At 31.9% G+C, this 110,810-nt stretch overlaps 4 protein-coding genes and 1 long non-coding RNA gene across 6 annotated transcripts; 3 read left to right on the top strand and 2 right to left on the bottom strand.

The window, feature by feature from the left end:
* Positions 1-15,383: 15,383 nt before the first annotated feature.
* LOC148278043 (uncharacterized) lies at positions 15,384-24,659 on the top strand. Its single transcript, XR_015823303.1, has 3 exons — positions 15,384-16,840; positions 17,124-17,295; positions 24,531-24,659. It is a non-coding gene; the product is annotated as an uncharacterized LOC148278043 (long non-coding RNA).
* On the bottom strand, positions 21,155-69,440 carry Prp31 (pre-mRNA processing factor 31). Its single transcript, XM_088231966.1, has 9 exons — positions 69,117-69,440; positions 68,796-68,931; positions 68,022-68,226; positions 67,796-67,938; positions 67,290-67,474; positions 67,019-67,159; positions 65,901-66,050; positions 24,537-24,764; positions 21,155-22,146 (listed from the first exon to the last, which is right to left on the bottom strand). Exons 1-9 carry the CDS (start codon positions 69,324-69,326, stop codon positions 22,036-22,038), a joined length of 1,509 nt encoding a protein of 502 aa, XP_088088092.1. The 5' UTR covers positions 69,327-69,440; the 3' UTR covers positions 21,155-22,035.
* A 2,211-nt stretch (positions 69,441-71,651) lies between these two features.
* On the top strand, positions 71,652-86,362 carry LOC148278041 (uncharacterized). Its single transcript, XM_088232018.1, has 6 exons — positions 71,652-72,088; positions 72,203-72,366; positions 76,819-76,990; positions 79,999-80,223; positions 81,727-82,020; positions 85,174-86,362. Exons 1-6 carry the CDS (start codon positions 71,948-71,950, stop codon positions 85,336-85,338), a joined length of 1,161 nt encoding a protein of 386 aa, XP_088088144.1. The 5' UTR covers positions 71,652-71,947; the 3' UTR covers positions 85,339-86,362.
* Positions 86,363-92,480: 6,118 nt separating this feature from the next.
* Positions 92,481-101,519, bottom strand: Ntf-2 (nuclear transport factor-2). Of its 2 annotated transcripts, XM_088232017.1 has the most exons (5): positions 101,295-101,519; positions 101,151-101,222; positions 100,968-101,066; positions 100,718-100,875; positions 92,481-93,362 (listed from the first exon to the last, which is right to left on the bottom strand). In XM_088232017.1, the coding sequence occupies exons 1-4, from the start codon at positions 101,400-101,402 to the stop codon at positions 100,762-100,764; spliced, it is 393 nt and encodes a 130-aa protein (XP_088088143.1). In that variant the 5' UTR covers positions 101,403-101,519; the 3' UTR covers positions 92,481-93,362; positions 100,718-100,761. The 2 variants fall into 2 exon arrangements, with proteins under 2 accessions (XP_088088143.1, XP_088088142.1); XM_088232016.1 differs by lacking the exon at positions 100,718-100,875 and having other exon boundaries at positions 101,295-101,517.
* A 1,941-nt stretch (positions 101,520-103,460) lies between these two features.
* On the top strand, positions 103,461-110,201 carry Ost48 (dolichyl-diphosphooligosaccharide--protein glycosyltransferase non-catalytic subunit Ost48). The gene is made up of 6 exons (XM_088232015.1): positions 103,461-103,690; positions 103,770-104,008; positions 104,680-105,069; positions 105,306-105,467; positions 108,524-108,754; positions 109,683-110,201. Exons 1-6 carry the CDS (start codon positions 103,552-103,554, stop codon positions 109,839-109,841), a joined length of 1,320 nt encoding a protein of 439 aa, XP_088088141.1. The 5' UTR covers positions 103,461-103,551; the 3' UTR covers positions 109,842-110,201.
* The last annotated feature ends 609 nt before the right edge of the window (positions 110,202-110,810 follow it).

The following is a 110,810-nucleotide window of genomic DNA, read 5'->3' as shown; positions in this document are numbered from 1 at the left end:
AACAAATGTATACACGGTTAAATTCCGTAAGCGTATACGTATATATCTTTATTTACAGAGTTAAACAGAATAGATAGAATAACACAAATGATTGAAACACGAAATATGTGTATCTTGGTATATCGTCAGTATACGTTATATTATTCCCGACACATGCCGGCCAAATGTGTATGGTATGTTTTATTGCTTTAATATGAAGACAATTTGAATACATCCTGATGCCTGAGTATTCTCAAAGTTTTATAAGATTTATTAAAAAAAAAATTCAGATTGGTGTGATTTTTTTTAAAAACCCAACCACACGAGGCATTTAAATAAAGAATTCGCGATGCATTCCGGTCTCAGTATCTTGAAACTTTCTCACAAATTCCTTCAGACTCGAAGTCTTTTTTTGCCTAAGGTTCATTAATACTGCACAAAAACTATGTATATAAAGGTTATCTTCATGTTCAGTTTAGTTAAATGTTTTTTTTTTAATAATAAATATTTGCGTTCCTATGATTTTTTCCTTTAATATTTTTATTTTTCTACGAGTCGTAAATAGCGCACTATTGAGTATATGCGATGCCAGACAATTTTGATGAATATGTTTTGAACATTGTTATTTGTCACTCTAGCAAATTCCTCCTCGATACAGTACGAAAAAACAACTGCATGTCGGACTAATTTTGCCTAACTAAAATCGATGTTTGGCTTTTCCATTTTCCGCACCCCAAAACTAAACGGATTTGGTTATTTTTTAAAGATAGAGTATCAAAATGTAATTTTCTGTACCCGTTATTTTTCCGTTTTTCAACATTATTTATGATATTTGTAAACCGTACGTCTGAAGATGGCAGATAAAACTGGGCGTTTTTTTAGATTTTTTAATGGATTTTGGATGGCCTAGCTCTCACAAGAAACAAATGAAAAATGAAAACAATAGAGACACGCTTATGGTAAATACATAACAACAGTGTGCATTGATCTAGTGTCATAATTCAGGTAAAAAATATGGAAATACTTTTGCATGAAGAAAAGTGAGATCGCGTTTCCTCTTCAAATATCGGAATCAAGTTTGGGTAGAGTGCGATTCAAACTTTTAATCTATGAGTCGCAACACTACCCACAGGACCGATTCTTCAATGTCCGCAGCTGAAATTTAGAGTTTTTTAATTTAAATTAAATTAACGACAAAATACGTTTCTGAAAATATGTAAATACCTTATTTTGACGTCATATGTTAATAACTTCATTAAGTAATTATAGTGCTTTCACACTTGATTACGCAGACAGTATATGGTCCATTTTATACTATAGTAAAAATTCAAACGGCATGCTATCATAACATGGGATGGATTGATTTTTATCGTATTGTAATTATTTTTTTATTTATGTAATGGCAAGCAAACGAAATAAACAGTACACCATCAAGCCGACTAATCTCCAGTCGATTTCCTTTTGCGCGATTTTTACTTGAAAATAGCCACTAAATAAAGAAAACACATAAAATAATAAATCTCAATCCACTTTTATTTTATCGTTTCTTGTAGATTTGAACGATACGTATGAAACGGGCGGATAGTCTAATCTAAGTTGCATAATATAAACCTGCGCTATGCAAACAAGTTCCCTGCAAGATATTGGACACTTACAGCGATAACATGGTTGATTTTTGCGGTCCTTCGGATAATTATAGCATTGTTGAATTTCCAGATTACGGACTTCCAAAACATAACGTCCACAAGAAAAAAGAAATGCCATTGACACTCGACATAACACCTAATAAAAAACACTCCCCGTATATAAATATAATATGTACTAGAAGGCAACAGTCGGTTATCGCCGACTGTTACATGCTAGAAGATTCGGCCCTTAGGGCCTCAGTAAATAATTGTGTTTTTACTTCGAAAGATACATTTGAAACTATTTTACAACTTCAAACCGCTCTCCTGAACAAAATTCGACATGTTTGAACAGAAATCAACCCATTTTATATAGCAAACCCACCTTAATTTCAGCATTTTTTACGGCGTAAACAAACTAACACAGAGTAATATAAACGTCAATATATTCTATCGATACGGTATAAAGTAAAATTAATATTTATATAAATTAAAGTACCTTCACCGGTAACTAACCTAAACACGTTTGAAAACGCAGCGAGAAAGACAGCAATCGGACGCAAAAGAGAGACAGCGCCTTACAAAACAATTAAGGACGCATGTGTATTCCTTTTCAAACAACGTATGTCTTCTGCTACTACTGACGTGATGGACATTGTCAAGAACGACGAAAGAGCATTGGGTGGATTCATTAAATATTATTTTATTTAATAATATAAATATGTGTCACCCACCCTAATTTTACCGGACCGAGTGAATTTGCGCGATACGTGTGAACAGGCTCGTACACGACGGACTCAATCAATCATTTTAAGACTATTAATATTATAGATTCAAGAAATTGTGTTTTGGCAGATTTGGGTTTTAAATCGCCAACATTAGACCCATTGTTCACAAAAATACACACTGAACCTCGAACGAACTTAAATTAAGTTTTGTCACTTAAATCAAAATAACGAGATAAATATTTATTATAAATGTATTTCGCTGAAAACTCTCCTCTTGAGAGGCAGTGCATTTACTACTAACTCAACACTCAATCATTTAGCGTTCATCGCAATACATTATTAACCTACCTGTTTTGAAAATGTCGAGATACAAGAGAAATCATCTTTCTAAAGAGATTGAATAAATCTTAAGGTCAAATTATCACCTACAGCTGATGGACATTTAATTTATAGTGAAGGTACTTAATATAAAGGGACTTCAGATGGAGAAATCCGACAAAATGCGGGGGCTAACATTACTGTTTGAATCAAAGATATAAGAGACCTATTAAGTGGTTCGAATCAAGTATCTATTAGGTACCTACTCTTATAGTTGTGAATGAATTCCGATAGTAAGAAGCTACCTTTTTAATATACTTCTACTTCGAAAGAAATATAAACCTTGCAATGTGTTCAGACAGGATTTCGATCTCAGTCCTGCAATGCGGACGTCAAACTTTCTCTGAATCTCTTCGGTGGACGACGACCCTCTGGAATCTCGTGTATCACGATCTTGGGAATCCTCGCTGGATCCATTCTTCTAACGTGGTCGTTCCAGAATCGTCTTATATGCCTACTTCACTTCACAATGCTGCAGGTTCTACGAATCGTTTCCTTTGATATACTATCTATGCGGGTTTTACCTACGATTGGTCGCAGTGTTTTCATTTATAATATTGACGTTTCGTTCTAATAGTGTCTGCTCTTGCTTGGATTGCGTACGTCATTTCTTTTAATAGTAGTGTTAGTAATTTATTCATTAATATTCTGAAAACATTATTTGTAGAGGCCGTAGACGAGCAACCTGGCTAACAGTCATGCAACTACAATATATTATGTTAAGTCAGTTAATATTTTTTTTTAAACTGTAGAATCTAAAATAACGTGCATCCAAAAAACATTTTAATACTAACTTTGACGATAGTAAATAACGAACCATGGTGTGCATGTTATTTGGTATTGGTAGAAGGCCATATAATGCGTACTGCATGTGCAAAAAATTAATAGGACATTTTATCATAATAATATAGAAAAATAAGATAAAATTTCAAAGGAATTCAAACCAAGTATATATAATCAAGTATATGCGACGCGACGCACTGAGGTTTTAAAGTCAATTTTAGCGGGAAATCAGGTTATTTATTCTCTATTTTTAATTCCAATTATTTCTTACATACTATCTTAAAACATAAATGGAGCATCATAAACCAAGTCAATTACCCATATGGCAACAATGTTAACGCGATGCGATGTTGTCAAAGTTGCTAATTAAAGCGCCAAACCTTTTTCATTGTTTTAAAGCGTTTGCATTCCCAAGTTGACAACACCTTATTAGCAAGGCGTTAGCATTATTGTTTGATTTTACATTATGGATATTTTGATTGAAGGTATTTTCTTGACAATTCACTTTATTTTGCTTTTTTTTATTTCATGGGTTTGAGGGGAAATAACTAAACAGTGAATTATCGGATTATAAAAGTTTATCATTTAAGTTTGTGAAGGTCTACAAAAATATCCCCGAGAAAACCGATCAATATTATTTTATGAAATGATATATATGTTATAAAATCCATAAGAAATAAGCTGCCAGAAATTGCCTATTAAGTATGTATGTTACTTTTTATTTCAGATTGCTCAATTTTTTTAATAATTCTGTTTGACATTTGGCGAAGGGGAAATAATAAAACTAAAGAAAAAAGTGTTTGAGCTCATATTTTTCAATAATTTCAACTTAAGAAATTTGATAAAGAGACCGTTCTGTCTATGAACAAAAAAAAGCGTTTTTGTTGCACTATAAGATTGAAATGGGTCGGAAGTAACAGAACACTACAAATATTTATTTTAAAAAAGTGGTTGAATGCTAAAATATATTTTCCTGAATTGATTTCTAAAGAGATTCTACATATATCAGAAGTATTATCTATTTCTGGAAATACTAGCAGGAAGAAATCTTTTGGTAATTGTACGAAAAAAACTAAGCGAAATATAGTAAAACCTTTACTTAAGTTGGTGTCTGGCGACGAGTTAATGTACGCTGCACAAATTAGTTTAAGATCTGCGGGAAGAAGGGATGCAGCAAAAATGATTGAGGAGATTACGTTTTCTTCAAAGAGAGCAACTAGAATAAAAAAAAGCATACAGAAACTCTCCTAGGTCGGCTAAAATGTACTCACCTAAAAAAACACTAGCTTTGTTTGTTGACCCAAAACTTACTAAACGACAGTATATGCTCATTCAATTAGAAGCTAAAGCAAAAAATTCACATTTCTTTAATAAAACAAGTATTTCATACAATAAATATTGCAGTTTCTGTATTTTTAAATTTTTCGAACAATTAATTACCATTTTATTGCATATTTGAAAAATTTCCCGTCAGAATTGAATTTGGGACCTCTGTGCGACGGTGGCATGCCCTCGTGATAATCAATAAACTAAAAAAAATACGAGTAAGGTATGTTGTTATTGTGATGGTTATTCAAAACATTTTAAAAGGCTTTTTTTATTATTTTATTTAATTCAAATAATTAATTTCACGATTAGTCATTAAACTTTCTTTTATTCTTGTCTTTTTACCTGAAAGCAGACATCGAGTCGAAAACACTTGCCCAGGGTTTTGGTTCTAACACAGATCTGTATATAATTCATCCCCCGGACCCAGAATAATATTGTTATTATGGGCTTATCATTGTAGATTTCATTGATTTTGACCCCAAAAATAAATAATAATATTACGAAGAGTATGTAATCAAATTTAAATAATAATCGGCTATTAAATAAATAGTTAATCGGCTATTAATTAAATAAATAGTAATAAATCTTTTATTGTTGTAAAACCAAAATAATTTAATCAAAAAAATGAAGGGTACACGGCAAGAACAGGCTCGTTAGCAAATAACGAATATTACAGGAAAGCAAAAAGAAGAATAAAAACATTATTTGTGTGATTCTGGGTTCATGTACCTACTAAAGTAGGTATTCAATGAGGGAGTTTTTTGTTTGTTTACAGACTAATAAACTAAGCCAAACCTTTTATGTATTGTATTATCAGCGCTAAGATTTTTTTTTAAATTACTTCGCCTGTGACGTCTCAAGCTCTCTTCTCCATCTCGATGAGTTCTGCTGATTCGTCAGTTGACATACCGTAAACCTTATTATTGTTTGATTCGGAAGAACTAGTAACGTCATGCAAAGTAGTTAGTTTTTATTCAAATCATTTTTATTATTTTTTTACACATTTTCAATAAACTTTGCCGTACAATTTATTGCTATATTTTTTAACGCGCATAAGAATACTTTTTTTTTATCCAATTTCCCATAAGGGTGAACTTCGTCGATAATGTTATATACATTTTTATATATAATAACAAACGAAAAAGTCAAGTTTATATTTTTTATCAACAATATTTTGAGTTTGTCCAAATTTCTGTATGCAAGGTATATCAATAAAGTTGTATCAATAAATGTATCAGCTCTTTAACTTCACAAAAATCAACAGATGGAATAATTGAAGAAATACAGATGTTCAAGCATAGGCAGAATGATAAATGTTACACAGTATGTAAATTGGCCACTAAAACCAGCCAATGACAAGTCTTAAGCTATGTAGAACTACACTTCCTATTACCTTCTATAGAACATTCTTCATCTCTGTTGACATTTTTATTTTATTTATTTAATACACTCAATACACAATCTTATCATAGCACGATTATTTATTTTTTTTCACGTCCTAACTTGTTAGAATCTTCCATGTTAAATGGGGACTGACATTAATTCCTCGAAAAAAAATGCTATAATCCCGTTTAATTCGTGTACCCTTTTAATATATATATACTACAATCCGACATTATAAATTATCTAATTTAATGCACGAACATGTGTTTTACTAAATTCTGAATTTGCCAGTGAAATTGAAAGTTCACAGAAAATACAAGCAATTAATAATTTATAATTTTAGATGCGCATACGAGAGTTATAATTAAATGATAATAAATTAAAACGTATAGTGTATTTACGATACACACAAGATCTAGTACTTTCACAGTACTCTGGCATCTTTTTAGATAGCAGACGTTCTTATGAATGAAAACTATTTCATAATTGCTCACCATCAATTTATAATTATTTCATTTTAAATTCATACAAATTGATCACGATCGCAGCCAAATTTTACTATTGTTACAATAATATAAAGTGTTCCCACATAGAAGCTTAATTATTTACATAACTATATTACAACAGCTAATGAATTAAAGTTTTGAGGAATACAGAAGCGTCGCGTCTTCGTGTTTTTTAAAAATATTTAACGAATTTCACTGTACATATAATATAATAATACAGTTTTGTGCGTAAAAATCGCATTAAAATCCTAGTCGAGTGTTTGCGACTCGATGGCTGCTCTCAGAAAACAATCCTAAAAAGGTTTATCGAGTGGATAAAAGTCCGGCTCTCGTAGTGTAGTGGTTGACACATTCGCCTACCATGTTTAAGGTCCCAAGTTCGAATCCTGGGAAGGTCGACATGAAATGTTTGTTTTTGAAGGTTGTTTTACACTTAAGTATTTCATTGTCCTCGGACTGGCACCCAAAGTGTAAAATTGATCGCCTTACCTTCCGATAACAGCTGATCAAAATACGCTGCATTTTATTTTAAAATGCAGTGCCCTGTGCACCATCGTGTTCGGACTAGGGTATGATGATGATGAAAACATACACAAGTAGTGAGTGATTGACACTGTACTATAGTGCGTATGAGAGAGTTTGAATGCGATTCTCGTAAGTAACAACATTTAATTTAATTCAATTTAATTATTTATAATAACGTTTGAATTAAGATATTTAATCAAAACACGATTGTTCAGTCATGCTACATTTATATTCATAAAATATCATGCCTTCCATCTACGACGTTTCTAGAAAACATACAAATTGGTCCGAAATATCTCGCGGTATTTCTAATACGAGCATCTCCAAATTCGCAAATATCATTACAGATACAAATTATTGTTATTTTTATTTGCATACGATTAAACTTTTACATTCAATCACAAATAAAGGCATACTAATTAATAATGTAGAAAATTGAGATGTCCCTTTTTAATGAACTGGCTGGTATGTTTTTAAGCTAGCTAAAGGAATAAACCATGTCAAGCTCAGGCAAATCAATGCAGTGTAACGTAAACCGTTAAACCCGTATACCGAAGTCGTCAACGGAATAATTTATCATTTCGACTTACCTATGTCTCGTACGTGCTAAAAAGATAATCGGTGTATTTTATTGTAATGCACTATATTACATGCAGTAGAATTGTTTTGTACAAAATAATAAAGCAAATGATTTAAAAAACTGGCGTCATTTATAGCAAAAAAGCGTATCCACACTAATATTATAAATGCGAAAGTGTGTTTGTTTGTTTGTTCGTTAGTGTTTATTTCACATCGCATTGGAGGGACTATCCTACCCTGTAATGCCTAGACTTCCATATTCCCTTCTTTAAAATGTCCTACATCTCTGTTGTAATTTGTGAATCTTAATGACTCTCTAGAGGGTGAAATCCAGCCTTTTCGTCGCATTGGGGACACAAGGTTCATGTAGATTCATGATTTTTTGTGAGACATGAAAGTTTAAAATTAAGATATTATTTTATCTAACATTTTTTATTGATATTGTCATAATGACCTTAATAATAATTAAGGATTGATTGCGTTTGTAAAACCGATATTTAAATATTAATACTATAAAAGTTAAAAGTAAAAAAACATATTTCGTTTGATAGAACCTCGTTTCCCCAACGCGACGTTTTGTCTACAAACATTTTGACAAAATCAAAAAAAGAAATTTTGAAGATGGGCTTTTTAAATTTTATAAAATTAAATGCACGCGAGAAGAAAAATACTTAGTTTTTTTTCGACATTAAATTCTAAGTTTAATAATAAAGGTGACTTAGGCAAACCTTGATTTTAATTAGCGTTTGTAAAAGTTTTAACAACTTTAATATTAAATGTTGCAAAATAGACCTCATTGGATTAATAAGTTAAATCTTGGTTAAACATGTTTTAATGTTTACATTATTTTATTTACAAAGATTTTTTTTGGCATGGAACCCTTTTTTTTTAAGCCAATCAACAGGCTTAAGTAAGCCCTAACAGATTGGCATTAATGAGTAATACTTAATCTAAACAGTCTTAAAATCTACTTACATCTCTGAAGAAAATATTATTTTTAAGACCCATGACACCTTATCGTTTGGATGTTGTAATGTTCGACTTGAAAAGAAAGATTATATTTTGAATTGAAAATCTTTAATCTTTGAACGTGAAGAATGTTTTTTTTTAAACAGTTTTACTTATAATATGCCTTAACTCTAGGGTTCCACGGAACACCTTTAAGGAACCGCTGCCCTAGGGAGTCATTATGATTTTGCAACAGAGAGGGAAAACATTTTTGAGAAAGGAATACCTATAGATAAATTTGACCATAGAAATTTGGATACATTTGTGGATATAATAGAAAGGATAGTATTTACGTAAAGAATTCTTCTCTATTTATTATCATTGTCAATATTTTTCTAATTACTGCTAACTCGACATGAAAATTGTTTGTTTGATTTTTTCTTTAGTTTTCTATTTAAAATAGTATTTACTAAACCAATTGTGTATCCATTATTAATCGCAATTTATTTAGTTAAATTTTATTCATTTTCGAAGTTGTGTTTAGAAAGAGGAACGTTTGTTAAACGATGCAACATTGAATGGAATGTGGAATATTTTGGGAAGTAAGGTGGTTGGATGAGTTGTCAATAACGATATCCGTGTAACGTGGTTTTCAGATAATGTTTAATTATATTTGATTATTGATGTTCGATGTCAAATCTAGAAAATATTAATTATTGTCTTTTTGGACTTCTAAAGGGAATTTGGTTTCGGGATCAAAAGTAATTATAAAATTAAGAAATTAAATTAATTGACATTCTATTCCAGTCCAAATACAAAAAAATATCATCAACGTATCGTTTCCATAAAAAGATAAAAGATTTCACTCTCAATATTATCTAAAAATATATCTACAACGAAAGGGCTTGTTGGACTTCCCATCGCGAATCCTAAAGTATGGTTATAATATTTATTATTAAATTATAAATAATTTTGATTTAAGTAAATGTTAAACAAACGACTGAAATCATTTGACATTTTTTTTCTCGTAAATCCGATGATTTCAGGATATCTTTAATAATTGCTTTGAATGACTGGATCTAACGTCAAATGATATTAACTAGCATTGTTGGGGGTTTTCAAATTTTTAAGTGTATCAATTTACTCTAATGAATTTTTAACGATATATTTAGGTTGAAAAATATTTTACTTTAAAAAGTTAGTGCATAAAATTAGTATTTCAGTTTTAAAATATGTTAGTTTAATTGGTATCCTCACAAAGAGACGGGTACGTCTTGAAACCGGTAGACATAGAAAAGTCGGTAAGTGGTTAGATACAAATATTTACAAACATTTTGTAAGCTTTTATTGTTCAAGTCATTAATTTTAATAACAGCGTTACATAAGTTAAAACATAAAATGACATTGTTGTAAGAGCTTGTTAACCTAACAAAGAATGTCAATATATGCAGGTATCTCCGCTACATGTAGGTATATAGCTAGGTATACTCCAATGGGATCTTATCGAGCGACCATGGTAAATAATTTGTTATACAAATCGATTAAGTATAATGTTCCTTCCTCTTTGGTGTTAGATTCTAAACGAGTTCTAGTGGGTGGACTAGTGTCCGCGAGACCAAAAAGTAGGCATTTAATGCGCATAAATCAGCGACCGTGTGATTTGTTCGCCCTCACAATCTCGACTACAATCGAACATTCGATAGATTTCACAATAAGCGATTAACTTAGAATAAGTTTCAGTCCTATCCTACGATACGTAAAACAATATCCTGCATGAGCTGAGATAGCAATTTATATAATACTAGCTGACTCGACAGACGTTGTCCTGCCCGAACGTTGGCTTGCCTTGGAAAAATACTTTTTATTGATAAGTAGGTACCTAGGTACTTGTTTGTGATTAAATTCCAAAACTAAAAATTGTTAATATTCAAAATTAAATTTAAGTAGATACTTGTTTATTGTTGAATTACAAAACATAAAATAGATATTTTTTCAAATATGGCATTCTTTTTTCAAACGTCAAACTTCGGTCTTCTCACCAACAGAGGGGTTTATTTATGTGAAAATACGATTTATAAAAATGTGTTGAATTTAATATTATTTTAGTATTACCAAAAATCCAGTAAAAAGAAATAAATGGATAGAAATTATAAGGAATTTGAGGAAAGAATCTGATGGATATCCACCAAAAACTAATGCTGTTTGTTAACATTAAAAAACCAACCTTTTTTTTTACACAAAAAAACAACATCCTTCCATTTTTATTGTACATGCGTTCTCGTCGAATGCAACCCTGGTAGGTCGATGAAAAAAAGATTTATACTTCTAACTTTTTTTAAAGATTCGATTGAAAATTTTAATATCTACGAACCCGCGCAGCGCAAAGATCTACATTTAGCTGAAAACCGCACGTAAATCGGTTTAGCCGTTTAAGAGAAGTTCAGTGACATCACACGTACAGAAGAATTATATATTTTAACGACCGTAAAATAATTCCTTACACAGATGGTGTTAATGTTCGTCTTTAAAAAAAATATTACCGCATAAAACTTACATTCTCAACATCATTAAGTTTATTTTTGGATGTGGAGTTAAAATTCGTGATATAAAAAAAAACAAACTGAAATCAAAAGTTATAATTGTTGCTGTAGGTAAATAAGTCATGGGTTTTTTTATATGTTTTGCATACATAATCAATCAATTAAGTTTTATACAATTCTAAATCAATGTTGATTTGTATTGAATCGTATTTTGAATTGAATGAATTTCTTCAATCTCTTCACCGGATGTTCTAAAATCCATTAGCATAGGCATTTAAAGAAAAACCGGATAAGCTGTGCCCACACAGGTAATAATTCTCCGATGTTAATATCTTGTATATGGTCACACTGCAATGATTTTTAACAATGAATTCAATTGGCAGTAGATTCTTAAAAATCATTTCGCAGTTTTGTGCCAAAATATGATAATAATCTAGAAATTTATTTTGCATTCGAATTCGCTTTTGAGGCCAATTTATTTACAAAGGTCGATCATTTTTTTATTATGAAAGAAATACACCTGTATTCAAATGATTTCAAATACTATTTTGATTCTTAGGGCCTGTTGCGCCACAAAAAAATAAGTAAAATATTTTTTCCGATTTCGTCAAAATGGACAAAATGAGTTCTTATAACCCATTTTGTCGATTTTGACGAAAACGCAACAATATTTTGCATTTTTTTACGCTTACTTTTTTGGTTAAACTAACCCTTTAAAGAGAAATATTTATAATGTTTTTATCATTTCTTCTTTAATTATTTTATTTGGCATTATTGAAAAAAATACAAAACCTACTTCTTAAATATTATGAACATCATATTTATTTGCATAATGAGGGTATCACTAAATAATGTCTGGCACGTTTGATTATCCTACGGCAATGCCAGATCTTAATAGATCGAGGTAATGTAATCTATTTAATTTGTCATTGTTTTTTAAATCGCTTCATCGCACGTTTATAAAAGAAAATGACACGGTTTGAGGAAATAAAGAAATGATTCACTAGTAGGTAGTCACGTTTTGTTTATTTAGCTCCATACAAGAAATGTCTGCCTCAAAACAAGTTGTACCTAGTATTCAGACTACACACAATCCAGAGATATCTATTACCACAAAAAATGTAGTAGATAAAGATAATAAACCATTATTATTATTATTATTTATTAAAATCAATACTGCGCATTAGGGTGGGCCGATAATTTTTTTTTTCCAAATTTTGAAATGAAAGGGGTCGAAAAAGTTGCCTTTTGGATTACTCGGAATGCAAAAAAAATCCAAAAAGATATTTGATACAACTTTTGGCCCTTAGCTTGAAATTTACGAAAAAGTCTACTTTTTGCGCTAAACCGGCTGTCATTTCGTATTTAAGTAAGAAAATCAGTCCAATTAAATTTTATAATGTGCATTAAACCTTATTAAATAAGCATGGGTTGCACTTTGTTTTATAATAAATGGGTAGCATTGTTTTAATGAGTCATTATTTTCGTCAATATTAACAAAGCGCTCAACGGAATCAGTTCCGCGGAGTGTAAACTTTTCGCATTTCGGTAGTTTTAAAACGTGTTCGAATTTGTAATGTGATTAAGTTATATCTTTACTAACAAAAAAATAATTTTATCAGTATAGATAATTAACAAAATAAACTTCAAATTTCGGTTGAGGGCCAAAAGTAGTATGGAATATTTTTTTAAATAATGTTTACGTTCAATGTGATCCAAAATCCAACTTTATAAACCCCCTTTACTTTGATGTCTAAAAAAATAAAAAAAAACTTCACACATCATCGGCTCAATCTTTTTTTTTCACTGCGCATAATGAACTTTAATAATAGCAATCAACAATATTTTAAGTATGTCTAAATGTTGGTAGGCAAATACTGGATTTTACCCACATGCATTATGGTTTCAGCTCTTTAACTTCAAAATCCTCAGATGGAAGAATTGAAATAATATTATGTAGATCCTAAGCTGTGTACAACTGTACATTATCTCGGTTGTAATTTAATTTACAATATCTGGTTGTGGTCCCATGGCTAGTGTCGCGGACTCACGGATCAAAGGTCCGAAGTTCGAGCCTCACTCTACCCTGACTCGATTCCTACTTTCTAATGGCGTGTTATAAATAACAACTAACAGTTATAAATTTCAACTAGTTGAAAATGCCCCCAAAATAGAAATACTTCGGTAAATAATAAGAATGCAAATATTTCATTTGATCAAGAATAAAAAAAAAGATTTTTTGCATATTGTTTTTAAGCTTGGATTTTACTTTCAATAGGAATATAATTTATTAAATCTTCAATGTTTATAGTGTCACTACACGTACACGTATACGGATGTTTTTTTTTTAAATAATAAATAAATACGAGTAATGTTATACGGGTTTTGAATGAGCTAGTGAATTTTATAGATCCAAGCAATATCGGGACATTCAAAATGTGCAGAAACATAAAACGTATTAACACCACAAGATTTACTATAATCATTTTATTACCATATTCATCCGAGACGAAAGATCTTCCAAGCATATCAATTAAGAAATTTCTTTGATATAAAATGCAATAAGCTCGAATAATTTCCAAAGCCTCCGTCGGAAATTGATATATGGAGAAAACGTTAGCATTTAGCATGCAATTAGTATTTAATAATTTAATTATTTATTTTTGTTTGAGTTACGTCCAACAGAGCAAAATTAATATTAAAGAAGACGAAAGCATCGTGAATATGAAACAATTAATTATTTATTTATCTATGTATCTACGAAAGACCATTTAAATTTATCGAAATTGACAACCAAAAATTATAAGATCGATTTATTGGCTTATGCGTTTTTTTCATCGATTGAAAATAAAAATTAATGCATTATTTACAATATTTGAGTTTGTCCAAATATTTGTAGACAAAAGACTAGATTTCACCCCCTCGGAAATCATTAAGATTAACAAATTTCAACAGGTATGGAGAATACCTTAAAGAAGGAAATATCGAAGTCTAGGATTTTACATGGCTTATGACCTGTCATTGTCTGGTTTAAGTGGCTACTTTACACACTGTGTAACATTCATCATTTTGCCTATGATTGAACATCCATATTTCTTTCATTCTTCCATTTGTTGATTTTAGTGAAGTTAAAGAGCTGAAACCTTTATTGTTGTGAAGAGATTCATCTGATTGAATTATTTCACATACTTGGCAACGCCTGAAAACAATTTTCCAATTTTTAAACTTCCTTTTGAACCAGTTGGTTTTATTACAATATTTGAGTTTGTCCAAATGTTTGTAGACGAAAGACTGAATTGTCATAAGCCCTGTAAATTGCTACACTTCCATATTCTCCATCCCTGTTGCTATTTGTTAATGCATTATTTGTTTAAGACGTTTTATGATGAATTAATTTCATATTTGCTCACGCCTTGACAGATTATTTTATTTATTTTAAGATTAAAAACTTTTATACGAGCGTTCACTTCCTTCGAATACTTAAAACAGTTCAGAAATCATAAACAAATAACATGCACAGTACACGTGTATATTAAAATAACTAGATTTACAAACAAAATCCTTAGATTATTTTACATCATATAACATACCTAGCTGAAGTTCTTCTATTGTATCCATTTCGGCGCACATTTTTATGAAACTTATTGAAATATGTTCAAAAAACCCTTAAAGCATTTTCCTTTTTTAAAAATCTAGGTTAATTATTTACAATTTAGAGAATAAAAACGGTGTACCTATCTAACAGCGACTATCACTACTCGTAATAACTCCAACAAGGTTAAAGTCAGCGGTTCTGGTTAATTAGATTAAGTGAATTTTCTAGTCATAGAGCCTTACTTATAAATCGGGTATAAAGTTAAGCTTGAGAATAGTGGTAGAATAATGATGGTATAGCAAAAAATATTACTTATAAACCTCGCATAGAGTTAAGCTCGGTTTAAATCTGGGATGGCGACCATAGAAACTTATACCTGCATACATAGAATTAAGAATAGACCAGAAACCGCATATGTACATCAAACAGAAGGCGACTCTACTACTATTAAATGAGTAGGTTTACGTTTTGCCACATTAGTTTCTTTGTAGACGTCGCTCAGTACGCAATTCCTGATTCGAATTCAACTATGCCGTGTTGTGTCCTTTTAAAGTGTAGAAATACTGCTAGGATCTTAAAGAAACAGGATGGCATCACTTTTCATGTGTAATTAACAAACAAATGTTTAAGTAGCAAATGAATTACTTAAAAATTGAATTATTTTTCCATCTGTTAATTTTTTTTACCCTACTTTGCTCATTCAATACAAGAACTAATGAAAATTAGACCTCGGATTAAACAACGCCGTGGGGGACATTTGAACGACATTATCTTTCAAACATCAAATATTATTTAGCATGATATAAAAATATCCGTTTTGTGTCAAGTAAAATTTGTTTTATATTTTAAGTTCAAACTTCATAAATTCAATTACTCTTATTAAATGACCCTTTATTTATCTAATCTGTTGTGTAAATCAATGTTTCCGCGTGCACAGTAAAAATTTTGAGAAATTTATAGATTGATATTTTTTTTACCGTACATTTGTTTTATGATTTTTTTTCCCATAAAGCAACATTACCCGGCGACTTAAAGTATGCGCGCGGCGAAAGTGTGTCTAAGTGTGGGAATTATTGGACACAGTCCGATGTATTCAAATATGATTCTACGCTTCATCTGGACTATTCTTAATTCTATGCCTGCATATTATGTGGTATAACGCTGGAATAAGCACGCGATCTGTCAAAAGTCATATTTTTCGGTAATCAAAATGGATAGTTATCAGATTTAAAAAAAAAATTTAAACAATTTCAAAGTCCTGCGACCTTCTTAATGCAATTAAAGTAATTTTTAATAATGTGTTTGAATTAATTGTGATTAAAAAAAAAACACAAATAAACAAAAGAACTCGTTTTTTACGTTCTCCTCTTCTTCCTTATTTTGATTTCTTTTTCTAACGGTTTTCTCCATGTTGTCCATTACACTGACAGTAGTCCCGATTTGGCTTTGACGTTTGTTTGCTGTTATAAAAGTTACTGCGCACGCGCACATATCAGTGTTGACTATTTAAAAAAAATTAAGCATGAAATAACCTGTGAATTGTTATTCCAAGTAATAAATATTTTTATAAGTAACCTTTTTTATATCGGTTATAAATAGTTAAACGGGTATAGTTATTTTTTAATGGAAACCTGGTATAAGGAAATCTAATAAGTTATAGTATAATATTATGTACTATATATATATATAGCCAAGCGTTTCCCAACCTTTTTAATCCTCCGGACCGGTGAAAATAGGGGAGAGAAAATTGGACCTGTAGCGCAAGTATATCGCCATGCGGTTCGACTGTGGAATCATCTCCCATCCACCATCAAAGATGTTACTACATTATCTCTGTTTAAATCACGTCTGAAGAAACATCTCCTTTCTCTTCCTTAATCTCTCCTCCTTTCCTCTTTCCTCTTTTTTCCTTTTTCCCATTGAGTAATAGTTTTGATTTAAGGTAATTTATTACGTTTATTTCTATTTTTATATATCTTTGGCTTTTTAATATTTTTTTCTATTGAATATGTTCTGTAACTTAAATTATAAAAATAAAACTTTTATTTTATTGGTTGGTTGGAAGAAATTGCCATTTGGCAATAAGTCCGCCAATGTACAAATAACATTATGTACAAAAAGTTCAACAAATAAAAACTTTTATTTATGTAGTATTTCGTTTATTGGTTGTTAATGTTGTATTATAACAAATATATAGATAACAAATGACGATTTTTTTACTACAGGAATATTAAAATGGGCGGACCGGCAGAAAATCTCAACGGACCGACGCGGCAGCGGCCGGTTGGGAAACGCTGCTAAACACGTTTAAGGACACAATGTATGTATGTAGCATGCGCAGTCCGTCCATACACGGGATAGACCCAATGCTTCCCTAAACATTTGAGTACACAATCAGTAAGTACCTATTTTTTACCTAATAAAATAAGCTGTAAGTATAATACTCTTTTTAGTAACTGAAACAAATATTTTTCAATTAATTTGTTTTTAACCGTAACGATCCGAGATAGGTTTGATGTTCATTCAATAATAACTTCTGAAAAATAGTGACGACATATTGTTCTGAATTTTTATAGATAGGTGTATGTAGTTATTTTTTAATTAAAATTTATTTATAAACCCTTCCAGATTTCATTAATTTAACAAAATAATTTTTCTTTTAAAAATTCGTATCCTATTGTCAATAATTCTATTTTTAACATCTTTATAAAGGTTGTCTGAGTCTTTTGTTTGTCTTTGTCTTGTAGTTTATTGCACAATTTCAGTCCCTGGTTTCTTAGTCTCGACTGTCCTTGTCTCATTTTAGAATGTTGTATATGATATTGTACTGATATTCTCGTATTGTGTCCATATTTACTACAATTTTTGAATTAATCGTTAATAATTAAATAATTTTAAAGTGTTATTTTTAATTAAATAGAAATTGTTATGTTCATGTAGATTTAACACCATTACGTTTAGTCCAACAATTGATTCTCAGAAGCACTAACTGTCTAAATCAATTAAATATTTTTTACCTCGTTGCCGTTGGACTGTGTTAAAAAGGCAATAGTTCGTTTTCCTGTCTAGAAATTTAATGACTAATCTTGAATGTCTTTTATCGACCGTTTCATAGAATCTGCAATTAATACATTACTTTTTAAGTTGTTTAATGACTATTATTTAATATCAGTAGGTGTTTATCCGCAGTGCCTACTACGACCATAAAATAACATGGAAAACGAGTGTGTGCGTGTCGCTAGTTGCGAGTGATTAATTTAATGATAGCGTGAGAGGTTTACTTCTCTAATACTAAGTAATCGATAGGTATTTTTAAGAATTTACGTTATTGTTAAGAAAAATAAGAGAATTATTTAAAAACAAACAACACATCGCACTAACCCGCACAGTTTTAATAAATATATTGTTCAATTTTTATTTCTTCTTCCATCGTGTTTCGTTAATAATTTCGATACCTTGGGACTTAAAAAAAGACTTCGCCTTTTCCCGAAACGCGTTTGAAGGAAATTGGGAATGTTCAATTTTGCTTATGTTTGTCATGTTAAAAGTGTCAATTCAGGAATAAGATGAAAGAAAAAGGGTTTACGGTTTCCTCCCTTTGGCACTGGTTCCAGGGAGGCAATTACAAATGATCGAATCCTACCAATGAATGACGCCGAAAATTTAGTCCGCGTTCCTTAATTAAAATTTAAAATAGTTTTTTAAAAAAAAAAATATTATTATTATTAATAAAAACATATAATGCAAAAAGTACATATTATACTCCCAGGAGTTATTAAAGAAACTCATTTGGGACTGCACATAAGAAAAAACTTTTTTTTTTCTCATTCATATTTTAAATAGGTTTCTGCAAAAAACGGCCACTTCAAAGTGATTATAAACTCAAATAAATCCCAATTCACGCAAAAAATGCTCGCTTGAACGTGATTTTTATACGACTTTTGACAAATACGAAGACGGTATTCTTAACGTTAGTCTATATTTATATACCGAGGTATTACAAAACCGGTTTTTTTTTTAATCTCGATACGCACACTCGGAAAGATAGTAAAACAAATGGAAAAAAATACAACTATTTTTTTTTTTATAGTAGCAATGTTTTTAGGGCTAGATGCTCTTATATGTTAATAGGGTAGCATCTAGCCGTTCGGTTTAAAAACTGTCAGTTATTTCAGAATTTAATTCGACTTCAAAATTGACTTATTTCTCTCTCGTATTTAAATAGCCTTCTAAGAAAAAAACTGGCACCTCAGAACGATTAAAAATTAAACATTTTTTTAAGAGAACAAAAGTTTTTGTTGCGGAAAGGGAATGATGTTGATGAAATTAACAGAGTTACCTTCAATTGTCTATAAAGTAAAATTAAATTTCCTGTATGAAACATGGAATATTTATATGCATATATTACGTGTTAAATTACAGGTAACCTGCGAAGACATCTCAAATTTTTACACAAATATACACATTTTAGTATTGAAAATTCGATTTTACTTTACAGACAATTAGAGATAACTTTATTAACTTCCAAATGTAATCGGTGCCCAAAGACAATTCTGTTTTACGCATTTATAAGCTTTTGCCACATTTTACACACATCGTCCAAATCCACGCGGTAATCCACCGCGAAAAGTGGGAGGGTAATCATTGTTCCACGAAGATAGCCTGCCCGTCTATCTCGGTAACGATGTCTCGGGACAATTTTTGTCCTATAAATTGCTGTTTACACGTAGACAATAGTCGAATCCTGGGACAAAAAAAAAGTGTATTGTCTACGTGTAAACGGCCTTTAATACACTGAAACTTGAACATTAATAATTTGAGCACTGTCATACTCAAAGCGTTATGTCGAGCATTTTTTGTTTAAAGTTAAAATCAATTATTAGTAACTTGTCACGTCATCAAGTGGATTTATTTGTTGGGAGAATATAAATAAAAAGTTATTTTATTAAAACTCGAAATATTATTCTCTTTATTGAACCTTTTATTTTTCTCTATATTTTATCTTTTTATGTAATAGACAAAGTGGAAATTCGGGATAAATGTTGTCATAATTTTAATTTTTTTTTTTTAACGCATAGCTATAACACTTATTCAAACGAAAATAGTACCATAATAATATTCAAATGAAATATCTAATTATAAATATAATGACAGGGTCATCCATGCGTCCATCATCCATTACGAATGAAATCACGCGAGTGTTAATCTGAGTCAAGTATAATTGATACGATCAAGAAAGGGTCCCTGAGATGGTTTGGTCATTTAGAACGAATGGACGACGAAAGAATGGTAAAACAAATATATATGGCGAAAATGAACGGTAACGTGAGACGAGGACGACCAAGGAAGACGTGGCATGATCAGATAAACCAAAATCTTAAGTCTGGTCATGTCAAAAGCAGACAGAACCGAAGGGCATGTATGACAAGATGTATGAATGTGGAAGAAGCTAGGAATATATGCCAGGATAGACGTGTGTGGCGGTCCATTCTCTCTGCCTACCCCTACGGAGAAATGGCGTGATGGTAGTAGTAGTAGTAGTCATCCATGCATAACGCAAAGACTATAAGCGACGCATTTCACAATTTCTCCGTTTTTTTTTTCGGCTTTAAAAATATATTTTTGTTTCGATTGACATTACAAAAGACATCCATCGTTACACACGCATTAGATTCATAAAGTGCACGCCTGTAACATATTAATAAACAATATTTTTTATTAATGAGAATGTCAATAATCTAATATTGAAATCGCCAGGTTGATCTGATCAAATTGTATAAATTGCAGGTAGCACCAAGCCCGAACACTCTCGCATGCACATTCTTACGCGCACACATAAACAAGTGCTATCGCACTTATCTACATGCACACATATACATAGACACAGACACAGACTTTACACATATACATATGTACATCGGTACCTTAGCTTATTTTACATTTTTGTCCTACCTACAAATTTTAGTTGGTGAATCATAATAACTTGCCTTATATTAAAATCAAAATCAAATCAAACGTGGTCCCGAGGCTAGTGTCGCAAACTTTTGGATAAGGTCGAAAGATCGAAACCCATGTTTTTGCGACTTAATTCCCATTTCCGAATGGTGAATTATTTACAACTCGTTAAAAATGCCTTCAAAATTAAAATATATTTAATAAAATAAAACTAAATAGGTATTTCTTTTTTACTTTAAAAAAAATGGTATTCAAAACTAAAAACATTTTCAAATTTCAAATGAAATAAAAATACAAAAAATATGTTTAAAGGTGCGTTTACATAATGTAGCAAAAAAGCTTTATGACCTAGATAAATTAATGTATATGTAAGTTTATCGTATCGTGGAGTAATGGTCAGCGCGTTCGCCTACCGTGCAAGAGGTCTCGGATTGATTCCCGGCGTATTTAAAATGAAATATTAATTTGAAATGGTGTTTTTACACTAGAATATTTCATAGTCCCTGGACTGGTATATGAAGCATAGGACTGATCATCTTACCTTCATGTAACAAAAATGATCGAGATACGCTGCGATTGGTGTGCGAATACAGTGCCCTATGCTCCATTAAGTGCGGAAAAGAAATAATAATGAAGTATACAAAAACGCCACCTAAAAACAGCTATAAACTTTAGCCGAATTTAGGAGCTTATAATCGTATCATAGCTGAAAGAAAATTTATCGAAAACATTATAGCTGAGCTACACAACAGTTACACCATTTGAAAAAAAACGAACACAACTTATGTTAGCACCAAAAAATTGCTCAATTTCGTCTACTAGGCATTCATTCCATTTTGAAGGCTTGCAATCAAACAAAATAATAAATGTTACGTAAAAGCAAACACAATATATTGTACAACAAATTTTATTTCGAATGCGTACAACCATAACATTTTATTTTACTGTTGATGCTCATTTTTAAATTTGATAAAAAAGGCACACACCTTATGTTAACACCTAATAAATTAATTTTACCGATCTCGGCTATATCGCTTTTTTTATACATAATGTAAACGCGCCTTACGATCTTTAATTAAATATTGCGATGCAATTAAAGTAAGAGAAGCGTAAATACTTGATCACATTACAACAATAAATAAGTGACATATAAATGCAACTTGTCAAGAGGAAGTAACGAGCCTACGTTGTCTTCTTGCCGACAGACAGGAAGCCGGAGGTGTTGGAGAAGTACTTGGCGTTGGCTTCGTTCACCTTCTTCTCCGCAGCTTGAGGATTCACAATCTCCAGACCCTGAGGAAGAAACAATGGAAGATATTAGCGTCCAGTCCGATGGCCGAGCGAACAATGGCCGAGCGATCATAGTAATTGATGACCGCAATCTCAGGTATTCGCAAAATGCCTGAAAAATGCAATTTGCTCGTTTTACAATGGCCGACACCGTTAGTTGCATGCCTCGGGACTGGGTACCTACGTTAACAATGATATTATTTGACAAGAAGCACGATTACGCAATCACCTATTCGACAGATCATTAGTATTTATTATAATATATTAAAATTGAACCGTTCATATAATTTAAGAACGCATGGCGCATAATCAATAAGGTTTTTTTACTACCATGTCATGGGGTAATTACTACAACTAGGTAACTTCAAAATCAACATTAGTGAGTTACCCACTAAAAATACATGGTTGTATCTTCCTCCATGAATGCTACAAATAGACAAGTCGTGAATTATTCCAACTAGGCTGGATCTTATATGCTTTTCCAAAATACTTAATGCTATAAGTGATTTCCCATCTCTGTAACGATCAATTTCTTTTCATGTTCCCAACCGTGTCATCAGAAATCAAAATCTTCTAAGATCAACTTTTGTTTTTATGCCCCAACATCCAGAATGTGTAGATAGTTCAATTCGTCACACAACTTGGAATTATTTGGGATAGATCTTCCGGCTTTTCGTAGATCTCTTCGACACTAAAACAGTGCGGGGTGAAGATGGATTGGCATAGTTAAGCTCGAAGTCTTATGTTAATCGTGTTTATAATTATATTTTGTAAACCATTATTTTATTGCCTTTTTTTGTCTTGGCTACATAGTTTTATGTTATTTTTGTTGAGTTTCTTGTACATATTTATGTTCTTAATATAACTGTTGTAATTGGCTTGGGCCGTGTATATAATGAATTAATAAATCATACTATGATGATCTGAATGCATGGCTTGTCTATTTGTAGCATTCGTAGAGTATGAAAAAAATTGTTTTTTTAGTGGGTAACTCTAGAATGCTATGAAGTTACCCAACTACCCCACGATATATAGCAATATTAAATCGCAGACAGTAATTCTAAACAAAAAATAATAAACAATGTTTTAAGTGTGCCCATTTTTTTGTAGACATGGCTGGATCTCACTCTCTAGGGAGTTATTAAGATTAAAATTTATTGCGACAGAGAAGAAACACATTTCTGAGACAGGAATATGGAAGTCTAGACAGTTACAGGGCTTATGATTCGTTGTAGAAGAGCTGAAACCTTTATTGATGTTGGTAAAATTCATCATTCATTTCTTAGCCTTAGAACATACTATTGCCTAGTTGGGCGACAAATTGTGAATTGCAAATGCAAAAAATAAACTATATTTGTAAATAAAAATAAGGCATTTAATTTTAATTTACATATATATATATATATATATCTTTGATCACATTCCTCATATATATATATATATGTATTTAATTTGTCAACTGTTTCTTCTTGTTTCTCTAATCTTTAATGAACATAAATATGCATGTATGTACTCAAATGTAAATCTTGATAATAAATAAAATAAATCAATCTGCCTGAATTATTTCACCTACTAGGCAACACCTGAAAATACTTTTCATACTTCTTTTGATACCGTTCAGTTGAATCAACCATATTTTTAGTATGTCCAGATGTTAAATGTTACAGTGTGTAAATGTTACAGTGTGTAAAGTGGCCACTAAAACTGGCCAATGACAGATCATAATCCCTGTAAATGCCTAGACAATTATATTCCCTTCTAAAAACTGTTTTCCCCCTCTGTTGCCATAAATTTTAAAAGATAATAACTTAACAAGTTTATATTCAATGATAGTCATTCAATTCCTTACACCTTTATTAACTTGGATCCAATGTCTGTCCTATATATAAATTTGTTTTTTATTTTTATTTTAATGTTTTCGTTTCTAATTACCTGATACTGTATATACGGTGTTTCAGGGCCAGAAATTTCTCATGGTAAACTTTTTTTTAAATCTGATATTTTTTCCAAAAACCCTTTTTTTAGGTTTTTTTATACATTATTATTTAAAAATTGAGTAAATCTTTCATTCCTTGGACTAGCATCTTTCATTATATCTAAAATTTTACAATTGAATGTCCAAATACTTTATCACTAAGATAGTTTTAAATAAAAAGAATCATAAGCATGTTACTAGAAATAGGGATAAAACAAGGCTGCCATTTAAAACGAAAAAACATTATTCCCAAAATTGCATTAAAAACTGGTTTCAAAATGTAAGAGATGCCTGAATGTATGAAGAATGAAGAGTTTGAATGAATTAAAAAATAAATGTTTCTTGTGGTCCATTTTCACTAACCTACTTGTATCTATTATAACGTGTATGTATATTTATATATTTTTCTTAGGCATACCTGCATAGGAGTGAAGGCCACGGACGAGGCCGTCCCGGAGACCTGCCTCTTGACGGTGGTGGCTCCTCCCCACTGCTGCTGCTGTTTCTGGAGATTCCTCTGCAGTGTCTTACTGATGCGCACCTTCGTCTTCTCGTCCACCTGCGGGAGGCGGATCCTCCCCGTGCCGGCCTTGCCGATGGTCCCGCGGGAATACCCCAGATCTTCTTGGTACGCGTCATCATCAATCTGAAACCGAACTGTTATATTAAAATTGGGACAAGTAAAATTCAATATTCCGACTCGTAGATTGAGAAACAATGAAGTACTGTTCATCGATCAGCATAGAACAAACTATGGCCTAAATTCTCCAATGACCCGCCTTTGTCGTATTGTTAACTCAAGAGAAGATCTGTACTTTTTTGGTTTAATAAATAAATAAATTAACTGAAGAAAAACCAAAAAAATATTCATAAATTTAGCTAGCACGCAGAAAAATACGATTCCTAAAGCTTTCTGTGTCCGGTCGCATGAAGAATACAGTTCTGTGTGTGAACCAGAACTAGAACCCTATTGGAGTATTTTTTCGACATAATTGCAGCTCTCGGGTTAAACTCTGAAAAAGAAATCGAGTGGAGATAAGTCCGCCTCGTAGTGTCCTAGGTTCCGAGGTTCGATTCCTGCCAGGGTAGAAGTAAAATATTTATTTTAACAGTGATTTTACACTGTAATATTTCATAGTGTCTGGACTGGCAGCTGAAGCGTAAGACTGATCACGTGATTTATGTTGCAAAAATGATCCAGATACGCTGCAATTCAGGTACCAATGCAGTGCCCACCGGGTGCGAACAGAGAAATGATGATCATCACACTCAGTTAGTAAGTACTTATTTGCAACGAAAAGTTTTGTTGAGCAACAGTTACTTAATGTTTTTTTTTTTTTTAATTTACTTTTATTATTATTATCTTTTTAGTCTTATTTAATTGATACTGTTTTTTCAATAAGCTGTGATAAAAATATTACAAGCAAACAAATATTAAACTAATTCAATTTTTATATACTGTGTACGTATGTACGTACTCGTACATACATTGATTTTTTTCTACCCCATTCATTCGCAATAATTGTTTTTGACCCAATTTCTTTTTAGCATTTTTTTTAGAATTCATATCAATCACATTGTTTGCAAAATGTAGCATATTTTTTAGAATATAAGTGTTATGTAAATAATTTTAAAAGGTTAATAAATAATCAATAAAAATTGCTGCGGAAAGGCAATATAATTAGATTTACATCACCAAATACTAAAATATTACAAAAGAGATGAAGAACATTTTAGAGAAGGTTTTATAGAAGTCTAGGCATCTACAAGGCTTATGGCCTATAATTGGCTGGTTTAAGTGGCCACTTTACACACTGTGTAACATTCACCATTCTACCCATATTTGAACATCTATATTCCTTCAATTCTTTCTATGTGTTAATATTAATAGCTCCCCAGGGAGCTGAATCCAGTCCTTGTCTACAAAAATTTGGACAAACTCAAAATATTGTTGACCACCAAATACTATTGAATTTTAACCAGATACTAAATAAAAAAATACTGTATACTTGCATGAATAATATGTGGCACAAAAAAGATGGAAAATCAGATTAAGTGGCAGTTGCACCCAAAAAAAGGCCTTTTCATCAAAACGGATGACATGGGTTGCATGAAAAAATGTAAGATATTGCAACACGTACTTCCCACTTTGACGAAAACGTAACGATTATTTAATTTTAAACAATATTTTTTTTATTATCCAACTGGATCTTATAGATACGAATGTAACTTAAAGCAATAAAGTTTAAAGCACTTCAAGCGTAATATTTTATATTTCACAATACAACTTGTTTTATGTTTCAAATCTATTGTCCGAATAAGAACCATAATTTATTTAATTAACTAACCGTTTATAACCAGGATCTCACGAGCACAAAATAGCCTTCCTTCCTTCCTACATTACGGCTTTCTTTCAGCGTAATCTATAGAAATAGTACGTATTTAGTACGAGATGGATCACTGTGATATTTCATGAAAAGGATCTGCATCCGAGGCCAGTGGAGCATAAACGATGTGAAACATTTATTGAAAAATTGGCCTAGATTAAGAGTCGAAGGTTGCCTAATAAATAGTGAATTCGTGTTATATATACTTCTACAACAGATCAACTACACGAGTAACTTACTTATAGGTAGTATCAATATATTTTTCTACAGAATGCAATTGTGATTAAAAATACATAGCTATTACTATGCAACAGCTTTCCTAACGAAATAAGAAAAAACTTTTTTCGTCACATCAGTCTTTTGCTAAGGGCCATTTGCACCAAAAAAGTCAAATGTTTAAATTTAAATAATAGAGAAATATCACATACTATGAATACAGATAAAAATATAATAAATTTAGATTAATTAATTGTATTTTCAAAATCAATACGGATAGTGTGGAGAAATGTTTTCATATATAAATTTAATAAAGATTTTTTTTATTACGTCTCTAGAAAAACGCGACATGTTTGGCCTTGGTAGTTGTGATGTCAAGATTCGGGCAATTTTCTAAACAAATTTGAATGGTCAGGAACAAATTAACATGAATCGTGACGTATTAGGGGCGTGGCCAATAGTATGACCGTTTTTGCGCGAATTCAAAATTTGAAAATATTTTTATGCTACAAGTAACAAAAAATTATTTTTTTTGCTGGATACAGATATTTATTCCTTTAAAAATGTTTTAAAAAAGTGATATTTCGCTATTGTTGCGTTTTCGTCAAAATTGTCAAAACGTGTTATTTTGTCTTAATTTTTTTCATGCAACTCATTTTGTCCATTTTAAGGATAGCGAAAAAATTATTCATTTTATTAACTCTCCATTTTTTGGCGCAACTATGAAGTTTGCGATGTAATTGATTATTTGAAAGCTCTCAAAGCCAGAAACAAATTATCTGAATAATTTGCTAAAATTTCACAGTATACAGTGCCACCGTTTTGTAGCAACAATTCACGGACAGTGTATACTTGTAATGCCGTATTGAACAGACTTCATGAACTCGGCAATAATTATTCCCACGTATCGGATATATTTAGCGTAGACTATTGTTCCTATAGAACAAACCTTTTGAACTTTTTCAAAGATGGTGAATGGTAATTATATTTATTTATTTATACATTTCATAATATATACAATTTATTGTTCACTTTGCCCAGCTGTATGAAACAGAATTTACGATTTTCTTGTTATATTACTTTAAAATATTTTATTATTTAATATGTTTTTTACATTTATTCTTAAATTGTTTAAACTTTCTACTGAATATCTTGTATAATTTTTTTGTATTCATTTTTTGTATTAATCTTGTATAATTTTTAGGTTTCATTGTTTTATAAATCTTGGGTTAAAGGAAATTTATGTGTTTTTTTTTTAATATTAAGCCAATTATGTTAGTTTTATAAATTTTTCAACAATATTTTGAGTTTGTCCAAATTTTTGTAGACAAGGACTGGATTCAACTCCCTGGGGAGCTGTTTATATTAACATATTATAACATAAAATATAAGTATATAAAGGTTTCAGCTCTTTAACTTCACGAACATCAACAGATGAAAGAATATAGATGTTCAAATATAGGCAGAATGGTGAATGTTACACAGTGTGTAAAGTGGCCCCTTAAACCAGCCATTGACAGGTCATAAGCCCTGTAGATGCCTGGACTTCTATATTACCTTCTCTTAAATGTTCTTCATCTCTGTTGTAATATTTTATTGTAAATTTTTGTAAAATGCAGATTTGCTGATTATGTTAATAATATAAAATAAATCATAAAATCGAAAATATTTCTTTAACATTAAAATAAAACATTAATAATTTGATTACAGGCTGTATTAGGCAAAATATGAAAGGATAATCCACTAACGGTGTACTGTTTTCTCTCAGAGTCTGGATCTTTTTGTTAAAAAATAACTCTTAAAATATTCACTCTTTTAACGTGTTCCTTACGCTGACCGTAAAAATCCACAAGACACAGTAAAATCAGGATGGTTTTTTTTTTATTATACTATTTTTATTTTTTCAATGGCTAACAATAGGTGATTAAGGTTAAATTATTAAGCTTAGTGGTGTACTGGTTAGTGCGTTTACCTGCAATTATTTATTTATTTTTTTAATGCAATAAAAATAAATCCATGCTATGCGATTTTATCGTGCTGTGCAGATTTTTACGATCGTCTGAAATTGCCATTACGATTGTAGAGTTCCTAGAACAGCTATTACGCCTGCATATTTGGGAAATTGCTAAAATATCTCAATTATCATTTCAAGTATGTTTTTGTATTATTTTCTATTGATTTAAATGATTCTATTAGATTGTTTATTTAATTATGGATGTAACTAAATTTGTAAAATTTATATTTATATCTGATTATTATTTTTTATATCTTCTTTGGAATGTTATTATTTATTGTTTTATTATATTTATTTTTACATCATTTTTCTGAATTGTTATTCTATTGTATCAAATGTTATTATAATTTAATTTATTTTACTATGTTTTTTTTCATATTAATTATTATGGTTTAACACGAGCACTGCCTAAAAAGCCTTAATAAGTTCGTGATTCAAACGAGTGTCATTTTAAATGAATAAATAAATAAAAACCCTAAACGAACTTTAAAAATTAAATTGTATAAATATATCGATAAATATATGTAGACTTAAGCGGTTTCCAGGGTTTTCCTGTATTCGAATAGGAAGTTAAAATTTATCGTCAATTTTATCTACAAAGTAAAATTATGTTTTCTGTATGAAAAGTAGAATATGTTTACAATTTTTTTGTCACATGTTTAATAACAACAGGTTACCGGCGAAGATACTTTGAATTTTCATACAAATATATACATTTCCGTACATAAATATCGATGTTATTTTATACCGTCTCGATATGTACCGATGAAGATATCGTGTGTAATCGCGGCCCAGTTCTATTATAACTATGTATCGTTAGTTTGAAATTGATTTGTAAATGTTTCTTCAACGCAAATTAGTGTGATTATTGGTTTTGGAGTTTGCGAAATCCGAAGCGAAGCATAAGGAAAATTATATCGTCGCCGTTACCTACTAGTTTTTTAAACTTAATTATTTCCGCTATTCAAAAAAAAACAAATAAAGATAACTTCTCGAATTGATTGTTTGACTTCGCGAAATTTTGTCTTTATTTCGTAACACCACATTTCTAAGAAACATATTTTTATGATGGAAACAGGATATAATATTACACAACATAAAAATAACCACAAAACATACGTTAGTAAATAATATACAATATGAAACGTTTAGTAGTATTCAGGCAGGTGGGCAGGTGTTTCACTACATTGTTCATTACTACTACTACTACTACCATCACGCCATTTTCCCGTGGTGGACCGCCACACACATCTACCCTGGCCAACATTCCTAGCTTCTTCCACATTCATACATCTTGTCATACATTCCCTTGTGTTCTGCCTGCCTTTGACACGACCACTTAAGATTTTGGTTTATCTGATCGTGCCACGTTTTCCTTGGTCGTCCTCGTCCCACGTAACCGCTCGCCATATATTTCTGTTTTACCATTCTTTCGTCATTCGTTCGTTCAACATGACCAAACCATCTCAGAAACCCTTTTTTTAATCTTATCAATTTTACCTGACTCAGATATGCACTCTCGCCATTACATTGGTTCAACACCGAAAAAAATACAGAAAAAAGGTTCAGACATCAGATAAAATTAATAGGTACATAACATTTTGAACAAATTCACAAAAAAAAATGTGTATTTCTCCCTGGAGGATAGCGGATAACGTTTTCATAGAAACCACTTTTTTAAATTTTCAAATAAGTCCCCCGATTCTACGAAATATGTCAGTAAGAATAACATATTACAACAGAGATAGACAACATAGGATGATGCCAGGCTCTGAATAAGTTGATGCTGGGTTCTTGTCTTAAATAGGTTGATTTTGGGAATAAAATGGATATATGAACTATGATTTTCTTTTGAGCTTAATAGGTTTTAATTTTTGATAGATCTCTGAATCGGGGTATCTTTGAAACAGGCAAAATAACGTGAAAATGTTAATATGAATGAACGGTTACAGGATGGACGGTCCTCCTGGTTTACTTAAAGCTAATGAGCTAAGTAAGATACCATACCACATGCCCCATGGCGCAGTTGGTTAGACGTTTAACTGCGAAACTAGCGTCAACGATTCGATTCCCGTCAGTTGCAAGAAAAAATCCAGAGTTTTTTTTTCTTTTTTTAGAGGCTTAGCGGCTTTAAAAAAACCGTCAACATCGGAAGTGACGGAAAAATTAACTTTATATATTGAGGTGCATTGACGGTGACCGGGGCATTGAAAACAGTAAACGAAAATTCTAAATAACACGAATCTTTTATAAAAAGTTTTTTTTTAAAGTTATTAACCGTTCAAAAATTGATTTTGCAATGCGCGGATTTGAAAAGAGGCCGCAAGACCTCTAGAACGCATCCGGCCAAGTGAAAGGTCCTTTCAATGTTGAATTTTGAAGAAGAAAAAGTTCTCCATCGCTGTTGTGATATGTTAATCTTGATAACAAACTCACTGGGAGGTGAAATCCAATCTTTGTCTACAAACATTTAGATGAACTCGAAATAATCTTCATAAAAAAAAGGTTTGCACAAATGGCACATTTTAAAAATATATTTGCTAAATTCCACTACATCCTGCCGCTATGCGGTCACAGTTGATTCTCTAAAATGTGCAGAAAAGAATATACACTTTTTCCATTTAACTTCAGTTGATATTAATATAAAATAACAAAATGCTTGTATATATATATAGTTGGATAATTTATATAGCGCCATTTTTGTGAAAATCACCTCAAGGGCGCTGTACAATTAATAAATATCCCAGTACGTCTTGCAGCTACAGAGCGCATGGACGGTTGGGATTCTAGTTCCTCGTTTTCAATTAAGATCAATAAAAAATTATAACAGATAGGAGCTAGATTACAGGACGTCTTGCAGCTACAGAGCGCATAGACAGTTAGAAATTTAGCTCCCATTTACACATTTTAAAAATTGACAAATAAATTTAGTGTATTAATGATACTAAAAAAAAATAAAAATAATATGAATAATAAAAAGGAGTAAGATTACAACACGTCTTGCAGCTACTAAGCGCATAGACGATTGGAATTCTAGACCCCATTTATAAAATTTAGGTATTTTTAAGTTGGTATATGAAAGCTAGATAACCAACCATCGTGCAGCTACAAAGCGCATGGACGAGTGGAATTCTAGCAAAGTTAGAATGATATCAATAAATTTATAAAAAATAGAGCAATGTAGACAGTATTAAATGGGGTGTGCGATAATATATATATATATATATATATATATATATATATAAATTACAGTTTTTTCAAGAAAACAGGTGCAGCCTAATATAGCGCCCGTATACGTACATAGGTACGTAATAATTCGATAATAATTTGCAACAGGCCATAATATTTCGAGGCATGTCGTAAGTTGGAATATCTACATAGCGTATTGTTCGACCCAATAGCGAGCTGTCATTCTCACGATTCGTTCAATTGTATGACATTTAATTCGTGATTTGGATCTTTCGAGCGTCTACCAATACCTACATTTATATAGGACTCGGGTCAGCGTTCATTGAGTACAAGCTGCAGCAAGTGTAAACATTTAGGATGACTATAGAGCATTGAATTTAGCGCAACATTATCTTACCAGCAGCATAATATTTATTCAGAACACGTAAAATATAAAATACCAAAAATATATTGAATAATGATAGTAATAATTTATTCCGGTTAAGGGGCTGAAAAACCGAGACATTTTACCATATATATAAACAAAAAAGCATGTTTTATTTTCGTCAACAATATAGAAATAACGATGTGAAAAAAATTATTCCTTAAATTAGATTAGAGTAAAATAATAATATGGCTAAAAAAACAAATAGTAAGAAAAGAAACACGAATGTTAAAAAAAATAAAAATAACAAGACTCTAATAATAAACACTAATGTAATGGCGGTCTCCGCATTAATAATTTTTTACCAATGCGTGAACGGGGGCGAGTGCATCCACCCTGCAATGGCTTGAAGAAGCGTAGATATTGTTGAAACTTCTTAGGTGTTCATACGGGCTCCAGGGCCCCGATTACAATGGGAAGTTAACATTTATCTTCAAATTTATCATCAAAGTAAAATTAAGTTTTCTGTATGAAAAGCAAAACATGCATACAAAATTTTCTTCTAAACATGTTTAATTATAGGTTACCGACGAAGATATTTTAAATGCTTATACGAATATACTCATTTTCGTACATAAATGTCGGTTTTTCTTTATAGACAGTCGAAGATAACTCTGTTAACTTCCCGTTGTAATCGGGGCCCAGGCTCTTTGGCGAAGTAGATCAGAAAAATAAAATAAATATACTGTTTTACACATCCAATAAAATATGGCAAATCAAAACTAATATTTCGTTTAAATATTAGTAGCTAAAAAAGGTTTTTTATGTTAATTTTTGGTACCTGTAATATTAATCATAAGTTAAAGACGAGCGATAGAAACACTCACAAATTTTGAATTACAGTGACCTGTTTCATCGCTTTAGTGACAATTAAATACTGGTGCCATTGTTATAATAATTAATTCAAAGGCAAGTATCACTCACCTTTTATTTGTATAGGATCGGGTTGTGGTCCCGTGGCTAGCGTTGCGGACTCACGGATCAGAAGTCCGAGGTTCGAACCCCACTCTACCCCAACATTATTTCCATTTTCTAATAGTAAGTTATTTACAACTCGTTGAAAATGGCCACCAAAATTGAAATATTTGGGTAAATTATAAGAACGCTAATATTTCTTTACGAAAAAAAATTATATAAACTACGAACTTCGTGCGAGAATTCTTACTAACGAACTTGAATTTCCTACCAATATTTTTAACCGTGAGGAATGTAGGTAAAATGTAACAACTAATTAAATAATTTGATCAAGCCAGTCGGCAAATTTCTTTTACATCGAATTGTTCATTGAAGAAATCTGTGTTGAGTGTTGAGCACCCCGGACGATGATCACCCTTTCCTTTTCATATAAAACAGCGATTCATTATTCGTGTTCGCGAATAATATGAAATAATAGAATCGAAAGTCCGATGGAGAGATACAATAGCATTAACGGACGTTATTAACAGTGCCATATTGGCGGCTGTAGAGTATACAGTATCGAGTACAGAGTACAGATAATATCGGAGAACCTGCATAGGATTGTAATAATACGGCCAGAATGATATTCTTATTTCTGCTCCAATAACGCTGTTGCATTTTAGTATACGGCAATTAAACTATTGATACGCCATCAAAAATAATAAACCATTCTCAGACATTCGTTTGACATTCTCGCGAAGTGAAAAGTCTAATCTCAGTGGACGAGGAAAATGATCTCTCCGGCTAATGTCAAACGTGAAATCATATACCGAGTACACTATTTAGGAGTTTGTAGAAAGTGACGATTATGTCCGTATCTTTACGGGAAATAAGATCCATAAACGAGTAAACAATACTAGTTGTGCCTCGAAATCTGTAATAAATTAGTTTAATTGTACTATACAACTTAAACGCCACAATTATTATTCAAAAGATATATCTAAATTACACATTTCGACAGCAGAAGGGCCAGAAATAAGTGTCGGTGAATCGGACAACAGCTAGCAGGCGTGAAAACGGCGCGATTAAAATATATTTTATGGCTCACACGTAGAAAAATCCCTTCGAATAACTTTTTCCTTTAGTACACATTGACACCATTCTGCCAAGAATTCAAACATTCAATTAGTATTGTGCGCTTTTGTTTTCTGTGACAAATGATCTTAAGTTCATTGGTAATTGCCGTTTGCCGAGTGAATGTAAATGGAGCAATTAAACAACGAAGCGAAGGTGTAAAAATAAAGCGTCAGCGTTGGATGGACGTATGTGCATGGAGTTCAGTGATCAGCCGGGTAATCTCTACCCACAGTGGACCGGAGTTCCCAACTAGCGTCTGAGGTTCTGGAGATAGCGCCGGATGCAAAATATAACTAATTGGATGAATGTCGTTTTCTAAAGACATGTCAAAGATTAGATACAAATGTCGTAATTAGATAGCAAATATTGTGGGAACCGAGTCATTCGTTACAGATTCAAGTGCCAATAAAGCTATTTAAGCAATAACGTTACGCAACTATTATGATCCATAAAAACAAGATAAATATAATGAATATGCATATGCATATTTTGTTTTCTTGCATAATATACAATAAAACAGCTGTTATATAAGGCTTATATGCAAATTGTAAACTAGTGGCTTAAATATAAAAAAAGCTTGTTCTAAATTTGATTAAAACTATCATCATCATCATTCCCTTTCTGCACTGTTTGCTACATGACGATAAGATGGTCAGTCTTACGCTTTAGGTACTAGTTCACGGACTTTGAAATATTCTAGTGTAAAAACACTTTTTTTAAATAAACATTTCATCATTTCAGAAATCGACCCCGATACCTCTTGCATGGTAGGCGAATGCGCTGACCAGTACACCACGAGGCCGATTAAAATTGTACTGCTCATAAAATTAGCTGTAGTATTTATAATTGTGTAAACGGCATAAAAACGGAAAATCAAAAGTTGTTAAATATTTAGTAATGAGGAAGTTCTGAGTTTTTTTTTTTAAATAGACTATTAAACTAAGCAAAAAAAATAAAATATTTCAATGTATCGTATTATCAGCGCTATGATTTTTTAAAGTTTTACGATTTTGATATTTCTCCGCATGCGACGTCACAAGTTCTCTACAGTGAGTTGTCCTGATCGACGGGTTGGCTTCCCGGTAAACGGAAATGTATCACAACACTATGTCATTGGTTAATTCCGGAGAACTAGTGGCATCGTTCAAAGTTGTTCATTTTTTAAATTCGTTCATACATTTTCGAGAAACTTCGTCGTACACTAAATGGTCTAATTTTTACCACGCGTAAGAAATCATTTTTCATATCAAATTTCCCGTTACACTTCCTCTTAAATAATATAGACTGTCAACTAAAATGCACTGAACAGATCGAAAAGCAGGGTGAATGTGAGTTACATATATTTAAAAGAGTAAGTGATATTGTGATCTTCACACGAATCTATCTCTTTTCCATGTACCTACAGTTTGCACCAACTATGCACAGAACTCTCCTCTGATTCGCTTGACGCGTAATTATAATTTATTTTTCAATAACATAGACATATTTAACTGCAGTAAACTAACTTTTAAAACCAGAATTAAAAAAACTATTATTTGAAAAAAATTATGTTTCGTTATAAAAAATATATATATTTTTACATTATAAATTTAAATTGTTTCTATTCACTCATATCAAACACACACTTACCCTGTCCCTAAACCTACCCTCACACCCATATACAATCACACACATATTCACATACCTACCAAAACCACACTCCACTTTTTTACACACGCATCCTCACACAAAAAAAAACTCGCACACATGCACTTCTATGAATTATATCTAACTGAACTGGATTTTTATAATCGTATTTATGTGGAAAACTGATTTGGCTTTATCTTATGTTTTTTTTATAATGTTGTGTATATTTTTTTGTATTGCTGTTGTTTTTCTGAATAAAAAAAAAAAAAAAAATAATAAATTAAATCTTAAGAATTGTTAAATTGTTGTACCGTGCTCTAGTGCAAAGTTCTTAAAATAATAATATAGAAATAACATTTAAAAAATATAAAAAAAAGTGCAAGAGACCATTTTCAGCTTCATATGAAAATACCACATCTAGAATACCTCGGTGTTATAATTTTTTTTACACCATGAAGCTTAGTATTAGTGTTTAGTGGCGAGCATTAAAACGGAATGTTAATTTATTAATTAAATCACTTTTAAATGTATAGAAATAGATATATAAAGGAAATAAGTACATTGTAAAATAAACTTGGAACTAAATGTCTTCAAGTCACCGGCATTCCTGTTAAAATACCGATACAAAACGTTTTGCAACCCATTAAGTGACTTGTACCGTTTGGCAGACATAATTCCTGGTCGACACAAATCCCGTTTCATGAACGATTATACCTTCAAGTTTATTACAGCCGCACACATCGAGTAATCAGGTGTAGGGAAAGGAATGTGACTTCTGACCTATGCCAGTCGTGACTGTAGTAACCCAACTTTACTGAACTATAGGGAAATATTTTATCAAGCTGGAGCCCTCAAATTAATGAAATGTTTATACAATCATGTATGTACTCGCGCTCATCATCAGCAGCATTCCCCTTTCCGCAAACAGTGGTGCATAGGGCACTGCATTAATAAACCAAATGCAGCGTTGTTCGGGCATCTGCCACACGAAAATAAGGAGATCAGACTAAAGCTTTAGCTGCCAGTGCAGGAACAATGAAATATTGCAGTTCAAAAAACCTTTAATTTAACTATATATATATTTATATATTATATATATTTTTCTAAAATTGTTTTTTTTTAAATTTTATTTATTTTCTTTTATTTAGGAAACATACAGTTGAGTTACAAAGTTTAATATTTTACACAGTTAGACTGAACTCTAATGGACCAGTGAAGTTTCCATATTATAAAGCAATTAAATGTAAGGTTTTTAATGAAAGTATAAAAAAGAGAAGGAAAAAAAAAAACATAAATGGAAGTTTAAGTAAAAAAAAAAAGATATTTTAAAGATAGATTAATTTTTTCCCATTTTTTATAGACAAGGACTGGATTCGACCCCCCAAGGAGCTGTTAATATTAACATATTACAACAGAGATGAAGAACATTTTAGAGATTTGAGATAGAAAATTGAAAAATATTTTGCAGGTGAGGGCGAACTGATTCTATCATATGAATCTCACCCACAACAATAAAGGTTTCAGCTCTTTAACTTCACAAACGTCAACAGGTGGAAGAATCGAAGGAATACAGATGTTAGAATATAGGCAGAATGGTGAACGTTACACAGTGTGTAAAATGTTTACTTAATCCAGCCGATGACATATCACAAGCTCTGTCAATGCCAAGACTCTATATTCTCAACAGCTTATTTATTTAACACTTTATATACATATACAATTTATATACATATAAGGGCGGGCATATTGCCTTAAGGCAATTTCTTTCTACCTACCCAAACCGTTTAGTTTGAGAAAATTACAAGTACATGGACTTATTGAATCATACAATTTTATACAAAATTGAAAACAAAGATTAAGAGAATAAAAATATATAAAAAATTAACACTATACTATGAAGAAAGGAGAGGGGATGGAAAGGAAAGAAGAAGGATAAAGAAACAACTTAAATATTTAGATAGTGACATTTCAATCTTGACTTAAATGTAAATAAAGAAGGGGCGGGGGCGTCTCTAAAAGAATCGTCTTGTTGGAAAAATCCAGAATTTGTCCATTTGTCTAAAAAGTTTAAAGTATCGCATATTTATGTTGCTTACTCTTCTAACACAGTCAACATCAGCTCTTTAACTTCACTAAAAACAACAAATAGAAGAATTGAAGAAATATGGATGCTCAAACATGGTCAAAATGGTGAATGTTACACAGTGTGTAAACTGGCCACTTAAACCAGCCAATGACAGGTCAGAAGCCCTGTAAACGCCTAGACTTCCATATTCCCTTATTTAAGGTATTCTCCATCCCTGTTGTAATTTGTTAATCTTAATGACTTCCGAGGGGGTGAAATCCAGTATTTTGTCTACAAACATTTTGACAAACTCAAATATTACAATCAACATCGTTTATCGCTTCATACAAACGAACACTTTGTGACCCTCGTGCTAACTACTTGGCAGATATTAAAATCAGAACACAGAAGTCATTGTAAATCGTGAAAAGTAGAAAGTTCATTTAGAAAATATCAATTTTAACGAATAAATCATTTTTAAAAACAAAGAAAACGTTGTAAATAATTGTAAATGAATAGACTAAAAAAGTATTGATAGTATAATGTATTCAAATGCGTACAAATATTATGCATAAAAGAGCTAATGAGAATTGAGTAATCTCTTCAGGATTTCAACAAAAAACTAATATTATTCTCTTACTACAGAAATTTCAACAAAAGAATGTTAATTAAATAAAATGTTTCATTACTGGCGGTTCCGTGCAAAAACTAGCTAACCGCACATTTTTTCATTTTTATTACCGTTACAGAAACTCCGTACTATCGCAAAAAAATGTGAATCCGCAAATAATTTAATTAATTTATGTTTGCGCAATTATTCAAAACATTATTAATTCATACACATCGAGAAAAGAACCATTTTATTGTGTTTCGAAACCATTTCGGCATATTAATGTTACTTATCGATTTTAAACAAAAATATATTAAAAATGTTATCTTCAAAATAATAATGTAATCTTGCAGAAGATTCCTCTTAGCATTCCTTCTCGCGCGCGCGCGAGAAATAATGAAATACTGTTCCTCGGTCATCAGAGGACCAGTTATGGGAATTACTCGCCTGGGCACGCATGACGATGGGGAGTAAACAGGGTTGTTTTCAATTGACAATAACGTAAAATTGATTTTCTGTGTGGAAAATATAATATTTATATAAATTCATTTTAAAACATGTTCAGTTACAGGATAGAGTGATGTGGCGTTCTATCCTCTCTGCCTACCTCTATGGGAAAACGGCGTGATGTTTTGTTGTTATTGTTGTTGTCAGTTACAGGTAACCGACCTAAACAGTTCATTTTTCATACAAATAATAAACTGTAATAGTAAGTACAGAATATTTTGTGATTATCTCGGAGTAAAATATTTCGTCAAACAACTAAAAGATCTGTCTTGTTCAATGACACTATAATATATGATTAGCATTATTTGTCTTTTAGATAATTGTGTCTTTGTTATAATTTTAGTTTTCCAACTTAATTTTTTATGTTTCTACAGTATCTCTGCTTAAAACACGCCTTAATAAACATTTCATTTCTCTTCCTTAATTTCTCCTCATTTTATCCGTCTTTATTCCGCTTTCCCATTAAAGACTAGTATATATATTATTTTTTTATATACACATATTGCTAGTTCTATTTTTGCAACTATATTATTTTATCTTTTCTCGCAGGCGTTTAAACTTTAATTATATGAATAACAAAGCGTACAAATTAATTCTTGCGTTTCATAAATTATAAATTAAAAATACCTGTAGAATCCTTAACTTATGATTTCCTTAGAAATGAAATGAGATTACTTGAATTATCTGATCGTAGAGTTATAGCCGATTTATTATTCTTATTTAAAATAATGAAATCGATAATTGACAGCCCTGCTCTGCTTGAACTAATTCAAATTCGAATACCCGGTAGGTCACTAGAAGTAAGGAATATTTTTTTTGCAACAATTCGCGGACCAACTTTGAAATGTACTCTCCTATACCCGGGATACATAGGTATGGAAATGAATAAGCACAAATATTCGATATATTCAATACAAATTCTGTTCATGAATTAAAACGAATTCTCACTCGTTATTTTTTAGAAAAATAATGGATTTATTTTTAAATATATTATTAAATTTTACTTTGTTTCCTGGAATACGTGATTTTTTATTTCTTTATTAAACATGTTAGACATAATTTTAAAATGTACATTGGTGGATTTATTGCCAAATGGCAACTTCTTCCAACCAACTGATGATGACGATTTCACTGATTTCACTAAATAGAGGTATTATTATTTAGTAATTTAACTTCTTTTTTTTTTATTGCTCAAAAAACTTTTATTTTTTAAGTACTTATGTTGTATTAATTTTTTTATTATTATTATCTAGTTATTCTCAACTTCACTGTGTTATATGTATTTATATTTAGTACATAAGATTTTCTCATAGTTTATGCTTTCTTTTATTAAGAAATGCTATGTTTATTTTTAACTTTTTGTATTTTATGTTTACTAAATTGTTTAGTTTTAATTATTCTATTATTTCTTACTATGTACTACATAATTATTGTGCACTGCTGTGATTATTTCTGTAAATTGTTATTTTTTTCTAAAAGGTTCTTTGAACCGTTGATGTATAAATAAATAAATAAATAAATGACACCTTTCATATTATTGGTTGGTCGAAAGAATTTGCCATTTCGCAATAAGCCCGCCAATGTACATGTTGTATATGAAGAAGACAACGTCTTACACGACTCCATAATTATTCAGCCGAAAATAAACGAGGTACTTCTAATGATATCTACAACGACTGAGTTCATTTCCACTCCTTTCGCTTTGCTAATAATATTTTGCTTGTTGTAATGGCGCTAATTTATTTGTTGTGAATAAATGTTCCTTTATACTAAAAATACAAATCAAATTAACTACAAAACATTACGTCACAGATAGTAATGCGCAAAAATGGAAAAGTTATTAATTTATTCCTACTACCGACGGCGATTTGCGTTTGGCCAAGGAGGTTATGCAATTATTGTCATTGGAGATAAATATTATAATATCAATCCAAAACAGAATCTTACAAACCTTATTGGGGCACTAATTCTGACGAACACAAGTATTACCAAAGCTCATTCTAATATAACACAACATCCGCTTTCCCCACTAAAGATATCTGTGTTTTAAATCAGGTCTTGTCAAATTAATTCAAAAGTACAGGTGAACGGTGAAAGGATTATTTTTAAAGTAGGCACTGCAAAAATAAATGTCAGCTTTAACTTTAATTGAAGTAAAAAATATACGGTCAAAGAACTTTCTTATCGCATAAGAAATGAATTGGAATAAATTTAGGGTGACAATTGTAAACATTTTTTAAACAGTACAAAACCTTCTTTAATAATATCCTACATTAAAAAAATTCATTACTACCACTATTTTTTTTTATTTTTTTTACATACATAAGTTTACTGTAAGTTTATTTGAGACAATAATTGCCAACTCCATGGGACTAAAATTCCTGTGTTGAGATGGGACGAGCAATTATATGACACAGACACATGAGTATATCACCACAAATATAGGATTAGAAACATAAAAAAATATTATAAAAAATATTTTTAAAAACACATAAATGGCACATCAATATGGTAAAAAGTAAACTCAGGCATTCGGAAAATCATTAAGAAGTTTCCTACTCAAATCCCTCCCACTAAGGAAAATCCAGTCCTCCTTTATTGAAAATATTTTTTGTCCTCGAGAGCTTAATACGGTCTTCTAAAATATTGAACACTCTCGGTGCGATAAATGAGAGATGTCTCTGAGCAAAAGTCGTACGGGTTAAGGGTATGACATAATTCATGCTCTGGGAAAACCTCGTACGGACATTTTTCTGAGACTCTCCTTATTGTTTGACCAGAAGTGTGTAAGTGCTTCGTTTAGGTACAGTTGTCTCATATCCAGCACCTTTATATGAATTCTGTTTTTTTTAAAACACATTGTTTTACATAAAATAACAACATAAGAGTATTATATTTAAATAAAGTATTTTTTGAAGCGAGGTATGTATGCAAAAAATATATTAAAGTGGCGTTCTATCCTCTCCGTCTACAATGTTTACCCCTACGGGGAAACGGCGTGATTGTTTGTTTGTTTGTAATATATAGTGTTTATTTATATTGTTAGAGACGTGTTGTGGTCCCGTGGGTAATGCCGTGGACTCCGCATCAGGAGATCCGAAGTTTAAATCCCGCTCTACCACAAAATGTTTCCTATTTTCTAACGCGGTTTTTTGTGACTAAAAGAAAAAAGTCCCAAAATTGAGAAAGATAAGGTTGCAAATAATTAAAAAAATAACCTCTGAACATAAAACTATTAAGGCACATAATATTTTAATTTATTTCAAGAGAGGGAAAACATTTTTGAGAAGGGAATATGGAAGTCTAGGCATTTACAGGGCTTATGACCTGTCATTGGCTGGTTTAAGTGACCACTTTACACACTGTGTAACATTCACCATTCTGCCCATGTTTGAACATCCACATTTCCTCAACTCTTCCATCTGTTGACTTTTGTAAACCAGCCAACGACAGGTCATAAGCCCTGTAAATGCCTAGACTTCCATAATTCCTTCTCAAATATGTTTTCCCTCTCTGTTGAAATAAATTTAAATATGAATACTCCCTAAGGAGGAAATCCAGCCAGTCTGCAAGCATTTGGACATACTCATTGTTGCACATAATATTGTATATTGTATTATAATAAGAAAATTTCTGTAATTAGTTAAAATTTTGATTGATATTTTTAATCTTTACTCATTAGATGCGAAAAAATCCTTCAAGGAAATACAAGATTTTAAAAAGCAGATTAATTATATTTTTAGAATTACCTGCTAAATATACATGAGACGAGATTCGCTGATGCAATGAACCATTGATTTATTATCAAACAACACACTAAAATTCGACCTTCGATGTTAGATATATTAACTGAATATTTAGATCTTTGAGAAATGCTGTTTTTAAATATTTGCCAGGAGAAATAATAAATCGGTTTTAGATTTTAGTTTGAAGTATTTTTTACTGAGGCAAAATGTACATTCACAAAATTAAGACCATATTACAACAGCTGTATTAACCCATACAATGCATTATTTTAATGCACCACAACAAGCCAAGAGGTACATTTATAGTCCTGAATTAAGAACCGTGACTTCAACTAGCGGACCGCTGTTGCTAGGTATTTTATGTACTTACACAGTCCCACATCCCGCCTTATATATTTCAAAAATTTTACAATTCAAACCGACGTGCGTCCAGCTCAAAGTATTTCTTAGAACTGACAAATCAATATACTGGTTCTATTTATGTAGGACGCCGTTCGTAAATACCCCAATATTAATTTATATGGAGATAGGCGACTCTAGAGTTTCGAAATACTTCGAAAGTTTGATTGAATTACAGTGAAAATTTAATTACTTAAAATTGGTTTTAACGCATTTACAGTATTTTTTAACTTATTTTATCTGGGATAATGAGAGGATTTTTGAATAAAATGTCTGTAACAGGCGCACGGCGCATGACAGAAAAGGAATTTTCTCAAGTTCATGAATTTATTCTCGCGGAATAAAAAAAATAATAATTAAGAATTCAAACTCTGTACCTTAGATATTTACCTAACAATCCACATATAATTGACTGTTCAATCGTTAGTAATATTGCTTCCATATGAATGATGCGAAGTAATGTTTCTAATATATGACCGTTAAGATAATATTGTAATTATTATAAGAACCGGGAATATTTTTTGAATCGGATTGAATATTGTAACAATTTTACTTCAAAACTGAATGAGATATTGGGTCGCTATGTAGATAGTCTATAATCTCAAGCCTGTGTGTTCTTCCTCTCATTCCCTGCGTTATTGGACTGTTGTGGTGCAACAGTTCAATAAAAATAATTAAATACAACAACTTTTTAATAAATATACAAGTTGACTAAATGTAAAAATGTGCCGCCAGTGGATACTACCCATTGCAGTACTCATCATTGTTCCTTTTATGTATGCTTAGTATCACAAGTTTGCGGGCCAGAAGGAGCATTGCCTTGCTTATGATGGCATTTAAGCTTCTGAACGGGTTAATCTACAATCCCAACATTTAGGAGCGCATAAAATTATGTGTACCGAGCAACTATTTAAGAGCAAGGCAACACAGATCATGTGTTCTTCTAGAATACAGGACAAATTTACCGTTGATGATGCATGTGAGGAGAATGATCGGTCTGTTGAACAGCCTACTAAGAGAGGTGGATCTTTTCCATGCTGGGATTACCAGATTTAGACTCTTTCTCTCTAACTATGCATCATAATGTGTATTCATGACTTATTTGTCTTTGTTTACTATTGTTTTTATGGACCATAATAATCTATTGTGCTTTTTTTATCATGTTTTTGTAGTTACCTAATTATATAATTTATGAACATTGTAATTGGCAGAAGTGCTGTATTGTTTATTCAAATAACAAAATATAAAATGGAAAGCTAAAAACCCTAATCAAATTTTAATATTCGTTTTCAGAAATACGCATTGTGAAGGGTTAAGCGGCGTGCAATTTATGGGCACTGTTAATAAATAATATCTAATCTGTCTAATCAAGTTGACATTTGCTATTAGAGCAAGTAATTTCTTGTTACGCAAGCATGAAAACTAAACGGGTACACATGTCTGCAGTCTTCAGCTAAAAAGTGGTCTTAAGATTAAATTATAATTGGCCGAAGCATATTCTTATTCTTAGAGGTGGGGGCAGTGCTATGCGAGCTCCTGACGTCACTGCGACCTTTGAATATCTATGGTGACGGGTCCCTGAGAATAGTTCTCGCCCTCCAAGCGTAGGTCTTTAAAGAGCCGGACCACTGTGTGGAAGGCAAGAGTTCCCATTTTGCTAAATCTCCCTCTCCAAGCCCAGATCCGTAAAGTATCGGGCTATTCGGTAGGGGGCGAGCTCTTTAACATCCTCAGGTTTAACCGGTGATCCCCCGAGGATGAGTCTCCTTTTGTGATGTAAAGCATCACATTCACATAGAATGCTTATAAGTGTTTCCTCATATGCATTGCAGAACCTGCATCTCGAAGTTTCGGAAAGGTTCATTCTAGCAAGGTGTTTGTTCAATCTGCAGTGCCCTGAAAGGGCTCCAGTGATAACCCTCAGTTGATTTCAGCGAGTTTAAAAACTTCGGGAGTTAAAAGTCACCGTTTGCATTTTGGAATACTTTCTATGGCGTGTGCAAAAACTAGGCATATCCGAAAGTGGAAACTGCGTAAATATCAAGCATAAGCACTATCTACATTATATTACCCTTTCACTCGATAAAAAACGAAAGCTGAAACGATATAAGCAATCCGAAAAAAAATCATTATTTAGTATAAAAACATGTTATATAAAACTTCATACTTCAACCGATCATAACGTAATTGAGATCTGTACATATGTGATGTTATGGTTTGTATATTTACATTTGCTTTCATGTATTTTTTATCCGCAATCAACGCGTACTTTTATTATAATACGCAGGTTCGTATTCTAGCATTAATGGTACATAAAAATAACTGAATTACAGGTATGTGAATCGCTCTGCTCTCCCATAATTTGTATTCGAACTATGGTCACTGTCAAAAGATGAACAGCCTTATACTTTGGTCACATATTTCGCATTGAGATGTATACCCTTCTCCAACTTATTATAAAAGGAAAAATGTGGAAGGCAGGCAGATAAGGGGGGTACGAGACGAAAAAGAGCATCGTAACTCAGAAATCTTAAACAGTGGTTCGGCGTACCGAATGCAGCAGCGATAATGATAGAGAAAATCCAAAAGAAGTTTCTGAGATATCTCTACATGAGAGAGTGCGGGCATTATCCTTGGCTCTACCCGACCGAGTTTCTCCAGGGTATGCTCGGCTACAGCAGTTTAGAGACTAGAAGGAATGTGTATTTGACTACACATTTTTATCGATTGTTGCGCGGTATGATCGATAATTCTGAGATTATGATGAGCATTGGTTTGTATGTTCCCGATAATTACCTAAAACAGTGTCAGCATAGATTGTATCATATTCCAATATACAGGACCAACCTGCTTGTGGTTATGCCTGTTTGAAGGGCTACCGGGCTACCGCTATGCTGAACATCATCGCTCTGGATATTGATCTGTTCCTTGTATCCGAAGGGGTTTTCCGGAGCAGGATTCTCCTACTACTTTGACATGAGTCTCTTATGTATATATATTTTATTTTTTATAATATGTACGTATTGAATACATGTTTGTAATGTATGTATAATATTTAAATAAATTAATTGAATTGAACTGAATGATTAGACTAGCGTGGGATTTGTTCAACAATATTTTGAGTACATTTAAATGTTTTCAGACAAGGCTGGATTTCACTCTCTTGGGATTGAAATTTATTGCGACAGAGAGGGAAAAAAATGAACAGGGATAGCTTGCCCACCACATACCGCACACCGCATCTGAGGACATAAGTCTCCTTGGCGGTGCCAACATAGACGGAAAATTAGCTCATTGTCAAACGAGAAAAGCTGCCCGAAGGAGCTCTCTGAAATCTGGTAGCCTTAGCATCTTTGTGCTGAAAGAAGGTAATCCAGAAGTACAAAATATGTACTTCATTGGATTGAGAAAAGAGGGAAGTAAATTCTTCACTGACTGGGATTAAATTAATTAAACATGATCAATTCGCTGCAATGATTACAAAACTTTTTAAAAGCCTTGAAATTCTTTTTGGCAGCCACTAGATCTGTATATCCGACAGGACCTATAACAGGGCCACGGATAGTAGCGAGAAGCTTTATTCGGTAATCATAGAGAAGGGGAAAGGGACAAGACCACAGGATGTGTTCAGAAGATTGGTAAAAAAGATATGGAAAAGGGATATGGAAGTCTAGGCATATACAAGACTAATTGATAGGTCATCTCTGTAAATGCTTTGGCTTTCATATTCCCTTCTCAAAAATGTTGTCCCTCTCTGTTGCAATAATTTATTTATATTGAAGTTCGTTCTTTGGGTTAGAATAATAGCAAACAAATTCAGTTAAGCGTACAATACGCGTTACCATTATAACGTATGCCTTGCAAACTCGTTTCCCCAGAAAAATGCAGTTAATTTAGCGGGTCGTTTCACTGCACTGTTACAAAATATTTGAGTATTATTATTTCCTGCGCATCAAGATTCTCATGTCTTATGATATAATAATAATACCAGCCCACTACAATAATGTTAATCGTCAACTGTGAGAAACCTCTTTCTCGCTCCGCTGAAGTTTACTGAACTGACTTGACTTGGGACTTGAATCTTAATTAATACAAAAAATACTTAATAATTATTATTACAGTTTATATTTAAAGAGCCGGAGATCGTGAGACCGATCTCATGATTATTGAACTTGCTATTAGGAAGCTGTTTGACTGACATGAGACAAATAATGACGGTTGAAATCAACAGAAATTGTTTTATAAATATTTGGAAATATTTTGATAAAAACAGAAAAGAACATGTTAAATGAAATGCTTCTCGAACTGTTTCATCGAATATTAGTCGAGTTGTGGCCTCGTGATACAAGTGTCTTTGACTATAGATCAGGGCCCCGCGGCCCCGGTTACAATAAAAAATTAACAGTGTTATTTTCAATTGTCTATAAAGTAAATCGAATTTTCGATACAAAATGTGCATATTTTTTATTCAAAATATATTGAATTACATGTTACCGAAGAAGAAACTTTTTTACAAATGTTCACATTTTCGTTTCAAAATCTCTATTTTATTTTACTTTATGATATAAGTGATGTCCCATCTCTGTGGCAAACAATTTATTTTCATATTTCCGACCAAATTCAAAATCTGCTATTTATCAAATCTTCTAAGAGAAACTTTTGTTTTTTATGTCCCAACAGGTGCCGTGGCGCAGTTGGTTAGACGGGCAACTGTGAAACTGGCGTCGCGGGTTCGATTCCCGCCAGTTGCAAGAAAAAATCCAAGAAAGATTTTTCGTTACCTCCTTCCATATCTCCTCTATCCCACCTGCTAACAAGCTTCAAAATAGAGGCTAAGCGGGTTATACATTTAAAAAAAATATTTAAAAAATTAAAATTAAAAAAATTAAAAATGTCCAGAATGTGTAGATTAGTCGATTCTTCACACAACTTGGATTTTTTTGGGATAGATCTTCCGGCTTTTCGTAGATCTCTTCGCCATTAACAGAGTGTGGTATTAAGATATATTGGCATGGGTTGGCTCGAAGTCTTATTTGTTGATCGTGTCTTAAATATATTATATATCATTATTTTATTGCCCTTGTTTGTCTTTGCTACATAGTTTTATGTTCTTATTGTTCAGTTTCTTGTACATATGTTTCTTCATATAACTGTTGTATTTGGGCCGTATATATAATAAATAAACAAATATAAATACAAATGAAGATCTCGGTTAACTATCCATTGTAATCGGGACCCTGGGGTATAAAGTTCGACCCACGCCCTTTCACTAACTCTATTTCCATTTTATTTTAAGAAATTGGAACGAACAAAACTTTAAATCTTTTTTTTCTTTTGAAAAAATCGAATACTCTAGTTTTATTTTAGCAAATGAACGAAATATCGGTGATCATTATGTTTTAGTTTTTAATTGTGCGTAATTTTATTCATTTTCCTATCCGCACGCAGTGATGCATATGACACTGAATTGGTACTCCAACTACAGCGAATCCTGATTGATTAAAGGTACTTTGATCAGTCTCACGCTTCAGATTCAGTATCCAGTCCAGGGACTATGAAATATTACAGTAAAATGACTGTTTTAAATCAATATTCAACGTCGTCCTGCCAGGAATCGAACCCAAGACCTCTGGTATGGTAGGCGAACACTTTAACTAGTACACCAAAAGGCTCTCTACTCGATTTCGTTTTTTAGAATTTTCATCTGAAAGTAGCCATCGAGTCAAAAACGAAGTTCTGGTTCTATTTCACATACATAACTGTTTTATTCATCCGCTTGGACACAGATTAGCTAGATTAGGTAGATTTAGATATTAACTAAAATTTAAAAAATGGTTATAAATATTGAAAACAATTTGCCGAATAATGTTCGATACAACGATATTACACTAAAAAAACAGGAATATAAAAAAAATGCATCAAAGTTATGTTAATGACCTGAAGAATATAAATTAGGTATATTATGTACCTATCATTGACATATATACACTCAAACATGCCCTAAGCCCACAAAAATTATGACAATTAACTCATGCCCAAACGCTCAGTCATGGCCAACGCGTATTCAGTCATGTTTCGGCCGCCAGTCAGGTGCGACGTTTAGAATCAAAACCAAAATGCATGTTTGTGTCATGAAAGCACGTAAAAACCTGTCAGATAAACATTGTAAAAAGGATTGTGTAACTTTTCGTTGGTAACTATTTGTTCATGAATGATTAATAAAGCTTTAAAAAAATTGTATTCAAATATAAATTATATTTTTTGTAAACGTCAAACTACGCCTAGCGGCGCAATAACGAAGCTCTTCTTACAGGGTTGCACTGATAGGAATACGTTTTTAAAATATAATAAATGTGCGTTAATATTATTTTTGCATTCCCCAAAACCTTAGAGTAAATCTTTAAATATATAATTCCTCTGTACGTGTGATGTCACCGAACTCCTCCTAAATGGCTTAACCGATTTACGTGCGGTTTCCAGAGAAATATAGATCTTTGCGCTGTGCGTGTTCGTAGATATTTAAATCTTAAATCTAATTTGTAAAAAAGGAGTATAAATGTTTTATTCATTGATCTACCAGGGCTGCATTCGAGGAGAATGCATTTACAAAAAAAAAAGATGTTTTTTTTTGTGAATAAAAAAGTTTGTTTTTGAATGTTTACAAACAGCATTTGTTTTTTGTGGATCTCAATCAGATTATTTCCTTAAATTCATTAAAAAAGAATGCCATATTTGAAAAATAATTTATTTTATGTTTTGGAATTTAACCATAAACAAGTTCCTAGGTTCCTACTTAAATGAAATATTTGAATATTAACAATTTTTAGTTTTGGAATTCAACCACAAACAATAATCTAGGTACCTACTTATCAATGAAAAGTATTTTTCTAAGATAATAGCAGGCAAACCAACGTTCGGGCAGGACAACGTCTGTCGAGTCCGCTAGTACATGTATATACTCTAAGCCTTAAACTCAGTGAAAATAAATAAATAGGTCGAAATTATAAGGAGAGTATCTAGTTGGGAACTACCAAAAACTAATGTTGATTGTTGTTAACATTGTAATACAAAATTTTTCATATGTCAAAATTGAGTATTCTCCGATTTTAGTAGCACATGCATGCTCGTTCAATGCAGCCCTAGTTAAATAAACATACTCAGTAAATATGGGTACTTTTTCGTGTCACTCCTTTTACTCTATGGGCGCGTCTATTTATTAATGTCAATGGTACCTATACATTATTCGGGTTATTTTTTTAAAATTATGCTATGATTATCACTAATCTAAAATAATAATAAATATTAATATTAAACCCGGAAAATTATCAATACCTGCACTAAATTGGTGTTTGTATTAGATAAATAATTTTATATTTTTACTTTTACAAGATACTATAGTTGTTTATTTGCAATGAAAATATAAATGTTGCAGTAATGATGCTCAGGTGTTTTATTGTATAATAATATTATGCAGGTACAGTAAAGCTGTAGCTTGCGCTACAAAAAACGCTGCGTGATCCAATGTCTGCTGTAACTGGTAAATCATCTCAATGGCAATCACGAAATAAGAAAAGTTTGCTGACTTCTTCAAAAGTAGAATAATGTAATACATAATATCGAAAATAGATATAAATAGATACCTACACGTCGTTAATATAAATAGAACGAAATAGTTGTTAGATGATTGGTATCTTTTATAAAATGACTTCAACAAAATTTTATCGTCGTTTTGGTATAATAACAAAAGTCTAAGGATTATTTCTCCGTCAGATTGTTTAATATGCTTCCACATAAAATTAAGTTAACAAAAAATATTTCAAAAAAATATATCAAAATCCGGGTGAAGAAAATCAGGAGAGAAGAAATGAAAAATATTAGACATGTGAAATAATGCAAAAAAAAAACATTTGAACACTGTACAGTTCTCCTTAGAACAGGTTTTCCTAGCGAGGAGGACTCTTAAATTAATTTTGTATAAAAAATATTGCATATAGTACCTATAATAAAAATGTTAACTAATGCATAATACTGTTTTAAAATTTAGCTAAACGTATTTACATAGAATGGTGTTCTATGCTTGTAAAAATCGAAATTTCATTTGATGTTATCTTAAAAGTGATGAATATTTCCTAATAAAGGTTTTTTTTCAACCACAGAAGGCCAAAAAAAGTACCCAAAATAATTGCTACGTTTCAGTACGGAATTTTAACGAGTAGGAAACGAATTAAAAAAAAAGTACATCAGTACAGACCAAGATGATACAAAACAATAAATATTATGGGTAAATACAAAAATCTCACTAAGCCTATTTTTGTGGCTTGTTGGTGGTTGGTTGATTTACCTGTGTAAATTAAAAATATTATTATAAATATCTTTACATCTTCACAATCTGAGCAAACAAGGCCAATTTATTTTTAAATCTATGTTGTTTTTTAATATTGGACTAGAGTGCGTTGTTATTGTATATTTCAAGCATATAAGCAAATATTAAAAAGGACAGTCTCGTGCGGAAAATGAATAATTGAGAAATTTATTTATAACGGGACACCTGACGAGCGTTACAGCGTTATTTGAATTACGAGTATAGCAAATAAGTTCAGAGGAGGCTATTGATCTCCATTCGCTGTGCACATAATGGACACCGATCATAATAGACAGCGCCTAAAAAATGCAAGAAGCAATTCCGCGACGTTGAATTCCTACCAAAAGCTCGATCGATCAAGATAACCAGCCATAATGCAAAAACTAATAAAAAACCACTAAAGAGCAGCGTAATATTAAAATTATAAAGACCGTCTTGCCGACACGATAGTCTAAGTCTAAAGAAAGGTTAGTTGAAATAGAATGGAGAGTACTCGGGTCAGGTTAAACCCGCGCGAAGGCCTACCTTAATAAAGAAAGAGGTCCGGATATTTGGCAGACCAAAAAAGACAATCGCCGTGACAAGTGAGAGTACGATGACCCATTGGAAGCACAAAGCCGCCGTTTCTTGTGGTGAATGTATGGAGAAGAGAACTCCCCAAACCTTTCCGAACTCCAGAGTGACAGCTCAATGAAACACACTCCGAAATGATAAAGTGGACTTTTCGCAGAGATCAAAGAGATCTTCGCGCTTCGTGCGAGCTGTATAATGCGAGTTAATATTATTTGTATATTATGTATTATTACGCCAAGTTGCATAACGCTAAACAAGGTGAGAATTTCAGTAACCAATTAATTCAGTCTTTTGACAACATATTCAGTCATTCGAATATGTAACCAAGTTTTACTGCATTACAAATTACTTCACGTAAAAATATAATATATTATAGCTTTGTATTATAGAAATAGAAGAGGAGTGATATCGTTATCACTCCTCTTCTATTTTATCACTCGTGTGATCAGTATTCAAGATGTCGGGAAAGCGGTGAAACCGGTAACTGATTATTGAATTTGTAGATTTAAGTAGCCAGCACTCGTCTTTTAGTTGTATAATAAATTACAGTGAACTTATAGTCATTTTTTACTGACAAACTTTTATATGCTTGGGATTGAGTGCAAAAAATTATAATAAGTATATTTAAGTGTGTACTCAGATACCAAAATAATATTAAAATCCCTAAATTCCACACAAGTCATGGTCAAAATAGCTTTGTCTTCAAAGGTGTCAAAAATTACAATAATCTCTCCAATGAACTAAAAACTAATATATCAATAATTAAATTCAAAGTAAATTCAAAAAAAAATTTGAGCAAGTATAAAAAGTGCTTGCAATTTTAATTAGTATTATTATATTATAGTTTTATTATATTATGTTTTTTTTTTTATATCCTACAAGTTTTTTTTTTCTCATTTACTCGTAAATTCAAAATTATATAAATTTTAATAAATAAATAACTATAACAGTGCAAGTCCCTCTCCAAGCACAAGAGTTACAGTTATAACATTTGCTAGATGTATAAAAGTAGATTTATATAGATTTAAAAAAAAACATGTAACATTTATGAAATATATTTGATTGATAAAAAAATATAATAAAATAAAAAAATTGAGTGTACATCATATATTTTTGACAATCTTTTCATTTGTTAGTAGGCAAAAGGTTATCTATAATCAATCGTTTTAAAATATTCAGATACAAAACTCTGTATAAGTTTCTTAAATTATTCAGACCGCAATTTTTTCCACTCATAAAACCATAAATTTCAATTTACGTTTTTCCAAATGAATAGAATTCGAAATGAGTGCTATAATTTCACATGCGACAAGCAATACAAGTAAAATCGTAATTTCAACGAACGAGACAGTTCATAGCGGCAGAAAATCACAAGTATATAGCGTCTTGAAACAAAAACTGAATTATTTTATTTTTGAATATAAATGCAATACATATCGTTGCGTCGCCTTAATTTGAATAGAACATAAGTCACTGAATGATCGCTTTACAGAAGACAATAAAAACTTCATTAATTAGTCATTTGTGTAAAACTTTGGTTTTTGTATTCAAGGTTTTACGAATTTTAAGTATTTTATCAACAACAAAAAAGTAGGTACTACTACTGATCACCTACTGACTAACAGTGTACTCCGAGAAATATACACCTTCTTTGAGATATGCGTTATTAGAAAAATGTGTTTTATCTCTTTCCTGCCAACACTTTCTTCGTTCAAATCACAGAAATTGATTTCATACTATTTGTATGGTTAAAAATATTCAATCATAATCTAGAATACAGAAAAAAATTACTTACGTTGTATTAAAATAAAGACGACGATATCTACATTTGACAATATCCTTTTATGTACTTTTGTTTGCACCACAACAGGCCAGGAGGCCCAATTACAGTGGAGAATTACATCACGGAACACCCAGGCTTGAGAAAAACTACATTTAATTTATGTGTTCTCACCGGGAATCGAACCCGGAACTTTCAGTGTGTGTGTCAGGGTGTTTTAATTTTTATAATATAAATTAAAAAAACCTTTTTTTTTAAATCCCCTCTACTTCTGTATTCATAATAAATTCATGTGAAATCTGTAATCTTACTTCTTTTTATTGTTCTCTTGTACCTTGTATTTATAAAAAAAACTGTATGATTTCCATAATAAGAAAATATTTATTTGTGCGGGAAGTAGGTATGTAAACAATAAACTTACAATTTTGATTAATAATGACAATCATTAATAATAATTAGCAGACGTGGATTTTAAAACAATTATCAAAAATAATTCGTTGACAAAGATAACTCAACAATTACTACAATTTAATTTTGTGGGTAACTATCGAAATTAAATTTTAATAGCAGGTCTGGAATGGGCTACCGTGATCATAGCAACATTACATCAACTCACGTAATTAAACAAATTAATTTACTATCTAACTTACTCACGATCAACATTCACGTTCGCCATTTCTGCAGTTAAAAAACTTTCCGGAAATCCGAACGCCCACCGATGACAGAAATATTAATTGAGGAAGAAGACGTCTACTGGGAGCAATTTAAATAATTATTATATCTTCGTGATATTTAATGTGGCAACGGAGGAAGCACGTGGATACTAAAAGAAAAATAAAGAAATCCAACCGAATGAATAAATTGAAGCGATGTATTCTAGTGTTGTCCAATAAGTAAGAAAAACTTACGTAGGGTGGGTGCTATAGTAACTGGACATGCTGTAGTAATTGGACACTTTATCTAATAATCAAAAATAAATAAACGTAAAAATTTATCTCCTCCAAATAGTCATTTTTTGTGTTTTTTCTTAAAATGAACGCATTACATTCAATTAATTTTTGGCCATTAGATTTAGAATGTCCAATAGGGAAATATAACTTTTTTCTGATGATGTAATAAGTTATATTTACATATAAGTTATTAATTTAAAAAATACTTGGTACACTTCCACTTATTTATTTTGACCAATTAGCGCTTTCACCCTCTAATGGGCATCTTCAGACTGGTGAATATTATACCGTGTATGGATAATTTATATAAAACTAAATATTATCTTAAGTGTAGGTACATTTAAAAATAAGTTGAAAAAAATACAATACGCGATATTGCAATGGAACAGAGTGAGACAAATGATCGAAACACGTGTTGGCGGTGTACTTTAAGAGGATATTCTATGTTATGAAAAATATTTATTGTTTTATTACAATGTACAGGGTCTAACTAAGGGGGCTAATAAGGGTGAGTTTTTAAATTCTATCTGCTGATTTATTAAAATTCTATCGCTATTATTTTTTATCCTATTTATTTCTAAAATTTCTAATCTATTATACATTATTATAGTGTACCAAGTATTTTTTCAATTAATAACTTGTATGTAAATATAAGTTATTACATCATTGCAATGGAATTCCATCAAAATTGTCAATAAATAATTTAAATGAAATAACTTTTTTCATTTAAATTAATAGGAGTCTATGAAATAATCTTGAGGGAAAAATGGTTTTGTAATTTATTAGTAGTATAAAAAATATTTTTAAATTTATAATTTTAGATACCCGCGAAAACGGTTCGTTGCATTGGCCACGCCCCTTATACGGTTAAATTTTGAACTTTGTGACCGTTTAATTTAAATAGAACATCGTCACTAATCTTGACGTCACAATTGCCAAGGCCAAACACGTCGCATTTTTGTGTAGACAGACATATTTTTTAACAATGTTATTTTAAAAGTTATGTATGAAAATATTTCTCCACAGTATCCATATTGATTTTGAAAATACAATCAATATTTCTAAATCCATTTAGTATATTTAATCGGTGTTTAAAAACAAAGCAGCTGGACGAATTTTACTTTTTTTTAAACTGTTTTTTTTTATTTTTATGATGTATATATCTCTAATCATTACCATCATCATCATTCCCCTTTCCACATCGAGTGGTACATAGGGCACTGAATTGGTAAACCAAATGCAGCGTATTCCGAACATCTGTTACATGAAGGCAAGGTGATCAGTTCTACGCTTTCGATGGCAGTCCAGGAACAATCAAATATTGCAGTTTAAGCAATCTTTAAAATCAATATTCCACGTGCACTCTGCCAGGCATTGAGCCCAGGACCTCAAGAGTGGTAGGCGAACGCGTCAACCACTACACATCAAGGCGGACTTATCTCCACTCGATTTCCTTATGCAGGCGTTTAACTGCGAACAGCCATCGAGTTGAAAACACTCGTCCAGGGTTCTGGTTCTGTTTCACACACAGAAATCTGTGAATGTCTATTGTGACGGGTCCCGTGAATAGTTCTCGCCCTCCTAGCCCGGGTCTATAAAGAGCCTGACTACTGTATGGAAGGCGAGAGTTCACAGTTTACTAAATCTCCCCCTCCAAGCTCAGATCCGTAAAGTATCGGGTTATTAGGTAGGGCGAGGGCTCTTTAACATCTTCAGGTTTAACCGATGGGCCCCGAGGATAAGGCTCCTTTCAAACATAGAGATCACAATACCTTCTATAAATTCTATTTATGATGTTGTTTTTATTAAGTGTATTTGATGGCAAAAGAATCCATCAAAATATTCAAGTCGTAAGAAATCGCAAGAGAATAAATTATTGCGAATAAACAAAGTATATACATATAAAAAAACACGTGAGATATTAAAGTGAATGTTTTATCGGAAAGGTAAGAATATTTTGTTATTAGGTATATGGTAAGTGAATTTAACGAGTTGTGAGCGTGTTTTTGAGAACTCTTTAATTTTTTGTCAAAATATAATAAGAATAATTGAACATACTCGATTTTCGTTCAACGTAATAGCGTATTCGGATCACTGGAGGTTAGATTGATTTCAGCATGAAAGTGCAACGGAGAATGGCAAATCTTAGTATTTCGGCCAACAGAACAGACTCACTTTTCCAGCCACTCAAATTGTAAAACTGAAAGTTTCCGAAAAGCGAACCATATCAGAGTAGCGGACATATCCCATCCATTACAATATGGAAACATAGATAAGACGTTCACAAACTCGTGTGAATATAATACCTACTTGAAAAATATCACTCGCCCGTTTTATTTAAAAAGATTTTATCCGAATATGTTAATCTCCACACTGAGACTGATAAAAAAGTTCGCTTTTACTAATCCAGAGTGACAAATTATGCAAATAACAAACATGCATTTAGCTTTCTATAAATTAAATATATATATATATGTATATAATACTATTAAAAGTCGCGTAATCAGAGTATATAATTAGACGAAGACATTCACATTAAAACATATACCGATATGATTACGTATATTTTTTGTAAATTTATTTATTAATTTATGGTTTATGAAGTTAGTTCATAACATCTGAAGATCTAATATAAACTTTTAATAATATTACATTTTTTTCTAAATTTCTCAAGAACATATTTTATCAAATTAATTTTAAATTTTTCAATCCTTTCCATTTCTTTAGGTAACTCATTGTACAGCTTCAATCCCTTGTACAATTAGTTTTGAGATTCTGTGTTTCTCCTCATTGGTAATCTTATCCTTTTTTTATCCCTAGTTTCGTATGTATGACATTGTTGGTTAAATTTTATTATATTTTTTATTTTATTCATCGCCTTCATTATTTTATGTATAAAAATTGGTACATTATATTTTATTTGCTGCTTTACTGTGAGCAAGGCGATTTCTTTGTGCATTATTTCTACATTAGAATACATGTTTCTTTTGAGTATAATCCTCATCGCCTTATTTTGAAGAATTTGTATATTTTTAATTTCCCCTTCATTACATCAATTCTAATACAAGTTCCTATTTTGTTTACGTTTTCTGTCCATTTTAAATTTATCATGTGACAGAGTATAAATTGTTCAAAGAACATTTTTTTTAATGCGTGTGCATGTATTGGGTGTTAACATAAGTTGAGTCTATTTTTTTCCAAATTTTGATATGAGCACCAAAACTTAAACTAAAAATAAACGTTATGTCGGCTTGCTATATTTGCGCAGTGTACTGTGAAGATGCTAGAAATTATTGTATTATTTGTCGTTAAATAATAAAGAATACGTAATTTACTCATTTTTTGGTGTTAGCATAAGTTGTGTCTGTTTTTTTTTCCAAATGAAGAGAACGAGAGGACACGACAAAAAAAAATTAGTCGATAATGTATTATCCTTTATTATTTTACAACAAATTAGTCAATGATTCATGGCATCTTCACCGTACACTGCGCAAATATCTCGATCAGAATTGGCAACTTTATTTCATCTATTGAACGCGAACAGAGGGTGTCGAAAATGGTCACTTTCGTCTACTTGACATTCAATTTTGGAGGTTTGTAATGAAATAAAATAACATCTGCGACGTAAAAGCAAACACAATATCTTGAAGAGGAAAAAATTGTCTTTCGAATGAATGAATATACCTTATCATTATTTTTTACTCATGATGCTCAAGTTGCTTCAGTTAAAATCCCCCATTACCTATTAAACACTTAGCCTTGTCTTTAACTACTGGTTTTTCCTACAATTCTGATTATTGTACATGCTATACTTAATAAGATTAATTTTATTTTTTACTTAAGTACTTTTAATTATCTTTATATATTTATAATTCCTCTGTACGTGTGATGTCACCGAACTCCTCCTTAACTTAACTCCTAGGCTTAACCGATTTACGTGCGGTTTTCAGAGAAATATAGATCTTTGCGCCGTGCGTGTTCGTAGATATTAAAATCTTCAATCCAACATGTAAAAAATAAGTAAGGAGCATAAAAGTTTTATTCATCAATCTACCAGGGTTGCATTAGAGGAGAATGCATTTACAAAAAAATGGAAAGATGTTGTTTTTTTGTGTGTAAAAAAGTTTGTTTTTGAATGTTTACAAGCAGCATTTGATTTTTGTGGATCTAAATCAGATTATTTCCTTAAATTCCTTATCATTTCTACCCATTTATTTATTTTAACTGGATTTTTGGTGATATTTAAATTATATTAAATTCAATACATTTTTAAAAATCGTATTCTTACATAAGTACACCCCTCTGTTGGTGACAAGACCGGAGTTTGACGTTTGCAAAAATAATGCCATATTTGAAAAACTATTTACAACAAGTACCTAAGTACCTACTTAAATCCAATATTGAATATAAAGAATTTTTAGTTTTGGAATTTAATCACAAACAAGTAAAATACCGAGAACACTGCAGTAATAATGATGCTACAGAGTTCTTCGCATATTTTAACAGTCAAATGAGCAAATACCACAAAAAAATACTGGGAATTGAACGTAGTTATGCAGAAAGCAGCCAGCCATAGAAAAGTGAAACTGAAATAATAGCACTTTTGTGAAATAGTGAATAATCAAATCTACGCAACAGTTGGGATGTTTTTTTACTTTGACAAATGATAAATAATGCATACATTTGTTTTTTTATAACACAATTGTTTAATTGTGTATTTGACCAAAGAATCACTTAATTAATTTGTTGCAATAACTTTAAAAATATATTAATTATGTGTTAAATGAATTTTTGGTGATTTTTTAAAGTATGGCTGACCACACAACCTAAAATATGAATTTTCCAGATCTAACACTAAATAATACCTCATTCAAACTTTGAATGTGTGAGGTGACATTATGTATTAAAACATGTTTTTTACTACAGGTTTTTTTAAATGAATTAATTAATATTCAAAATACTTATGTATTTATCCACTTTGATTTTTTAAGACAACTAGATTTCCGGAAGTATTAATCTTCCCATCAGCATTTATACTGTAAGATTTTTCTAGTGCTGTGGGGTGTTTTCTGCAAATTGAGAAATGCCCTATTTTCATAAGGTGATTATTACGGTTTTTTGTATGAAAGCGGCCTGGATGTTTTAAGCAATCATAATATTGAGTTTACTACCTGTAACACCGATATCTATTTCGGACTGGCTGCTTTCTGCGTGTACTACGTTCAATTATGTCAATATACATTAAGTTATGAGCATCAATAATATTTTAAGTTTGTTTTTTGCTCGCCTGCAAAATGGCCACAGTGTACTACTGGGTGTGCGATAATTCACATAAATTTTCTTTAGATTTCCATTTGACAGTCGCCAGTACAGCGTCAGGACCAGCCCGGTGTCTGGCGCTCTATTACAATCCGCGACAGAATTATACACTCTTGTCCATATCATTACGCCAATTACCGGATGAATAACAAGTCATGCCTTCATAATAATTTGAATTTATCAACCGAACGTTCGACTATCTCCAAAAACGTTTTTATACTAGTTTCTTCAAATGGTCCAATTATTATTATAATGAATACATGTATTTAATGGAAGTTTTTTTTACATACGGTTGATTGCAGTTCGCGATAAAAAATATTGACCGGGATTTAAATAAAGAATTGACATAAAATAACATACACATATGCATAATAAGGCAATATAATATTGTTATTTATTGATTTGGTGTCTCTTTTGTAGAACTCCATATTCAAACTCATAATATAAGAAATCAAACACTAAAAAGTAAAAAAAAAAAAAAAGGAAGTGGGTATGCAGTAAAAGTGATGATGGCTTGGAAAAGACAAAAACATGGCTAGACTACATATAACTTACTTACACTTCACGCGCATAAAACAAAATATCTGACTATGGACCAACGGAATCGGCCAATTAAAATTCATGAATGCACAAATGCAAAAAACAGCGACTGTGACTGTCAAACTATAGAAAAGATCGATAATACAAAATCGAGGGTTGCTGCTTCAGTTTTGAGATAGACAAGTAAAAACAAATATTTATAATTGCAAATGGCTTTATTGTTTTTCAAATATTATCCTTGAAGATCAATACAGTTTTGCATGCGTTTGAACCAATTTTCGAAGCACTTTTTCCAGTCCGATTGAGGTACCTCCAAAACATGTTATTTGAACGTATCAACCGCTTCTTCAGGCGTCGAAAAACGTTGACCTCGCAATTTATTTTTGATATGCAGGAATAAGAAAAAATCATTGGGTGCCAAATCAGGACTGTACGGCGGATGACAATCAATTCGATGTTTTGAATGCTCAAAAATTCACTTGTTTGCGCTGATGTGTGACAGCTTGCATTGTCGTGGTGGAGAATGATTCGTCTTCTACAATTGGTTTTCCTTATTTTTCCGAACACTTCTGGCAAACAAATGGTGGTGTACCATTCAGAATTGACCGTTCGACGTTGCTCTAATAAAACGGTGGCGACATGTTCAGACGACTATTTGCTTCGAAGAGCTTCGTGCGCGAACAACTTTTGTTGGATTTGGCTCGTCTCGAAAGACCCATACAGTCGATTGTTGTTTATTTTCGGGTTCATATGCATAGATCCATGATTCGTCGCCTGTCGCCTGTCGCCTGTCGCGATCTAATAGACGTCATTTGAAGTACCGTGATTGAATTTTTTTAAACATTTGTTTGCACCAATCGACACGAGCCTTTTTGAGGCGATTGTCAAATTATGCTGTATCCAACGCGAACAAATCTTTTTGACGACCAAATGTTCATGCAATATTGAATGCACGCGAGTGAAGCTAATGCCCAAGCATGCCTCAACCTCACGGTATGTCACATGACGATCTTGCAATATCAGTTCACGCAAAGCATCGTTTTTTTCTGGCACAACAGCCGATTTTTGACGGCCTTCACGAAATTCGTCCTGTAACAAAGTGCGACCACGATTGAATTTAGAAAACCAGCGGAACACGGTGGCTCGAGATGGTGGTTCATCACCAAAAGTCGCAGCGAGTTTATCGGCACACTGTTGTTGGTTTAATCCACGTCGAAAGTCATAGAAAATCATCGCACGAAAATGTTCACGATTTAGTTCCATTTTTTTAACGAAATCAATTTTTCAAATATCTGTATAAACAACACAAATATCACTCGTATGACAAAACGTTTTGAGTACGTTTACCATTAAAAATGGCAAACTTTACGATGACGATGTCAGATTTGACATATTCACACTGGTGTTGCCATATCTCAAAACTTAAGTAGCAACCCTCGTACACATTGATAGTAAGTTAAGATGGAACATACACGTTGATAAGACAGCAACCAAACTTAGAGAAATAATATATATATTTAAAAACATTAGAAACATCCTAAAGAAAATTACTGTATAGATTAATGTATACTATGCTCTAGCACAATCAATTATCAATTATGGAATAATAGGATTGGAAGGAACAAGTAAAACCACATTAGAGCCAATAATGAAAGCACAAAAAGCCCTACCAATACTCTACACACAGACTTTTTACAGAATGTCCAGTACTAGACATATATAAGGCAAATATACATAAAGACAATTTTAGGACACTTTCATCAAAAGCCTGACAGAAATAATGAAGGATAACAAATTTACGACACTAGGCAAAGACAAAAAACAATACTTCTGCTACCAAAGAAAAAACAAATTACGAACAAAGATATTATAATGTTCTGGCCCTTAAGCTCTACAACTTTTTTAAGTATGGATATATTGGTAAGCAAAATGAAAAACCATGTTTTCAAAACTCTAGTCCATAAATAGATTACTAAAAGGACTAGACAGGAAGCTGAGGAATATTGTATTTGTATTTTTCTCCAAATACAAATAAAATATTAATAAAGCGCGCCCAGAGCCAGCAATGAGCCAAGGAACTAGCCGATTACTCCAGCTTATTTCTTCATACAATAAGTGTACTATACTTTAAATATGTTAAACCCAGTGGCGGGATCTTTCTCCTAGAGTAAACTTGCAGATTCAACAAATTCTTTGAAGATTCTCGATTTGTAAAACAGTATTTCAAACATTATTTCTTAAGGACTATTTTTCTTTGAAATTATACTTTTGAAATATGACTCGCAACACATGTGGCGCTCGACGCGGCCGTTTTTGGCATTATTCATTTCTAAAACATATAGGCCATATTTTTTGTAAACTTTTATGTAAGTTATATAAAGATACTATAGCCACACAATATAATATATCACGAAGTTACGTCGTTTGAGTTGATTTTATAGATGAGAGTTGTTGTATCAAACAGAACCACAGAAAAAAATAGCAAGTTATAGTATTTAACTTACATTATATTATGTATCTACTATGTAGGTACAAATAAACGAATTTTTTTATAGCTTACCAGTACATAAAATCACCGTTCGCACTGGTGTGTAGGTGCACTACTACATTTAAAAATTTTAAAATGCTTCAATACCTTCGAAAACAGTATTAACAGGGGTTATAAAACAATTTTTAAATGTGTTACATAAAATTTACAGAGATGGGTGTGATCGCCCACCCAAGAATTTAAAAATCGAAATGAATCTATTGTTTCTAAAGACACGAAAGAACTAATTATTTACTCAGCATGCAACAAAGTATACAGCACATTCCTAAAAGGTGCGCCTTTCGCTATAATTTATTCGCGTAACAACAATAACAATCAACATGTAAGGTTATTAACAACATTTCAGCGTTGAGAACTTTTGTTTAAGGTCTCGTCCGGTGCAATAAACTCGGCCCGCGAAAACGAAAGTGCAAAATGCTAAATGGTTTCTCACAGTCGGGAACAATAGGTTGGGGTCGACTGCTCTATAGATGCTATCAATCATGCCGAAATGTTACATGATACAACAATAAGGCCGCTAATGAAAACAAATAATATGTTGACCCGCGGGAGAAGATTCTCTTTTCTTTATGTACGACACGTGACCTAAAGCCCCTCAAGCTTTTAAAAAGCTGCCTAGTAAAATCTAAAATCTTATAGCTCCTAAAACTAAATCGTATTCTTATATTGTTTTTCATCATTTCTTGTCGTCCAAAAGCGCATGAGACTGCACAGCGGTGCTATTCTGAACCGCTCTCGCGGTCGTAGAAAACACTGTATCTCGTGTACTTTGTGTGTAAATACGCGAGATTCTACGGCCGCGAGAGCGTTTGGAATACCAGCCCAGGTTTACACTGTAAACATTAATAAAGTTTACAGTGATTACAATTATTGTAACTGAAAACTTTACAGTAATTACAATAGCTAAATGTGAATCTTTATAGTAATTTCATAGAGCAGCGGTTTCTAACCTTCATGCTTTTGATCCTCCCAGAAAAAAAAAACATTTCTGCGCCTTACCGAAAAAAAATTTTTTTCCTCACCTCCCGACCGTTTAATTTGTTTAATAAATACAAAAATATAAACTAGAGATGGGCGTTTAGGTTATTTTAAAGAAATAGAAGTAACAGTTTTAGTTCAGTAAAAATATTTATATTATCACCATTAGTATATATTAAGTAATTGTATCTCAAAGGGTTTTTTTCCTGATAAATTTAAAATTTCGATTATAGTACCAATTCATAAATCAGGCCCTACGTGTAAAACTGATAATTATAGACCAATAACATTGATTTCACAATTAGCAAAAATCCTAGAAAAATGTAATAAAAAATAATAATTATAAATTTTATGGAAACTGATTATCTTTTGTCAAATAACCAGTTTGGATTTAGATCTAATTGCAGTACAGATGATGCAATATTTAAACTTACACATTAAATTTGTACTAGTCTAGATGCGAATATGAAAAGTTTATCAATTTTTTAAGATCTTAAAAAAGCATTTGATACAGTAAATCATAGAATTTTAATGAATAAATTACGTAAAATTGGCATAAAAATGAGTGCTTGTTGTTTTTTGAAAGTTACTTAAATAGTTTCATTTAATATCCTGCCAATTTTTTTATTATATAAAAGTTTTTTTGTGTGAAACTATTTCAGCTGTTGAAAGAATAACTGTTTTAAAACAACAGTTTAAATTTTTTTACCACCTCTAATATAGACACGTTTTAAATAATAATAAAAAAAAGTATTTTCATTGGGAATTAAATGTATGCATTAAAATACTTTTTTGAATAAACATTCATTCGCTGAATTTCTACCATTACATACCAATGTAAAGTTTAATTTATTTGTAGATAATTATGATATGAAAACGGATTTTTTATTGAAAATGTTTGGCGCCCAAGTCCGCGCCTCCCAGGTTGGGAACAAATGCCATTAAGGATTCCAATTCGAAATGGCACATCTGATTATTTATTATTTTAATTATTTATGGAAAATAACGGCGTGGTACATCAGAAAATAAAGTGGTGTGGTACAGCAGAAAAAAATATGATCAACACAGGTCGATGTTTATTGCACTTAAAGTGTACAACTACTTCCCTAATTCAATAACGTTTAAAATGTTTACAAAATATATATAAAAGCATACAGAAACAAATAAAAATAATAACAAATTACAACAGGGATGGAGAATACCTTAAATAAGGGAATATGGAAGTCTAGGCATTTACAGGGCTTATGACCTGTCATTGGCTGGTTTAAGTGGCCACTTTACACACTGTGTAACATTCACCATTTTGCCTATGTTCGACCATCCATATTTCTTCAATTCTTCCATTTGTTGATTTTAGTTAAGTTAAAGAGCTGAAACCTTTATTGTTGTGAAGAGATTCATCTGACTGAATTATTTCACATACTAGGCAACGCCAGTATTTTTTCTACGAACATTTGGACAAACTCAAATATTGTAAATAAAAACATGGTGTAGGAAATATATAAATTCACTTACATCTCCAAAGTTTAGCCTATTAGCATTCTTTCGGAATTCAGTCATAGCATATCGCTCTTTCATCTTCCTGACTCTCTTTCCTCCTCTCTTCTTCCTACTCTGCTCTATGGGTTTGGGGAGAGGCTTCACAAATTTTACTGGAGGTGGTTCCTGCAGAAAAAAAATATAAGCAATAAATAAAAAAAATATATAAAATAAGGAAGTCCGGTGGTTTTTTTTTTATTTGTTAATAAACTATTAAAGTAGGCTAAATTTATTTTTTTTAATTTTTATGTATTGTATTATTAGCGCTATGATTTTTTAAAGTTTCGAATTTCTGAAATTACTCCTCGTGTGACGTCTCAAGTTCTATTCTACTTCTTCTCAGTCAATTCTGGCAATTGGTCCATTGATGGTAAGTAAACCAGAAATCTTCCACAACTATCTTATCATTGGTTGATTCATATGAGCTAGTGACGTCAGTCAAAGTAGTTTGTTTTAATTAACATGTTTTTTATTATTTTTTTCAAACATTTTTAGGAAATTTTGCCATATAATTTAATGCTCTAATTTTTATCGCGCGAAAGAAAACATTCTATGTATCTAATTTCTAAGTTCTGCATTAACATTTTTTAAATTAACATATACATATTGCAAGCAGCGTCGTAGCTGCGGCTGTCTAGGCGAGCGACTGCCAGGGGCGCCAACCCTCAGACGGGCATATTTTGCAGACCCACGGCCTTCTTTTCTCTTTCTCTTCCAAAGAAATAAGTTTTGGGGGGCGCAAAATTCAAATCTTGCCAGGGGCGTTCATGACCCTAGTTACAACACTGATTATAACACTTGGATTCCACTGAATTGTAATAGCAACTTACTTTTATTTATTTATTTGTATTGCAAATAAATACTCCATTCACTTCTTCTGGTTTATTAATAATGAATAAGTTAGTACACAAAGAATATAAGCTTTCACTAATATTATGTTTTTTTTAATTGTTTAAATTGATTACATATTAATAATCTTATTTTTAAAAATGGGTTGAAAATAATATTAAAGAATCAATTTTGACTGTTTAAAAAAAGGTTCCTATAATTTTATCCTAATAAGGTGAGTACATCATAAGTTTAAGTATGCTGACCTGCAACTTGTCAAGTTTTTTTTCTATTTCTTCTCTTAGCCTCTGACCTATTTTTCCATCTACACTCTCGTGACATGCATCCACTCGAGCAGCTAATGTTGCTTTAGTAGATACTAAACGAGCTGCTTTTCTACGCAATTCCTGAAAAAGGGGTAATAATATAAACTTATTTCATCGTAACAAGGAATTTTAGTAAAGATACACAAAGGTCTCCGATTTGAATCCCAGATCGAGTTGTAATATTTCCATTAAAAAATATATATTATTATACCGGTAATGTGTCTTGAACAATATCAGAGTAGAAAATAAATCCAGTGTGTGGGAGAGTGGCTACTTTTGAAAATCCAGAGAGAGTCTTTTTTTGCTGGCCAAGGGATAATACATTACAGGCGGGCATCTTGGATAACTTAGTGAGGCCCCCTGCGACACCCATCATTTTGGCTGCTGTTGAAGCTCCTGAAATAACCAACTCATATTATAACAAATCTAAAAGCGAATACAAATATTTTTTATTATTATATTTATTCAAATTTATAACAAAACCGACAAAATCTAGATCGAGGTAATCTAATAATAAATAAAAGTTAATCGGCGTGGTTCTAATACTAAAAAAAAATAGGAAATTATTATAAAAATCAAATATTTACAAAAATAAAACTATACTAATAATTTTAAAAACATTACTGCAAATAAATTTATATAGTTGTACAAAAATTATTGAATTTAGTTTTTTAAATATTACAAAGCAAATATTAGAATTATTATCCAGCTTCTTACCAACTATAGTGGACAGATTTGGGGCAATAAATGTCATTCGACTTTCTACATAATCAAATATTTTCTGTTTAGCGTTGTTTAATTCAACAGCCATATCACAAGCCTCGTCAATTTCTTGTTTTTCTGTATCTGTTAATAACTGTCTGAAAACATCATAAAAACATTGAAGACAACGCTCAAATAAGATAACATTAATGAAAATGCACAATTGACAAATAACACTCACCCTTGTGTGGTTGATGCAGTAACTGATACCACCATGATGGTAGCTTGGGTAAGGAAACCCAATAAAGTCTCATTATTCTTGGCTTGGTCCAGATCATTTCCCAATTCCTTCACTGTTCGTACATATTCCAAAGGAACCAAAACCAGAGATTCCAATTCTGGAAATCGCTTTTGATACTTATCCCTCACAAACCTGTGGATTACAGCTGCAAGACAAATACCTAAGTTATGATGTTTCTTTTTGTTAAGTGTAGTTTTACAAATTTAAATAAATGATTAAAGTTCCTAGTTAGGTAGTTTAGGAAAAATTGACACTTGAAAATGCATTTTTACGATACTTAACTCTAGAACTAATTATTATTTACACTATTTGATTCTCGACACTCTCAACATGAAATATTGATTTGGCTTGAACTGGCATTTAATATATGGTTGGTATTTTACTATTTTATTAAAGAACATTAAAATACAATACTTATGTTTTTTTTTCTTCAAAATTTCAAAACATACACCCATAAAGTTTTTATCACTATCCACAAATAAATGTTCCCCTGTGGCATTTTTTGTGGATTAGGATATATAACATCGGTAGTACCAATAAAATAACCATAGATAGGCAGGGTCAATCCCACTTAGCTCATAAAAATATTTTTTTTATGAATTGTTAACGTATGAAGTGCTTACAAGTAAAAGTTATTGTATTAATTTCTAGGGCTTTAAGTATTCTTTGCATAAACAACTTTCTCACACAGAGCGGTGTACATCGAAGGCTTACCTATTTCAGCATCAACTTCAGCAGCGATATTATTAGCTTCAACAATTAATTGATATTCTGGATCATTTTCCATGAGTCCTACAACATCTGATGATTTGGGTACTTTGTCGAAATTTTCACCTATTAATTTCATCACCTGAAATGATTGCTTAAGTCAGTATTGAAATACATAGGTAAAATATGAAATCTCAAATATAAAAACGTGATAAATAAACATTACATATTTTCTAAAATTTAAATTTTCGTAATATTCGGTCTTATTTATTATTGTAATTTTGTGCATGAAGAAACCACCAAAACACTTATTAATTGATTAATTACCTTTTGTAGCCTCTCTGAATCTCTTAACTGAGCTAACTCTTTTATAGAAATATTCTTAATGTCCTCTTCCATGGGCACAACTTTTTCTGGGCCAAATATATTTTTTTGGTCTCCATCATTGGAAATTGAAGTTTTTGTTTCAATTAACGATTCTAGCTCGTCATTATCGTTTTCCTCTAAATCTGCCAACAATTCATCAGCTAGCGACATTTTTTAATAAAATTAAGGTATATTTCTGCTTTGAAAACAGACTTCAAGTGATACTTTATTTTAAAACACAACGTAAACAAACGTTTCGACGAAGGCGAAGTAAACTAAAAACCTAACCTCAAAATTTTGACATTAAATGTCATTTAGGAAAGACTAAATGTTAGTGTCTATGGTAATGGTTCTTCTTCTTCTTGGTTTTTTTGGCTTTTTTACCCCCAGTTGGGGTGTTCTATCCAGTGTCGAGTTTCAGATTTGACTTATTTCAATATTTACACGTGTTAGTACTATATACAAGTTAGTGTGTTAGTATTTAATATTACATTCACTTTACATAATATATAACTTATTTGCAATTAAATACCATTTATAACTACATATTTACATAACATTTTACAATAAGTTTATTGGGCGGGGACAGGAACAGGAGAGTTAGAATATGAGCAGGAAATAAGACGTTGATATCGGAGAGGTTAGATAGGATCTCAGGATAACAATAATTTATGGGGTATCCAAAAAAACATGATTAAGATCTTCCTCCTCAAGCTGACATTCGCACATCGCAGAGTCCCAAACATGAATTCTGAATAGATGAGAACCATTACAACAGTACCCAATGCGCATTCTGCATATGGAAGATGTCTAATTTTTTTTGTTCAGATTTGTTCAAAATCACTTTGGAAAACCAAGGTTGTTATTTTACATTTGGTTTTAATTGGAAAAGGTTATGGTAAATGGTTATCCCATACTAGTAAAGGGGTGACATCGGTCGCTTTGGGTGTTATAAGGTAAATAAAAATATCCAACTTTTCGGGAGCTTAAGTCTGGGATATATTAACACCAACTAAAAGAATTATTGTAAGTATTGGATATTTGCACAAAAATTAAGATTGAACGTACAGTTTTCTTGACAGAATCCAAAAATATTTTAATCGATTCATCGATGCGTACACACTTCAATACTTTTTAAAAAAAATTATTACGAAAAATAACAGACTTCATATAAAAAATAATCAAATATACATAATAGTACATACATATAGTCAAAGTTTTTCAAAAATATAATGATATTTCCTAATAAATATAAAAATGTTAAATAAGAAAAGAAAAAAAGAGTAAATCAATTACACACCGACAAATATTTTATTTCATCAACCGTATTCTACATTTTATTTTACACAAAAAAGTCGTAACATAAGTATTTTCAGTATTAAAAGTTTTTGTTAAAAAAAATTTTCATGTTGAAATCGAATTTAATGCACTAAATTCGTTAAAAAAACTCGAAAAAAAACATGAGATCATTAATTCAAAACAATTTTTAAACGCAATTTTTGGTATGGAGTACAGTTTTTTCAACTAATCGTGTATTCCCCCAAGTGGAAACGCATTCTATGAAATAGTAATTTGAGTTTTTTAAAAAACGCAGTCACGGGAAATACTACAGATGCATAAATCGAAATCATCAACAATCTTTTCGTGACATCTTTTTTCCCAAGGCTGGTATTCTAAACGCTTTTAAGGCGCGGTATAGCCACAGAAGAATAGAAATGATCTTCATAAAATGATAATTTGACATTATGTTCTGAAAAATGAGCGTTGTAGTGCCAATATTGCCGTACAAAACGCGTAGTAAAAAAGACTAACTATCTAAACAAATTCACTCTAAATTCAAAGCTGTATGTCGCGTCTTTTTACGCCGCTTCACATTTACTGACTTCAAGTTAAGTTTCGGAACTTTTAAGTCGAATAGAACACAAAAGAAGTGCTTCGTGCTGCATTTAGTTATTTATATCAATGGGTAGAGCGCGTATTTAGTAGGTAAATGCGCGTTATAAAAGCGTTTAGAAGCCTTGGTGTCATCATTGTCGTTGCGGCTGATTTACTTTTCTCTCCGTACATACAACTTTAACAAAGGCGGTTTGATAATGATTATGTAATTTTATGGATCAACGGTGTTTTGGAATAAAAGCAGCTACGGCATGCTTTTTGGAACAAAATTATTGGTTTCTCATTTGTTTTCTCTACCTCAAAAGCTTATTTACTGACAATTTTATTCATCTGATATCACTTAGATTCATTTTTATAATAATTATTGAATGGATAAAATATGTGGAATAGCCTTAGAGTATATACATCTTATATACTCTAAGGCAATAGCCAAAAATGTTCGAATGGGCACGAAACCGCTACAGAAATGCGAATGCTACTTTGATGTAAACCATAAATGATCAGTAATTCCCGCAGTATAGAAGTGGCCAGAGATAATAACACAATATTATTGTCTATGCAAACCTTTCTTGGCATCGTTTTTGGATAATTCCCAAATTCATTCCGAATCCGAACCTGCGCAAACAGAAAACTTGTATTTAAAAACACGCCAAGGCCACAAATCCCACAAATAAATAAAGATCGACTATATCTATGGAAATCTCTCGACAGCTCTGAGCGTGTCTTATGTTGTAATATTTGTCAAAATATTAAAAAAACTATCCTACAAATACAATTCTGCAGTTAATTTCACATAAATTTAAATGGCTGTTTTATTTATGTGTCACGTGTGTGTAAATAAATGAGAGTCATTAATGTGTACTTGATTTAAAGAGAAAATTTATTAACTCGCTACCATGGGGGAAGCGCCTTATTTGACTTGTTTAGCGGTTTATATTTTATCTTTTAACATTATCACAACAAATTCGAGGACATCTACTTTATGGAAACTAAATTTGGAAGAAGGAAAAATTATAGATGTGTCACCATTTAGAGAGGTAAGTTATTTTTAGATAGTTTTTTTCTATTATAATGCTTGGCGTGAATTTGAAGTTTTTATCCATATTAATTCCCTATTCTGTAAGTTGTTCTCTAATGTTTGTTTTATATAGGTTGTAATGGATGGTATGGAAGGGCAACAGATATTAGATGATGATCCTATATTCAATATAATCACTTCTACAGTCCTCTTTGGACAGACTTGGACTAAACAAGGGCTTGACATGTTCTGCACTGACTGCCAGCTGATGGAACAGCAAAAACACTATCAGAATACGTATGTCATCATGTTGAATACCAATTTCAGCACAATTTCATCAATATGCATGTATATTTACTTATTGACAGCTAACTTCATCAAATAATCATTTTAGATGTATTAAAAACAATACACGGTAGTGTATTTAATAAACCTAGTACTCTCGTTCTGGTCATCTTATCACAATATTATTCGCACTAAAAATAGTAATGCATTTTAAACCTAGATACAAATACTAATTTGTTTATAAGTAGAATGTCAAATTATCACATTACATTATGTAGAGATTACCAATTAACATTAGAAATGTATTTTATAGATATATTTAAGAAGTTTGACAAATTAACTGCTGCAAAGCAGGTCATATAATATCTTCATTTGCAAACCAATAAACCACAAATATCTTATATTTATTTGCTTCTGTTTACATTGAAGTCATTTTCATGTTATGTTTATTTATTTTACATAATCCTTTTTTTGCTATATAAACACCTCATTGGACACAACCCGTGTCGAGCTATTCATTTACATTATTTATGTGAAGCTCATAGTTATAATAGTTGGTATCTGAATAACACATACATGTACATACACACCAATAAGGTTTTCAATTAGGGAAGCAGTCACTTGGTGGGTACTAGGTAGATAGGTAAAATATGTGCCTTCTACCATCACAGTAATTCGAGTCAAGTGCTTTGAAATAAACTAAAAAGAAGTTTTATGCCACAATATCAGCATATAAGAGTTATATTTCCTAGTCTAATATTATAATACCTTTGTGTTCGGCCGATTTAAGTGGTGAATTCGTTATCACTCATAATGTATGAAAAATAAACACTCACATTATATTTATTTATTTATTCATATTTTTTGTCTTACAAACTATAATTGATAATAAAAATAATGTGACCTCACTGGGGCTACCCGTGCCGAGGACACTTAACAACATGCATAAAAAGTATATGTAAATCAAAACACGTAGTACTTTATATAATTGGTACACCTATTATTAATATTTTTATGTATTTCATTGCTTTATATTTGTTTTTTATTATATTTTATACTTTATTATTTACGTTTAAGTAACATGTATTCTTATCACATATATATATACTTTATATTTGTATAATAACGATTTTTTAATTCTTACATTTGATTAGCTAGGTATTTATAATTAAGTAGTTTTAGTTTTTCTTTTTTCTTTTTTATGTTTTTTTTTTTTTTCTTTTTTTTTATTTATTGGGGATATCAACAGTAATACATGTAATAAAAATATAACAAATAACATATACAGAGAATAAAACCAATGACAGATATCCACAGAAATACATTAAATACACGTACAATACATACTAGTGTGTTTGTGTGAGTGTAAGTGAGTGAGAGGGTGGGTGTGTGGGTGTTATATTGGAAAGAGGGTGTCAGGTATCGAAAATATAAATATATATAAAATATTGTTTATTGTTTTATTAGTTTTATTGTTTTATATATATATATATATATATATTTATATATATAACAAAAAATTATTCATGAATATAAAGTTGATTTGACTGCATAACATGGGTAAAAAAAAACGTTTCTAAGACAATCAAATATAAAATCAAAAATAATGTTTTCAGAAAAAGGTGGTTACGTACTAAAAATAATTAAAATCTACAATATTCAATTAACAAAAAAATAACTATTCAACTAAGCGCATGTGTAATCATGAAACAGATGATCAAATATGCAGTATTCATTTACGAATACAGTGCCCTATGCACCACTGAGTGCGAAAATTACATTTGTGAATAAACAAAAAAGACTAACCGGGTTGTGGTCCCGTGGTAGTATTGTGGACTCACGAGCCAATGGTCCGAGGTTCAAATCCCACTATACCCCAATTCGATTTCCATTTTTCCAGCACAAGTTAATTACAACTTTTAGGAAATGGTCTGAAAATTTATTTATTTATTTATTTATTTACGGACAAAGTCCATTATATATTTAAGTAAATAATAAGAACTCAAGTATTTCTCTTTTAAAAAAAAAAAAAAAAACTTAATAAACAGAGATAATTAACAAAATGTTCAGACAGTTTAAAACACTACATATTTATGTTTATAAATTATTTATGTACATCCATATTTTTTATATTACAAAACGCACAATGAAAAAACAAAAACCTAACATGAGCTATACACTTGTGGAGCAGTTGATTCAATATTGAATGAGACAATCCATTTTACTTCTACCTAGCTCCACTATCCATTTTTTTATAGCCTTTTTGAACATTTTCTCGTTACTAATTGTGTTAATAGATAGTGGAAGTAGGTTATAGATTTTAATTGAATAATACTCCGAAAGTGGTATTAGTTTGTATTTGTTTAAGTTGTCTTTGTGTTGAGGATCTAGTGATTATATTATTTGTATGTGATGTATTGTATGGGTTATGTCTTTCATTTGAGTAAGAGTAGTTTTTTAATCTGTAAGTGAGTATTGTTTTAGTGTATAATTGTTTTGGTGTCATATGTTGTGATTTGTGGAATATTTCCTCAGTAGATGTCTGTATCGGGACTAAGTATTATTTTAATAATGGATTTTTGTGTAAAAAATACACAATTTAAAACTGTGTCACTCGCACCACCCCATCCAACTATACCGTATTCCAAAATTGATTGGCACAATGTAAAATAAATCTTTAAAAGTTCCTTTGCATTAATTATATTTCGAATTATTTTGAATATATACGTTATTATATACGTAACTGCTGTTTCCACTTCAAATTTATATCAATAATAACTCCTAAGTATTTGATATTATCTGTCCTGTCCAATATTGGGCAGTTACAATGAGAACTCTGAAGACAATTATTATTATGTAGTTTATTATTATGAAAAATAAACATGGATTGGTTTGCTAGAATTGCTTCCACATAGCTAGTAAGATCTCAATTTGCTCATCCACGGACTGTGAATTCAGTACTGGAAGACCGCCTTATGGAAAGCAACGGACTTTCACAGTTCCATATCTTAGACGGAGTGTTAGCGGAGTGGATTTTACTTCAGTTAGCGCATAAATGCGCAGGCAGAAGGTTATGTGTGGGCTTGTTGCAATTTTTTAGAAGCGATTAATGAATGAACATCGAACCCATCTAAGATCGCTACAATCAACAAACTAATGTTGTAGTTAATAAAAAGATTAGTTAACTTATAGCTGATTTTATCATATAAAAAATTTAGCACTGATCGTTTAGAAGTCATATTTTTAGGAAAGCATTGATCCCATCCCATCTATGGATGAACTGCTCATGATACACACACTTAAATATATAAGTATTGAGCCGAGAAACGAGCCACTCACTATCGCGGGCTACTGGGCACTTCTGCACCGGCAAGCAATATATAGTAACTGTTCAAAACAAGTGTAGAATTACGTTATTATTATTATTGTAATTCTACATAACATGTCTAAAAATATTTAATTATCGAATAAGTTATTTATTTTTAAATTATATATCAAAGATGCCTTTGTAATACCTATATCAATACTGCTTAGATTTTCATTGAATAATGAATTTTATATTAATCTTTTAAGGAAGTGTATAAGTCTTATATAAAAGAGGTTCATATTAAACACAACTAAGGCATAATACCCAGAAAAACTCATTGTACATTTAAATGGCCTTGAAAATTAAAGAAATATAATTGACAAAAACAGAAAATTGTAACATAGTATAAAATAATAATAGAAGACATTCCTCATCGCTAAATGAAATAAAAACATTAAAAAGATGAAATTTTATTTTTCTAGTTACCAGATTTTTTGTAAACGTTTGATGTAAATCTACTACTACTACCATCACGCCATTTCCCCGTAGGGGTAGGCAGAGAGAATGGACCGCCACATACGTCTATCCTGTCATACAATCCTAGCCTCCTCCACATTCATACATCTTGTCATACATGCCCTTCGGTTCTGTCTGCTTTTGACATGACCAGACTTAAGATTTTGGTTTATCTGATCATGCCACGTCTTCCTTGGTCGTCCTCGTCTCACGTTGCCGTTCATTTCCGCCATATATACTTGTTTTACCATTCTTTCGTCGTCCATTCGTTCTACGTGACCAAACCATCTCAGAGACCCTTTCTTAATCTTATCAATTATACTTGACTCAGATTTACACTCTCGCCTGATTTCATCATTTGTAACCCTGTCATACATTGATTTCCCACAAGAGATCGCATTTCAACCGCTTTCACTCGGCTTTAATCCTTCCTCTGCCAGTTCCATGTTTCACTTCCATACATAAGATGTAAATCTCACTGAATATATTCTTGATAAACAACATTATTTTTTTTTTTTAATATTCTTCCAATTAGCTACTGATTTTTGTCTAGTTACCAATTTTCTTTGCTCTTGGAATCCATAATTTTAAAGGAACCGTCTTGCACTATTTAAACTAATGGTATGGTTGGTTTTATCTAGTTCATCCCTTGAAACGACTGAGAACTACGAAGTCACTAATACAGAGGAAGCCCAGGTTGATAATATTGATGACGAATTTCTCGACTGTGGAAAAGCTGTTAACTTTACCTATTATGATAATCTTGTCGGAGTTGCCAGGAGACACAGACATCCTAATGTTCCTGAACCACAGGTAAAAATAACATAAGCATAATCAATACCATAATTATGAAACAGACCCATTTTTATGTCCACACACCCCAAAGAATACCGTAAATAACAACTAATATTCAGTGGGTCCACTCATGTTACATATTGTCACATATACTATACATACAGTGTGTTCGAATGTTTAATAATTTATTTATTTTAATTTATAATAAGCCTATGTTAATGTGTTAGTGACTGTTGGTAAACCAAGTAAACATGTTTGTGTTGTGATGTAATAACTTATATTTACATATAAGTTATTTAGATCAAAAATTTTAGAAATAAATAGGAAAAAAAAATAGCGATAGAATTTTAATAAATCAGCAGATAGAATTCAAAAACTCACCCTTATTAGTCCCTTTAGTTAGACCCTGTACATTGTAATAAAACAATAAATGTTATCATAGAATAGAATCCTCTCTTACAGTACAGTATAGTGCGAATTAATGGAATAAGAGTAATTTTTGTAATTTTTTACATATAGCAACGCTCATATGTCAATTTGGCAGTTGTTTAGCATAAAAAATTATGACTTTCAGTTCATTAATCTTTTGGGAGCTCATATTGATGTTTGTTGGTGTACTATCTGTTGTTTTTTTTTTACATTTTCTCAATAAAGGACTAATTTTATAAATTGCTTACATATTAAACTGTGTTTTTGAGTTGGTTTAAATCATGGATATCACGCCGAGGAAAAGGGAAAAGATTATAACCTTAAGTGAACATACATCAACGACTCAGAAGGAGATTGTAAATGAATGTTTTCTGAGTCAGGGAGCAGTCAGCAAGATTATTAAGCAGAAAAGAGAAACAGGGTCAGTTGAAGCAAGGAAAATTGGGAAATGTGGAAGAAACCGGAAAACTAGTGTCCGAGATGAAATATCTTTAATCAGAAATAGTAAATTAAACCCCAGAAACTACTGTGGCTCATATTGACCAAACGGTGAAGTAACCCGCGAAGAAGATGTTTTGAGGCTGCTTTTCATATATGGGGACCGGATCTTTGATACCAATAGAAGGAATTATGAATGTCCTAAAGTATAAAGCTCTATTGGAGCAGCACTTGAGTACAGAACCAAGTAAATGTTGTGTTGAGCTGTATTTCAACAGGACTCAGCTCCTTGTCACATATCGAAGTTTATGCTTAAGTATTTCAATGATAAAACGATAACTCTTTTAGACTGGCCTGGAAATTTACCTGACCTTAACCCTATAGAAAATTTGTGGGCGATTTGTAAATCTAGGATACAACTGGACTCCACCACCAAGATAGATGATAGAAGCTGTTATTTAGATGTGGTTTGGATATGACAGAATGAAAGAAAATTGCCGAAGTTTAATTGATTCCATGCCAAAACGTGTTCAGGCTGTTATAAAAGCAAAAGGAAGACATACATCCTATTAAATAAAAAATATTTTATGATTTTACGTCACCTGTAACTCAAAATATTAATAAAAAACATATTCTATGATCACAAGGAACTTTATTCCATTAATCCGCACAATACTGTACACCTCCAACACATGTTTCAATAATTTGTCCCACTCTGTTCCATTGTGTATTGTATCTCTTTCAACTTATTTTTAAATGTACCTACACTTTAGATAATATTAATTTTATATAAATTATCCTTACACTGTATAATATTCACCAGTCTGAAGATGCCCATTAAAGGGTGAATGCGCTAATTGGTCAAACAAATAAGTGGAAGTGTACTAAGTGTTTTTAATTAATAACTTACATGTAAATATAAGTTATTACATCATTACAATGGAGTTCCATCAAGAATTGTCAATAAATACTTTTAATCAAATAAATGTTTGTGTTAGTTGGCACACTAAAATATTTTATTTGAAAATGTTCGGTCACTACACCATCAACATAGGGTTGGTTATTAAACATTCGTACAGTTACACAACACATTCCAGTTAAATTGAAAAAAATAACCAGTAAAACGTCAGCTGGAGGTAAAAAATACCCTATATCTTTTTTGTAACATTTTTTAAATAATGTTTTTTTTGCAATTGCTGTAGCTGAACTTAAAAGAATAAATGTCGAAACTACAGCGGGATAATGTATGTTTTGTTAACTAGTCAAATTCTAAATATTTTTAAAAAAAACTGATGTTTTGGCTCAGTATTTTCACCGCCAAGCCATGAAATATAAGCAGACAAGCTTTGAGGTGTGTGCTCAAAAAATTACGAGCATATACATTGCTAAAATTAGCTTACGATTTAAAAATAACTAACTCAAATTGCATGTAAAATATTTTTTTTATACAGTTATTGTTAATACCTGTAAATGTATTTTTTTGTTTATGTGCAAAAATAAATAAGTATTACAGTAAAATTAGGAGCTCCCTGAGTATAATGACTAAACCCTTTATGCAGTCCAGATCTGATTCCTAATAAATTCATAATAATTGAATTTTATTCTTCCCGGTTCTGGGTGTTCCATGCTATTTTTAGACTCTTCCGTGGATTTTTCAGTTGTTCCGGGTGTAGTAACCTCAATATGTTCGGTGTCACTCAAGTTTGTGTGACCTCGACGAAATTCAGTAAACCTGAACTGAAATCGATGGTGCAGAGTCCCCATAGTATTTATCAAGCTTATTCTTGGTTTGAGTGATGTCTTTTTTCTACAAAAATTAATGCTTGATGAGTACACAATATTTAAGTTTTTCAATTTTTGCAAAAATTCACGCGGTTGTCTGCTTTGTATGGCTGTCAAACACAAACTAAATGAAGCAGATTGCTCAAAATTTCACAGCAGTCTTTTGGCAGATGGCAATTGGACTTAATGATCCACCCTTGTATATTTTTATGGGATCAACGTTTTCATGCATCTATCCAATATACTGCGCTAAACATGGATACAGAAAATTATGTATTTTATCTGTTAATATTCTATTTCCAAATAGTTCTGACTTGCGAATTGTAAAATTATATGCAAAAAAGATACAAACTAAGTTTTTTGTGGATGTGTTAAAGGTTGCACTCATATTTACGAAGAAAAAGAATTACAAAAATGGCGGAACTGTTACCGACTTCGATGTGAATGCTCTGGAGAGACGACTCAAGAAAGCCAAGAGGGAGAAACCAAAGTCAGTTCAACTGTACAACCAGATTGGGAACTATTGGCGTATTAAGGGGGACACTCGTCAGTCTATAGAGTGTTTCCGTCGGGCACTGGCAGTATCACCACACAACGCTGAGGTAACTACTTTTATAAATCCTTTCATGAAATGGCTCCAAGATACCTATCGGACCTTTGTATAGGGAAAAATACATGTCAAAAAAAATCTACTCTTAGGTCAGCATTCGATTCGGGCAGAGGAAAACTTGTCGAAATCCGGCGCTCCCTAAACACTAAATTCGGAGTTCGTGCTTTTGCCATTGCCGGTCCCTCTGCCTGGAACCAATTGCCTTCAAACTTACAAATCATCGACAGTCCCAGTCAGTTCAGATCCCAACTAAAATCTCGCTTCTTTAGATTATCATACCCTCAATTTTAAATCAGAAAATATAATAAGTCGCTTTAGCTTAGTTTGAATGTAAGTTTAAGTATACAATTTTAAAGCGCCCTTGAGGTGATTACCACAAAAATACCGCTATATAAATCAGCCAAATATTAAATATTATTATAATATAAGTTTCCATATAAACATGAAGAATGTACAAATTTTGATTTTATTTATTCAGAAAAACAACAAAAGAATATATACAACAATTTTTAAAAAAAACATAAAATAAAGCCAAATCAGTTTTCCACAGAAATACAATTATAAAAATCCAGTTCAGTTAGTTTTTGTGTGTGAGGATGCGTGGGTAAGTGAGTGGAGTGTGGTTTTGGTAAGTATGTGAATATGTGTGTGAGTGTATATGGGTGTGAGGGTGGGTTTATGGACAGGGTAAGTGTGTGTTTGATATGAGTGAATAGAAACAACTTAAATTAATAATGTATAAATATATTTTTTTTATAAAGAAACATAATTTTTTTCATATAATAGTTTTTTAATTCTTGTTTTAAAAGTGAGTTTACTGCAGTACAAATACGTCTTTTGGTTTCTGACACATGTTGGTAACTACAAATTTTCAAAAAGTGAGATTTCTTCATATCTGGCATCAAATAATCTTTGTTTAAAAAGTAAATATGTAGAAATATTTAGTATTTTATAAATACAAAAAAAAGTTTTATAATATTCTACTTGTGGTTTTATTTGAATTGTTGATTTGGGATGAGCTTTTAACTTTAAAAGTGCAATATCTCACGACTAGTGAAATGTTAGTTACCAACTTGTGCCAGAAACCCGACGACGTGATAGTTCGATTTATGTTGTTTATTGACAATTCTTGCTGGAATTCCACTGTTGTCAATTTTTTTCCAGAAGAAAAGAACAAGAGAACACAACAAAAAAATATAATAAATTGGTCCATAATGTATTCTACTTCATTATTTTACAGAAAATTTGTCAATAATTCATAACATCTTCACCGTACACTGCGCAAATATCGTGAACACCTTTGGCAGCTTTATTTTCTCAATTAAACGCAGCCAGAAGGAGGTGTCAAAAATATACTATACATTTTATTCAGATTTTGTGCATAATTGTTAAAAGTAAAAGCGTAAATATGTATTTAATGTTAAACGCTTGTCCTTGTTGAAATCTACATTAAATACGCTGTCAAATTATTTCATATTACTTTTGTTTTGATCAGGTGCTGCTGAACTTAGCCCGCGTACTGTTCACCCTGCAGTACTTGGACGACGCCATCTACCTCACACGGCGCTCCCTGGAGGTCCAGCCTCCTGACCGCAGTGCTTGGCAGCAATACTTTACGCTGGGGGAGATCTTCAAGGCGTACGGCCACTACCAAGAGGCCGTGCTGCACCTGCGTCATGCGCTGGACTTGCGGCCCGACTTCCAGCCTGCCGCTGCCGCTCTCAAGGAGATCGATAGCATTCCGGAAGCCACCATACACGTCTACACCCTCATCATCATCATCTGTCTGGTATGTCCTTTTCATATTTAGCTGTTAAGATCTTTTGTCAGATACTAATGGTTTAATTTATGATAATTGTATAGTTGACTCTGGCGATTCAATAAATAATTGCAATGAATTTCAGTTTAATTATTAACTCACGGGAGTGGAATCCAGCCTTATCTACAAACATTTGGACATATTCAATCCAACTAACTAGTGTAAAAAAAGTATTGTCTATTAGGTGAAATGATTCAGCCAGATGTATCTCACCCACATATTACTAAAGGTTTCAGCTCTTCTACTTCACAAAATTCAACAAGTGGAGTTTAAGAAATGTGGATGTTTTAACATAGACAAGGACTGTATTCAACCTCCTAGGGAGTTATTAAGATTAATATGTTACAGCAGAGATGAAGAACGTTTTAGAGAAGGTATTATAGAAGTTGAAGCATTTACAGGGCTTGTGACCTGTAATTAGCTGATTTAAGTGGCCACTTTACTCACTGTGTAACATTCACCATTCTGCCTATGTTTGAACATTCATATTCTTTCAATTCGATTTTTGTGAAGTTAAAGGTTTCAGTTCTTTAACTTTATGAAAATCAACAGATGGAAGAATTGGAGGAATATGGATAGGCGGAATGGTGAATGTTACACGGTGTGTAAAGTGGCCACTTAAACCAGCCAATGACAGGGCTTAAGCCGGTAAATGCCTAGACTTCTACATTCCATTTGATTATTTGATTGAGAACAACAAATTAGTTTATGTTTCTGAAATGCGAGATCTAGGTGTCATTTTTGATCAGAAGTTGTCTTTCATCGCATAAACTGCATAGCCAATAAATCCTTAAAAATGTTAGGATTTATTTTGCGAGTGACAAAGGACTTTAAAAATATTAATACTTTGAAAATGATGAATACAGCTTTAGTTAGGAGCCAGTTGGAATACATCTCAACTATATTGACTCCGTATTATAGTTCACACCAATATACTCTTGAAAGAGTTTAAAATAAATTTTTAAGAAATGTTAACTTTAAACTTGGAATCAGATGTAAATTTACTAACTATGACTTCCTATTAAATACTTTAAACTTGTTAAAACTAACCGAGCGAAGAAAAATTATAGATTTATTAAATTTATTTAAGATTGTCAACATGGGACTGCCTAAATCTATTAGCTCTTATTAACTTCAAGGTACCAGGAGGAATGACTCATCAAGTACCTCCTCCGTTTAGTTGCAACAATTCGCGAATGATATACTCGTATAATGCTATTCTCAATCGACTTTATGTACTCAGCAATAAATATTCTGACGTTGCTGATATATTTAACATAAAGTAAAGTTTATATAAATCAACTGTTTTTAATTATTTTAAAGGTGGTGAATGGTAACTTACATTTGTCAAGCTATAGTTATGTACCTATATATTTTTTTTTTTTAATATTTGCTTTCTTTTGACTTTTTTTCTAGTTTTTGTAAATTTTTGTGCTTTCTTTTTACTTTGCTTTAAATATATATAGGTTTATATATATTTTTTGGATTCTTATTTTAAACTTTTAAAAAAAACATTTTTTCTCATAAACTTAGTATAATTATATTTTGTAATTTTTTTATTTTTTTTTGTTCAATGTACCTTTGATTAAAGATATACCTACCTGTCCTTTTTTATTCCATTCCATTTTTCGTACTCTTTAATTTTTATATTCTTTTTTTATATTTTATTTTTAACACAATATGTTCATTGAATGAAACCATTGTGTTATAGTATGTACATATAAATTTTTTATGCTTTTTTTTCTCGTTTATCTACTGTATATTATTTGAAGTGTTTATTTCTACACAATATATATTTTTTGTAAGTAAAAGTATATTGATAAATAAATTGAATGAAACCATTGTGTTATAGTATGTACATATAAATTTTTTATGCTTTTTTTTTCTCGTTTATCTACTGTATATTATTTGAAGTGTTTATTTCTACACAATATATATTTTTTGTAAGTAAAAGTATATTGATAAATAAATTCCTTCACTAAAATGTTCTTCATCTTTGTTGTAATACATAAATGAAATAATGTTTCTACATCAACATCACGAGTTCTACTTCTGCCTAAAAAATGTAAGAACCTGGTTGGGCCAAAATTGTCATCATCATGAAGGCAAACAATTGTTGATTAATGACTCCCATCAAGTACTGGCCTGTGTCGGTCTCTGCCTATTTGTTCTCACTCTACTCCTGTGACGGGTGGTGTGATTGATGCAAGTTTCCTCTAAGACTTATAGCCCTAACTTGTCCCATCTTTCGTCTGGGACACTCCTGACGGATACCTTTTCTCTCTTAACTGTGTCCTACCCCAAACTTATTTTTTAAGTCGGTGATTTGGTTTGACCTTGATATTTACTTAAAAATACATAAATCATATACCATATGATCAAAAATAAACAGGAATTTCTAATTTGAAATGCCCGCGCTGCGCCAATCAGATGTTGCAGACACATTGGCAGTACTGTTTTTGACAATCTGTCTATGTTTGACGGCGATCGGATGTTCAGTATTCTGTCAGGGTCTGTTTGAGTCGAAAAATTGTTGTGTGGCAATTTTTACAATGAATAAAAATTTGGAACAACGAGCGTGCCTCAAATTTTGTTTTGCTAATGAAATTTCGTGGGCCTAATCATTGAATAAAGCCTTTGGTAAATCGTGCATGTCGAAAACACGGACATATAAATGGTATAAGAGGTTCAAAGACGGTCATGAATGCTTAGATGATGATGAACATACAGGACGCCCAACAATGTCAGTTAACAAAAAAAACATTGAATCAGCAAACCGAATTGTGTTAGAAAATCGATATGTACCAATCCGAGAGCTTGCTGTGTCATTGAGCATCTCATATGGATCGGCAGATCATATTTTGACAGATGTTTTGGGCAAAAACATTGAATTTTGTCCGAAAGCAGCGTCCAATTACTGTGGCCAAAGAGATGATTTCCAACGCAGATAACAACCACACATTTATCACATAATAACTGGTGACAAGATGTGGGTTAACAAGTTTGATTTGCCGACCGATCAACAATCTTCCGAATGGTGTGAAAGAGTACAAAAGACACTCAGCACAATAACCCAAAAAAAGTCATTGAACATAATAATAATGTATTTATTTTGATTAACAGGTGATGGGTGTGCTACTCGTAATACTGTCCTCTGTGGACGGAGGCACCGAAGCGGAGGAGCACAAGATGCAGCGCCACTTCAACCGAGCCATGGCCATGCGCTCCCTCCGCAGCATGGCCATCCCACCCTCGCGAGCGCTCCGCTCCAAGAAAGGGGGACCCTAGATACCACACACATCCGCTGGTCGGAATTTACTTATTGCAATAACTATTTCTCACAATAATAAACAAAATCATGCGAAAGTCACCCTACTTGAATGTTTAAAATTTAATTTTCAAAATGTACGAATACTTTTATCTATTTACTATGTTGTAAATGTGAAATTACCATACAAATTCCTACCATCACAATCACCCGAGCGCACCACACTTTACTTCTCCTTTCTATTTTATGACTGATGCGTGTTAGATTAGTCTATTTATTTTTCGCGTCCAGTGTTGCATTGTCAGCTTATTTTGTCGTGAAATATAATATATGTATATAGTGTTGTTGTGATGAATTGGCCCCAGAGGCCGCTGTCTGAATTAATCTAATTTCCTCAATTTAATTTTGAAAAAAAAAATTTTGCTTGTTTTAATTACTTATTTTTTATGCATTGACAAGATTAAGGCATAGTTATTCCATTATTTAACTACATATTACTTCGTGTGTATGAGGTGTATTTCTTTTACAGTCAGGTTTTACTCATATTTTATAGCAAGAATTTTCTATGTTATCTATTCTGCACTTTTTAATATTTACTGCACAACATAGTGTAGCTTTAAAAAAAATGTTGATTCGAATGAACTTTGTGGATTGACATTTTTTAGATACTAATTAGATGTACTTAAGGCAATATTTCAACACATTCACTGCCTAATTTTCTGTTGATCCCGAACATGATACTTTTGGAGATTTCAATTTCATATTACAACCACCCTCTTTTTAAATGTAGTATCTAATGTAATTTTATTGGAAGTACATATATATTGATATTTTCGGTTGATAAAATGAGATAATATACAATTCATGTAACAGTTTTAAATCGAGTTGACCGTGAACACTACTGCCAGTTGTGTTTATAGTGCGAGGGACATTTTTACTTAAGAAAAACATATAATTAGTGTTGCCATTTAACAGGAAATAATATAGAGCAATCTTTGGCGTTAAAACTGACTTTAATTTTTTATTGTACGGTGAAAATAAAAATAGTTCTATAAAACTAAATTCACTATAGAAAAAACTTAATATTTGGTCAAGATTGGGTTAGAGACAACTTATTAAGGATTTTATTTTCTATAAAATTTGTCAATAAACAATTTTAATACATATTTTTAAACTAAATGTGAGCAATATTGAATTAAGATAATTGGATTATAATCAGTGTAAAAGAAATCACTTTTTCTGCAAATGATTAAGGCGTTTATTTATTTATTTATAAAAATGGTTTAATGATTACGTTTTTAAAAATGCCAAAAATACAATCCTGCGTCATTTAGACAAAGTGTTAAAAGTCACTATCGGCTGATTGCGCAGAAGAGCGTTTTAAAGTTTCAATGGTTTAATTCTTGAACATACAATTTGGGTGCTATCTTAGAATAAACTTTAAATGTGTAAATTAAATTAAATATGTGAAGTGGTACAAGTCATATTGTGTTTCTTCTCATACTTAATTTTTCCATGTTATTAAAGGCAAAGGCACACAAGTTACATGTACTTTTATACCTAATATGTAGTACCTTCAAATTAAACAACATTAACCTATTATATTATTGAAATGAATAAGTTTTTTCTAACTTGTATCTTTTCTCCAACCTTCCGTAGAACTTATGGAGTGGAATTGCATACTTGACTCATTTTCACAATTTTAATGACATAACCTAAATGCCGCTGAATTTGTCAAAAAATATATATTGTTACGTAAAAGTTAATACACATTGCAGTGAACCATAAAAAAAAACTGTTTTTTTTGTATATATTTGTTTGTATAAGTCTTACACTATGTCATGAACTTCCATTAAAATTTCCGTCCTCAGTGAGAGAACCAGGACTGTGTATATCATCACGCCACTAATTTGCATAAGGCGATTTCAAAGTATCTTCTCTTGTGTCACATCAAATACTAGTCATCACCTTAAATTGTAAGAAACTTTTTTTATTTAAAATGTGCTACGCCAATTTTTTATATTTTTTAATTGCTTTGATTTCTACAATTTTTTTTATTGTTCATCAAACCAAATCCAATTTAAATTCAAATAATCGGATATAAAAAAGATGTGTAAGTTCATTTTTTTTTTAAATTAAAATTTACGCAGTTAATCTAGGTGTGTGAATTTAAGTCATGAATTTCAACTGCTCGGTGGAAAATATCAGTTAGTAGATAGTGTTAATTTTGTAAGAGGGCAAAATTATAATTCATTTTTCACAAATTAAAGTTTAAAAAACGTTTTTGTTTGAACTGATTTAAAAAAATGCTGTCTTACAAAACAGCCAAAACTACTTGCTGACATAATATGCCTTGGAGTAGTGGTTTTCGTATAGAATGTATATTCAAAGAACTTTTCAAATTGGTCTGTGTAGATGGCCGCACTACGTACACAAACCGAAAATATGATTTAATTCGGTAAGCTATACAATGTAAAATTAGCCATTTGTTGTACGGTCTAGTCAGAATAGTTTCATTAATATGAAACATTGGCTCATTGCTATGCATTTTTCTTGTGTATTAATTAATATAAATACATAGATTATTAGTATTTTTCCACTACATTATTTGTTTTTATAAATTTGTAATTAAGATTAAAACAACTTCATTTGTGTATATACCTGAAAAAAGTACAAATTTTTCACCTAACCACTTTTCAAATTCCTCAATTCGTTTTTTATTGAATTTCTGTTCATCCACCAACCTATAAACTAATATTAGTGAACACCCATAAATCCTACATGCATAGGTAAATATGGGCGTCAAATTTAAATTAATTTGTAAACATTAACTTCAATGAACATTATTTGATTTCTTCTATCATTGAGAATGTGAAATACCACACATTAGTATAAAATATTTTTAACATTTCCAATACTGTAAAACTCCAATTATCTGGATTAATGAGTGCCAGATGTTATCACATAAAAACTTACTTAAACATGTCCAGCAAAGTTAATTGCTTTTATTTGTTATTATAACATCCCCTTTATTTTTTATTTCCTGATAACGATCTTGATATTTGGCAATCTGGATGACTGGAGTTCGGATAAACGGAGTTCTACTGTATCTACTTTTGACATTAGTGAAAGGATCGGTTTTATCTGGCCAAAATCCAATAGTAAACAATTACAATAGGTAACAATACGAAATTTTATAAAATGACATGATCGAGCAGTATTCCAAATATTAGGTAGTAATGGTAGTCAACAGCAATTGGTGTTTATTGAGTCTCTTGTTGAGCCTCAACCAAACTCATGATGGAACAGAATACATAGTTCTTTTTGTCAATGAAAAAAAAGTTATGTAAAACTTGAAGCCACAAATTAGTAAACATAAGAGATAACCTTTAAAATTTGATGTCATTTAATTCAGAATAAAAATAAAAAGATAACATCAACTTTTAATGATTGCCGTTTTCTTTTACATGTGAAATAATAAAATAGAGATAGTGAATTGCAAATGCATATTAAAATGAGCAAATTTTAACTTCATGTATTACACATTTTATTTTAACTAAATGACTTTTTGACTAAATCTGTCTGTGCAGGAAGTAAACTCATGCGCACAATACTGGGTGAACGAAGAATAAATTAGTTAAATCTTAAATCAGAAAATGGATAGATTCCATCTTAAAAATGCAATGACAGCCTCCGATGTTTACATAGTATTTTAAAATCTGGGTGAAAAATGAGATCAAAATTTAGCATTTGCATACAAGATTTTAACCAATTTGTGTATTACAAGATACAATCTTTTTTCAGTCAAAACCTGATCCGTATATAAATATACATCTTTTAGTTTCAAAATTTACAATAAAGTTCTAAGAATACTACAGTAATCTATACAATTTCCTAGTTGGAATGCCTAAATTTAATCTGATATAGGATTATGACCTGTTTTGAATTTAAACATAGTAAAAGACGTTTTCGTACAATACAAGAACATAATAATTATAAAACTTATGTTCTAATGAAAAATACACTTTATATTATATTATGTTGATTTATATTCGAGTTTGAAAAATCACATAATATAAAAAATAGTTAAAATTTATCACATAACATGTTCAGGAACATGCTTAAATCCAGAACCTTGTCGTGGTGGTGTCGCAAGCCCATGGACTAGAGGTCTGAGGTTCAAACCCCGCTCTGCCTAAACTTGATTCCCATTTTCTAACACAGTTATTAAAGACTAATTAAAAATGCCCCCAAAATTGCATTATCTGGATTAATCATAAGAACGCAACTACATTTTTTTTTCTTTAAATTGGGTTCTCAATTTCTCTTGAATGTACAATTTTTTTTTTTAATGTAAAAATAAATTATGACATGTCTTTTGATCTACCCGACGCCCAATTTAAATATTGAATTACATCTCAGAATGCCCAGACAAATTATTGTTATCTCGCCGGGAAACCATTAGATACAAATAAGCTAAATACCGTTTATTTCAGCAATAAAAATTAGTTTATAAATCATTTAAAATTTACCCTTCCGTTTTTTCATTATTTTATAATTAAGATCTTAGAGATAAGGTACTGTGATTTCTCTGAATTCTGAGATTTAACTATAAACTTATATCAAATGTACTTAGGGAGATATTTTATATGGTTTAAACATTTCATATTCAAAGAGCAACTGCCATTTCATATTAGTATCACACAGGGCATATTTGTTATTTCACCATTGAGACAAAATTTTCAACTGGAGATTCTTATGTTTTGTTTCGTTCTTAAACATTCATGTCTCGCACCATGTGCATATCAAAATGTGTAAATTCCTCAGAGTAATAATTCACTAGAGAAGCCCTTTAGCTCTATTTCATAAAACGAAAGCGTTCAAAAATTTTGATTTGGTTTTTAGTTTAACAACAAACTTGTGATGGACGGTTTCGGTTTGCGCTTGTTATTCACGACCCGAGTACCTACGGCCTATTGTGTTGCTGTAATCAGTAGCTAACTTCGTGGTTAAAATCATAGAATTGTTTTTCTTCGTATGGGCGACTCTATTAGCCAGAGTGGCGTGTTATTACTCTAAGGTAAATTCAAACTATTTGTTCAATGTGTAAAAAGTACATTAAAAAAATAAAATGACAATGCGACACTAGTTATATAATTACATAGCATTAAGGAGGCTTGCGCTTTAAAGAAAACTGAAGAAGAATCGACAAGCAACTTAGCAATTGGAAAGTTTAAATGTTAGTATTGAATGTCCTTGCAGACTCATCATGATCAAAATGGAAAATTAAGAGAAGTTTGTAGTAGAAATAGAAAATATGTAATATTAGATATGCAAAAGTTGACGTACCTGTTATTGTTTTGCTATTATTGTCTTTTGTCCTCTTTTTTTTGACATATTTATTAAATGAAAATTTAGCGTTGTAACTTTTTTTTATTATTTAACACTACCCCCTTTAAACACCTTAATCTAAGATACTTAACAAGGCCACAGCTGATTATCCCCCCAGATCCCCACACAATAGTTAGAGCAGTTAGAAAGAACATACCTATTGCCGTAAAATATGTTGCCCTGTACATAATAAGCAAGGCAAAAAATAAGCAACTCCCACTAAAAAAAAATTATATACTTACAAAGTTAATTACTTTGATGAAGAAATGCGCTGGCCGCATAGAATTAAGAATAGTCCAGAATCCGCATACGCACATCAAACAGAAGGCGACTCAACTACTCATAAATGAGTAGGTTTACGTTTTGACCCATTAGTTTCTTTGTAGACGTCGCTCAGTACACAACTCCTGATTTTAATTCAACTATGCCGTGTTGTGTCCTTTTAAAGTGTAGAAATACTGCTAGGATCTTAAAGAAACAGGATGCAATCACATTTCATGTGTAATTAGCAAATGAATGTGTATATAACAAATGCATTACTTAAAAATTTAATTATTTTTCCATCTGTCAGATTGTCGAAGAAACAAAATGGAAATTTCGTTAGTGTTGCCAGGGTAGTAAATTTTTTACCCTACTTTGTTCATCTAATGAGAGAATTAATGAAAATTGGATCTCGGATTAAACAAAGAGTTGTGTGAATATGTTTTATATAAAATAAATTTTGTTTTATATTTTAAGTTTAAAGTTAATTCATTCAATTACTCTTATTAAATGACCCTTTACTTATCTACTCTGTTGTTTCAATCAATATTTCCGCGTGCACAATAAAATTTTAGAGAAATTAACAGATTGTTTTTTTTTAGCCTTACATTTGTGTTATGATTTTTTTTCCCACTAAGCAACATTACACGCGACCTCACGAATACGTGCGACGAAAGTAGGACATGGTGGGGGAATTATTGGACACAGTCCAATGTATTCAAATATGATTCTACGCTCCTTCTGGACTTTTCTTTATTCTATGGCTGGCCGTATGCACCTTTTTTATTAAAACATCTCTATTTTTGATTTCCTGATATTTGGCAATCTTGCATCCGGATAAACGCAGTTCTACTGTATAATACAGATCACGGAAATAGCGAGATCTCGGATACAATGAGGAAACTAGTTGACATTTTAGTTTGTGGTTTTCTCCATACATTTATTCACTTTTATAACAAGCTTCTTCTCGGACATACCGAACAAAAATATTGTCAACAGTGCCTTGAATTGTAAATATGACTATTAACAAGCGGAAATGTTTAAATTTGCGAAAAAGTGGCAACTATTTGTAAAATAGAACGTGCTGCGAAATATGTTGAAGTGTGTAAAAAGTTTTCTCTATCCTTATCACATTGTGAAAAAATACGAATGTTTATTTATCTGAATTTGAAATTTAGAAAGTGGTTTGTTTGTAAGCATTTATTATAATTTTCAATAATGATAATATGCAATGGCGATTGGATTTTAAAAAACCTTCCTCTGGTATTATGAGTAATGTTTATAACGAGCAAATTCAGTCGGTTCCGTCTTGCTCGTAATAACCAAGTTTGACTGTAGTTTGTTGTTCAGTTTCAACTAAAAAGAAAACTATTCGATTGAAAATATATAAGCAAGTATAAAATATCCTCTTTCCTATCCTAGTGGTGAATAGGGCATTAGATTGAAACACACATCGTAGCATTATATATACTTTGAGCAGGTTAAATAATTGTTAAAATAAAACTATAACTCCATTAAAAAATATTTTATTAATCTATAATTTCCACAAAGGGTTATTCATTCTTTGACATAAGGAAACATTTATAGTCATGAGTAATATTGATATTAAAGTGTCACATTATTAAGCGAGTGTTAGCAAAGCAAACAAGAATTTCCATTATTCATGTTTTTTTCTGTTTCTACAGTCTTATTTTCGTAAAAAAAATTAAGAAAAAAAAAAAACTAGACAACATACAAAATGTAACTACATAGAAAACTTTATAAGTTAGGTATATTTTATAAAACACATTACACAGTATTTATTAACAAGGCCTATCTAACAGTATAAATTTTACTTAGAAAACATTTCGTAGTACGAACTGACTGCGAGATATCAATAACAGTAGTCTCGAGTACTTCAACAATATAAACATGTTTCAGATATTTAATATCTCAACAATCCATAACTTGTAACACTGCATTCTGGAACTCTGAATCAATCTTTTCACTTTATTCCTAAATTATTGGCATAACTACCGGCAAAAAAATTAAACAATTTCATTTTAAAGAAGTTTATAATTTTTTCACAACTAAGTAGATAAACAAGGTCTTTATGGTTTTCACTTTTGATAAAATGAGGTAATTCTGTTAGATAGACAAAAAAATACCAGTCGTCTTGAAAACATTTTTATATGTTGTTTTTTTTAAATTGATTTATTTTACTTTTAAAGAACTTTGTGGCATTACGAACGTTATTCACTTTAAGCACTTGAAGAACTCGGAAGTTGATAAATATAGATTAAGCTGTATCGTGGATACCCAGACGGAAGATATCATGTTGTAGGAAGAATGTGTCTCCCGCGGGCTTCAAGACAAACACTTGGACGTAAGGGTGGGGAGGATCCTCATCACACTAAAATCATATCAGATATAAAAACAGGTGGACAATAATTCATTTTTAGGATTTTGTACGGCTTTTATTATACAAACTAAAGAACACACCTTATGAAGTAAATGTAAATAGATTCATCCGAGGTTTTCTCATAAATAAACTTTTTAATGGGAAACATTATGCACAGTTTAAAAGGAAATTTTAACAAAAGTGTTATGAGACTATTAGTTTAATTCTGGGACAGTTTTATAAACAATCTATCAAACTTTCTCAAGTGCTGCGAACCGTTCATAGTGCTAATTAATGGTTGTGGGTTGTGTTAAGTAATTCTGTAAACTTACTGTCACCGGTAAGTATTTTGATTGAAATTCAAATGCTACTTTTCATGTTTTTTCTAATCAATATTCCAATATCTACAGTATGTAAATATGATAAAATATATAAATATAATATTGCTGGTAGGACAATGGCGTTAGGTATATTTGTTTGTATACCAAATACATTGTGTATAATCTTTGCATAATACAAGGCAATGTAAAAAAAATAATGGTAATTAATATGTAAGAAATTAAAATTAAGCGGAGATTGAAAGAAATGAGAATGTTTTTTTTTATTTTTCATTTTATTATACCTTTTATTATTTTAATAATATCTTTAATTCACATGTGTCGAAACTTCTGTCAGTGTCAAATACCAAAATCAGGTAGTAACTATTTAAGCATTATTCAACTGACTAGATATGCTAAAACGCTATAATTAACCGGAATACCAAATATTAGTTGAAAATGGTAACAAGCTTACCCCTGAATGTTTATAAAACTGGCCCCAGTATTATGTTAACACATGACAAAAATTTGTTTTTTATTACCGTGAGGCCAACAGAAGTGTTAGTTTTCTTATTTTATTAGTGCTTAGTCGGTCACCCCTCCAACAATTAATAATATAACTTCATTGTAAGTGCTGATAGGAATGGAATGTGTTATAAATATTTGTAAAAATTTGCATAATGTACAACTTATTTTGGTAATGTAATATTATTTTCAATAACTACTAAATACTAATCAAAAATATTTCATGTAGTTTGATTCTATGTAAAAGCTATACTAAATGTATGTTAGCAGAAAACATGCAAAATTTGCAGACATGCTAATATAACATACTGTATTCATCGATGGAAAAATCTCTTAAAAATTATTTGAGGGAAAATTAAACTCACTACAGTAAAAATAATATGAATAGATAACGCTTTTATGGATGTGCTGTACAAGTTGTGTTCTTTAGTGATAAACATGCATTATTTTGGTTATCTTCGATGTAAATCAATCACTGCCATACTCATATTAAAAGTATCAATGCACAGAATCCCAATGAAACTAAACACACCTAAATAAAATGACCAAGTATCTATTATTATAATGGATAACTTATATAGCGCCATTTTCGTAAGATAATACCTCAAGGGCGCTTAACAAAGTGATTCTACAAATAAATAAATTTAATTGAAACGTTTAAATTTGTAATTTAATCAAAACAATTTATTTTGTTATCACATGCTACGGATTTATTCAAATAACTTAGAGAACAAGTGGGTTTTAAGTTTTTTCCAAAACATCACTTTACTCTCACAGCCTCGCATCTCTGCTGGAATAGCATTCCATGCCATAGGGTCTGCGAACGCGTTCACTGAATTTAGTGCGCTGTTTGCGTAAACGTATAATAACTTTTTCTCTCGCCGTTTACGTAGCTGATCTGAGCGTAAGACGCCTGTCAGCTAGTTGATCTGGAATGCATAGTTCCCTTAGATATTCCGGAGCAGAGTTGTGCAGTGATTTATACATAAGCCAACAAAGCTTGTATTTATTTATTTTCATTTATTTAACACTTTATATATATAGTGGGCATATTGCCTTAAGGCAATTTCTTCCTACCTACCCAAACCATTCAGTTTGAGAAAATTACAAGTACATGGACATATTGAATCTTACAATTTTATACAAAAATTAAAAACAAAGATTAAGAAAATAAAAATACATAAAAATGGAGAGGGAATGGGAAGGAAAGAAGAAGGATAAAGGAAGAACTTAAATATTTAGATAGTGATATTTCAATCTTGACTTAAATGTAAATATAGAAGGGTGTCTCTAACATTAGTGGGTAGATTATTCCACAGTAGAGCAGCTACTACTGTGGAAGAGAGGGCAAGAAAATTAGGAAAATTATTTCACCCTCTGTGGAAAACAAAGCCAGTGTAATTCCCGAAGTAGTGGAGTGATATGACTGAGCTTAGAGATTCCGAAAATAAGTCTCGCTGCAGCATTTAATACAGACTGTAAGCGAGTCATTTTGCTCATTGGTAGACCTGCATAGATACCATTACAATAATCAACTCTAGACACTACAAACGCATTTATTGATTGACGGGCGGCATCAACCTCCAAATTTTTGCGTATGCATTTAATTTGTCTCAGCTGATAGAAACATGAACTTATCGTTCTACTAATTTGAGTGTCAAGAGAAAGATCAGAATTAAGTAAGACTCCCAGTAGCTTGTGGGTAAAGCGGTACTCCTTACATCGGGTAGGCCGTATCCTGAATCAAATTCTGTCGGTTGGCTGAAGCCACCCATAGTTGTTACGTTTCTGATGTGTTTAGTATTAATCTGTTTTCAGCCATCCAGTTTCCTATTTTATCAATTCATCCATCAATTAAATTAACAAGCACATTTCTCTCGCCTGGTTTGCAATAAAAATAAATCTGTGTATCATCTGCATAACAGTGAGACCACAATCCAAATTCTTTGATAATGTTCTCTATATCTGGTGGTGAGTGGTCCGAGTACTGACCCTTGAGGCACTTCAGTAGGCACCAGAAAGTTGGGTGAGCTTTTACCCTGGAACACAACTGCATATTCTCTTTCATTAAGATGTGAACTGAACCACATATGTGCCTGATCACGGATACCATAAGTTTTCTCCAGACGTTCAAACAAAATATTAAGGTCTACAGTATCAAATGCAGCACTCATGTTCAGAAGAGCCACCAATAACACAACACCAGATTACCAGAGTCTACCGCCGTTATAATGTCAGACAGTACTCTTATCACTCCCGTCTCCGTGGAATGAAAATGTCAGTAAGCCGATTGCCTTACCGAAAATAAAGAATTCTGCTAGATATAATTAATGAGCCTATGAAAAACTATTTTTATAGTATTTTTGATATGGGGCGAAAACTGGATAGATCTTCCACATCTAGCTGTGATTTTTTTAAAAGTGGAGTTACATTAGCTTTCTTTATGGCTCTTGGAACAATGCTGTGCTCCATGGATGTATTAAATAAGTCTGTTAAAAATGAAGCTAATATATTAATGCATATTTTCAAAAGCCATGTTGGCATCGGATCTAATATACATACATTGTTTGTTAGGTAATGCCGCAACAATCCTTTTAACCTCATTTATAGATGTTGGTTCAACTTTACAGAAATTTTGAGAGGCGTTAGCTGAAATTATTGGTTTTTTCACTGAACTTCATGCCAGTCTGATTTTTTCGACTTTATTTGTAAAAAAAGTTGGCAAAATCAGTAGCAGTAGCGCCTGTGTTAGATGTCGTCTCTGCTGTACAGTCACCACAAACAGATTGAAGGCTACACCAGAGTTGTTTTGGAGACTTTTTCTGTTCAGTGATTTTTGTACACCAGAAACTAGATTTTATTTATTTTATAAATGTCCTATATATATACAGGGGTCGGCACTCTAAGTGTTACAAATTTAAAATTCTGTAATTTTGTCCATTTTGATTTATTTCATTTAAAAACTTCAGTATATTTTAAAAACGTAATAAAATTTTATAAAAAAAAATGTTATTGTTCGATGTAGCCACCTTTAGTGCGGATAAAAGCATCGAGTCTGTCCAAGAAGGCTTCACACACTGTACGAACGTGAGCTGGTGGTATTTTGTCCCATTCTCGGCGAAGAGCAATTTTTAAACTCTTGTGATTAAAGGGAAGTCCAATGGTTTCTACCAATTTTTTTACGTGCCTAAGGTAACAACGCATCATTTAAAACCTTTTCACGGTAGATTTACCTTTACGCCCTATTCAATGAAAACGAGTGGTGAGCGTCCTGTGGCAGTTACCGCGGCCCAAACCATCACTGATGCAGGTGCTTGCTTTCGCAGAGCAATTCACTGGTCTAATTTGTCTTTTAATTTGCACTGTAACCATACACGATCGTTTTGTTTGTTTACATGTTGCTGAACTGTAAAAATTTTTTCATCAGAAAAGACCAAATTTTCTAGCTCGCCACCAACGTGCAAGTGTTTTAACACCTTTGCTCTTACTAGGCGAACTGCCTTTTGTGCAGGCATTAAATCTTGCACTTTTTGTATTTTGTAGGGCTTCAATCGTAGCTAATTTTTTAATATGCGCCCTATGCTACGAGCAGACACATTGAAATTTTTCGCTAATTGAACTGCGCTTTGTCGTGGATTACGTTGAATTCTAGCCTTCACCTTTCGAACCATGTCTGTCGATGTTGCTGTTTTTGGATGTCCACCTCCATGGCCTTTTTTTATGCTACCAGTATGGTTGTAACGTGAAATGGTCCGATACACAAACATTTTGTTCACATGTAAGTGTCGTAGCTCATTAATAATGGCTGGTTGCGATTTTCCAGCCAAATACAGAGCAATAACGCTGTTGAGTTTGAATTCCTTTTCGATAACTTTTTTTAACTATGACGTAAAACAATATGCTTCGGAAGAATTATTGACTATAGGTTATATTTAACAGACTGACACGTGTCAAAACATAAGCATACTGTCATTAGTCGTTTGGTTGCTACAGCAGCATGAAGTTGCAGAAGGCTAAAAAGCGGAGCACGGGCAGTCAAACCAACTAAATGTGCTCCCGCAGGAAATCAGGATCCCACCCAATTTCCTTTTCAGTACCGGCGGGCAGACCCCGGTCATCATTCTGGCCCTTTCTTAAACATTCACATTCTATCACTTCTTCACAATATCTTAAATAATCCCACTTCGCCCGTTTATCTGAGAGAGCTCTTCCAACCTCTATCACAACACGGACTATCTCTTTGGTCAAGTGACGAGAGTACCCTTTTAATACCCTTTCATCGCTCTAAATTTTCTTGTCTCCTCTTTCACAGTAGTAGCTGCTCGATTGTGGAAAAATCTACCCACTAATGTTAGAGACGCCCCCTTCTTTATTTAAATTTAAGTCAAGATTGAAATGTCACTATCTAAATATTTAAGTTGTTCCATTATCCTTCTTCTTTTCTTCCCATCCCCTCTCCTCTCTTCATAGTATAGTGTAATTTTTTTTATGTATTTTTATTTTCTTAATCTTTGTTTTTAATTTTTTTCTAAAATTGTAAGATTCAATATGTCCATGTACGTACTGTCCATGTAATTTTCACAAACTGAATGGTTTGGGTATGTAGGAAGAAATTGCCTTAAGGCAATATGCCCGCCCTTATATGTATATAAACTGTATATGTATACAAAGTGTTAAAATAAAATAATAAATAAATGTTTGCCCCAGGGTTTCAGCAGTTCCCCTCAGATTTTTGGAGCAATAACTAATTGGATCACAGAGATCCTTCTAAGAAAGGGCATTCGATTTAATGTTTATATAGACGATTCAAATAAATAAATCTTCAAAAATATATGTTTATCAAAATGTGATTTTTTTCAAGCCTGGATGTTCCGTGGTGTAATTTACTACTGTAATTGGCCCGCCTGGCCTGCTGTGGTGCAAAAAAAAAATATGTTTAAAACTATATACAACAAAAATTATTAAAATGTGCAATTCAAAAAAATAATAAAATTGCACGACTTATCTGTAGATTAACAAAATATATCGACCTGTTTATACACGGTTTTTCAGGGTCATACCGCAAAACTTCAGTGGAACATTTTTTTATGATATACTTTTGAAAATACCCTCATGAATTTTTTGGAAAATCCCTTTTTCTTTTTATTTGATATTGAAAATGTATTTGACCAATGCGGTGATACGCACCGCACGCGGACTATGGAAGTGGCTGGGTAGGGGAGGGGTAGGGGTCTGTAGAAGGGATGCTAGTTAGAAATATTAAGGGTTGTCTCAATTTTCAAATTATTATAATCAATTTCTTTCATAATAAAAAGTTATTGAAAAAATTAAGGATTTTTTTTATGTTTACCATGAGGGGTGTCCCTCAGAAGTTTCACGGTCTGGCCCTGTAACATATTATTATTATCGATTGAGAGCCTAGGAAGCATTATTTTAAAATTAAAAAAAAAAAAAAGAGTCTTGGGCAAATTATCAACATTCAGTTTCACTTCAGTACTATTCAGGGTTATACACATTTTTAGATTAACCAATTTGTTTACAGAAAACAGTAGAAATTGAATGCAAGTACAGTGGAAGAGAAAATTGGATATAAAAAATGATTTCTTACGCAAGGTAAAAATTAGAGTATTTAATTGTTTGATGAAGTTTCTCAAAAACGTTTGAAAAAACTAATAAAATTGATTTTGATAAAAATGAACTACTTTGAACGACGTCACTAGTTCCCTAGTCACCGGCGCAGTAATTTCAAAATCACATTTCTAAAAAATCATAGAGCTGGGGTGCTATTCTGAACCGCTCGAGAGCGGAAGTAGAAAACCGTTTTTCTCATGTACTTAGTATGTAAACACGCGAGAGCAGTTTTTAAACTTTTTTAACTTTGTAAATAAAATTGAAGATAAACGTTAACTTCCCATTTTAATCGGGGTCCTGATACGGAAAAATATGTTTTTTTAAATTTTTGGTTCAGTTTGATAGTCTATTAACAAAAAAAATAATACAAAATAAACCACTGAACCTCCTCATTAGGACAAACAGAGAAAGTATAGTTATCACTATACTTTCTCTGTTCAGCCGCTGATGAACTACATACTTTTTAAAACCAGCAAAAAGTCACCTAATAAGAAGCCGTAGAGCAAAAATAATCACTATATTACTTAATGGTGTCACTTTTCTATCTTTAGAAATGATATAAATTAGGTAGGATGATATAGATAGGATTCAAATACAAGTAATTACACATTTGATAACCAGAAAAACATTAAAAGCCCTCGGGAGTATCAAAGGATAAATTTCTCAATAATATTTGTTAAATACTTTGGCCAAGTGGTCAAATTTTGAGACAGTAAAGAGTAAAGCAGTGATGGACTTACGTCGACGTTATAAAATATTAAAGTGACCAAACGCGCTAAATGAGAAATGTTACAATGTCATAAGGGAAATTGAGTGATTTTATTAAGAGAAAAATGTTTCCAAGAGCCACAACAAGAAAGCAAGCAGAAGTGAATAAATACACTGCTGTCTTACAGGTCCCGAGATGTATGGAGCGGCAAACTCTGCACGAGGAAGGGCTACACCGTGTCATGGAGAGCTAGTCTGAATACATCGTGTTGCACGTAGAAAGAATTCCCTATTGGTTTCAGCACAAATGTTTGAACGTAGGCATGGGGCTGATCCTCATCTGTCTAATACCAACACAATTTCACCATTTTGACATGTAAACTGTCCCAATACAGAATAAGATGTGTAATATGCTAAGTGTAGTGTAAAGATTTACCTGCAATCGGCCGAGGACATTGATTAGCACCCCCCCGTCGAACATTGGTTGGGAATCTACGGCGGTTATTATTCTAGAGATCTTTTGAAAACTTAAATTCTGAAAAACAGATCATAGTTTAAATGCCAATTTTTAGAAACCAAATAAAGGTCATCTGATAAAACAACGTCGGTTGGAACTTACAGTTAGCTTTTCCATAATTTTCTCTGATCCTTGTATTTGTAGTCCTTCAAACGACATAAATGATGTGTCAACCTGAAAAAAATATATCGTTACAACAAAATAAGATTAGGTTTTTTATGATAAACAAATTTGAATGATGCATACATTGTACATATTGGCAAGTGAAGGTCTTGTTGCGGGGTCATCAAAAAGGAGATAATATTGCTGTACAAATCCTCTTCCGATATCTAAGTAAGCAGGATTAAGGGCCATTTTTTATTATTACAAAATAATGTATATTGTACAAAAACAACTCGGATTTTCAGCACCAAAAACACATGCCCCATGCGACAACGCCGACGTCCATAAATGTTAAGCATAAACTAAAAGGCGCAAAAAAGAAGCTAAAAAACAAAGATTTTGTATACTGTGTAGAAGTAAGATCTTTCCGAATTCCATAGACATGACATAACTTTGTTCCAAAACATAAAAATGTCAAAAGGCCATTAAAGTTTTTAAATTTCATTTTTATAGTAAAGGACAATTTATAAAGCAGCGTTTCAGTAATACAAAACCTCAAAAGTTCTTCATAATAAATATTTTGTACCATACTTAATTTGATAAAACTGTTAAAAGTGTTAAAAGTGTTTGGAATTTCTTCTTTTTTCCACATCCGCTCCTAAGTGGAGCATGTGGACATCACCAGTTACCTCCAAGAGACCATATCATCAGCCAGCACTTTTGCCTCATCCCACATCAACCCAGTGCCCCTTAGTTCCACCGAATAAAGTCGAAAGATCGTCATCGACGGCCTTCTAGGACGGCAAGAGCCTGCAGGTTTAAAAAAGAGGCAACATGGGTTTAGTTTCTCCTAATGCATACGCAGCATGTGCCCAAGCCAGGTCCACCTCCGCATTCTCAATACGCTCGTAATAAGAGGCTGCCGCGTCCGTTCTTGGACTTCAATGTTAGTTATAAAATCAAACCACCTTATACCTAATATTCTTCTCAGCACCTACTCTCAAAAACTCAGAAGTTTGGTGTTCTGAGCTTTGGTAAGGTGCCAAGATTCACACCCATATACTGGCATTATACAAGAGTTGAGTAATCTGCATTTCGTTTTGAGCGAGTATAAACTAGAGTTCCAGACAACACGCATCATTTTAAAAGTTGCTCCAGCAATTCCTACACGGGTTGCGAGCTCTTTGTGCATACTTCCATCCTCAGTTATGTGAACTCCCAAGTATTTAAAGTTGTCAACATTCTCGATCCTCTGTCCATTATTATACAGAGGCTAATCAGGGTCAGGACTGGATTTGTTGCACAAGATCTGAGTCTTTTTGGTATTAATGTTAAGACCCAGACAAGCAGGGTTTTCCTGCAGTTTGTAAACAATTTCATGAAAATCACCACCTCGGGACTTATTCCATCTTTGCCCGGCGCATTCCCATTCTTCCGGCATTTCGCCGCCTTGATTATTTCACCAGAGGTTGGAGAATGGTCAAGGATATTGACTGCTCTAGGGATATTTATTTTATCAGTTTATGCCGAAATATCGAATAGGAGGTGGGCGATTAAGGACCCCGCAGAAATGATTCTTCGAGATGTCGCACACTCGCTCCATATCAGACTCAACCACCCCGCTGGGACTGCGAACAGGATCCGGGGACAGTGTTGTCTTGCCACATATTTGGAGAGGGATTTTAAATAGTGTTTAGGAGTCATTTCTGTGAGATGCCTCTTGGTAAACTCACTCAGTTTACCCTGAAGATGGCTCCTGCAATGGTAGCCGAAACGTCGGAACAAATCCTACATACATGGTATCACCCAAAAAAGAAACATATTGATAACAGTGACCGTGAAAACCTTCACACCTATGTAATTTATGTATTACTACTATCATAATACCATTCACCCATAAGGGTAGACATAGCAGAGGTTAAAAAGCCACTTGTATTTATTCTGACCAGCGTCGTAGCTGAGTATGAGCCCCCCGGAAATATTTAAATTTTGCGCCCCTTAAGACTTATTTACTAGGTGGAGAAAAATAAAAGAAGGCCGTGTGTCTGCAAAGTGCACCCCGGGAGGGTTGAGCCCCTGACAGCCGCCCGCCTGGCCAGTCCCTAGCTACATCGCTAATTCTGACATACATTCTTAGCTTCTTCATTTATATATTTTGTCATACATCCTCTTTGAATCGAGTAATTTGTTATTTTTAAGATATTAAAAATACAATTATCATAGCTTTTATAATGAAGACTTTTTGGCGTAGGTACCTTTCTATCAATTTAATCGGATTTGCAATTGCATCTCTCTGGCACCACTTTCTCTGATACCGGCTTACACGTCAACGTCAATCGCATTGCTTATTTATAGGGGAAAATAAAAATTAGTTTCGGAAATTCTGACACAGCCAGTTAAAATGACCAAACTTATATCGTACTTCTTTCTTATATCTTTATTAAAAATAACCCTAAGTACGGCCAGTGGTGATACGTTAGTTTTACTTGATAATTTAGCAATCAAGGAAACTCATAGCATTTTTTTCAAGTCTTTACAAGGCACGTATTGAAATTATTTATTCTACTTGCCGTTTAGGGTACCGTGTTAATTGGTAGTTAAATTTATTTCATTTTACAGATCGCGGCTACCCGCTAACATTTAAGTTAGCGGATGATGGAAATTTAGTTTTATCAAAGTATGGCGAATACCTTTACAAGAATCTTATTATTTTCGCTCCTTCGGTTCTCGAATTCGGAGGTTCCGTGAGTATTGAAGGTATAACACAATTCATCGATGATGGAGGGAACGTTTTGGTGGCTGGAAGCTCTAATGCCGGTGATGTTCTCAGAGAGCTCGCGTCGGAGTGCGGATTTGAGGTTAGTTTAATATTTCATAACCTTGCCTTCGCAAAAGACGTATGATTGCGGATCAGTTATTAAAAAAAATCGTAATCGAATTGATTGTGCCGATTTGCTGACTGAAATAAATTTCGATATTCCCCTTTGTCGCACTAGACATACTACGTTACTGAGCAACGACTAATGCAACACCAGAGCAGCTCAGAATTCTCTACTGGGAAAAGCAATTTTACAAAATTGGAGAAGATGTATGGTCTTGACTTTTTTAACGACTCAGCTCTCCGCTATAAACGGAAGCTGAGTCTCATTGACAATGATAATATTTAAAAATAATAATAATAAAGTTAAAAACATAGACATATAATACTAAATCTACTAAACATATAAAAACAAACGCCACATTTTACACATATCACTCCATAAGCCACACTCCATAGTCCTGTTCATAAATTGTATTATATTGTGGTGCCACACTCCATAGTCCTGTTCAGAAATTGCATTATAGTGTGATTAGTGCTGTGTTAGGTTTATGTTTTTTTTTTTGTAATAATATCATTGTATTACACCAACATAGCACTGTGTGCACAGCAATAAATGTAAATAAATAAATTTAAAAAAAATAATGTGTAATGAAAATTTTCCTTTCCTTTGGTGCAATATATTTGAGGTCTGTGTTTACTTTATTCTAGGTAGATGAAGAAGGGGCGGCTGTAATTGACCATTTAAATTATGATGTGTCGGATGATGGACAGCACACTAAGATCGTAGCATCCTCCCAGAACCTTATGGATGCACCCGTCATTGTGGGCAGCAAGGATGGCTTGGCTCCCCTGCTGTACAAGGGAACTGGGCTTATAGCGGACAAGGACAATCCTCTCGTCCTTCCCCTCCTAACTGCCGACAGTTCTGCCTACAGCTACAATCCGGAGAACCCGATCAAGGAATATCCCCACGCTGTTGGGAAGAACACTCTACTCATGGCTGCGTTGCAAGCGAGAAATAATGCCAGAGTTGTATTTAGTGGTTCTCTTTACTTTTTCTCTGATGAGGCTTTCACATCAGCAGTCCAGAAAGTCCAGGTAATTCCTCTTTCCATTGTAAAATAAATACTTGATATCATATTTTTTAAAACATCGCTGTAAAACTAAAAACATGCGCTAATTGAAAAAAAAACAATTATAATGAAAGAAAATAGTAATGCTACTTAATTATATTAATGTTTTACTCCCAAAATCATCTTCCGTCATGTTCTTCATCACGGTAATTTGATTTCATCGAAATGAAAAATGAAAGAAATCCCATTAATGATTTTTAGGGAGACAAGATATCAGCTCCTTTGTCAGGAAATAATGAATTGGCCACAGCAATAACAAAATGGGGATTTGGTGAAAATGGTCAGTTGAGAGTCAAGTCTGTTCGTCACCACAAGGAGAAAGAAACTCAACCACCAGCTGCCTACACTATTATGGAAAATGTTGTAAGTATTTCTCAAACTAGTTGCTGGTACCGTGGTAACTTTTAAACGAAAGTGGATACTTAGTATTATTAATATTAAAATTATTAACTTTGTGGTCAAACATTTTATTAAATCGTAGTAAATAATTATATATAATCAACTTTTTTTTTTAACTATTGCTCCCATAAACATTAAAAAAATATATAATCAGTGCATGTTAGTAATAGCTACTAAAACTATTCTATAAAAGTATCCTATCAGTTGGTTTTATATTTTTGTGTAACTACTATGGTGAAGGTGTGTAGTGGGTTGCGTATGTAAGTGTAATTTGTCTCCTGGTAAAGAGATGGGCACGTTTTGAAACTAATAGACATTGAAAAGGTTATGTGTTTATTTACAATTATTTTCTCATATTTAATAATTATCATTCAGTTGAGAAAAGGATAGAAACATGGGAATGTATCTACCTTTAATATGATGATGATGCGCTATGTTTTTCTGTGATGGCCACTGTTGAATGATAAAACTATTGCACAATAGATTATTGTTAATTTTCAATTTTTATTACAATTTCAATTATGTAAATTAAAAAATATTCTTGTAAAATAATATTAATTTAAAGGTAGGCACTATGAGAATGGATCAAGGAAAGGATATGAATGAAAATAATTTTGTCTATAAACAAAATTTAAAAAGGTAATCGGCCAGAAATTTTACCGAAAAATGCTTTTTTGTAGTAAACAGTAACCACAAGTCAGAACTATAGTGATATTTTTTTGGTATTAGCATAAATTTTAAAGAAGAGTCACATGTTTTGTGGCATTTCAAACTTCTTTTGTTTATATCTGATTTTTAAATGTAGTTAAAAGATTGTTTCTTTGACTTTCATGATGATATGCTATTTCAAAGCAAATTCCCTAAAAACACTTTGGTCAATTCATGAATCAAATGCAAGACCTAATATGTAATTGCTCGTAATCATATATTTATTTCTTATGTTAGCTTGTATTACAATTAGTATATACGAGGTGTGTTCAGAAAATAATGGGAATTTTTTAATTTCGCAGGTTAGGAGATTGTTAATTTTTTAAAATTATGTTGGTATACATGCCTCTGAAGTATGCTAAAATTTTCAGCTGTATTCATTGTTTACTTTGTCTGCGGCAGCCGCTAAGGTTAGACATGTTCGGCGTGCTCGACGATTTTCGTCTTGGCGATAGAGAATGCCTCCACTGGGATGATTTAGCCTTAAGCTAGGGTTTCCTAGGACAGCGGTGCCCGTATCTTAACGGCCGTAGTGAACGGTGATGCGGTGGACAGCCGTCCTAACAGTGACTAGAGAGTGGTTTCCTGGGAAAACGGTTTTCATAACATTTATTTACACCGTTTCCCTAGGAAACCACTCTCTAGTCACCGTTACGACGGCTGTCCACCGCATCACCGTTCACTACGGCCGTTAAGATACGGGCACCGCTGTCCTAGGAAACCCTAGCTTTAGTTTCGATGTCATATCCGTAAACCCATGTTTCGTCACCTGTTATAACACGTTTCAGTAATTCTGCATCGTCGTTGACTTTATTTAGTGACACCTGAGCAACTTCCATTCGCCGCTGTTTTTGTTCAAAATTCAAAAAATTTTAAACAGATTTAGTTGCCACGCGTTTCATACCCAAAACATTGGAAAAATTTCATGCCATGAGCCAATCGATATGCCAACATCATCAGCGACTTCCCTGATTGTGATTCGGCGATCGTTCATAGCTATTTCAGTAACTTTTTCCACGTTTTCATCGGTTGTTGATGTGCTGGGGCGTCCGGGTCGTTCGTCGTCTTCAAGGCCATCTTGGAAACGCTTATACCACTCGTAAACTCTTGTTTTACTCATAGCAGACTCACCATAGGCCTTTGTTACCATTTCACACACTTTGTTACACTTTTTTTTATTTTCTACACAAAATTTGATACAAATTCTTTGATCCATTTTTTTTAACAAACGAAAATCGCCGAGCTCATAAAAAAATGTCTAACCTTAGCGGCATCCACAGACAAAGTAAACAATGAATACAGCTGAAAATTTTAGTATATTTCAGGGGCATGTATGCCAACATAATAAAAATTGACAATCAGACTCTCCAAACCAGCGAAATTTAAAAGATCTTGTTATTTTATAAACACACCTCGTAAACTAATATTCACACTTACTTTAATTACATATCTATTAACATCATATTGCAATAAACATAACATTTACTTTTAAATTTATTCAAACTCTTTTTATTCTTCACACATTCAAGCATCTCCTTGTTCATTTTTAACCTTTATGCATAATTCAGTTTTGGGATTCTGTTTTTTTTTTTAGATGGCAGCCTTATTCTATCCTTTTTTCTAGTAATATACTTATGAATATTTTTATTTAACACTATCTTATTGATGAAATATTTGGGCATTCAATTGTTGAAAATTGGTATCTAATTGAGTTTTTCTCACATTTTTTCTATTATATCTACCTTTCCTTAGCGCTATTCTCGTGCCTCTATTCTGAAGTTTTTATAATTTATTTAAATTTCTGTCATTGGCTAAAAATAATACAGTAGATCATAAAAATAATATATGTGGAATAATTATAGTTATATATGCGGTTCTACAATATTTCTATCTAATTTATTCCTTAATCTACCGAGAAAGAATATTATTTTAGAAATTAAAAAAAAAAAAAAAATACTATTCATATTATTTAAGCTGACTGATAAAATGTCCACATTTTAAGAAAATGGTGAACAAATAAAATTCACTTAGAAGATTCATAATTGTTGTTCTTTTTTTAGTATACTGTTTTTTACATTGTACTGTGTGGAGCATATTCCCGTGTAAAAAGAGTTTCCACTGTATTCATTTTGAAACAAAGCGTAAAATACAATTTTTAACTTGTGTCAGTATTTTATTGTATATGACTAAATATTACAATACATATCAATACCCAAACTCTATGTTTAACTGCACGTGCACTAGAATTTAATGTATGTATGTTCATTATTCTCCTTATGAGGAGCACATTTTAGTCTTGTTTATCATTTTAGGTTTATTCTATTGAAATTGAAAAGTTAGTAAATGGAAATTGGCAGCCATATGATGCAACTGATGTACAGTTGGAGTTTGTTCGGATTGATCCATTTGTTAGAATAACGCTCAACAGGAAACCCAGTGGAATCTACGAAGCAAGGTTCAAAATCCCAGATGTTTATGGGGTCTATCAATTCAAAGTTGATTATGATAGGGTTGGCTACACACATCTCTTCAGTACAACTCAGGTAATAAATATAAATTATTTTCTGTACATTTCCAATTCATATAGAATGTTTTAAATTAATTGTAGTATTTTTACACCTATGGATTGCAAAGACGGGGCATAGTCTAAGCTTAACGGAGTTAAACAAAGAATACCTTCTTTAAATATTAAAATGTAAGCCTCGTGGTGTAATGGGCACCTCGTTTGTCTACCATGCAAGAGGTCTTGGGTTCAATTCCCGACATGGTTGATATGAAATATTTATTTAAAATGGTGTTTTCACACCAGAATATTTCATAGTTTCTATACTGGTACCTGAAGCGTAAGACTGATCATCTTACGTCGTAAAAAATGATCAAGATACGCTGTGATTGGTGTATCAATGCAGTGCCCTATGCACTTTAGGTGCGGAAATGAAATAATGATGATGAAATTTTAAAATTGTGGCCAATATTATGTTTGCTTGAACTTGCTATTTTATTTTATTTTTTTACACATTATGTCGTAATTTTATTTTATTTTTCTTAAAGTGTGATCAAAAGTTTAAAAAAAAAAATTGTATTATTTTTATTATTGAGTTTTAACCACTTAATTTTATTTTTTTTTAAATGAATTTTTTTTTTTCAACCCATCGATCATTTAATCAAGTGTCTAAAAAAATATTACTTCATCAGAACTTTACTGTAGTCATTTTATTAAAATAATAGTTAACAAAGTGATTTTTATTTACTGTAAAGTTATCACCATATTGGCAATTGGTGAAACAGAATTTCAAATAAAATGATCGCCACATTTTCCACAAGCTGTCTGTCTCACTAACATACATCTTTAGTGTACAATTTAATTGCATTTGTGTACAAGATGCTCGAAGATAATGTTCTACCCATTAAATTTAGCACTCTACATGAATAAAATAAAGAAAGATTTTAAATACTTGTAACTTATTTCAGGTGTCAGTCCGTCCTCTGGAACATACAGAATACGAGAGATTCATTCCTAGTGCTTATCCTTATTATGTCAGTTCATTCTCTATGATGGTTGGAGTATTCATTTTTGCTTTCGTATTCCTTCATTTCAAGGAAGAGCCTACAAAATCAAAGAGTGAATAGTTCAAATACTAAATTAGCTTTCCTATTAAGAATATTTTATATGTAATGTCTTTCCAACAGAAAGTATAATGAAAAAACAACAATCTGGTCATGCATTTTTTAAATACACCATCTATATCTAATTAAATCATATTATATTGCTGCACTAAACTAGCTGGTAATAGTTATAATAGGTATATAGTATGTAAGAACATCTCGTACAGTGTAAAACATTACGATTTATCGTACTATTATGCTTTGTTTACTCTATTTTACACAATGTAATAATTGTTTTTCATTATTGTTTTTTGTTGGAAAAACTAATTCCAGATTGTCACAATAGAATAATTATGTGATATTGATTAAAAAAATATGTGTTAATGCTGTGTTTTATTTGTATACTGATAGAAATATTCCAAATAATCTTCACCTTGCATACGATACTGACACCTTTTGGATTTCTTTTTTAATACATGTTTTAAGTATTTAAATACTTTATACAAACATAAGAATCATATTTTTGCACAATAAGGGAGACCGCAGACCCATTTAATCTTAGGGAGACCGAAGAGTCACCAAACTCGCTCAGTAAAAGAAGCTATTAAGTTTTACAAACTTGTATATAGCAATTGCTGTGACACGGTACAAATTAATCGGGTTATGGTCCCGTGGCCAGTGTCACGCACTCACGGAGCTCTAAGGTTCGAACTGTACCCCAACATAATTCCTAATTTCTAATAGTGAGTTATTTACAAATTGTTGAAAATGGCTCCAAAATTGAAATATTTGGGTAAATCATAAGAATTCAAATACATATTTTTCTTGCAATGTTTTGAGTTTGTTCAAATGTTTGTAGACAAAAGCAACTGGTCCAAGAAGAAGTTTAAAAATTGGAAAATTGTTTTCAGGCGTTGCCTAGTATGTGAAATAATTCGATCAGATAAATCTCTTTACAATAAAGGTTTCAGCTCTTTAACTTCGGTAAAATCA

The sequence above is a fragment of the Micrasema longulum genome, unplaced genomic scaffold (assembly GCF_059751315.1).
Source record: "Micrasema longulum isolate JH-2025_06_02 unplaced genomic scaffold, ASM5975131v1 h1tg000937l, whole genome shotgun sequence".
NCBI lineage: Eukaryota > Metazoa > Arthropoda > Insecta > Trichoptera > Brachycentridae > Micrasema > Micrasema longulum.
The sequence above is the reverse complement of the archived record's forward strand: the minus strand, read 5'-3'. Positions and strand labels throughout refer to the sequence as shown.

Coding starts and splice junctions, on each gene's coding strand:
- Ntf-2 (XM_088232017.1), bottom strand. CDS start 101,402: ATGGCCCTTAATCCTGCTTACTTAGATATCGGAAGAGGATTTGTACAG. Junction 101,223..101,294: donor CACTTGCCAATATGTACAAT/GTATGCATCATT, acceptor TATTTTTTTCAG/GTTGACACATCATTTATGTC. Junction 100,876..100,967: donor ATGTCCTCGGCCGATTGCAG/GTAAATCTTTAC, acceptor TGTTGGTATTAG/ACAGATGAGGATCAGCCCCA.
- Ost48 (XM_088232015.1), top strand. CDS start 103,552: ATGACCAAACTTATATCGTACTTCTTTCTTATATCTTTATTAAAAATA. Junction 103,691..103,769: donor TTTTTTCAAGTCTTTACAAG/GCACGTATTGAA, acceptor TTCATTTTACAG/ATCGCGGCTACCCGCTAACA. Junction 104,009..104,679: donor CGTCGGAGTGCGGATTTGAG/GTTAGTTTAATA, acceptor ACTTTATTCTAG/GTAGATGAAGAAGGGGCGGC.
- Prp31 (XM_088231966.1), bottom strand. CDS start 69,326: ATGTCGCTAGCTGATGAATTGTTGGCAGATTTAGAGGAAAACGATAAT. Junction 66,051..67,018: donor AAAAACTTGACAAGTTGCAG/GTCAGCATACTT, acceptor TTTTTTCTGCAG/GAACCACCTCCAGTAAAATT. Junction 22,147..24,536: donor TGGCCTTCACTCCTATGCAG/GTATGCCTAAGA, acceptor TTTCTTCCTCAG/GGTCTGGAGATTGTGAATCC.
- LOC148278041 (XM_088232018.1), top strand. CDS start 71,948: ATGGGGGAAGCGCCTTATTTGACTTGTTTAGCGGTTTATATTTTATCT. Junction 72,089..72,202: donor ATGTGTCACCATTTAGAGAG/GTAAGTTATTTT, acceptor TGTTTTATATAG/GTTGTAATGGATGGTATGGA. Junction 80,224..81,726: donor TATCACCACACAACGCTGAG/GTAACTACTTTT, acceptor TGTTTTGATCAG/GTGCTGCTGAACTTAGCCCG.